Genomic DNA, 144,179 nt, shown 5'->3' on the forward strand with positions numbered 1-144,179 from the left:
AATGCCTTTATTTCATAACTCTTGCAAATATTTGATTAACAGCTACAAGTAAACATCTATGTCATTTTCAGGTGCCTTTGAACCAAACCCGACCCGTTGACACCCCTATCTGCAACTAATCTGATAATAACAGTTCAAGGGTCTAGATTAACCAAGTAGATCTAATTACACAATTGAATAGGTGTACATGGTTCAATTCGTAAATGGACCGGAACTCAGCTTGAGATTTTGCAATGAGAACCACTTGCTCGGAAAGGTGGGAGGAGGAGGGGCTTGCTTTAACCGATAACCCATGTTTCAAGGTCCCCCCATGCCAGTACCATAGCACCTCGTAATTGGATTCAGGTACAGACTTAGATGTGTCCGTCCCAGATCCGACCCGGTAAAGAAATCGGTTATTGGAGACGGAAATCTTTCGATCTGAACCGGTCCTGGGAAATCCTTACTTTTTGGGTAAAAAAAAAGTCTTGGGCTCCCTTATAAAAGGCAGGAGCGAACAAACCGAAGGCGGGAGAGGGAGGGGATCTGGCGGGAGGGACGGCTTGAGTTTTGTGGCTTTGAAATTTGCCCTAGTTTGATTCATCCTCTTTGTCTTTGTGTGTACCCATTCAAAGAGTCGTCTCTGTTCAACCTTTCTGTTGATCTACTCTGCAAACTATCGATTCTATTAGATTATTTTTCTCATTCAGGTCACGTTCCCTTCGTTTTCGACCATCCATCCATTAACCCTTATTCATACACGATTCTTTGATTGATTTTGGTTTGTAAATTGTTATCTTGCGATTTTAACCTGCAATCATGGCCGAGGAGGAATCCGCCGGGAAGCGGCCACAGGATGATCCGTTGGTTCTTCCTTGTAAAAAATGCAGGGTTCCTTGTCATCGGCAGCCTGAATGTTTGCACTTGAGGGCTACGGGTTCTCCGATGATCTCGTCGTCGACCGGATTCTCTTACAATTCCGTTTGTTTGAATGCCGGTAGGGCGTACACCTTCGGTAGGGGGAAGAGGTGGTGCGATTTTTACTTCAGGGATCGCCGTGTTAGCCGGCGACATTGCCAGGTTTTATTTGACGGTCGCAAGCGCAAGGCTTTTATAATCGACGGAGGCCGTTGTTCTTCTTCTGAATTGGAGACTGAGAAAGAGAGGGAAGGATTAGATCAAGGAGACGCTTTCCCAGAACTGAAGGGTTGTAAGCGTTCTCTGAACGGCGTTTATGTGAATGGCCGTAAGCTTAAAGGACGTGCCATTGTTCAGCAGTTATCAGTTGGCGATGCGGTGTCTCTTGTCTGTGGTGGCAGTTCCAGTCGCGTCGGATTCGTTGTCGACCGGATTGCTCTTGCGGATGGGATCGTATGGAGAAGCAATCAGGAATTGCCAAGGGATCCAAAGCGTTGTGATCAGTACTCTATGAAAAAGCAATGCCTACGGTCCGTCTATGAGAGGCTATCTAAGTTGTATTTGTCAAGGACGCCATCACCCAGAAAGGTAATATCTCAGCGATCTATGTTCTCATGTGTTGAATCGTCTCAGGATAGTATCGATTCTTTGTGTGGACGATTGGTGCAAGCTTCTAAACGTTACAAGCAGTCAAGAAGTAGAGGAAGAAAAGCACCTTGTTTAAGAGTGTATGGGGACTTCAGTAATTCAGCTCTACCTGGTCAATCAAAGATCATTGGCACTAGTGAAGGAATACCTGGAGGAATCACGGGCACAAATAATTTGCTAATCATGATGAAAGCTTATGAAAAATACTCTCCGAAACATGGGTGCTTCTATGAAATGGATTCTAATGGAGAACTGATACTACGAGCACTACTGCTTTTGAAAAAATGCAGATTTGTGAGAAAAAATTTGAGCCACATTCTGTATGCCGATAATAATTTCCGGAACTCCCTTGCATTGGTTGATTTTGAGCAAAGGAATATACAAGCATTGACTGATGGCAGTTTTCCATCTAAAGCTCATGATGGTATGTGCAATCAGTTCAACAGGTTTGACAATCTCCAGAACAGAACTAACTGTATTGCCTGTGGCACAAACTCGAGTGACGATGCGAGAAAGAATTCGGTAAAAGACACACGTTCTTTTAGCATAGTGGAGAATGATAAAATTGTCAAGCACGTCTCCTGGTGCAATCTTTCCTCAGCAAAGAAAGAGATCACAAATGGATATATTTGTTTAAGGAATCTGGAAAGGTGTGGGAAGGTTCCTAGCATTGACATTGAACTGAAAGAGAAATGCTCTATTACCAACAGAAAAGAATGTGCTCTGGGATTATGCAAAATATCTGAGATTTCTGCTTCGGATGATCTGTTGGAAAAAGATGCTAGAATCTATTTCAGAGAATATAATCAGCAGGAACAACTTTGTCTTTCCAGTTTTGGCGGTACTGGAGGTAATCTTATTAATCCATTTACAGTTGGGAATATTTTAGGGCCTAAATGTAAAAAGAAGTTGGGAAGGGATACTGATGTTCAGCACAAAACAACCCTGCATCGTGGGATTCTAGCTGAAAAAAATTCTGTAGATTGCACTCCATTGGTTCGTCCTATGCCTTCTATTGCTAATCCTCGTGGCAGGTTGATGAAAGAGAATGTTGAAGACTTAAAATCAAAGAAAGGTATACATGCTCTTGAATCAGATGGAAAGATGCTCTTCTTGAACCGCCTCGAGTTTATGAGCCTTGGTTCAACAGAACGGCCTGTCTTGGTTTCCCTTCCAGAGCTGCTGTCTCCTGTTGAGAGCCTTTCACGCATATTTGTTGCAACTTTTACAAGTGACATCTTGTGGTATGCCATTTTTCTTGTCTATCTTCCTGAAAGTGGTACAACTTCAAGTTCCAGTGCAATATCTTGTGATTTCATTGTATGGTCAGTCTTTCTCCTCTTAATTGTAAGGCCTTTAAGGTATTCACTGTTGCCATCTGAAGTTGTATTCCTCCATTGCATTTGTGGAAACATATATTCAATGCTTGTCTTGTAAATGTTTTGGAACAACCACTTTGCTCTCAACTACATAACAAATTCTGGGCATCTTTTGACAAAAGCCTTTTGTTTTCCCTTCAGTTGAAAATGGAAGAGTTGTAAGGACTCTAGCATTTGTTTGCATATAATCCTGAATAGTTGTTATTATCAGCTAATAGAAAACATCAAGACACCCCTAACTTAATATCTTCATACAAATAGGTGAGAATATACCCTGCCAACATGAAGACAAGGCTATGAACTTCCTTAAGCATCGTTCATGCTTGTGGTTTGATCTTTCCAGATTGACAAATATTGGCAGTTTTTGAGTAAACCTAATCTGGCTTTGTTCAGGATGTCATTGTCGACATCTAGTTGATGGAAATCTGGCAGACGTTATAGATAAAATATTATGGTGGCAACAAATATGATCATTGGCGCAAATATTTGTCCACAGCCAGGGCCATGTACCAGGTCATATTCCTTGGCAGTAGAACCATCAACCAAGTCAGATACAGCACACAGACTTGCACTTTGTGCTGCTTCTTTGATCTGTAGATTTTACTTGTCTTATACTCGTGTTTCTTCTTTGATGGTTTTTTACTCTTCATTTCCAAGTAGAAAAGATATTCCTTGACCTTGTGAGTAAATGGTCTTCATGTATATCTATAGTTAGCAAGTGCTTATCTTCAACTGTTCCAGGTTTCTTTCTGCTTGTAAAGTCCCAAACAATTTACCCATAACAGTGGCATGTCATCACCCAGAGAGATGTTGGAATTCAGCTCACGAGCAAAGATTCTCACAACCTTATACTGAATATCCAAATTTACTAGTTGTGTAAGTTTCTTTCTTTTTTTCCCTGCTTCTTTTCCTTTTAGTACCCTTGGTTATCAGAAACCATGAACCTGAAGTTGACTGGTAGTATGATAATTAATTACTTTGTGTACCCATCTAACTGCCCACAGTTTTTATGATGAGTGTCTTTACCTGTTTGCAGGTATCCCCCATTTCCAGATGAAATTGCCATTTCTAATGGCAAAAAGAGGAGAGGAGTTGCATGCCATCATCCAAAGTTGCTTCTTCTACAAAGGGAGGAGAGTGTTCGTGTTGTCATTACCTCTGCAAATTTAGTACCGAAACAGGTTTTAACATCATCTGCATCATCCAAGTTGACACTGTTGAAGTTTACTTTTGCATCTTATTGCATCCCACCATTGATTTTTGAACTAAAATATTTTCCATATCTTTAATGTTCCATATTAGAATAAAATGTTGTTGCTTTCTTTTGCCTAATTTAGTAACGAGGATAAGAGTCAGTACACTGTCATGATTGTTATGATTGCTGAAATTTGAATTTTGATGGATCAACATATTTTTTCTCCGACACTATAAAGGATGGTGAGAGCGGCTAAAAATTCTCTAAATGGTCAAATCATTTGATTATCAGACTTTTCTCTTCTACCATGTTTTAGGGCCAGAGATATTGGAGATAAAACCTCATATTTGCTATTTGTAATTAGAATTTGGATATACTGTTTTTCCTAGCAAATACATGGTGTGAAGGCCATGATATCACCAGCATAAATCGGCTATGTGTTCCTGTTATACATTTACTTGATACTTTTGGTGAAAATAATATGATAGAACCTCTCTTATGATTTATGACCACATTCTCACTTGGACTAGCATTTTTCTTTATAGTATAGTTCATTGTTTCCCCGTTCTTATCATTTGACCTAAGCATTTTAGCATGATTTATAAGTTATGACCGTCTTCCAGCATTATGATGGTTTAAATATTGAGTCTGATAATTGTTTACCTGTTCTTCCTATTTAAACTAGCAATTCTGTGCCATTGGCAGTGGAATAAGGTGACAAATACTGTATGGTGGCAAGATTTTCCCCGTAGAATTTCTCCAGATTTTTCATCTCTTTTTGCCTGTTTGCATGGAGAAAGTGAAGAAACATCCGAAGATTTGAAGTCAGATTTTTTGGCTCAGCTAGCTGGATTCATCGCCTCTCTTGTTGTTGATATACCCGACCAGGCATATTGGATTAAGGAGTTGTGCAACTATGACTTTAGGAAGGCCTCTGGCCATCTGGTAGCATCCATACCAGGCATACATGAGCCTCCATCTCCATATCCTCTGGTGCTTATGCACTATTTGACTGTAAGTTGCATTTATGCACATTTCTAGATGATGCAAAACACATATGGCCCTATGTCACATAGGTGCGGGTGTGGAGGGTGCAACATGGCAATTTCAAAAAACTTGTGTGCATGTGCAGCACACACACATGCATTTATGTATTTATATATATAATATAGGTAAAACTGGACTTGGTTAGGGTTAACTGGATCTACTTTTAGACAGATATGGACCTCAGTGTGGCTGACTTCACCTGATACAAAGGAAGCCATGACCAAGTGTCACACCTGTATGGGTGTGGGTGTGGTGCCCTGATAGAAGAGTCCGGGTTACATAGATATGAGATTGTACAGCCTCAAAGTGTCATCCCTGATTCCATTCTGAATACATCATGATTGTAGATTCTCAGTAGATTTTCATGTTGAATCCCTTCCATGGAAGTTTAAGTGACATGGGCTGAACTATTATAATTGTTTGATTTTCTGCTCCATCACCCTTTTTCTAACTTCTGATGCTTTTTAAATTCTAAATGCATGCATGTTTACTATTCTCCTTAGCACCATCTGTTTCCTCCAGGGCCTGCAACCTATACATCAGACTGCCACCAGAAGTGCAAATTTCGTTGGTTCTGTGCTAGCCTCTGTGGTAGGCTTAAACCATCGCTTTCAGGCTAAGATTGACCCTAACGGTGGACAACTGAAAGCCCTTGCTAGTATCCTTCAGAAATGCAGAGAAAATGCATATGGCATGTTGGAGGTGATTTTGCAAAGGAACCATCATATACCTGAAGATTATAATGCTGTCAGTGTCACCATTAATCATCCAGCAGAGTCCTTGGAGGATGATGCCTTGCATGAAGGTTTTCTTCACTAGCTGATTGTGTCACTCCATTTATGTTCTCATCTTTTCACGCCATGCCATGAGTTCTTTATTTTTTGTTCCTTGATATTTTCATGTAAGAAATGGACCTCAACTCATAATTTCTCAAAATCCACTTTGTGTTCTGTACACCGCCGGATTTGCAAATAACTTGTGTTAACTAAAAGTGGCAACTGTAGTACTGATTGCAACACAAATTGGTTGGAGATTGGTCAAGACAAAGCCTTTATGGAAGTCGGAATGTCTGACATTTGTCTTGATGATTATCTGCACCTCAATTCTCGGATTAACCAAACTCTTGCAATTGACCACCATCTATGTCACAAGGACATGGAACATGCCATTTTTGTGTAATTCTTCATTAAGAACCATGTTTTATCTCTGTGCTTATGTGACTTATGTCACATGGGTACGCGATACATGTAGGGATATGGTCATTTGAAGCTTTTCATTACAAATACTAGGGGATACGGTTAGGGATGGCACTGGACCTGGGCGGGTGCGGAGGACAAGGTCTCTACCCCCGCCCGTATCAAAATTTTGCCCTCCATCCCGCACGGGTTTTGATTTTAACCTCCATCCCCAGTCCATTCCCCGTTCCATGTCCTCCATCCCCAGTAGGCTGGGCCCCATTTCTCCGGTATTTCCACCGCTGCCGCCTTCCACCTTTCGCTGTTAGAGGAAGGAAAGGAGATAAATGGGAGTCACACGGCTTGTTAGAGGAAGAAGAAGAGGAGATATTTGAGAAACGGTTTTATGTTAGGGTTAGAAAATATATATATATATATATATATATATATATAGGATTTTATAATATGTATAAAGGTATAATAGTAATTTCCTTAACGGGGATCGGAGCGAGGCAAGGCGGGGGCAAGAGTAACTCCATCCCCGCACGGGTTTTGATTTTAACTTCTATCCCCGGTCCATTCCCCGTTTCATGTACTTCATCCCTAGTCCAAACTGGGCGAGGCGAGGTAGGGCCCCATTTTCCCCCAGTCCACTGCCTTCCCTAGATATGGTATGGTGTAAAATTCAGTATCCATGTAACAAAGTGTGACACATGTATTGTGTTTTATTGGTCTAAAGATCCAAAAACTTCTCTGGCTCAAGGCTTTACTTTTCTGATCAGACCTAACATTTAGATATAGGGCCTAATATACAATATCCTCAAGATCCTACTGGTTTAGGTAAGCCATCTGATGGGATTGTCTGAGTAGAGAGGCTTTATATTGGCAACTCTCGAGCAAACAGCTTAGTTGGAACCTCTTGTGAGAGTTATATAGTATACTCTGCATGTTGTCTAGAATTCACTTGTTTGCAACTCCCTATCATGCTCCAAGTAATTGTATTCTTTTCTATGGTCTACCTGCTGGATAGTCAAGCTTCTCATGTTTGTAGCTATCTCTCTCTCTCTCTCTCTTGGAAAATTATATTGACTAAAATTCTTTTGGAGCAGGTAATGTACAACTTGGTTTCTTGCAAAGAAGCATGGCAAAGTGGGTTGCACCATTGTGTGATGCTAGTCTCTTCTCCTTTTCTGCATATGTTTTCCCTCAAGAAGTGCTCGCAACTGCATTATCAGGGTGCAACATCAGAGTGAAGCTTGTTTTGTATGTCTCACAGGCATGTCATTTAATTTCTTTGTGTTCAAGATTATGCAACTTTTTGTTTACTGTGGTTGTTTTGGTTCCTGTTATAGGGTTTGGATTGTGTGAATTAAACTATTTATGTTGCTTTTGTTATCCAGGGGCCTAATTTTTCTAAAATTTCAAACTTGATTCAACATGAGCATGTCGTTGCCTTATGCTATCTCCTCGTATCCATCCAAAGGAGTTTAGGGATCTGGCGCTTGCATGAGGTAAATTGTCTAGGCCATATGCTTTATAATACATTTCAGTCAAAATTTTATTTCGTCCCTGTTCTGAGATATCACCCTGATATGGTCACTATATTTCTAACTGGCTAATCAGGCAGATTTTGTGTGAAGTCTCCTAACCCAAAAAGTCTGTCTGACCAGTCCAGTAATTCGAGGCCTGACTAGGTCAGATTCATTTCTACTGAGGTTCAAACAAAAACCAAAGCCATGTACATCCCTACTTATTTGCCATTTTCCCTATGCTTTTGTGTAAGTGAGTTCATTTTGCTAGCTGTCGTGAAATATGAGAAGTATGTTTCCTGTATGTGAGACATGTAAGAATGGTCCACCAGATTCATCAACAGAAAGGAAGGATGAGGAATAAGAGAGAAGGCTGCGGCAGCAAAGGACGACTTCAACAACTTGGAACTCGTGCCCTAATTCATATATAAATATAAAACAGAAACTGAGTTGGATTAAGTATTTTGGATCCAGACCCAAACACAAAGTAAAATACAAATTACATAACATACAAGGAGAAAACCCGACCTAGTTACAATATAGTCTTAGACTCTTAATACCCTCCCTCAAGTTGTGCATGATCTTGTACCATGGACAACTTGCCTTTGAGGTACCAGAATCGCACACTCGTAAGTCCTTTGGTAAATAGGTCAGCAACTTGGTCTCCTGTTGGTACATAAATTGGAATAACTTCTTTGTCCTCTACCTTCTGTCGAACGAAATGTTGATCGATCTCTATGTGTTTCGTTCGACCATGGTGGATAGGATTGAAAGCAATTTGAATGGCACTTTGATTGTCGCAAAATAGATTCACAACCTTCACCTTTTCTCTTATCTCGGTTAATAAATGCCTTAACCATGTAACTTCGACAGTAGCAGACGCCATGGATCGGTACTCAGCTTCTGTGCAGGAGCGTGCGACGACACGTTGCTTCCGACTACTCCATGCTATTAAGTTTTCATCAACGTACACACAATACCTGGAAACTAAATTTTTATCGTCTAGATCTCCTGCCCAATCTGCATCTGCATACACTTCTAGTTGTCTATGTTCTCCTTTTGCCTTTGATTGACGATAGACAAGCTCATCTCCAAGAGTCCCCTTCAAGTACCGAAGAATTCTTTTAACTGCATTCATGTGTTCTGTACATGGATCGTGCATGAACTGAGAAACTTGATTCACTGCATACACAATATCTGGTCTCGTAAAAGTAAGATATTAAAGCATTCCAACTAAGCGACGATAGTACTTCGGATCCTCATAGATCTCCCCATCCTGAGCACTGAGTTTATGATTTAACACGCTAGGAGTATTCAATGGCTTGCAGTTCTTCATTCCTGACTTCTCCAAAAGGTCCAAAGCATACTTGTGTTGAGTCAACAAGAGGCTAGTATTTTGTCGATTCACTTCAACCCCCAAGAAATATCGTAGGACACCTAGGTCCTTCATCTTGAACTTTTGACTCAATAAGGTCTTTGTAGCCTCTATATGTTTACAAAAACTTTATGTAATAATAATGTCATCTACATATATGAGAAGTAAAGTGCTGACCTGGTGTTCTCGAAAAATGAACAATGAATGATCAAGTTGAGAACAAACGAATCCATATCGTTGTACTTCGATGGAGAAACTGTCAAACCATGAACGAGATGCTTGTTTTAGCCCATAAATAGCTCGTCGCAACCTGCAAACATGTGTCTCAGGATTATTTTCTGCATAACCAAGGGGCTGCTCCATGTAGACTTCCTCCTTTAGATCTCCATGCAAGAATGCATTTTTAACATCAAGTTGACTAAGAGACCATTCATGTTGAACCGCTAAGGATAACACAAGACGAATGGTTTTCATTTTTACAACTGGACTAAAGGTCTCGTCGTAGTCTTCTCCATATGCTTGTGTGAAGCCTTTAGCGACAAGTCTTGCCTTATATCTTTCAATGGATGTGTCAGGTTTGTACTTGATTTTATATACCCACTTAGACCCTACAACATTCTTATCCGGAGGTCTAGTAACTATTTCCCAGGTCCTACATTCATGCAAGGCTCCCATTTATTCATTCATAGCATCGGCCCATTTCGATGACAAAGAGGCTTGGGAGAAATCAATGAGTTCTTGTTTTTCAACCTGTGCAACAAATAATTGCATTTTTGTAGAAAAGTTCTCGTAGCTTACCCATCTTTCAATAGGATGTTTGATCCTTTCTGAACGTCGGACCTGCTCAGTTATGTGGGGAGTATGCCTCCTCTTGACATATACTCTGTCATCTGAACAAGGTGTACCAGATGTCAGGGTTTCTTCTGCGATGGGAGACACAATAGATTCCTGATCATCTGTGAACGTGTTCCCACTAGGTTCTGCATTGGCTTCCATGGGCTTACACTCATCTATCATTGTACGACATAGAGCAGAGTCATCCATCTCTAGCTGATCAAATAATTCATTTGCTAGCCACAGCTGATAGTTGTCTTCTTCCTTGGTAACTCTATCTCCTTTGTTCAAGTCCTGAACATTGTCCTCATCAAATACAATGTTTCGTGAGATTTTAATGCGTCGAGTGTCTGGATCATAGCATCGATATCCTTTATATTCATCTGCATACCCAACAAACCTGCATCTACAAGCTTTATCCTGAAATTTTTTACGTTGAGAACTGTCAATATGAACATAGAATACACATCCAAACACTCGTAGTTGACTGTATTGAGGCTGGGTACCAAACAACACGAAATAAGGAGCCAAATTATTCAACAATCTCATCGGTAAGCGATTTATTACATAAACCGCAGAGTGGAAAGCTTTTGTCCAAAGACTTAAAGGAATATGAGTATCATGCAGCATACTTAGAGCACTTTCAACAATGTGACGATGTTTTCTTTCCGCAACCCCCTTTTGTTGCGGTGTGTGTGGGCAAGATATTCTACGCCTTATCCCATTATTTTGGAGAAATTCAGTAAATTCCTTTGATAGGTACTCTCCCCCTCCATCACACTGAAAATGTTGGATACTTGTCGAGAATTGATTGACAACAAGAGCATGAAATAAACGAAAGAATTTAAGCACTTTAGATTTATATTTGATAAAATAAATCCAAGTATATCTGGAATAACTATCAATGAATGTGACATAATAATGACTACCAGACAAAGGGGGTTGTGGAGCAGGACCCCAAACATCAAAATAAACAAGTTCAAAAGGAAAAGAAGCTCTTTCATTTATTGAATTAAAAGGAAGTGCACGACTCTTACACAGTTGACAACTAGAACAAAGGAAACCATCAATCTTATTATACGGACTTGACTTTGAAATAAAACCGCTCGACACAAGTTTCTCAAGAAAAGAGTTACTACAATGACCCAAACGACGATGCCAAATATTTGACTTATTAAACGAAGACAAACTCAAACAATCCTTAGATGAATCCAATTTGAATGACTGATCAATGGACGATTTTGATCCAGCCCTACGAACAGGTGAAGAAGTTTCTTTGAGGACATACATGTTTCCCTTTCGCTCTCCCTCAACGAGCGTCTTCTTCGTGAGTGGATCCTTGACACAGATAGAAGGAGTAAATTCGACACGAGTGAATATCATCAACTAGTTTAGAAACAGAAATAATATTTTTGACAATATTAGGAGAATGAAAAACATTGGACAATTTTAGGGAACCATCGGAAAAAGGAATATTCACATTTCCAGTGTAAGTTATTGGATGGAGAGCTCCATCTCCAGTTTTAATACTTGCCTTTCCATGATAAGAGATAGGTTTCAAAATCTTACCAATATCACCTGTCACATGGGCTGCAGCTCCAGAATCAATGTACCAAGTTCCCTGATCACCCTGTTTGAAATCCAATCCTGACAAAGCTGATATTAAAAGATTCTTGACATTGTCTTCATTTTTTTTATTTCCTCCAGCTTTTCCCTTGCTTGACGACCCTGTGACATTCATTTTCTCTTTGTTTTGCGGGTTGTGCCAACAATTTGCCTTGATATGTCCTTTTTTGTTGCACAAATAACATGTTGGAACATTTTTGAAATTTTGATTTCCCAAAAACAGACCTGACGGTGTGTTAGGCGTGGGCAACAATCCACACCCCCCTTGATTATTTCTTATCTGTCCATGTCCTCCTCGAAAGTGTCCACGTCCTCTCCCTGAATATGTCCCTGGAAACAATACTTCTTGGCTTCCTGAATTGTTGCCTACATCTTCTCCTTTAATGGAAATTTCATATTGTAGCAATTTGGCCTGAAGATCCTCAAAGTTAGGAAGTGAAGGAAGACACAGGAGAGATGTTACCAACATATGATAATCTAATCCAAGCTTGTTTAGTGCTTGTTGAACTTTATCATTATCAGAAATCACACAACCCACCATAGCCAACTGGTCTGTGATGATCTTCACTTTGTTTATATACTCTGTAACAATCACATTCTCTTTCTTTAGAAGTTGAAACTCCCTCTTCAAATGCATAATTCTTGCTTCTGAAATTTGTGAATAGGTCTTCGCAAATTGTTCCCACAACTCCATCGCTGAGCACTCATCTGGAATGCTTAGAAGAACCTCTTGTGAAAGAGTAGAGGTAATGTAGGCTACAACAGCTTGATCTCATTTTCTCCAAGTTGTAAAATCGAGATATCGAATCAACCTGTTAGAAGCCTTCCCTTTATCATCCATAACTTCCTGCACGATAAATTCTGGTGGTGCAGAAATCGTTCCATCTAGGTGTCCATAGAGATCAAGACTCTTAATAAAAGGCAGTATCTGCTTCTTCCAGGTCAAATAATTGGCATTATTCAGTTTGTCGGAAATAAGCTGACCTAGAAAACTAGATGGCAAGGTAAGAGAATCCATGAAAATAGAGCTGGGACTAGAAAAATATAGGATAAACCGAACGTAGGCAACCTGCAGATTTCCTTTTTCTGGTTCAACTTTTGACTGTTGCCAAACACTTGAAGAACACAAGACCGGTTAACGTCAGATCTGAAATAAATTCAGATCAGACTGAGACAAGAGTAAAGGGGGATCTGGAAGGAAGAACGCCAGATCTGATCTTAGTTTCAGATCTGAGCAGAACAGATACAGCAATAAAAAAAATGAGATTCAGATCAGCAGACGGTAGTTTTCAGATTTGATATCAGATCTGATAGCAGAGTACACGTTTGGACAGGTTCAGACCTCAGATATCATTTGGATTTGACAATCTGATCCAAATCAGACGTAATACAAGAAAAGGAGGGAAGATAGCAGCACGCAATGTCTGATCTGGCGATCAGATCTGGCCCGATCAGATGATCCAGAAATGTATAGGGTCCAAGGAAAAGAGGCTCTCAAATGAGTGAAGAAAACAGAAGACTAATGAAGGAATAGAAGAGTAGAAAGAGGAAGAAGACAGAAAAGTAGAAAGTGGAAGAAGCGACCCACCTGAGAAGTCGATCTCACAAGACACGCCTTTTTGGAATCGATTCACTGTGCAGAAGCCACGATCAGAGATTTTGCCCGCTCTGATACCATGTAAGAATGGTCCACCAGATTCATCAACAGAAAGGAAGGATGAGGAATAAGAGAGAAGGCTGCGGCAGCAAAGGACGACTTCAACAACTTGGAAGTCGTGCCCTAATTCATATATAAATATAAAACAGAAACTGGGTTGGATTAAGTATTTTGGATCCAGACCCAAACACAAAGTAAAATACAAATTACATAACATACAAGTAGAAAACCCGACCCGGTTACAATACACTCTTAATAAGACATACTTGTCAGTTGACATCCTAGTCACCAATTTTGGTCTTGGTGGTATCTCGATAAGGCAATTTCTTTGAAAACTTATGTTTTATTATAAATCCCAAAATCTCAGTGAGAAAGAAAAATTTTAGAAACAAATAACGATAATTATGATTTATTAATGCTTTTAATGTTATTTTCTAAAGAAACAAAGTCAAAATTTGTCAATAACATAGAGAGAATATGTACACAATCCATGTATTACTTTTTGCATACTTTTTAACTTGAAATTACCATCCCGCTGTATGTTTTTGAATACTGATGTTTGTATTTTCTGTGGTCTATGTTAAAAAAATTTATCAGTTACCACGATACATCATTTGTAATTTTCATTTTTCTCAACTGGTTTATTCATATTGATGACTAATTTTGTAATCATTCTCCTCTTTCTTGATAAGGTGTTAACAAAGTACCGATGGCCTGACTCAGATGAACTTGACTTTGTGTATGGTGAGTGTTTTATACATCCTCTCTGTTTCAAGGATTCAATGTAATATAACTTTTCTAATAACCCAAGTGACTTGGCAAAATAATTCTAAGTACAGCAAAAAAATTCAGAAATCTAATGATTCGGAACAGCTTGATATTATCAAGTTATCAACATGAACTGGAGAAGGCCCAAGCCTTTTCTTGCTAAGCAAGATTAGGCAGTCTAATTCATGCCAAATATATGGGCTTGCCCTGTATGCAAAAATCCAATACAAGTTGGTTAATTTCTAGCCAACTGTTCAGTGGGTGGTTTCATATAGTAGCTCTGCTACCTGATAACATATCTCTAGTCAACTCCGTATTTTAATATTAACTGCGGTATATATTTCCATCTGGTAATTATTTTTTCATTCTTTTTTAAATCAGGTGCATCTTCTATTGGATCACTTAATTCGCATTTTTTAGCTGCATTTGCAACAGCTGCTGGCAAAAGGTCATCCCAGTTTCTTGATTCTGAAGAGTCAGACCCAGAGGTTACAACTTTGCAAGCATTTTCATATTCCTGTCATGTCTTAGAACCTTTTTTTTTTTCTGTCCAAACTTGTATACTAAACTGGTGGTTGTATTTTACAGTGGGGTTTCTGGAATGCTGAGCAGGAATCACGGAGTCCATCAATTAAGATAATTTTTCCTACTATTGAGAGAGTGAAAAATGGGTTGACTGGAATTTGGCCCTACTGCCGCCTTCTTTCCTTCTCAGAGGCACTATATTTCCTTGACAAGCTTCAAATTGGTTCCTTTGATATGTAACCTGGTTATTTGCTTACATATGTTCATTATAATTAATTTTTCAGAAGACCTGGCAAAGGTTAGGAGCTGCAGATATATTTCATGATGCAATTCCCCATCCGACTGAAAGAGTGGGGCATCCAATGCATGTTAAGGTAATATCTTCCGAGTGATTTTCTTTGCATTCATATGTGATGTTTTTTGAGATTGGCTATTCAGGACGATTGATGTTGGGAGTGCTTCATAGTTTTCTGAAAGCTGTACAGCCAGAAATCTGGCAATACAATAATACATAGATGCATTTAAAACTGGCACTCTTTTAGAGGTTGAAGCTTTTGATGTCCCTACATCCTGCCCTCTCCTAACTAGAAAAGATGTGGGGTTTTAGTTGCTTGACACGGTTCATTATGCTTTGATCTTTTTTGTGATTACAGGACTGTGTTCTGTTGCAGGTAGCCCGGAGACGCTTCTGGAATAAGTCTACATCCTCCTCCTTTGGTTGGATATATTTTGGCTCACATAATTTTAGTGCAGCTGCTTGGGGATGTCCTCTGACCAAATTTCCTAAGGCAGTGTCAGTCAATATTGGTAGCTCGGTTCTAGGTTCGAGGCTTCGCATTTGCAACTATGAGCTTGGTATAGTTTTAATTGTTCCTCCACCACAAATCCCAAAAGAGGCTACTGGGAAGAACCTGAATTTAGATGACATAATTTTGCCATTTGTTGTGCCTGCACCGAAGTATAGACTTAATGATCTGCCAGCAACAATGCAAGCTATGAGAGAAGCTTGTATTGTTGAGTTAGAGAAAGGAGAAACTGTGTTAGTGTCAAGGGAAGAGGATCTGATGGCTGAAGACTTTGATGATGAAGAGGAAGAAATTGTTGAGGTAGTTGACAATGTCACAGAAGAAAAGGAAGAGGAGAAGCTTTATGCTGAGAAACTCTGGAATCATGTGGATTCAACAGATACTTAACGTTTTCAAAAATTGTGTTCAAAGGTATGAAATTGCTATGCTTAGTCAATAAGCTGTTTTATTTTATAGGACCTCTCTCTCTCTCTCTCTCTATATATATATATATATATACATATACATATACAGAGAGAGAAATGAAAACCTACAAAATGGGCATGGTGCTAAATGAAACATGATATTGGATTTTCAGTGATTTTTTGAAAATCTGATCCCATAGATGTGTTCAGCATGATTGATTTACTAGAAATTGGATCATGCATTTTGGATGAAAAAAATGATATTTGGAGCCTCAAAAAATTATGAAAATTATAGGCCGTTAATTTTTGAAACTTTATAAAAATCTATCCATGCATTGAAATCAAATACTCCAAGAAGTGATTCCTGTAAAAAAAAGCATATAGATCACATCTGTATGGTCAGAATTTCTAAAAAACACCGGAAATCTAATATCATGTTTCATTTAGCATTGTGCTCATTTTGTAGGTTTTCATTTCTCATTATATATATATATAACTAGAGTATGAACCAAGATTTAAGTGTTTTTTCTTTTCTGAAATCTAACTTTACGGATGTGATCTAGATGCTTGGTTTTAAAGGGACCTGCTCTTGAATCGATTGCAATGCATAAGCAAGATTTTTTAAGGCTTGAAAACCAACAACTATTAATTTTTTGTACAAAAAAAAACATGATTCTACAGTCGATTCCTAGCAAATGGATCATGTTGAACACATCTGCAGGGTCACATTAGCAAAAAAAGTATCAAACATGCCTAGTTCGCATTCTAGTTGTCATATTCTAGTGGCCTTATATATAATGTTATTTATCTATTTATTTGGTAAAGTCGACTGCACTTGCTATATAGTTGAGAAAACTATATGTATTCACTTTTTTTCAGTTTTATTGTAGATCTGACCCTACAGGTTTAGTAGGATGAGATCATTTGGGTGGCGGAGGCTGTTTTCTTAGAATTGGATGATGTAGGCACCGACCAGATTGTGTGGACTTCATTCAGAAATTTTAATGCAAATGCTGCCTGCGCATGGTGCTGTTGAATCGACTCCTAAGTCGAGAGAGGCTTCAACACCTTGGTTTTCAAATCTTTGTGGCCGAACAAGTGAGGCCACAATTCACCCCTTTCATTCAACTGATTGAGTGTAAAGTGACTTGTAAATTATGATACCAGGTTGGACGTCTCTTTGGTGCGTAGTGAAGACTTCGAGGCAATTTAAGGCCTTGCATAAATGGCGCAGGTTGCTGTTCAACAATAAACACATCAAACGTGAATGAATTTTCAGCTGGCAATACACAAGTTGTGGGAGTGGGGAGTTCAATTCCTTTTCAGGAGGGTTGCAACAAGAAAATCCATTCTCGCAGGGGTTCTTAATGGAATTCATGCTCATCTATTTTGATTTCCACGGATCATCCTATCAGACAAAATTGGTTGTACTGGAAACCACCACCTTCTGGTTGGGTGAAATTGTCCATTTTCAGTGCATTGATTCACCACTGGAGTGTAGGCTATGCGGTGAGGAATAATGAAGGGGTCTTCACTAAGATGGGGTGCTCAGTCCGTCCAAGTGAATCCCGTTCCAGAGAATGGTAATGGTGGCAGGTAATTATGGAAGACAAACAGCTAAATTGATTGTAGAATCATCAAGACAGGATGCTGTGGACTATATCCAACGAACTATGGTGGGAAGGGCGGGTGCAAAGGTTGGTGATGGATGAGACTTCAAATGCCCTTTCTGTTTGAAAGATTTAACTGTGTATGGGTTCCTGAAGAATATGATTACGTAACTAGACAATTAGCTCTATTAGAGTGGTCCTGGTTCTCACATGGTTTGGAAGGATAAACCACCAGACTAATTTCCTTCAGGATCAGATTGTTTATTGTAATTCTTTGGTTGCGTAAACTGTTGGGGGTCTTGCCTAGCCCCAGCTTTTCAATAAAGTAAAAAAGGTTCAAAATGCTGCTCAAGATGACCGTTGCACAGAGAATCTGAAATGAGCTTATAGATGAGTCATTAAATGAGAAGCAATAAACATTTATATGGCTTCGCACCGTTAGAGATTTCACAATACCAAACTCGGGGGCAAAAAGACTTGATTGTGAGCAGAGGACTGGCTAACGAGTAAGAATCTCAAACCAACAATTACTAGGCATGTGTACAAAGTGACTGAAAATAACACTCAGGCTTCATTTTTGCTTGATGAGGCTCTCCAATATACCATCTAAAAAGCAGAAAAATAATTTAACACAACGTCAAACAGGACCTTGTACATATTCAGAAGAAATGTTGTAGGTGCCAGATGGATTTGAAAGGTTAAGCCATGAGAACGGTCGAAACGCTAAAAACTTTTTATTACCAACAGGCGACGGTTAATACCAAGAAGTTTGGTACTTACACTATGTAGATACAAAAACTGCCTCAAGATGATTTTAGTTACTCTTAATAGCTAGTACAGAAAAACGTTCCTTGATAGGAATTATTTCTAATTGGCAACATATAGGAAACATTTATATGCAAACAAGCTTCAGAGTCTCAAGATCCCACAGAGCTGCATTAAAGAAAAGAAGGTGCTCAAGGAAAACACCAGGGTGAATCAAGTCACGTGTCATGCTTTTGTGTGTATCTGGATCCAACTATGTCAAAGCCATTTTAGAGAGAATCAAGTTTTGAATTTTGATGTAAAACCGAGGAACTAAACCTAGAGAAGTTCCTCTAAAAAAAAAAACCTAGAGATGAAGAGTTGAAATGCTGGGAGAAGGTATTACATTAAATTTCAATAAATTTGCATCAAGTTGCAGCAGTAAAAAGCTCACAAAATGCCAAAATCAAGAGAACCACCCGAAACAAATAGAATCTCAGTTCTTGAGAAATTGATTGGACGTATCTTCAAAAGATTCCTAGCAGATCTAACTATTTGGAATCATTTTAACTGTAGAAAATAACTGATCAGAAATAAAAGGAACCAATTATGTGCATGCTTCATTTACCAAGGCAGAGATACCTTTAACACTCAAAAACAGAAAGGGAGAACCTTGTCAAATAATTTCCTTTGAGCTTAAAGAGACCTCTTACATGTACCCAATTGGTAAAAACTGGCACTCTTGATCATGAGAAGGATTTAAACCTATTTTAATATCAAGGGCATCGTTTGTCACTGGTCAGCTTCAAACATGTTTGATGTATTTATACAAACTCACCTGAAACAGTGGCTGTTGGCCACATTAAATATGCCACTGCCATCTCCTCTCGCCCTTCACTATTTTTAGCTAGATCTAGGCAACCTTCCCCATTATGAACTGTAACATTAAGCATACCATTGCGGCATTGCACTGCTGCCTTCCCAAAATGTTCTGTGTAGGTCTCTTCCCATTTGTATATGACGTTTAAGGTTGTTTATCTACTTTGGCTAGATATTAGCCTGTGTTGAATGTATCAATGTCTTCTGCAAGTAAATCACCAAGTTTTATTGGTAGCATGACCTGCGTATTATGGTGCATCTCTGTTGGCCATCTCTGTGCAAGTGCTCCCACCTATTGGTGCAACAGCAACACCTTTTTGCTGGGATGAGCTCAACCCGAACCATACTTAAACATTACATTAACTCAACAGCACACAGCTACGTACAAGCATAGAGTCCACCGAGCTCATGGCATGCATAGAGATAGATGCTTGGGAAAATTATCAGTTTCAAAATCAAAAGAGAAAATCCAATATATTGTCTTCTCCACACACATATATATAGGACAAAGTACTTTAATCAACAAAGAGTCCACAGTCAATAAAGAAACCCCATCTTATGCCATGTCCTACCACATTTGAATGGTCCTTTCATAAGGACTTTAACTAGTTACACATAATAAGTAATTAATGAGGCGAGTCCACAGTCAATAAAGAAACTCCATCTTATGCCATGTCCTACCATATTTGAATGGTCCTTTCATAATAACTAAGTGTAACTAGTTACACATAATAAGTAATTAATGAAGCCTAACTGAAATAAAAGCCAAAAGTAGACCTTCAGGTATCAACATCACCACCCAGTCAGCACTGGTGTGATCTACAAGCAATGTACGAGTAACACCAAAATATAGAACTCCATAATCAAGAGTCCAGAAGATATACTTGAGAATCTGCCTGACTACTCTTCAAAAAAAAAAAAAAGAGAATCCGCCTGACTACATCCAAGTGTGACTACACTGGACTTCATATAAAATACTCACTTTTTCAAAAATATAAAATGTTCACAACGCTAGCTGCATAAAATATATTAGTTTGAGTAACAGTCGAGTATATCAACTTTTTTATTATCTATCAGTAAAAAGTAGGAATATTAAATCGAGTAATAGTCAACAACAACAACAACAACTACGCCTTCATCCCAAAACAATTGGGGTCGGCGATATGAACCAACAAAGAAAACCATTCTGGGTCTTCCACATGAATCCTTCTCCTCCAATCATTTCTATTCAATGCCATGTCCTCGGTGAGGTTCAAAGCATTCATATCCTTTCCTATCATCTCCATCCAAGTCTTCCTAGGCCTACCCCAACCTCTTTTAACTAATATATTTTCCCATTTCTCCATCCGTCTAACCGGAGCATCATTAGGCCTTCGCCAAATATGTCCAAACCACCGTAAACGATTCTCTCTCATCTTATTTTCAATGGGTGCAACGCCTACTTTCTTACGTATCTCCTCGTCAAGTATATCCATTTTTTTACCATCTACCAGTAAATAGTAGGATTTCTAAAAACATCTCTTCTTTTTTTCAACTTCACACTAGGTTTCATTACTCTGAAATCAAACCACATGCATAGTTTTCCTGTCCAGAAATATAACTATTCTCTATTTTAGTTACTCCATGCCAAGAAAATACTTCTTCCACCAAATCTTTTCTTCTCAAAACGAATAGATAACTAATCATGAATAAGTTGAATCTTATAAACATGATCTTCAGTCACAGTAAGATCATCTGCATATATGTGAATGATAGTAACAGTATTCTTTTTCGCAAACAAAATAGGATCAGCAGAGGAAACAATATAACCACAAAACAATTGCTATATTATTTTTCCATATCATGCTTTAGGTGCTTTCTTAAGATCATAAAGTGTCTTCTTAAGTTTGCACACTAGGATCAGCAGATCCTGCTGGTTGCTCCCTATAAATATCTCAATCAAGATTACCATAGAAGAAAACACCTTTTATATCCCACAGCTATATAACTAATCACAATGAGAAGCCAAAAAGAAATGTATCTTCGTACAAGTCAACTGAGTGACTGGATTAAAATTCACACCATATTTTGACAAAGTCTTCTAGACAATAGAGTCACCAATGTTTTACCTTATACCCACTTACAACAGATGAGTTCAATGTCTATCCACTTATGACAAATGAGTTCAACTTCATTTGATAAAAGTGCTAGATCCATAGTTGTCAAAGGCGGCACCTAGGTGCAGCCCCACCGCCTGGACTTTTGGTTTGGGCAGTGGGGCCCTTTTTTAATTGCCTAGCTCGCCTAGGCACCGCATAGGCTGTTACCGACTAGAATTAAGGACAGTTTTGCCATTTTTTTTTTTACTTTGACAAGGGAAAGTATAAAAGGAGAAGGGTGGAGTCTTCTCTCTCTGTCCTTCTCTCTCTCCGCCCTTTCGTTCTCTCACTCAGTTTGTTGCAGCGAGAAGAAGACTAAAACAGCTATGGTCCCCTTCTCTCTCGGATTGCTCTCTCCATCCCTCTCTCGGTTTTCTTCTTCACTTTTCCCTCCTTTTTCTTTTCTTTTTTCTTCTTCCTTTTTTTTCCTTTTTTTTCTTCTTGTTTTTCCTCCTACTTTTTTTGTCTTCTTCTTCCTGGTTTTCCTTCATTTTTCTTTTTATCTATAGTTTATGTTTTTCAGTTATTAACTTATTATAATATGTATATTATATATTTTGTGTTTGTGTGTAATTCATATATAATATGTTTGACTGTTTCTGAGTTATATTTTCGGTTGATTGTTCCAGAGTTTTATATATATATATATATATATATATATATATATGTGTGTGTGTGTGTGTGTGTGTGTGTGTGTGTGTGTGTGTGTGCGTGTGTGTGTGTGTATTCATATACACACACTGATAGCATCCCGACCCAAATAGCATAAATGTTTTGGATATGGATATCCCTGTTAGATGAATGGGTCTGTTGATCCATATGGGTGTAAGCGGGAATTTGGATTAGGATAAGGGATAGGCTTGGCATCTACAAATAAAATGGCAAAGGAGCTAATTCAGAGGATATGCATGGGCGAAAAAGGCACATCTCTTAGCTTTCAGGAACAAAATGGGAAGTAAAAGAGGTGGTGCCCCTTCAGGGCAAAATGGAGATAAAATAGAAGAAGATCCCTCTTTGATAGGGATGTCCAGCTTAGGGTCTTCGAATGTAGTTTCATTTCCTTATTTTGTGCTTCATTTTCTATTTAGGTCTTGCAATTTGTTACTTTCATTTTTCATCTGGCCAGTAAAATGACTTTCTTGGCTTACCTCTCTTGGTAGGATTTGGCTTTTCCTAGGAAGAAGATTGGCTCCTTAGGACCACATGATTTCCATTGTTGTCATTGTCAAAGCCCGATATTCAGCTTCAGTGGATGATAGTGAGACCTTTTGCTGCTTCTTGCATCTCCACGAGATGAGGGATTCACCTAAAAAAATGCAAAGACCAGTAGTTGAGATACGATCATTGGGATTTTCTCCCCAGTCAGCATCAGTAAAAGCAGTTAATCCAAGAGATGAGGAAGAGGATAAGAAGAGTCCCTTGGAGATGGTATTTTTGATGTATCGCACAATTTTCATTACAGCCGGCATATAAACTGTAGTAGGTGCATGCTGAAACTAGCTTGCAGCATGAACTACATGAGCTATGTCTGGACGGGTGATGGATAAGTAGGTGAGAGATCCAATTAATTGCCGATAGGGAGTTGGATCATCAAGAAGAACATCATCCTCAAGTCTCAGTTTTGCATTGATAACTTCGGGAGTCTCAACTTTCTTTTCATCAGATATTCCAGATTTGGTACAAATATCTGCTGCCAATTTCATCTGAGATAAAATGTATCCTCGCGGGGAGTAAGTCACTTCAATTCCTAAAAAATATTTCAAGAATTCAAGGTCAGACATATCAAAAGTTTCTTTTAGCATAGACTTCACATCATTTACCCCCTTTTTGTCATCCCCAGTGATGATCATATCATCAACATATAACAGAAGAATAACGATGAGATTACCTGTTTTCTTAACAAAAAGGGCAATATCAGTATAGCAAGAAGTAAATCCTAAATTGATTAATACATTGCTAAACTTATCATACCAAGCTTTAGGAGCTTGCTTAAGTCCATATAAGGCCTTTTTTAATTTCAAATTTTTTTCATTTAAATTCATACCCGGAGGTGGTTCCATGTAAACTTCTTCATTTAAATTTCCATTTAAAAAGGCATTTTTGACATCTAATTGAAAAATTGGTCATTTTTTAGCAAAGGCTACTGCAATAAGAACTCGAACACTAGTCATTCGAGCAACAGGGGCAAAGGTTTCATCATAATCTATCCCATACTCTTGGGCATATCCCTTGATCACTAATCTGGCCTTATATCTTTCTAAAGATCCATCGCACTTAGTTTTAACTTTAAAAACCCATCGGCATCCAATGGGTTTCTTGCCATTGGGTGGATCAACAATTTCCCAAGTTTGAGCCATCTTAAGTGCATTAAGTTTCAGTTCCATTGCTTCATTCCAATGGGTATATTGTCTAGCATCATTATAATGAGTTGGTTCATGAATTGAGTGAAGAGCAAGTAGACATGCCCGAAAAATTGGAAAAAAAGAATCATAAGATACAAATCTATTTGGTATTTTTGAAATACGATTTGATCTTCTATGAGAGGTTTCTTTAGTTAACTCATTTTGAGAGAATTTTTCAAGGGCACAAGGAGGATTACTTTCATTTCTTCTAGAGTAGACTTGTATTTGCCTTTGTACATTTTCTTGTAAATTTTGGTCATCATTTGAAGGTTCAAAAAAATCGTCTATGAGCGGTTCACTAGATTCAATATTATCATTAATGACCTTTTCTTGAGGCAATAAGTCAAATAAAAAGGAATAATCAATATCTTCATTCGGTTTATGTGAAAAACCATTTTCTTCTTCTAAGAATGTAACATCTTTTGAGATATAAAGTTTATTATTTGATATATCAAAACATCGATAACCTTTTTGTTTTTCGCCATATCTTAAAAAAATGCATTCAATAGCTCTAGAAGAAAGTTTATCATTTTTGTGAGTTAAAACAAAACATTTACATCCGAAAATTCTTAGTCTTTTATAATCGGGAGACATATTGTAAATTTCTCAAATGGAGAAAGATTTTTTAAAGAAGATGAAGAAGTTTTATTGATAAGATACGTTGAGGTTAGAACCGCTTCGGCCCAAAAAGATTTTGGAATGTTTTTTGAGATTAATAAGGTTCTTGTGGTTTCTATTATGTGTCTATGCTTTCTTTCCGCAAGACCATTTTGTTGCGGAGTGTTTGGGCAAGAACGTTGATGAAAATTTTCGTTTTCTTTTAAATAGTTTTGAAATTCATTGGACATGTATTCACCTCCCGAGTCGGACCTAAGAATTGATAGATTTCCCAAAAATTGATTTTTAACCATTGCATGAAATTCTTTAAAGAAGGAGAAAACTTCGGATTTGCGACTTAAGAAGTAAATCCATGTAAATCGAGTGAAGTCATTAATAAAGACTACATAGTACGAAAATCCGCCTTTGGACAAAATAGGGGAAGGTCCCCATACGTCGGAATGAACAAGCTCAAAGGGCCGAGTGGTGAAATAATTTCTTTGAGGAAATGGAGTAGCTTTAGATTTCCCAAAAATGCAATCTTTACAAGTCATGTGATTGTCTTTACAAGTATTGTTCAAAAAAGGAAAAAGAGACATTTTTACAAAATTTGGATGACCAAGTCTCTCATGCAAATTCTAATACTTTTGTCCTTTACAAGATTGCAAGATGACTTAGATGGAAGAGTCAAAAAATCCATAAAATAGAGATCACCCCTTCTATGGCCTTGCTCAATCAGCTTCCCTGACTGGAGATCCTGCACGGTGCAATCTTTAGGTGAGAAAGAGACTTGGCATCCATAATCGGTGATTTGAGAAACGGAAAAAAGATTTAGATTAATTTTTGGAACGACTCTTACTTTAGGAACAAAGAAGGTTTGAGAAGTTTTAAAATCAAGTGTTCCAATACTTTCAATTTTTAAAGATGTCTCATCGGCTATTGAAACATAAGAAGATATGGGTTCGGAAAAAACATTAGAAAGTGAGTTTTTATGAGATGTCATGTGAAAAGAAGCACCAGAGTCTAGTATCCACGTACCTGGAGGTGATGAAGAGTAGGCGATGGCGGCTCCGGATGTTGAAGATGAAGAAGTCTTGAGAAGATGTTGGAGAACTTCGGAGATATGATTAAGAGTTTCTTTGATATCTCCCTCTTTGACACTTTCTTCTTCCTTCTTTGGAGAATTTTATCCAACCGTGGCCACTTTCCCTTTAAGCGTTGGGCAAACCGGTTTAATGTGACCCGGTTCATTGCAATAGTGGCAAATCACTCCCTTTTTATATCCATTATTTTTGTTGAAGTGAGGAGGTCTATATGCTTTTACATTTGATCCGAGCCTAGAAACGGCCAAAACTTCATCACTCTTGATACTTAGGCCAAGTCGAGTTTCTTCTTGGCATACTTCGGCAAGGGCGTCTTCAATTGGTAAGGCTTTACTTCTATGGAGAAGAGATGCCCTAACTTGTTCATATTCCGGTCGTAGACCATGAAGAAATTGAAAAAAGTGCTCCTTTTCAATTTGTTCTCTTCTTAACTCAATATCTTCCGGAGCCACCCATTTAGGCTCAAGAAGAACAAGCTCATCCCAAAGAGGAGTTAAGGAGCTAAAGTAATCACAGACACTCATATCCGCTTGTCTAGTGGAACGAATTTTTTCTTGACAAAAAAATTGTCTAGCAAGATCCTTTTGGGTATACATACCCTTAAGGAAGAACCAAGTCTCATTGACTCTTCTAAATTTTGCAATATTTGCACAATTTTTGAGGTCCACATTGTTCATAAACCATGCCAAAATTTTGGCATGATTACTTTCCCAATCCTCAATTTTGGATTGATGATCATTTATAGCTTTGATGCGTTCATCGCCATCTAAAGTTTTTTCAATATCATTTTCAATTTTAGTGAGAACAAGAGAGGGTTCGGGAGTAGTTCCCATAACAAAACCCCAAAGTTTCTTACCTCTTAGATGATTTTCCATAGCGGAGGCCCACATAAGATAATTGGATCCATTGAGCTTGAAAGAAAGCTCAACTTTAGAGTCACGTTCCATAGGAGCCGAAAGATCTTCTTTCCTTCTTCAAAAGCTTGAGAGGCACGCGTCCCAAGGCACCAAAAAAGAAAAGGTAGAAGCCGAATCACCGACCTTGCTCTTATACCATGTAATGAAGAGGGGCAGAAGCACCAATAGAGCAAAAGCACTCTTTAAGAGTGACCACAATAGCCAAGAACACAAACACTAAAAGTGTACACAAAACTCACAAAAGTAGAAAATCACTTAAAGTCATAAGTTGAATATTATTGAAGAAAGAAAGAGGAGGGTGAAAACCCCATGCCATACAAGAGGAACACCTCCTCTATTTATAGAGAAGGGAGTAAGAAAGAAGGGACCACAAGGGGCTCGCATGTAGTCGTTGGGAGCCCCAACGGTCATAAATATGACCGTTGGGGCCCCAAGGACTACATGTGTGGGGCCCTTGTGGTCTTACAAAAAAAGTGAAAATAAAAAAGAAAAAAAGGAAAAAGAAAAAGGAAGAAAAGAAAAATAAAAAAAGAAAAAAGATTACATGTGATTTTACCAAAATACCCCTATCGGGTATTTTGAGAATAAAAAAGGAAAACTGTATATAACTGTATATATATACATATATGTATATATATACTTATATATATATACGTATGTATATATATAAGTATATGTATGTATATATATATACATAATTTAACACTATATAGTTTAGTTTTAGGATCTTTATAGTTTAGAGATAAAGATTAGCATATGAGGCGTTCGTTAAATGTGTTTTGTCTATTGCTTATTGTTGATTGATTTTATGTTGTATACATGTTTGTTATTAATTTTAGCATTTTGTTTACATATTTTGTGTATTTTTTAATTTTTTTAATTGGAGTACCAACTAGTCCCGCCTAGTCCCCGACTAGTCTTTTAGGGGCTCACCGACTAGGCGCCCTCCGCCTTTGACAACTAAGGCTAGATCTTGAGTTTCATTTTTCTCAAGTACTTATATTCTTTCTAACATAAGATCTTTCCAAAGAGCAAAGCCTTAATCTCATTATAGGAATCAACTTCTAACTTTTCTAAGGTAGTGAAAATGGTTCTAACTCTGGTTTATCTAAATCTGACACGTGACTATGTCAACTATATCTCTAAGCACATTATAAGAGCTCAAACCCCACAAAGGAAAACTGTTCATCGAAGATTACATCCCCTGATAAATAGACATACCAATGCATTTCTAGCCATTCTACTATTCACACAGCCAAAGAATATATACCTCACAGCCTTCTTATCTAGTTTGTTTATCATTATCTGAAACATGAACAAAACAAACACAGCAAAAAATATGAAAATGGAATTGTCATGCCCATGACCATATAATTTCACATTTCATTTATCACCAGAATTAGATCTAAGCAACCAATTTTAGTGTGAATCACTATCAACCAACTTTTCGAATTCACAAAACTTTTTAAATGTGTTAGATTTTCTTCTAGTTCCCATGTCTGACTCATGATCGTTGGTTGCACAAAGTTTGCATAAAAGAATTTTCCAATTCACCCAAGGAAAAGACATGATTGAAGACATGGACAAGTTCAGGTATCAGCTACATGACTTCTACTGCATTGTCCACCCGATCATAAGAACAAACCAACATGGAAGGAGCCTTTTAATCACCATCAAATCTAGTTCACCTAAATTTAATCCACTCGTCTCATACAAGAAAGTCATCTACACCACCATAATTGAAGTCCAAACTTGTTTTCTTGCTATCTTAAGAGGAAGAAAAGAAATTTTTATCAAACCAAGCTTTCCCTGCGAAACAAGGAACCACCTTAATCTCACCATTTCCAGAGATTTCTCCACCATCTCCTTAGTTCCACAAGCTAAAAAAAGCGAAGGAACATCAAATTCATCAATAGCCTTCGACTCATAAAGTTTCTAGTGATAATGTTCAGCCAGTTATAGAGCTAAGAACATGTTCACACCATGAAAATCACTGCATAAACAATCAAAAGCAATTACCGAAGATTAGTAGCATATAAGTAGTGTGTTGCAATTGAACAGTTAGTGTCATTCATAGTGCCTGCCAATCAACATTTACTTGTGGCCAGCATTTGAAAGATGGTATATATGAAACAGAAAACCATTTGCTCCAGATGAAAGCATGAATATTGGATCAATCAGTTATAAAGGGGAAAACAAAAAGAAACCCAAGCCGCTAACAACATGCAGATTCATGTGAACAAACCCATGGTAAGCACCTAAAAACGAAAAGGAAAAAGAAAAAATGAAACAGATACATTGCTTAGCTCTGAATGAGCCAATCTAATGACAAAGAAAGCCAAAAAATCTAATTTTCAACGCCTTTTTTCATGTTAAAAAAATGGTAACAAGAAGAAAGGAGAACAATTGAATAAGACAAACAAAAAGAATCACTAAATTAAGTGCGAGAGAGCTATCTTGATGATTCAGTAAGCATTATCATATATATGCTAGGCAACACCAATTTATCCAAATCCACGAACCATCATTTTCCAAATTATGTTCAAGAAGAAGAAGAAGAGGAGAGATTATAGTCGGGAACAGGTTCACAGGAATTGGCGAGGCAGAGAAGAGCAAAAGAGGGGAAAAGAAAAAGGAAAAAAGAAAAATTGTTCGTTCTCATATGATTGGGTCATTGGCTTAAACTAAACCCTCAAGATCTGAAGCTTAGTGGAGAATGCGATCGCAACCCAGTCGGGCTGGGTGGAGGACCACTGCAGCTGCTCGATCTCGGCGCCGGCAGTGTAGGCAAGGATGGGGTCGAGGCCACCCTCGATGGGCTGGCTCATGTTGGAGAGGTCCCAGATTAAAGCCTGGGAGTCGTCGCCGGCAGTGCAGATGTGGCAGGAGGAGTGGGGCGCCCAGGCGATGGCGTTGACGCTAGCCTGGTGACGCTGGAGCTCGACAACGGGCAGGGTGGGGAACCTGATGTCGAGAACGACGACCTTGGGGCTGTCCATGATGATGGTAGCCATGTACCTGGGGTCCTGCTTGTTCCAGCCCAGCCGAACCAGCGGGGTGTCAGGCTCGGAGCTCTCGTAGATGATGGTGGAGTGCTCCTTGTCGCGGAGGTCGAAGACGCGGACGGAGCCGTCGGCGGAGACGGAGGCGAAGACGCCAACGCCGCCCCAGGCGATGTCGTAGACCTCCTTGTCGTGGGCGATAAGCTGGGTGTCCACGGCCTCCTTGTCGATGTCCCAGATGGTGCAGGTGGTGTCGATGCTGGAGGTGCCCACCCGGCGGGGCTCCGCCTCGTTCCAGTCGAACGACGTCAGCGGCCCGCAGAACTCGCTGTTCTTGTTGCTGTTCAGGACGCTCTTCAGGTCGACACGGTCGTCACGGACGTGCCAGATGCGGATTGAGTCGGCGGAGGTCGCGAGGAGGTCCGGCCGGGAGCACTCCTTGTCCGGGATGAACATGACCTTGGTCGCAGGGTAAGGGTGGTCGAAGCCCAGGCGGGGCTCCGACCGGATGTCCCCCGTCGAGTCGTCCAGCTGCACGATCTCCATGCGGTTCGCGAACTGCTCCAGCATGCTGGCGATGGCCAGACGGTACTTCTTGTCCCTGCGTACGCTCCAATTCATGGCGTAGATGTGCCAGGGCGCCTCGTACGTGTAGATCTCAGACCGCTTCTGCTGGTCCTCCGAAGACCCTTCCCCACCACCAGCATCGTTGGCACCGCTCATCCTCTGCGCTCCTCTTCCCCTTTTCTTCTTTTTCTTATTCTTCTTCTACCGCTTTTCCTTTTTCACTCTCTTCCACTCCAACCTCTGTGCGCCCGGATTGCGTTTTTCTTCTTTGGTTGCTAATACGAACAGAAGGGGCAACGGCCGCAGCAGGACCCAAGGAAAACGCTAGGAGAGGTAAGAGAGAGAGCCCAAAGCCTCAAACGCTAAAAGGGGTTTGGTACTCTAACAGTCTTAATCTTTTCATTTTTCAATTGGCTCAAATGTTGGATGGGCGGAAATCAAACCCTGATGGTTATTCTGCCACGTTTAAATCCAACAAAGTTTTCTCCAAAACTTTTCAGCACTAGTGCATGAAATTATCCAAGAGCGTCCTTAATGCTGATTAGCCAGACCCTGTTCAGGATTTTGCGTTCGCGTGCATATTCAATCTTATTCTATTCTTTTGTTTTATGACTGACAGCGGGTAACCTTCTGGTGACGTTTCCAACAACTAAACCCTTACGGAGCCCATTAGTGAAAAACACACCTGGTTGGAGTCACCATGATAAATCGCGACAGCTTATAATGTTCCAAGCTAGTGTCCTTCTTATGGACTGAAAAGAGGAAAGTTACCTATCCAAGGATCCTTGCACCATATACACGTAAATAAGAATTCCTAGGCACGAGTTTATTCTGATTTATAGTAAAATAAGCTCTTTATCAAATCTCCATGCGTGAAATTGGTTGGGTTTGTCGAAAATTGAATATAAAAGGTTTTTGAGATAAAACCCCTCTCAAAAATCAATTTTGTAACTTTTTTCTTGGATTCGAGCTACTAAGTAAAAAAAAAAAACAGTCTTTATAAAAAAAAATCTAATTGGGATTAATGAAGAGGGGTTGATTTTGAGTCCCTCAAGAAGGAATCGGTTTCACCCTTAAAGCGAACGAATTAGTTGAAATAAAAATGAATAAAGTTGTGTAATACATGTTATGGGCTTTTTAGAAACAAAGATTGTATTTACTTGTAAATAGGGTAAAGTTTATTATTTTCTTGTGAAACTTCTAGTAGAAATTGTAGTCTAATGTTTATGTACAGCGTGAGCAAACTTCACAGACTTGCCTAAGAGACATCTAGTTGAAGCATAACACACCTCCTTGATGCACTTGAAAAGGGAATGGTCACCATACCAACGTGCCCAATCGATAAGCAATTTTTTGTATAAGTAAAAACAAACATCACCACAAAGCCTTACAAAGCGTCTCATAATTGTCTCACTCAACTGGGTAGCAACATCTATTGGTAGAAGAAGGGGCATGTAGCAGGCATGTCCATTCTCATGCAACTTCAGGTAATAGAGAGTGGAGGAAGTGTAAGAGTCAATTCTAGATTTTTGAATTCAATCATGTAACAATGTGTCTCAAACAGTGTTGCAAGTATCTTCAAAGAAGATGATGGACTTCCAAGTGTCATACTTCACCACAACTCACACTTACATTGTATCGTGTCCTAATCAACCTGTCAAAACTGATTGGTGAGGGAAAATACAAAGAACTTAAAACATTCGCACTATCGATATGAGTAAAGACCAAAGCATCTGGGAAACCGTAGACCAATACGATTTTGTATTCTGATGGCATTCTAGGCAGCTCTGACGATGTCCAAAACAGACAAGCAGACTCTGACAACAACTTGAGGCAACTCTAAGACTAGTTTCGTACGCTTTAATAATAGTTGTCACAACCTTTTTTTTTCGCACTTCCTGTCTCGCGTAGAGAGGGAGCTTGATAGACTATTTGAGTCGTACAACACACAACTTGCCTTAGAGGCTAGGAGCTACGTAAGCCTTGTAGAAGTGTATTTGAGACTGTGCATATCTCTTGCATGCTTAATACAATGGAATGTCTGAAGTAACATAGTTGAATGGGTCGATGGTGAGGGGTGATGCCAAAGTCTTTGGCATATGAGCATCTAAGCCAATGAGGGACGGGTGTATTGCCTTCCTATGACGAGCACATGAGCATTCAAGGGTCATAAAGTCAGATATGCATTTGAATGAGCATTACGAACACTGGAGTGAACATCGAGTTATCAACACACACCGAATGAGGGGCATATTGATTTCTAGCACTTGTAGGCCATGCAGAGCGTATAGCGCACCCTACGAAATGCCCTATTATGATGGAGGTCTTTCGACCTCCAACCGAAGCTAGTTGCTAATATGATGTAATGAAACTCTATAGCTAAGAAGAATCATCATCGTTCAACATGCACTCATCAAGCCCCTCTCAAGGGTGTAAGGTTCAACGGCAAGACAGGCGACAATAGTGGGTCTCATGCATGACTGAGATGCCTAAGTGAGGAATTTGTCTACTCATGAGTACTCTCATGCACTTTGATGTGCTACTCACGAGATATAGGGGTTGTCCACTCAAGACCACACGATAGTGCACCAATGCAAGTTATAAGGAAGGTCTTCTATAGAGGTGTTATGAGAGCTTACCTCCCTCCAGTAGGAGGGACCCTAAAACCATTTGAGAATGCAACGCTTTTGGTTCTCAATGGTGCTCCAAGCTGAAGTGTCATATTTTGTCAAAATGACCACACCATGACCTTACTCACATATGAATGTGTTGGCGAGATTTCGAAATTGGCTCAAAAATTCTCAATGTGCATAAAGATATGCAGCCCCAAAGTTTGGACGAGTCCACGTAGGCATTGACACGATGCCCTAGGATGAAATAGCTCATTTATGTGTTCTAACTTCACTGACGTGTTCTCCATATATGGTTATGCGATGGAATACTCGACCGTAACACATGAATTTTACATGGATGTCATTCGTTTGCGAGAATAAAGTTGAGACGGGTTGTGGGTGGCATAGCACCCCTAAGCATGACACATGGTTGTGGGTCGCTGAAGAGACCTCCGTGGCATGAAGCATGAAATTGAGCAGATGCACTTGAGATATGCACAACACAAATGCTTTCTTGTTGAGTTGCTTGCGAGCATATTCTGTTGCCTCGTGCCACCACCACATGTCAACGCCAAGACATGGGTTTTCCACTTAGCAAATGTGCATGTCGCCCTAGGCCCTACTGCGATGTAAACACACGTGCAACACTTTCAGCCAGTGATGAATAAAGTTTGTCACAATATGACATCCCACACCATTAATGGATTGACAAAGACAGATAAAAACACCAGACAGCGGGATGAGCATCCTCTTTAGGTGCTCATCTCAGGAAGAGAACCAGATGCTATCTACAGATACGTTAGAAACATACCCAATCTGTGAATGCACATACAGGGCGAAACATACCCAATCTGTGAATGCACATACGGGGCGAACACAACAATGTTTCAATGCTTTACCTGATCAAACTGCATCTTGTGGAAATAAGTATCATGGCTTTATCGATGTACTCTTTTCATTTGTAATCCTTAAACAAGCTTTTAAACAATAGTTCTTCATATATGCCTAGAAGAATCAAGATTCCCATTCCTATTGCGAAACAACAGCCAACTTCTCGATGTGGCCCGTCCCTCTGAAAATTTTGCCAAACATGATTAAATTTTTCTGAGAAAAGAGAGTATGCTGACTTGTACAGCCATGAGGGAGGGGGATTCTGCCCTGGTTTCTTGACAAACCTGTTTGTCGTTATCCAGTACCATTGGATAGTGTTTGCTTAAACAAATCTTATTAATAAAAGTGAAGTGCACAGGGTTTTGCACTTCTTTACTTGAATTGAATGTGAACCAACTTTCTGTAAAGCAGTACATACGGCCATCTTCTCCATCACTACTACATCCCCATCATGGGCAAATGATTTTTAATCGTTACATTTTCCTATTTGATGCCAATACATTTGCTAACTAGGTTCGGATGTACTTACTGTACAATCAATATACTTCCATATCATCTTTCAGTATATTGATACCACCCCAATATAAAATACATAGCTATCTACTAAGCAGCAAAAGTGTCTACATTGTTGTGGATGCAGTAGTTGTTCGCTGTCTATTTCCGAGCATTATAACAATCACTGTTACATCATCATGATACTTTCTCCTTCTCCCAGCAGGGATCCTCATCAATTGTTCTGTGCTCATACCTAAAACATAAAAACGAAGACGGTATTTAATGGAGGGAAATTTATAATGCATCAGTTGTCATATTTGATTAGCTTCAAGCTTATCATGTGCTCATGTAGGAAGAATTACAATGACATGAATCAATCTAACGAGTCAAATATTTGTTTACAGAAAAATTATATAGAACTGACTGCATTTCTCAGGTGGAAAAGATTTTAACTGTTATATTAGAGAGCCTTGAATTAGGAGCAAATACACTAGCAGACAATGTATCTTGGAAAGAAATATATTATTAGCATTAATGATAGATTATAAATATTATGCTTTAAAAGTATTCAAGCATTGGCAGCCATGCAACTATCGATAGAATGGGAAAAGGAATATATGGATGGAGAATCTACAAAAAAAATTGCATGAGAAATCACTACGAGAAAGAGAGAAGACAGAAGCAACTGAACCTACAGAACTGCCAGTGAAAACCCCTCATCAGGAACTCCTCTGCATAGATATTTCCCAAACCACTCCATACATATTGATAAAAAGTGGGGAATGAGGATGGTCGCTGGTGATGACAATGCATAGGTTTGAGATTGGGGTGGGGGAGGGCATGTACACAAAGTCTCTCCCATGTTTGTGTTGCTATGATGAGCCCATGGAAATGTTTGTCCTTCAAATGATGCACATGCACCCACAAAGTAATATAAGGACAGAAAAAATATACCTGCTTTTCTAGCAGCTCTTAGCAACAGCTCCTCCAGTAGATACTTTGCTGGATCACCAAATGGATTATTCTGGACGAAAATGTATACCAGCTGAACAACTTCACTATTGCTAAAGAAATCAAACAGCCCATCACTTCCAATAACAACAAATAGATCATTATCTGACACTTTGTGGTTCATCACAGACGGTTGGGTAGAAACATAAGGAGGGCTACACAAATTTTGAACTCGAAGAATGCCCATCAGTGCATCGTTCATTGTTTTCTGGAGAAAAATATCAACATAGCATCAATATCAATGTTTAGAGAATGTAAAGGCATCCAAACAACTGAAAAAATAAAAATATCTTAACATCAGATAAACCAATTGAATTGACCTTTTTCAAGTAACCAACTCCAAATGCACGGGTTAGTTTCAGTTTTCCCTTCACTCTTCCCCCAACAATCGTAGATGGATCATCAGGATGATCAGCCAAGAGCTGATCACGCTCTGTGTCTTTATCAACAGTATGTGTTTCAGTCAGTTGCATGGCTTCCAATAAACTATCTCCAGACGTGTTGATGGTTGCCAGTACAGCCCTGCTGTCACCAAGATTTAGTGTGTATAGGTCCTTATGATGAAGAAGTACAATCAGCACACATGATCCAACACATGCTAAATCAGGACGATCTTCCATTTCCTGTTCAACCATATGCAAAAAATCATTCTCGGCTTGGGCAACAACTCTCTTCAGGCAATCCATGACACCTCGCCGAAATGGTTGTGATGATTTTTCTTCTGTAGATTGTGGAAATAAAGTCCTATTGGTACCAATATCAGAAGCTTTAAGTTCAAGGACCTTAAGTGCAGAATCGATCTTGATGTTCCCATCTTCTGCCAAATTTTCAAGAGAGCTTTCCAGGGTTGAATACATATTTCCATCATGCTCATTATGCAATAAATGCAGGCAAACCCCAATATTTTCGTACAGAGTTCCTGCCAAAAAGTCAGCTGCATCACGTCCATTGAAGCCATCATAAACTCCACAGAATAGCCAACCATTTTCTTCAGAGCAAACAGCCTGAACTCTGTCTTCACCTGCAGCTCCACCAGCCATTTGTACATCCGTAGCATTTAAAAAGCTTGACGCTTCAACACTTGTGGGAACACTCATAGTTCTCGACAAATCTTTGTCACTTTCAAGGAAGTCACTGTCAGTTGATACGCTCCCAAGTAAAGCAGACACACTGCTTTGGGAAGATGATAAAAGATCCAACCTTGAGAGGGATGGAGAAGATAATATTCGTCGAAATGAATTTGGTGAATCCAGTCCAGGTAGTATTTCTTCTCCAATGAGGCCATGTAGTATATTTGTGTTTGCCAAAGTGAAATTAGCACTTAGTGCAGCCCCAGACAAACAAGAAAATGAGCTGCAGTTCCTTCTGAGATTAGGGTTAGGAATTTTGATACCTATATTCTCATGCTCATCAAAATGCAAAGAGGTGGCTCCAGGATAAATGTTGCTTTTATATCCAAAACTAACACAAAGCTCAGTTGTTGACTGAAAAGTTTCTTCAATTGCAAACATCTCTTTTGACAAGAGGGATGTAAACTTTTTCCTTATTTCCCGATCAAGACCTGCACTTTCATCAATATAAAAGCCTGATCCCATATTCCATCAAAAGATGAAGCTGCAGGGGGGCTTTGCTAATATGCACAACTGCCTGCGAAAGATGATAAAAAAGGGCAATCACCACTTTGTACAGAAAGTTCTCACTAATGTCTCATTCAAGCTGAACTAAAAGGTTATTTATATATAATCTGCAGCAGTTTAACCAGTTAGGCATCTACATCTTGCATAATATTTCAAATGCATTATGGCGTTCACTACAGAGTTCAAGTCTCACAAGCAACCTCTGAATCAAACAATGACAGTCACTAATGCCTTCAAAGATTACCACATAAACAACTGCAGGAATATGAAAACCCCCTTTCCCGCTTTAATAGAAATCGGAATCAAAAGTTACATCCTTTTGGCCACATTGTTTAAAAGAACATGTTTATTCAATTGACAGAATTGCCATCCTTTGCGAAAATGGCAACCATCAATTACCAACAATACTCATCACAATTTCAAACTAATAGATATGATTTGAACTTTTTGTAGACTAAACTAAATTGTTAGAGAATCACTCATGAAGGATTTAATTCAGGCACCAGCATGAGATTTCAAAAATTGTTAGGGTAAAATGTTTTGATGGGTTTCTTAATGTCCAGTAAAGGCTTCTGGATTTACAAACATAAACAAGTATGCACACACACACATACACATGTGTAAGTGAGTAATTGGTTCCTTCTAGCATTCATCAGTGCCAAAGGTGCTAAATCTTCATTTTTGGGGTTCTTTATCAAATCTGACCTTACAGATGCAATCAACATTGTTTGTTTAGTAGGAATTGGCTTTTGGATCATCACATAGGTAGGTTTTTGAATGGCTTCAAAATCAATGTCCCACAAGGTTTTATATTTTTAAGACTAAAAAATCATGTTTTTTCATTAAAAAAACATGACACAAGAGCTGGTTCCTAGTAGATGGACCATGCCAAACACACTGTGGGGTTTGATTTGCAAAACATGCCTTGGGTTATCGAAAATAGCACCATCCACAGCACCATCCACACCATATGGATGTTAGAACTTAGAAGGAACCAATTACTCTCGCTGTCTCTGTGTGTGTGTGTGTGTGTGTAGCTTGGGGTACATTTCAATATATTTACATCATATGGAAGAAATTACCAAACAATAAAAAAATCTATGCAAATACTCTTGGTTACTGTAATAACACCATCCAAAATAACCTTGAATTTCATCATTACATTTTCTGCCTTCAAACTTTGTAGCTCATACTTTTTCATTTATCCCTTTTGTAGAAAGTTGTACAATTTATGCTTTTTGACATGCTGATTCAAGCCTCTTAAATCAGGATCATGTGATTGAAATGTAGAGCTCATAATAGAACATAAAACCTAAGCTGGACAAATTTAAATGTGACAACTAACAAAAGGTTAGTGAAAGTTAGTATGACCATTTTTGATAAAGGACTATGCTTTTTAAAAGAATAACCACCTCATCCCCTTTCTCCCACACATAATTTCCCTAGCACAAGAATTTCAAAATGGAATTCTTAAAAGTTTGAGCAGTTTTGGAGCACAGTCTGCTCTGCCTCTCCATCTGCACCTGGCTTGGCCAACCGGTAGCTAATAATCAGATATTATCAACCATTTATGTTGGGCATCGTTGACAGACAGAACTAGCAAACATTTCAAAGACTGGGCATTTAAGATATTATATTAGAGGAGGAGGTACCCGCCACACCTTCTTACTTCTTTCAGATTTTCACTGATTTGAGAGAACCAATCAATCAAGTATTTACCTCCAACTTCTTTTTCCTGAACCAAAAACCAGGCAGAATAGGAAAATTTATCACTATCATAATGATTTTCATATCGGATTTTTTTTCTTAAATATAAAGACTGAAAATAGATTTGTAAGGTTAGACAGCAAGAGGTCAATCATCGAAAATACATATTAAGAATATAGGCTTTGATGATTCCATTTATGAGAATGGAAGCAACATATACAGTGAGGAAGAAAAGAAAATGATAGATTGGAAAAATGAAGAAACTTAGAAAGATAATTAGCAGTTCTCCCCTTGAAAAAACAAATTAAACATTAGAACATCAACAAGAAACTACATCTGAAATAATATGGCTTCTCAAGAACATTTGAATGAATATCTGCACTGCAGCTTGTGCAGTAAAAGAAACAGCAGTTTGGTCAGGTATTTTCTGGCCAATTGCATATGAAGAAATCGAATTAGAACTAAAATATTAATAAATGGATGAATGAATAACTGAAAATGACAGATCTGCTCACTGGATATCTTCGCTCAGAGCTGAAGTGTGCAATTCTCTGTCATTCTTTTTCAGGAATTTCCTTGCTTAGTGTGTAATTCTGAATTTCCTATGAATCTGTTATGTACAAAATCTTTAAAAAACTATGGAGCATCACCTCATCAACAGGATCACTTCTAAGCTTTTGTGTCGCGAAACCATTACTTTTGAAAACATAGAATGAATATGTAACTGATATTTTTGACAGATGCCAAACTGTTAACAGAAATGATAACAACTACTTCAAAGTGCAACTAATACTCCTATTATTTCAACCACCACCACCACCACGTTGAACACCATTAAACTGCCTAGAGGAGAATCTGCATTAAAAATGCTATGTTTTCACCTCTACTGAAATTCATATAAATATTACTATATTAGTATGATGCTTGTTTGATAGTGGAGATGAGGGTGGTACTGTTAACTTTAGCATATGCTAAAATAAGGTCAAGCATCTATTTCACAAGCAGGTACATTGCACAGACACATTGATAACTAAATGGTAGCAACCGATGCATCTGACAGATGCTATGGATGAATGTAAGGAATATTGGGTTTCTTACCAATTGGGCATGGGAATGCTCAGAGGTTGGCTGATATGTTAATCATTTATGCCTTTACAAGTTGAGTTATTATTGCAAATAGTGACTGGAAAACTGTGCAAACATGTCCAGAGAACAACAGTGACCAAGAATACACAAGTGGTTATTAAAAATACAGTGCCATGTATGATTACAGATGTGACTGTTGCATGTAGGCATGAAAAATAGAACATTTCAGAAACAGCAGCAAACATATGCCAACTCGATGAATGAATAGCAAAAATATGAAACACAGGTCACTTGTAGATTACAGGCAACAGTAAATGAATTACTTTGGTTTCCCTACAAGTCCTAGCATTTACTGGTTATAATAACTTCCTATCAGAAAAAGAGCTATGACTTGTATGATTAGCTGTTCCAGCAGCACGTGCATTGGTTTGCCATGCGGCTTGAACATAAAGTATGTAGTGGTTTTCTGGATTTGATGGAAGATAGCACAATGAAACTCCATGAGCATTATTTCATCATATGATAAGGTTAACAGTATGAACCAGCATTTTTAGTTTTTTTTTTAATCTGACCATACTGATGTGTTCAATGATTCAATCTGCTTGATTTTAAAGGATTCAGCTCTTGTATCATCAATTATGACGTGAGTAGGCTTTTTTAGGGCTTGAAAATCAACAGCCTTGACTTTTCAAAAATAATCAAGCCACAAAAGTCATATTTTTTCATCGAGAAAACATGATCCAAGTGTTTATTCCTAGAAATGGAACATGCTGAACACATCTGCGAGATTGGATTCACAAAGAAAAGTGCTGAAAATGCCTACACATATTTTGTGGTTTGTAACTTTGTATATTCTCACAAGCTATATATATATATATAGGGTTTAACATTTGCACATGTCAACATTAACCTACAAATGAGTATTTATTTTTTTTCATTTTTTGTTGTTTTTCATGAAACTAACCTTACAGATGTGATCTACATGTTTAGGTTAGTGGAGGTTGGCTCTTAGAACGTTCGATTACAATGTGTAGGCATGATTTTATGAGCCTTGAAAAATCAATGAAACTAAACTCGTGTTTTTTCATTGAAAACACATGATCCAAAAACCTGCTCCTAGCATTTGGACCAGAGTTACCAGAAGCGCCCTTGAGAGTGGGGAAGCGCACTTCCCTAAAGTGCGTTTCAGAAGTGTGAAACGTCACATTTTCGAAATGTGCTGGGAAGCGCACCAAAAAAAATAGAAAACGTGCTTCCCATTTATGCCTAAATGGGAAGCTCGCTTCCCCCTTTTTTCATTTTTTTTGTATTTTTAAATTCTTCTCTTTTTTCGCTTTCCCCTCGCTTCCTAGGTCGATTCTGAGACGATTCTTGGTTCGCTTCTAAGTCGTCCCACGCTTCCCGCTTCCTAAAATTTTGAAAGTGCCTCGCTTCCCGCTTTCGCTTCCCGTTCCCACTTCCTCAATTGACGACTCTGATTTGGACCGTGTTGAATCCATCCATGAGGTTGGATGGGGTCAATACGACCCGCACATATGATTTTCAGTTCATTAGGACAGTCAGGTCCATATTAGCAATCATCCTCCGGATGTATATATGTATATATATATATATATATATATATATATATAGAGAGAGAGAGAGAGAGAGTAAGTGGTAGCTGCCTACCGCCAACCTATCCGAGTTTTCAAAAGAGATTTCAAAGCATTTCCCAAGTTCAAACCAAGATTTTCCAATGTTTTAAAATTCTCAAATTTCAAAGTCTCAAGTTTTCAAAAAGATCGATTTTCTTAGATTTCCCATTTTCCTGAGAACCCAGTTTCCTGAGAATCCATTTTTCATTTCAAAGTCATTTTCCAATGAATTTCTTAGATTTTCTCAGAATTCTCAAATCCATTTTCTCAAAAAAGCAATTCCAAATTTCAAAATCGATTTTCTAAAGTTCAAATTTTCCTGAGAAATCACTTTCCAATGCAAATTTCTGACTTCCAATGAAATTCAATGATTTTCACAGAAATTCAATTTTCAAGCACTTTTCCAATCAATTTTCAAGCATATTTCAAACTTTCCAAAGCAAACATCATTTTTTCTCAAACATTGCATTATTTTCAAAATTTCATAACACAAGCCTGATTCTCTGTGCATTCTAGGAAAAATAGAGCATAATTTAGATTTTTTCTATTTTTTTTTAAATCTGACCATACTGGTGATGCAAGCGGTGGAGACTGATCTGGAAGACGTGGTTGCTTACTACTTAGTGGTTTGTTTGGATGGCACCCAATGATGTTACTTTCCGTCAAATTTCGGTCGTCCTTAATAATCTTGTCCATAAAATCCTCGTTGATGTATATGCGATTCTACGTATGCATCTTAGAGACCTCTCCTTCCCTCTGAACAACGTTCACTTATCGGTGGTTTCTTCTAATCCAGTGGATCCTGGGTGAGCTTGGCTTTGTTGTCTTTTGCTATCTGTCTGTGGTTTCTTTTTCTTTAGCTTTTTATTTCTCTATATTTTAGTTTTGTTTTCTATATTGTTCGGTTCATGGGTTCAACATTTTGTTGATCTTCATGAGTGGTAATGTTGATCTCTCTCTCTCTCTCTCTCTCTCTCTCTCTCTCTCTCTCTCTCTCTCTCTCTCTCATAGAAGCAAAATTGTGGATTATAAACTTGTAAACACATATATCTTAGTTTTGCCTTGTTAGGTTACTTCTTTTTCACTGCTTTTTCCAAGAGAAGAACTTGGTAAGCTTTATGTACTAAAAAAACTAGGGAAAAAAAATAAATAAACAGATATATCATGATCAGCAATCATCCTCCGTCCACACCCGGTCTTCACCCGTGCGTTAAATCAGAACTTGCATCAGTAGTGAAATTCGAAACATGCACACGTTAAAAGTTATCACCCCCAATTTCGATCCCCACAAGGATATACTCAAACACTCTGTTCATCGCTACAAAAGGAATAACGATCAAATCCTTCTCCAACCTCGAACGTGAAGAATTGCTCCAATACGAACTCTTCACATAGAAACGATCCGGGGAAAGGCCAATGATACTTCACAAAATATACCACCAATAAATCGAACTCTTTGATGCTTACATCCAAACAAATATAAAAAGAAAGAAAAAGAAGATTCAAAAAGCAACGATAACACAGACAAACTATCAAAGAATCTCTAGCAAAAGAACAGGGAGCCGATGCCGCAGTTTCCAAGAAACAATACAAAGAAAGAAGAGGGGGGGGGGGGGGGGTGGAAGAGAGACCCACCTTTGGGGGAGGAAGGAGAGTAAGAGTTGATGTTGAACCTGGGGCGGCTCAGGTGATTCTCCAAAAGAAAGGAAAGGAAGGAGAGGGAGGAGAATGAGTTGACCTCCCCTTTCCCTCAGCTATTTAACGGCTTTCACTCGTTTCACAATATTATTATTGCTCAAAGACACGACAGCAAGATGAGAGAAGAAAAAGAAAGGAGCGGAGGAAGAGAATAGAATAATAGAATAGAATAATAAGGAGAGGAATCATTAGAACATGAGAACAGAAATATGTCCATCGCTTTCTTTTTCAAATCCAATTGATGTGCTTAGCATGATGATTTTTGCTAGGAATAAACCATTGGATCATGTATTTTTCGTGAAAAAAATGATTTTTGAATGTTTGAATATTTACCGAGAATATGAGTCATTGATTTTAAAGCCTTACAAAATCTAATTTATGCATCAAAATGGAATGATTTGAGAGTGTGTAAGAACATCGGCACAGTTAGATTCAAGAAAAAAGAATAAAAATTCATAAAAATCTGAGGTTTACACATTACATCTCTTGGGTTCCCATATTCTAGCTGCATGTAACTCATAAGTAGAGTGTGAGTGGCCTACTTCTTCAATAGGCCAGTATCGTGTGACGATCATTCCTTACCATCGTAAGCCTTTCAATCGCTCGCTTGTCACTATAGAAACTTTGATAACTGAGAGTGCAGAGAACGAGAGAATAGAGAGGGAGAGAAATCGAAATCACTCGAAAGCAATCATAACGAGGGTGAAGAAAAGAAAGCTCTTCGCATTGAGGGCCCATATCTATGTGCTGACCAAAACACATAGATATGGGCACTCAAGATATTTTTCAACCTAAACCAAAACACATAGGTGGCCCAAAGAAAGTTTCAAGTGACTTAACACTTTACATCAAGACTCAACCAAAGCAAAATTGACTCTAGAGACAATTGTACAAAGTAGATCACAGGGGAACATGCTCCCCCTTCAAGTCATATGTCGCCCTCGACGCCATCTGCTTCGTGGTAGGCCCTGACTTCGGCCGGATAGCGACTCTTCATCTGGAATGCTGGTTCCCACATCGGCTTCTTTGTCTCCTCCCACTGCACCAGATACTTCTTCGCTTCGCTCAAGTAATTGACCTTGTGACAAAGGATCTTGCTGAGATGCTTATCGGCTCGTTGTGCTGTCGGAGCCATCTGTAGGATAGGAACGTGATGTGATACACTACGTTCTGGATCTCTCTCGTTCACATGGAACAGTTTTAGGTTGCACACGTGAAACATTGGGTGCACCTTGAAGTTTGGGGGCACGTCCAGCTTGTACGCTAGGTTGCTCACTTTCTTGGTGATGGTGAATGGTCCCTCGTACTTCCTGATCAGTCCGCAGTGCCGTCCACAGAAAATGCCTATGCAGTCTGGATAGAGTTTCACCAACACCTGGTCTCCAACACGGAACCCAGCAGGACAATGATGCTTGTTCGTCTACTTCTTTATCCTCTTGGCCACTTTGTGCAGAAACACCTTCGCCAGCTCGGTCTGTTTGTGCCAATCTCAAATAAGCTGATAGGCAAGGGATGACCTTTCCTTCTCGTCCAGCTGCTTGCGCAGCTCTTTTAATTCAGTCGACCCTATGCGATATGGGATCATGGCAGGGGGCTTTGCTCTAGGGGTCAACTCTAACTTGTGGTCGACCCCACATCTCGGCGGTAGATGCTTCAATAGTTTTGAGGGCATCACTCCCTGAAACTCAACTAATAGTGGGGCATGAGTCGGCAACATTGTTGCTTTCACCTTCCCTTCTTCGGTATGCACGACGACTAGCAATGTATGATCTCCACGCTTGACACCCTTCTTCAATTGCATAGCAGATAGCATTGAAGACTTATCTCTAAGAGTAAGGCATTGTATCGTGTGTAAAAAGTTTGGCCCCATGATTGTCAACGAGTTGGACTTCAGCAACATCATTACATTTTAGTTGCGAAGAAACCCTATGCCCAAAATCATTCTAAAGTCGTCAAAGGACACCACTGAGAAGTTAGCTTTGTCGACTCAAGTCCCAATTTGGATAGCCACATCCCTTGCTTCACCAAGGATTGACTTAGCCTCAGAGTTCACCGTCTTGATGGTCCTTTGCTTTGGCCGAGGCTTCAGGCTTAACCACTTCGCCTCTTCTCGTGAGATAAAATTATGCATGGCCCTAGAGTCTACCATTGTCGTAGTAGACTTCACATTCGCAATGACTTTCATATACATGAGTTCTTTGCTAACTGGCATACTCTCGGTTGTGCAGCTTCTAACTGCGTTGATCGTATGCATGACTTTCATCCTGGGTTGTACGACCTCGACGTCACTACTCTCCGCCTCCATGCATTGGCTTGCTCGTCATCCTTCATGAGGTGCTTTGGACATTGTCTGGCAATATGTCTTTCACCACAGAACGAGCTTTAGTACCACTTGCCAAAGGTCTACTTCTTCAATAGTCCAGTGCGACACGACAATCTTTTCTTACTGTCACAAGTCTTTCGGTTGCTTGCTTGCTTGTCACTACAGAAGCTTTGATAACTAAGAGTAAAAGAAAATGAGAGAATAGAGAGTGAGAGAAATCGTAATCACTCAAAAGCAATCACAACGAGAGTGAACAAAGGAAAGCTCTTCATATTTGCATTCATTCACATTTTTGCCTGAGAGCCCATTAGAGTTCAGATCTATAGGTTGATCCTTCAGGGTATTTTTTAACTTGAACCAAAGTAAAACAGACTCTAGACACACCTATACAAAGTAGGTTGCAAGGGAACAAAGAGATTACTTATAATAAATAAATTAAAATTAGTGAGGGCAGAATAGAGGGGATGGGATTCTCTTACGGGGCAGGGCGACTCGATATTTGGGCAGGGGAGCGAGGAGCGCCAGGGAAGGGAGGGTCAAGCCTGCATTTCAGCTTGGATTAACAAGTACCACACGATGATGTTCTTCACCCATCCACGTGTCTATTTTCTATAGGCTGTTGTGGTGGATTTTTTTTCTCTCCCCTCAGTCTCTTCCTGTATGAACAGGAAAGAACCCTAGAAAGTGGGGCCCCATCTTTCAGTTTCTAGGTCCATGCCACGTCGTCAACATTCACAACGGGAGTCCAATTACAATTACATGCGCGCCCCCGCTCACATGCCTTCTCTAGCCTCGGGCTGAGAATGGTCGGATCAAGTAACCTAAAAAAATTCTGGATCAGGAACCGTAAGATAGGCCTTACAGTCTGAATCAAGGGCTGCAGTCAGGTTTGGATTGGGTGGAAAGAAACCCAGCAAAGCCCTATGTGCTCCAATTTGCATGGGACTGATTTTAAGGATGTGGATCATGGTACCAAAAATTCATATAAAAAATGCCTGTAGGATATGGTTGTGAAATTTAGTAACCAGCTGTATATGGATGTAAATATAGTTCTTGAAAAAAAAAACAAAAACAAATTGAATCCACATCCATCTCACGCTTTTACATTGTTTAACACACACGTGAAGACATCGCGATGTTATCATGATAATTTCAAAAACGGATGATATCTCAAACATGGAATTAAGCAGATCAGGTCATGCTGAAAATGAGCGTTTTTACTCATGCTGACATCGTGGCCGTCTGTTTGCATTTTGGATGAATGCCACGTGGTTTTCTTGACTTTTGAGCTTTTTAAAATGCAAATCGGATGGCCACGATGTCAGCATGAGCGAAAACTCTCATTTTCAGCATGACCTGATCTGCTTCCCTCAAACATATCATGATATTGCCTCTTTTGAAGATACCGTAATATTAGCACCTTTTTTTTATATCTTTGTATATTTAGTTTTTTTAATAGGCAAGCTGGGGTTAGGCAGACCCCTACCAGTACTGTTATACAACCATACCAATGGGATTTGAACTTGCAACGTGGCGTGCACTCACTGCTCTTACCAGACAAACGGAGCCCCTGTTGGTATATCTTTGTATATTTAAATATATATTTTTGGTGTTATATATGCCGATATTTTCCTGTAATAAACAAATTTTTTATTCATTTATCTCACAATTTAACCCCATCCAGAAAATCCAGACACCGATGCATCCGACAGTGGTCACAACATGAAGAATGAAAATTTGGCCGGAATATCCACCGGAACCAATCAGCGGCACTCATACATAAGATATTTGAGAAAGTCGCTCATGTTATTGCGCCTGTGTTGTCGCTGTTTCCACTCGCTAGTAGAGAGCCGTAGGGGAGATGAAAGAATGCTCGTCCCATTATGAGATTTTAATCTAAATTTATTTAAATCTAGATTGAATTCGTATGAATCAAAAGCCCGTATTGTCAAGATGTTGAGCTGTAGAGAGAAAGCAGCCCCCTAACAAAATAAGGAACGGATGATCATAAATTACTTTGAATAGAACAATAACCATTTAAAAATTGAGATGACGAATAACGATGAGATTGATCAGTTGCAAAATTTAAATAAACGATGAGGCTAGCTATTGTCCCCTTTGTCAAACTCTTTGTTTTGCATTATGTGGTAAATAATGTTTTTAGAAAAACCAAAGGCAAGTGCCATCCGGCGAAAATAAAACGATGCTGGAAAATGACACGAGTAGGACCCCCCCACATTATATGTCATCATCTTCCCTATTACATAAGCTTATGCTGCTTAGATATTTTTAAGATAGCTGTGACTTGGCTCCATGGTGGCTTTTTCCCTTCGAATGTACTAAGAAGTTAATTGATTGACCAACAACAAAAAATGGCGTCGCCCAGATTCGAACTGGAGACCTTTAGTGTGTTAGACTGACGTGATAACCAACTACACCACGACACCGCTTGGGTCAACTGTTTTTTCATTCATTTAATATCACGGATAGTCCGTCTTCCGAAAAGCCGCCCAAGATTTGAATAGATAAGATTAAAATTTCTTGGTGGGAAGCGGGATAAGTAGGTCAAAGTACTTTATTGACCCAGAGATCTCAATCATGCAAGATGTTGTGATTCGCAGAGCCAAATGTGAAGTACCTAAAGAAATGGTTAGCCTAGGTCCTAGCCCCATTGCACTGGATGGTTGTTGACCAACTGCCCCACTTAAGTTGCTATAAATCAAACGCACCAATCTTGAGCATGGAACCCTCCTGGAGGGGGGGCGCAACAGAGAATATATTAGTAGGCCTCGTAAAAGAGCTATGCTTGCTTTTGACTCGAGTCACCACCGGCATACCTATTTATTATATAGTACGAGCAGGCCTCCTTACCCCCAAGTTTTTAACATATATCCATTTGTACCAATGCCATAAAGGTGAAGGCTTCATTTCTTGTTTTTTTTTTTCAGTTTTTGGATCTTATTATTATCGTGCCATGGATGAAGGAGGGTGGCAGACTTCTTCTAAAATGATCTATCCTTAACCTAATTCGGACTAAAGGCAATAAAGAGGCTTGCAGCAGCTATTACACTAATTTTTGCAGCTGACAGAAGACTGGTGCTGCTGGAGAGACTCAAAGAGCTAGGAATTTCACTCCGGAGCTGGTGTCCATTATGCTCCATAGCAGAGGAGACGTATGTGTTGGCAGAAAATACAGGAAGAACAAAAACATACCAGAAGCCATCATAGTCGATCTGATCAAAGCTTGTGTAGACACGGGTGTTCGGCATTCTCCTCAGCCTATCGACGTTCATGATGAGCCCAACCATTATGTCGAATGTAACACTTGAGATTTTGATATAAGTTAATTTTTACATTCAAGTGAAAAGCAGGTTAAATTCAGGCTTAATTCAAGAATCTAAGTTGAACTAAAACTTTAGTTAGATCCGTTATGAGCCGTAGATCTCGTTGGAGATTCAATTCGGCGATTTTGGATTTTAGTTGATTAAAACAATATAATTTTTAAAATTGATCGGCTTCTATTTTGGGTTTTTCAACTTAGACAAGTTTCAAATTTTGGTTATTTAAAATTGACCGAGCTATGTTTTGGACTCAACCCAAGTTCCTTATGAGGCACAAGGGGTCACGCTCAGCCTAGTGAAGTGTCAGGTGCTGCTAGGGTGGCCCACAGGGTTCATGAGTGACTCAGGGTTTTATGGATCCTGGATGCATTATGTTTAGATCCAAACCTAAGTTTTAGATCCAATATTGTTTTGGATCTCATGTTTGGATATGAATCTTTAAATTGAGTTTCAGATTTGGATTCTTGTTTAATTTCTGGATTCAACCCAATTGGGTTTGAATTCAGATCTGGAGTTGTGGATCCATATCACTTGTATCTGGACCTAAGTGGGGTGCCGCCTAGGTGTGACCCACTTTGTTTTTTCTAGAGATATATAATTAATTATTTTATTTAATTAAATTAAGTATAGGTTCTATAGAAGGTGGGACATCTCCTCTAGTGGACCCCCACATTAATTATTTAAGATAGAGTTTTATTCAAGTAGGTTTCTAAAGAGTTCATAGTTGGTTTGAACTCTTCTAGAAGAAGAGTTTCAAATTTATTAGAAGACAATAGAAAGAGGCTTTTAGGTGGGTCGACCGACCTAGTGGTTACTAAAGATAGACTTATATCTTTAGAGAGAGAGAGAGAGAGAGAGAGAGAGAGAGAGAGAGAGAGAGACTATAGGGGGGGGGGGGACGACCCCTATGGGAGGCTTTTTAAGCCCCTCTTTTCCTAGTCTCTTATTGTTCTTCTATCTTCTTTTTCTTCTTCTCATTTTTTTCTTGGAGCTTTTCCAACTGTCATTGAAGCTCTTTCGAGCTTTGAAGATGGGAGACGAAGGTTATTATACGTTTGAGAATCCAATTAAGGTAAGTACATCAATCACGTAGACACAGGTCTATCCAAACACATGAGATATGGGTAAAGACAGTTTTTATATTTGAACCAATTAGGATTAGACCTTGAAATATTGGTTTTCAATCTAGAGAACACATTTTTGGTGGATCCATGTCACCATGGAATAAAAAAGAAAAATGGCTATCAAAACGGGACTATTTTCGGGCTTTCAATATAAAAAACGATTTAGGAAAACTTGTTTTCTTATTATTTGTTAGATCTTATTTGTTCCAGTATGATTAAGATGTTAATATTAGATTACATTGTTGAAATATAAGTTTTATAAGTTCTGAAAATTTGCTATATGCTTGAATTCATGTTTTTGTATGCAAAATTATTTTTTAAAAAGGTTTTGGCAAAAACATTTTTAGGTTTTGATGTTTTATGATACAAAAAGTTGATCTAAGCATATATGGTATATTAGTTCATGTTTAGCATGATTAAACACCATGTTATTGTATAAATAAATCATGATTTCATGTTGTTTAAAGTTTATTGTGATTCTTTGCATAGATGAAATTGTATTTGAGATATTCCATGAAGGTTTTGTGATTCTTGGATGATAAATATTAATGTGTTAACAAGATTGACATAAATATGATCAAAGATGTGTTGTATGATGTTGTAGATATGTTTAAAGCATAAAAAATATGATTGCATGATTTATATCATGATTCTTGTTATTGCTTAATAGATCTTGCATGAGTTTGAAATCTTGAATAATTTATTTTTGTTTTTTATTTCGACTAGTTTTAGAAAAAAAATTATATTTTTGTAAAAAAAAAGTCAATAAATAAACATAAAAATAATGGAGGGTTCTACACATCCAGGGCTTGAATTTAGAATCTTATTTTGTTCCGTTTGAGTCCATTTTGAGGCTAAAACATCCATTGCAACATTTATTTTTATATACACTTTGATACATTGACAAATATGGGGGTAACTGAAGATTGTTGTTGAAGTGAAAGCCATTGAAAAATAAACTGTAGCCTTCGTTTTCATGTACACTTTGATACTATAAAGAAAGAGAGAGCTTGGTGGGCGAGAAAAAAAAGATTAGAACAATTTACGTGGTTAAGCCAATATGGCCTATGTTCACGGGAAAGAGAGAGTAGTGTTTTCCTTATTTCAAAATGAGCGTTGAACAACCCTATATATACATGTAGCATTTACAAAGAAACAATAAAAATGAAAGGAACGTACATTGTAACAAAAAAAACTAGAGAATAAAGAAATAAAAAATGATTTTGTGAATCTTTCCATCTTCACAAAATCGGTTTGAGAGCCATTCTGTCATTCTCGATAATGTTTCCAACATTAACATGATTGCAGAGCATCTTACCATTTAAAATTGTTTTTTCTGTGTCAATTGACTCATTTTTTAGTATCTTTGTTGGAATATGTGTCAGATCTAACCTAATGTGACCCAGTTTGACATGGGCAAATCATGGGATGACATAACTCATGAGAGTTACAAGGCAATTATTGCAACTGCCCATGCAGGGTAACCACCGATAGTGGTAAGCTCCCACTACAAGCTTCTCTCAGAAGTTTATAAAAAGAAGCCCGATTGCTTGATGAGAACAACAAAATGAGTGCCCTCTATCTCTCCATTTGGGTTTAAGGTTCTGCTCATCATCGATATGACAGTCTGGGCTCATCGTGGACATCAATAGGATGAGGAGAATGTCGAACACCCGTGTATAGTTTCATCCATGGCGTCTACCAGTGCCGGAATCCACCATCGCCCGAGCAAGCCAATCACCGGGGGGTCACCGTTGTTTTGGTTTGAGGTGGGAAGGGATCAACCTCATTCAGACCCACCTTACACCGGAACTGACAGTGAGTTGTGGTTGTTCATAGCCCATGACACAATGACGTCGTGGACCGACCGTAGACGCCTCTACCGAGGTTGCAGAGGGTGAGTTTTTAGGTTGTGGGTTCGATTTTATCGGGTTCATTGTTCCCGATGGGTCGGGTCCAAATGTGAACCCGACCCGGCGAGTGGCCCGATCCATGTGGATTGGGTATTGGATTTGAGTCTGGGGCAGATCGATCCAAACCCAGATTCTCTGGATCGTGTCTCCGCCCATCCCAGGGCAGACCTGATCCAATCCCGAATCCATTATGGAATGGGTGGATCGGGTCTAGACCCGAAGTCCAGCGGGTGGCTTGATCTGAACCCAATCCGTGCAGACCGAGTATCAGATATAAGTCCAGAGGCCCGATCCAGACCCAAATTCTTTGTTTCTAGGTGGATCGAATCTCCGCCCATCCAGGGGCATACCTGATCCGTTATAGACAAGGTGGATTGGGTCCAGATCTGTTTTATGGGTTGAACCCATACCCGAAGAACTATAACCGACCTGAGTCCTGTATGGATTAGGTCCAGAACAGAATCGAGTTGAGGTCTGAATCTGACCCAGGTTCTTTTTGGATCGGGTCTAGATCTAGACGAGTTTGAGGATCCAGATCTGACCCCGAACTATTTATGGTTTTGGGTTTGGGTCTGATCTGGATAGATTGGACTCAGGATTTGGATCTGACCCAAATTCTTTACAGATCTGGATTTGAATTGTGTTTAGATCATGGGATCCAACCTGTGACCTAGTCATTATGGGCCTAGATCTAGACTGGATATTGATCGGGGGAGATCTGACCTGAGATCCATTGAAACTGGATCTAGATCCAGATTAAATCGAATCATATCCGAAATGGGGTCCATGCACTATTTTCACCTAAACCAGTTTTGTAACCGATATAGAGTGTTTTGTGATCGGTTCAGAGCCTTTTTGATTGGTTCCTACCATTTTTTTATCAGTTCCTGAATGTGGAGACTCTATTTTTATGAATAAGTGAAAGAACATGGATTTTTTCATTCATTTTTAAGGGTTTATAGGCTTTTTGTACATGTTTTAGACCAATTCGACAACTCTGAGATCGATTCAGGGCCATTTTAGACCGATTCTGAGCATTTTTAGACCAGTTTCATTACGAGGATAGTCAGTTTTACCCAAAAGAGCATGTTTTTGTTATTTTTCATGCTTTATAAGTGTTTATTATCATGAAATCTTGTCTTTTTACATGCATTTGATGATTATTTAAAGTTATGCATGATATTTAAGCATGAATTATGACTAAATTTATGATATTTATGATATGTTTTCATCAAAATTTATTTATGCATATAAGTTGCTGCATGAACCTGTATTTTTTATGATATAATATACATTTCGTCATGAATATAATTTTATTATCATATGTGCATGGGTATACTCTATAATACGAATATGTTTATTGTAAAAGATCTTGATTGACCGACTCATGCCACTAAAGTGATCTGAGTTATGTTGATTGGAGATTCTTTGGACCGTGTTAATATTCGGTATTATGATTGTGTGCGACTTTATGAAATAATGATTCTACCCAAAGGTAGGTCATTGTGTTTCAAATTCACACAGAGTGTAATAGTAGATGTGTATATCAACCCATGAAGCATGTTTATACTCAAAGGTACAATACTGAATTACCTTTGATTATATGATCTACTAGTTTCACCAATTAAAGTCAATTACTTTTAAAATTGAGGAGATGAAGCAATTATGAGTATTATCGTTTCTACCAAAGTAGAACGATAATGGACCAATTATGTTTGTCTAAAAAAAACTTGAATAATAAGGGGTCTCACATTTACGTTTTCAATATGAATCTTGTATAGTGCGACTAATCTCTCATTCATATGAAGAATAAAGCAGCCTCTCTGAAGGCTGTCTATGAAAAGTGGGAGTGCTTAAAAAGGATGTCTATGAGAAGTGGGAGTGGTCGAATAATCTTAGTCTGTTGCTTTTGCAATCACGAGTGAATAAGAATATTCGAAGCCCCATCTCTCACTGTAGGATAGTGAAGGAACTTTTGAAATTCATTAGAGCAAAAACTATTGATTTTATACTAGATTTTATCTCATGTTATATGGATTAGTAGCTTCGTTATGGATCTTGGTATATTGGACTCTATTAGAAGGCCACTAAATATCTTATGTGATAATGAAGCTGTTGTATCTTTCTTGAATAACAACAAGAGCTCAACCTTGTGTCAACACATGGAGTTAAATTATTTTTTTGTTAAAGAAATAACTGAGAATCATCTAGTATGTATTGATACAATCAGTATGAAGGAAATGACCGTGGTTCCTCTTACTAAAAGGCTAGCACTGAGATTATATTATAAACATTTAAAGAAGATGCGTCTGTTTGATTTTTTTTTATGTATGACAATACATTATGGTTATATGTGATCATATTTGTGAAACTAAATTGATTCTCTATGACTTTATGTATTGTTGATTATGCATAAAGGATCTCTTGTTTGGTTAGATAGAATAACATAATAACAATATTAAAAGACCAATAGAATGGGTCAGAGACCAACCTGTTCATAAAGATAATTTTAACATGCTAAAATACTAAAAATGAATTCTATTGTAGTGCGTGAAAATATGACATTTCATAAAGAGATGTTCATCTCCATGACTCGTATGATTCATTATTGTGATAAATGATAGCATGTGAACCTACATGAAAATTGAATCAAGATAACATGAAGTGTTTTTTCCATGTCAATAGGTCAAGTGAGAGAATGTTGAAATATGGATCGGATCTAACCTGATGTGACCCAATTTGACATTGATACATCATGGGATGGCATAATTAATGGGAGTTACAAGACAATTATTGCAATTGCCCATAAAGGATAACTACCGATAGTGGAAACCTCCCACTACATGCTTCTCTCAGAAGTCTATAAAAAGAGGCATGATTGCTTGATGAGAACAACAAAAGGGGTGTCCTCCATCTCTCCATTTGGGTTCAGGGTCCTGCTCACCATCGACATGATGACCTGGGCTCATCGTGGGCGTTGATAAGCTGAGAAGAACATCGAGCACCCACGTATCGTTTCATCCTCTACCGGTATATATTCTTACTTTTACATTCCGGTTCTGTTTTGATGAACACCAACAATCTTACCATTTTTCTCTTTGATTTTCACGTTCCCAAACTGCTCACACATTAAAGTCGATTTTCCTGTTGTTGTACTTGATTTATTTTCTTGCTTTTCCTATTTTTTTTTATAACAGCCGGGTTGCTGTTACAGTGGGTAAGCTTTCCACTTTCGTGGATAAGCTTTTCAACATTTCTTTTCAAAGAAATGATGTTGTCCTAGCTAAACTTACCATAGCAGGCTTTGCAGTTATTATCATAATCGTGATAACCACGATTCGTGACTCTGTTGTTGCTATTTCTGTGATTGCCTTTCTCATGCGCAGCCCTACTATGATTGGTTCGTTATTGAGCTTACCAATTTCAACACACTTGTCGATGTGCCTTTCTAGTGTTTGAAGACGATCGAGGGCCAGGGTGTATTACTCTCTTGTTTATTTTGGTTATCTTGTATTTGCATAAGGCTTGGTTATTAATAATACAGGCTCTCAATATTCTCCCGGTAAATGCAAGCATATTGCCCAACTATGTAAATCCTCATCTTGTGCTTTGTTTATTTTTTTGCTGGTTATATTATGATTGTGTGTGCTCGCTAGTCATATCAATATCATATTGATACTGGGCATGAGCCCCAAAAGTTTCAACATATATAAAATATAAATAAGGTCCTAAAAATGAGGAGACATGATTCTAATTGGTCGCACCAGAGGATATGACCTTAAAGTTACTAAGAATGTAGCACTCATAACCTCCTTGCATAAACTTGTAATGCATGTACACTAAGTTAACAAGATCCAACGTTCATAATGAATGATCTAAACTAAGTACCAAAAATAAATATAGTAAACCACGGTCTAACCTTAGCAGGAACCCGTTGTAATGATCTGGTAGAAATGTGTCCCCAACAACAGAATTTGTGTTTGTATGCTTTTTGATTTAGCGATTGAGAATGGCTGCGCGTAAGTTCATTATACATATCAAGAGAATACACTTTTTTTTTTTGAAAGGCAAGCTGGGGTTAGGCAGAGCCCTACCAGTTATACAACCATACCATTGGGTTTTGAACCTGCAACGTCCCAACACAAGGTGACGTGCACTAGCTTCTCCTACCAGACAAGCGGAGCCCCGTTGGTCAAGAGAATACACTTGAATGTAAGTAAACATCAGGCAACTGCTTTGTGCTATGTTTACATGTTGTGGATGTCTTAAATTTTGGACCTACTAATTTCATTCAAAAAAAGAATTTTGGACCTACTACAATTCATGAGTCTAAAGATATTTTGAAGAACATACAATGAGAATTTTAAATGAGGTTTGTAGTGGTTGCCCACCATAATCATGGCCCAAGCTTGGAGACCACCACAAACCTCTTCTGAGGTGCGGGTGCAAGGGCAGAGCCACCACTATATAGACCTATTATATTTTGTAAAATTTCCTTACTTACTAGTTAGGGTTTTGTTAAGTTTTCATGTATACGGCCATCTCCTTTTGGAGTTGGGGTATGAGTGAGTTTTAGGTACATTGGAGATTAGGGCTTTGAGAGTTATCGTATTCTGCCATTGTATTCCTCACATAGCTAGCAGTTTTTTCACTCCTCTTTCTCTCGTGAACATAGGCTTCAGTGTCAAACCATGCAAATCTCGTGTTTTATTGTTCTTTTTCTTCTCTATTTCTGTGTTTTGTTTGTGGTTTGCGTGGTGGTACATACTTAATATATGCATTCTGTAACAGAAAAGGTTCCAGTTCAATCTTGAATGAATTTTTTTTCAGAAGAATGAACTTAAAAGGAAATTAGTAGAACCATTATATGGGAAAAAGGATACCAAGATAGATGATGAAAGGCTCAATTTTGCAATTTATGAGATATAATTCCATGAGAGAATGGATCATAAATTGATAATAGACATCACTCGAAGGTCAGTAGAAACATGAAAACAGTTCGGCTCAAATAGGGAATATTACTCAAAAATACAAGTGTGCAGGTTCCAATGTCAAACCATGTGGTTATGGTTTAGGCATGCATGTACAAATAGACAAGGATGTGCGAAGGCAAATATATTTGACAACCCATTGAGGATAATGACAGTATAATTTAAATAGTCCTCCAGCAGGAAGCATAGGAAAGAAGTCAAGCTAAGAAATGAGAAAATATCCAAGTGGTCATTATGGACATGGGTATAGCACCAAGTGGTCATTATGCACATTCATTGATAATAATCATTTATAATTAAAAGAGGTTTTGAGAAATCTTGAAACCTTGATCCAGGTAGACAATTTGCAATCTACAAGAAAACCTATCTATTCACAAGATACAACATATGCAATACAGGGTTGGGTGAGAGTGCATAATAAAGCAACAGTGAAAACAAACATTACATGATCCAATAGAGACAAATGAAATCTTCTAGATCAAGAAAGAAATCCACGTCATTTGAATGCGAACTGTCTTCAACAAAATTCTTAATTTTAGAAAAGAAATTTTCAACAAACATGAATTTTAAGTAAACAGGCCTTGAGATTTGTGACAGCTTTATCTCTAAATCATGTCATGGCACTAATTCTCATCTGAAAATGATGAGATCTTTCTTTCTGCCTAAGAGGGAAACAGTGAAAACATGATCTCAATTATACAAGGTTCTTCACATGTTTCTAATGAATGGAGTATCAGTTCATACACAAACAATTACTTGACCCATGGCATTCATTTCATGATACCAGCAATTCCACATCACATATCATGAATTAAGATAACAAATACTTAAGACATTAATGCAGTACGGATTTGAAATCTTATCCAAATCATGAAAAAAATACTTACAGCTTGCTCAATTGAATCAAGCCTTTGTTCAACTTTAGCTTGATGAAGATATCTTAAAGAATAACCTGGGACAACATTGAACAGAAAATAACTATGAGCCAAAATTTGAAATGTATCTACAGGTTATCACCACGAGGATACAGAAATAACCTATTAAAGCAGAGATATGTTGAAGAAATGGTTTTACCATAACCACTAGATTTAAGTACAATAGCATAGAATGGTTTGCCCCCTCTAGTTTCCAAGTTTTTCTTTTGTAGTAAGTCCCCCCCCCCCCCCCCCTCCCAATGAATGAAATGGAAATGAAAAGAAGCTGCACTCTTCTATAGCTATTTCATTTGTAACTTGGTAAATTCTGTTTTTTTCAATCAGTGGAACCATTTTACCCAAAAGGAAGCAACCACATAGAGGAAACTTTTTAATTTAAACAGACTAATTTAACACAAAGGACTTATCTAACATCACAGTTTACCGCCTGAAGTCTAAACTTCCTACAGGTCTCTTCCGCAAATGGACTTGAAACATGCATGCACACACGCACACATGCACAGATGATGTCTCCTATCATTATAGTCTCTTGAAATGGTTTTGTAAGCTCCAAAATGTCTACTGAACATGGCAATTTGAACTTCCTGGCATATTGTTTTAGAACTTGGATGTTGTTTCTCTCCAAATTCTAAGCAGTATATTAGTGTTAGAATTGCCACAGTTGGTATATTATCAAGTAGAGCTCAATTTGAGCCTAATTGTGACCCCAAAAGGATTAAATTTGGTTTTGCACTCGGAAGATATATTAAAGAAGAGGATGTTAACTTTCCAAGGTTCAAAACCGCACCTCAAAACGATGTATGGTTAAGATGTTATGGCAAAAACCATAATTCTAGCTTGCCTTTCAAAAAAAAAAAACATTCAACCTGTTAGTGCAGTTTTTAGCCTTTGTCTGTATGAAGACAAGTCAGAAAATAGTGGAGCAACACATGGGACCCACTCCTTGATCCAATCTCCTTACCAATAGAGGATCACTTTAGGCAGAGAGGAGGTTGTGTGTTCTCCCCCGAAGACAAATTCGTGTGTTCGGGGGTGTATGGAGGAATATCTTGGGACCCGTGATAATTCATATGCCAATGTTACCTATGATGATTTTATAATAAAATAACATATAAAAAAGATAGATATGCGTTTGACGAAAATGTCCTCCCGTAAATAGCTTTGCATATTCCTGCGAGTCGAGGTCCGCCTTGGTTTTTAGTTTGTGTTACAACACATTGCCGCCTTCTCATTCCTGCCTTGTGTTACAAAACATTCCCGGGTTTGTTCCTACCTCATGGAGATAACTATAAATCGATCGACTGGTTCAATCATTGGTGGGTGTCATAGGGGGATTTGTCGGCCATCTCTTTTTACAGTCTTCTCTTCTTCTTCATTTTCGTTAGGCAGTATGAAAAAAAGCAATGACGCACAAATATTCCAACAAGTGCCATTAAGGCGTCGTGAGTACCTTTCTGTGTTATCATGCTGTTGTTGAAGAACATATGTCATCGTGAGTGCCATTAAGGCATTGTTTTGTTATTTCAGGTGGATGTTGGCTTTTCAATGGTTGGAAAATTAAAGATATTTATAAGACGCTGGGACCTGTTGACAAAAATGCTTGGTTATATATGCGAAGAAGGGCCTCTACCCCATCCGGTATCGCTCATTCACTCAGTATATGCAATGTAACACAAATCGCGGTTGTAGTAACATACTACCGATTTGTGAGATATTGTTTTGTTTATTAATATCGATTTGTAAGCTATTATGCTGAATTATCGTATCGATTTATAATATATTATGTGATATGTATATCGATTTGTAAGATATTGTGTGTTTTCTAATGTCGATTTGTAAGATATTTGTAGTATGATTTTAAAACATGTGGGTGCAGAATTTACATTGTTGCGCGCTTGCGATGGCGATTTGCGTATTCAAATCGCTGTTCATTTAGCGATTTTCATTGAAATCGCTTCACAACATCGTAGATATAATTAAATCGATGTACACACGTGAATTGCTATCATCAACATATATATACGATAAATCGTTTCTTTTATTGGCATGGTAAATAACAACTCGATGCATAGTATAAGCAAATAACAAATCACTGTTGCTTTTATACTGTGATTCATTCAATCGTTTTTTTGACTTGCTTAACTAATCGGTATCCGTTGTTATATGCATCTTGAATAAATTAAAGTAAATGTATGCGCTAGCTAATGTAAATTAATATCTTGCTTATGACAGTGGTGAGCTTATCATCTGGTTGCAGTGAAAATGATGTATCTCAATTATTGAAAAGTTATTGAGAAGTGAACATTTGTACTAATGACGCACCTGAAGAAGTGAACATGTGCACTAATGATGCACATAATAAGAAAGGTGCAAACATTGGATTTACTCTTGACTTGAATGTTCCAGCAGAAGAAATGCAATTCAATAATGAGGTAGACGATTATGACAGTATACTTGACTTTGTTCCCGCAAAAGAATGCAGTTTAATAATGAGGAAGCTGCATACAAATTTTATAATGATTATGCCTTAAAACTTGACTTCAGTGTTAAAAGGTATTCTTGGTCAAAAAATGCACAGGGTGTCGTAGTGAGAAAGACATGTTTGTTCTAAGAAAGGTTGGAAGAAGTCAAGTGGAAAGCCAACAAGGAGCAAGCCGGATTCAAGATGTGGTTGTCCAATGAGAATGGTGTTAAGAAGACTTTCGAATGAAAAATATGTAGTTTGCACTTTAATTAGTGATCATAACCATAAATTAGCAGCTTCATTTATGACTCCTATGTTAAGGTCACATCATAAAGTAACTGAAGCGCATGCTGCAATTGCTGAAATAACTGATAGCGCCGGCATTGCACCAAGGGAGACATATAATTTATGCGCGCATATAGATGGTGGTCCCGAGAATGTACCATTCACATCTATGGATCTAAGAAACCACTTGAGAAGAAAGAGGACAAATAACATGAAGAATGAAGAAATATGTTCTTTGGTTGATTACTTACAGAAAAAATCAAGCAATGACCCTAGTTTCTTTAGTGCAATGCAACTGGATGAAGATGAATATGATGTGAATATGTTCTGGGCAATTCAAAGTCAATAGTAGATTATGAATACTTCAATGATGTGCTTATTTTTTATACGATAATGAAGATTAATACTGAACAGTGGCCATTTGCGCAGTTTGTCGGAGAGAACCATCACTCACAGAGTTGTATATTAGGTGGCGCTTTTTTGTATGACCAGACAAATGAAACCTTTGAGTGGTTGTTCAAAGTATTTACACAGGCAATAAATGGGAAGCACCCTGAAGCTGTACTTACAAATGATGATCATGCAATTGCGGCTGCAATGTCTCATGTATGGTCAGATGTATATCACAACCTATGATTGTGGCATATCTTTCAAAATGCAACAAAGAACATATGACACATATTTAATCAGATGACAAGGTTTGATAAAAAGTTTACAAGGTGTGTACTTGAGAGCGTAGACGAGGTTACCTTTATGTCTGATTGGGAGGAAATGATTCAGATGTACGACCTTGAAGACTGTGTGTGGTTATAAAATTTATATGTAGACAAAGAGAAGTAGGCATTGGCATATGGAAGACAATACTTTTGTGCATGTATGATAAGCACACAAAGAGTTGAATCTATGCATGCCACACTAAAGAAAACCTTGTATTCATGTTTAACAATGTTTCGCTTCATGGAACAATATGAATTATTTATAGACAGTCTTAGACAGAATGAATTTGAACAAGAAATGAAATGCTTCAACACACGTCCTGTAACTTTCGACATGAAAATATTGATGTGACCTGCAAATCTGTATATACTAACTATATTTGAATGGATTAAGAAGATGATTATACAGGTCATGAATTGCAACATAGAAGAACATATGCTAACCGAGAATATGCAAAAATACCATATTGTATGGAAGGGCGAAGAGCATAAAAAAAGGCAAGAAGCATATGTTATGTATAATATTGACAACATAACAGTTGAATGTATGTGCAAAATATATGAATTCGAAGGTATTTTATGTCATCATGCATTAAAGGTACTTAATCAAGAAAATATACAAGAAATACTTGAGTCATATTTAATACAAAGATGAATGAGAAAAGCAAAGATTGAACTGCTGGATACAAATAATGTTAGTCCATCTAGTGTTGATGAGAAGTGCCACATAGCCTCCCGTTACCAACAACTATGTAGGTCATTTATGCATGTTGCAGATTTGACATCGAAAAGTTATGCATGAGAAAAGTGTCAAGGGAGTTACTTAAAAACATACAGTTAATTCACCATCAGTCCGTTGCAGCTCATGAAGACCAGTTTAAGAAAATGAATACGAATATTTCAAAATAATGCTGGTCTAGAAGGCCATCGAAGTGCATATTTCATAATCGGTTCTTCTGATATTCACTCAGTTGTCCATACCACGACAGAACTACAGACCACTGACACCGTCCTTTGAGCTTTTCACCTGGTGCTCTACTTCTCTTCTGACCTCCCTATAACACAAAATAACATATTATTTATATCAAAACACAATTAGTCCCATTTGTACTTCTACATGTCGCTGTACGCAATAATCGTTATCTATAAAAATCGTTGTACATTCGTTATCACTATAATCATATACACAATAATCGATATCAAAGAAATCCTTATACGTACTAATCACTATTACGGTAATTGCTATACATAAGTCACAGTAATCACTATACATAGTAATCACTATCACATTAATTGCTATACACAGTAATCATTATCACAGTAATCGCTATACATAGTAATCGCTATCACAGTAATCGCTATACATATTAATTGCTATCATAGTAATCACTATACATAATAATACATATCACAGTAAATCATTACGTAATCGCTATACATACTAATCACTATTACGTACTATCGCTATACACAGGTCACAGTAATCGCTATATATAGTAATTGCTATCACAATAATCGTTATACATAGTAATCGCTATCACAATAATCACTATACATAGTAATCGTTATCACAGTAATCACTATACATAGTAATACCTATCACAATAAATCGTGACAGACATGAGCGATTTACGTACCTTAGTCACATTTTTCTTCTCTTCATCCCCTCCCTCCCTCTTTTGCCTTTTTGTTGCTCCATCATTCGCTTCTGCTCCTCCCTCCTCTGCCTTTCTTGTTACTCCTTCGCTTCGCTGCCTTCCTCCTCTGCATTTTTCTACTTCTTTCCTCCTTCGCTCATTCGCCTTCCTCCTTTGCTTTTCTACTTCTTCCTTCCTTTCATTCTCTTCCTCTTTTTGCTTCTTCATTTCCCTTTCCTTATCTTCCTCGTCCTCCTTTTTCTTTCATTGCCTTTCCTTTTCTTCCTCATCCTGATGTTTCTTCCTTTGTCTTTCCTCTTCTATCTTCATTATTTGCCTTTTCTTCTCTTCCTCATTCTTCTTCTTCAATTGCCTTTCCTTCTCTTCCTTCTCCTTATTCTTCCTTTGCCTTTCTCTCTCCTCTTTCTTCTTCTTCAATTGCCTTTCCTTCTCTTTCTCCTTCTCCTTATTCTTCCTTTGCCTTTCCCTCTCCTCCTTCTTCTTCATTTGCCTTTTCTTCCTTTGCTTTTCATTCTCCTCCTCCTTCCTTTGCTTTTCCTTCTCTTCGTCATCTTTTTTCTTCTTCTTCATCTTTAGTTCTTCCTCATCCTTCTTTCTTTGATCTTCATCTTCAATATCTGATGGATCAGACTTTGCATTATAAAATTTCAACGCTTTGTCCCTGTCTTTATCATTTTCAATCTTCATTATATTTTGGTATGTTTCATAACGCTCATATATATTGAACTAGCAAATAATTTCTCTAATAGTCTTCCCCTCGAACGACGAGGGCTTTCTTGTCTTACAAACTTTAGTCATTGCTAACCTGCACAACACATAAATTTAACCGCATTATTATATGTTACAACCGCCTTCCCAAGTATATATTATTACAAATTATCACATTCGTTACACAATCACCAACATTACAAAGCGTCACAATATTTGGCTTCATAAGTAAACATCATTGTAAGATTTAGCAAACTTAAGTATAAATCGAGGTAACTTCATAAATATACATCGCTACTGCTTTAAATGTATAAATTGTTGTTGCTTCAAACGTATAAATCGCTATTGATTTAAATGTATAAATCGTTCATGCTTCAAACTTACAAATCATTGTAGAAATCACACCCTTCATAAGTTTATATTGTTGTAACGTTTAAGCTTCATAAGTAAACATCGTAACTTAAGTACAAATCGTGGTAACTTCATAAATCATAAATACACATCGCTATTGCTTCAAACGTATAAATCATTGCTGCATTGAACGTATAAATCGCTACTGCATTAAATGTATAAATTATTGCTGCATTCTAACATATAAATTATTGTAGAAATTTAGCCTTCATAAGTATATATTGTTGTAATGTTTGGCCTTCATAAGAACAGATTGTGCTAAATATTTTTCGACGCATAGAAGGTGAATATGTACAAATCGATTTGTTTCAGTATGAAAATAAGTATTATTTAGCATGAATAGTACAACCAGTTGTAGGATTTAGCATTCAGATTTACAAATCGATTTGTTTACATAACGAAACCTTACACGAAACTCACCAAAACGATAAAAGTTTTGGTAATTCGACATTGGAGGAGAAACACCCAGAAGGTAGATGCAGTCGATGGTGGCAACGATGCTCTCACTACACAGACGACGAGAAAGGTTGCTCCGACGACAGTAGACGCCAACAAAGGGTGCTCCAACGGCAATAGACGATGACAAAGAGTGCGCCGTCAAAGGGAGCTCCTGTTATAGCAGATGGTGCAAAAGTTTTCTGCTTACGACGAAAACAAAATGTTTGAACTTTGAAGAGTTAAGATCATCCTCATTTTTCTGGATGAAGAATATTTTTGTCTTTTTCTTGAATCATTATTTCATAGCGAAAAAGGATACTTAAGTCTTTGCAACTGTACCAGACTCCGATACACACGGAGATATGAGCCCCACGTGCTTATATATGTGGCGCTCATTGGAACCCCCAAAGACACACGTGCGTGTTGGGGGGTGAAGGGTTCATATAACCTGCTTCACTTTAGGCCAAACCGAGTTTTTTCAAGTATGATGAAAACGGCGGACTAGAGAACCCCTTACCTCAAATCTAAGGATCTCTGTTTCTCATATCTTAGAGCCAAGTTAATCAAACACACCTTTAAAGGGAAAGGGAGACAGAGGGGCCCGTGGGGTATCTGGATTCACCCACACATCCGCAACGTATCGAGGGAGTCACTCATATCGAGGGAGTCACTCATCTTATCATAAGTCGAGCACTTTGATAAGTTGGGATATTGCTTTTGTATTCCCATGTTCCAGCTCATCAGAGTGTTGGGGGTGATTGTTTGGGTGCATCCAAACGCGCTCGCCTGACAATGATGATATGGCTCTGAAACAAACCCACCTGTTCTCTTCTTTGCCGGTGAAGAATGGGGGACAAAACGGGTTAGCGTCCGATCCCGCTTTGAATCTATAGCAGCACAGCACACAACAGTTTGGGTAGAGAAGAGTGAGAGTGAGAGAGAGAGACCATGAGCGTGTGCATTGCGGGCACCGGCGATGCGAGCCCCAAGCTGTATATGGCATGGGATCGTGGGTTGGTTCGGCAGGAAGGGGTGTCCCTCCTCAAGAGGTGCAAGAGCACGAAGCAGGTGAAGCAGGTGCACGCTCACATCATCAGGAACGGCTCCGGCAGCGATTGCATGCTACTGACGAAGGTGCTGCAGCTGTGCGTCTCCTACGGCAGCATGCGGTACGCCACCCTCGTCTTCGATCAGATCCCCAACCCCGACGCCTTCACGTGGAACATCATGATAAGAGGCCACGGCCGCAACGGCTCCCCCATGGACGCCCTTCTTCTCTACAATCTCATGCTCGCCAGAGGCGTCTTCCCTGATAATTTCACCTTCCCTTTCGTCGTGAAGGCGTGCGTCTTTCTCGGTGCCATCGATAAGGGGAAAGAGGTCCACGCCCGTGCCATGAAAGCGGGATTCGACACCGACACGTTCGTGCAGAATACTCTGATGGGTTTGTATCTCAATTCGTGCGATGCAGAGGCTGCTCACCGAGTGTTTGTTGATATGTCTCACAGAACCATCGTCTCGTGGACCACTATGGTTTCTGGGCTCGCAAAATGTGCAGACCTCAAGACTGCCCGGGTCCTATTTGAGCGGATGCCAGATAAGAACGTCGTCTCCTGGTCCGCCATGATTAATGGGTATGCTCGAAACGGGCAGCCACACCAAGCACTGGAGCTCTTTCACCAGATGCAATTGGCCAATGTAAGACCGAATGAGTTCACATTGGTTAGCCTTCTTTCGGCCTGTGCAGAACTCGGTAGCCTGAGTTTGGGAAATTGGGTTCATGATTATATTCAGAAGAATGGATTTGAGCTGACGGTTTTCCTAGGGACGGCTCTTCTGGACATGTATAGCAAATGCGGCAGCATAAGTGATGCCGTACGAGTGTTTCAACAGATGCCTGAGAAGAGCGTGGCAACGTGGAACGCGATGATCACTAGTTTGGGAGTGCACGGGCGAGGAAAAGAGGCGATCCGCGTGTTTAGCGAAATGGAGAGGGAGAATGTGAAGGCGGACACAATTACCTTCATCGGGGTCTTATGCGCTTGTCTCAATGCTGGTTTGGTGGAGGATGGTTGCAGATATCTGGATTGCATGATTCGAGAATACAGTATCGTGCCTACCATGGAACATTACGGTTATGTCGTTGAGCTGTTATGTCGGGCAGGCCAGCTTAGCGAAACTTATGAGCTCGTAGCGAAGATGCCTATTGAGCCTGATGCTTCTATTTGGAAGTCACTGCTTACCGCTTGCAGGACTCATGGTGATGTTGAGCTAGGACAGGTTGTGTCAAAACACATTGCCAGCGATGATGCCCTTACATACCCTAAAACAGAGGATCCTGTATCAACAAATCCACGAATGACAATTGAAATGGAAGTGGGATGATCATGGTCAAACAATCAAGAAACACATTTTTAATGCTATTGGCATTCCATGATTGGTAGCGATCATGGAACTGGTAATTTTACAGCCGCTTTCTCTGGACAATGTATAGCCTGTTGATTCATTGAAGGATGAGCATTTGAATGATTATTGTATAATGTCCTGAACATCAATTTGATGTAATGCTGTTTTTTTTTTTCTGAAAGACAATTCAATATATTGTTGTTGAGCTGTGTATCATAACCAATGGCTATCTCCCTGCAATTGCTTCTCTTCAGCGCATATAAAAAAGAAATGGTCAGTTTTGAACTTGCTGTCTATAACCTAAACTTTCTTCCCTTTAATGGTAAAATGTTGAAGTTGGACAAAGACTACAGCCCTATGTCGAGGTAGTTAATCTCACCTAGTGGAAAGTGGGGGCAACTTTCATAAATGTTCACTGTAGCTCTATAAAGTAGGTTTGTTTCTCAGCCTGCTCATGTTTCAATGAAGAGAAAAAACATAAAAACCTATGAAATTACTGATTACAAAGAGTTTGGGAGCTTCCCCTTATCATCTGCGCTCATCTTTTTTGTGGGGCCCATCTGCAAAAATGAGCAATCCAGTCATGGTGGTTAGATCTGAGTGAACTGTCAAATTAACGGCATGGTGACCCTTTACCATTGACTTCAAGTCAATCTCAATTTGCTCGATTTGATTATCGCTGCTGTAGATCAGGTCTGGTGATTCTGATTCTTAGAGTACACGTAGGATGTGACCAAGTTCAGAAAATCCTTGTGTTCCTAGTTGAGAAACCAAGGCTTTGCTCTGTGTATAATAAATAAATTTGGATATTTTATTTTTTGAACATCACTCTTTTCTCTTCTCACATTAGACCTTTGTAGCTTTCTCCTTCTATATATATATATATATTGTTTTTACATCTCTTTTTATATCCGATTATAACTTTTAAGCGGCACGTTGTGCATACCTTTTATTGAATGATTAGTTGTCATTTATTGAGCAGCTTCATTGTAATCCTACTCTGATTGTAACCTTAGCAGCAACTTCAAGTTTGCAATTGATGAATATTCTTCTTCTTCATCTGTTTATGGCAGCTCTACAATGTGAAGTTTGATTTGTTAAGAAATTCGTTGGTTATGTATTAGGTTGGGAACAGGATCATAAGAAAGAGAATCCATGTACGAGTGGAGCATGTTCAGCCATCAAGATGCAGAGAGGAGTTCCAGCTTAGGAAGATAAGGAATGATAAGTTGAAGGCAGAGGCAAAAGCATGTAGGGAGAAAATTAGGACTTAGCGGCAGCCTGAGGGTCCAAAACCTGGCTTTATGGTTGAGGGGGCAACACTGGAGACTGTGACGCCAATTCCCTATGATGTTGCCAATGATCTCAAAGGCGGACACTAAGGACTTTATCCTGTCTACTTTGCCCTTTTTTCCTTTCCATTTTCATGTTTTGGTTGCCTCATAGCATTCTGAATTCAGAATGGTTGAGTTTATGTTTAGGTTCCAAAATGATGTATCATCAGCTTAATGACTTGTGAGGTTTGTCTTCATTGTTAGTTGGAGGGATATCATTGGTTGTTTGTTTAACATCCTGATACTTATGCATGCGACGAGCTGCCTGTGAAGGCTTCGATATTCAAAGGTGTTGAGATTGTGAAATTGGAGAAGTGTCTAAAGTGCAATTGGTTGCTTTTAAATGTCGGACTATCAAATGGCAATTGGTTGCTTTTATAGTCCAAAAATTTCCTTCAACCTGAGCACGAAATAGGTGAGTGTAGCCTCCTGATCTGGTATGATCTTTACTATGGTTACTTCATGCCCTCAGATGGGCGTCAGGCAAGCCGTTCTCGTGAATGTCTCCAGCTACTTCATAGTTCGTATCACTTGTAGCTCTTCTGCTTTTTACCCATTTAGATAAGATTCTAGAAACTGGTCCCAAAATCAAAGTATCGATCAGATGTATAGCTGTAACTTGATCAAGAGCATTCTATGCAGCATTTAGACATTAGAACATCTGAATGATGACGGATGCAGAAAGAAGACGATACAATGTTGCTCGATGAGATGAGGAAACAGAGTGGAGGAAAACAAAATCGTATATTTGGGGACTGGAGAAATGTCAACCCTGCATTCATTCATCGAGCGAACTCGAACTAGCATTCTCAGAGGTATCTTGTATGTGAAAGGAAAAACCAGAAAAGGTCTTTGGTTCTTAACTATTCACTGCACAATGACATCAGCCTGCTCATAAATGACGTTGGAAGGAACTGACTGTTTGAATTGAGCTTATGGATAATCAGATTTTTAGAGTATTTTCAAGAAATGAACTCTTTAGAAATGAGGGAAAATGTGATTATCACATCTGTCATTAACTGCTCCATATTTAGTGTCCTGGATCGAGCCTTTGGAATGGGGCATGTGGAGTGTGGAGCTCTATTGAGTGAAAAATGCATCGAGTGTAGAAATGTATGATATGCATTGGCTTGATCTGTGATGTGCGGTGATAGCACGACACTTGATAGGCAACAATATCGTTATTAGTGCATTGTTATGTGGCAGCACAAACGTCGAGCGTTGTTTGGTTATATTACCTTTGGAGATTTGGTTAAGGACCTCTTGGCTTGTAGGAGTTTTTCACGCGTAGTGTTTGGATGCATGGGGTGCGTGTGGGTTAGGACTAATTCCCCTAGGAATTACCTTAGGTGATTTTAACCAAGTATGATGACTCGAAGCTATGCGATTGAATGCCTAGGCACCGACGAATGAGTCTGGGTGGTGCTCTTCGCTATGGTGTTCAATCATTAACTGGTCTTCGGACTGGGGCCCGCAAAGTCTTGTTCCTTCAGTGGTGAGGTTTTGTTGTGGCGTGCACATGGAGTCGCAATACGCTCCATCGCATAAAAGGCTAAGGCAAGTTTATGCTCTTTTCGAAAGTGATAGCTAGTATGGAATGACTATGCACAAAGTGACATGGACTAGATTGAATACACATTTAGAGATGCGCTTAATCAGCTTCCGCTAGGCACGAGGAGGTGCGCAGGGCCGATGAAATGATTCAGCACATGAAAAAATGTTTATAACCATTACAAATTGGCATCAGAGTAGAAAGATTTACGGAGACCTTGTTCTTCATTGAGTGCGACACTGAAGGAAACAATGATGGTTTATCCTGGTTACGCAAATTTGTGCAACTAAAGTATTGTTGACCAAGTACAGAAGCAAGATGTTGGCAGGGTGGTATGGTTCATCTTGTCAATGGTAAGCAGAAGTACTAGGTTGTTCAGTTGGCTAAGGGAACGTAGATAAGCCAAAAATTTCTACTAGTTGTGCGTTAGGCTCACAGGTGGAACGTGTCATTTGCCTTGTGCATGCAGAAAATATATGTTAGATTCGGCTGAATAGATTTGCATCTTTGGGTATGAGAAACTCAATTAAACTTCTATATTCTCTTCCAAGATTGTGAGTTAGCGGAGTGCCCATCTTGAGCAGAATGTTCATTGTTTTGGTTCCTTGAGTTGGCAGTTTCTCTGTGGATTGTTTTGCGAAAAAAGTTGTTGTTCGTGGCTTGCTGGTTTGGTTCTTGCTGGAATATTTTGCTGGCTCCGGATAAGAGTTATAGTGTTGGGCCGTGTTGCCCTTTGTGTGGATGAGTGTTCAGGAAGACACTTTAAAGGATCGTTTTGGGGTGATACGCAAGTAGGCATCCCCTACTTGAGGACTAGTTTGGACCGTTGAAAAATCATAAGTTGGTGCCTTAAGAAAATTGATATCCTTGCGGCACGCGTTGGGACCATCCTTCTTTGTGAGGACCACGAAGAGCTTGGAATTGCCCTTGCTGGGGTCGGAAGACACTCCAACCATGAGCATAAAGGCAACAAGTTTGTCGTGTGGGTGGAGATGACCCGCTTGTGTATAAGACTACACTGGGGTCTTATGAGTGAAAAATGCTCAATGTTGATAAAGCGGAAGAATGTTGTCTAAGTGATTGAAGGCGCGTTAAGGAATGTGATTTGGCATGTTAAAGATTGCAGCGATGGTGGATGAGAACCAGAACAAGTTGAGTATGGTGAAAAAAAAAAGTAGACCAAAGATAAGTACAAAAAGAAACTGACATATCAGTTAAGACTATGTTCTTACCTGAACCGGCATTATCGAGGACAACAATGGTTTGGGTGGGGGAGAATGTCCCAGACCGAGCCTTCAGAATGGGGCATGTGCAGTGCAGAGCTCTACTGAGTAGAAAATGCATAGAGTGTAGGAATGCATGGTATGCGTTGACTTGATCGGTGACTTATGGTGATAGCATGACACGCGATAGGCAATGGTATTGTCATTAGTGCATCGCTCTATGGTGGCACAGACATGGACCGTTGTTTGGTTAAGCAGTGCTAGCGGATAAGAGGATGTTGCCTTTGGAGATTTGGTTAAGGATCTCTCAGCTTGCAGGAGTTTCCCCACACATAACGTTTGGATGCACGGGGGTGCGTGTGAGTTAGGGATAATTCCCTCAAGGATCACCTTAGGTGATTCCAACCGAGTATAGTGACTTGGGGCTAGACGAGTGAATGTTTAGGCACCGACGGATGAGTTTGGGTGGTGCTATTCACTATGGTGTTCAATCATTAACTGGTCTTCAGACTGGGGGCCGTAATGTCTTGTTCCTTCAGTGGTGAGGTTTTGTTGTGGCGTGCACATGGAGTCATAATATGCTCTATGGCATGAAAGGCTAAGGCAAGTTTGTGCCATTTTCGAAAGTGATAGTTGGTATGAGGCGACTATGCATAAAGTGGGATGAATTAGATTGAATACACATTTGGAGATGCGCTTGATCAGCTTCCGCTTGGCAGTTGTGCACAAGGTGGTGTGCAGGCCCAATAAAATGATTCAACACATAGAAAAGTGTTGGTGCGCAGCCTATAACCATTAGGCTGGCCAGACTAGGCCGTCTGGCGCATTGCAGGTTTGTAAAAAATTCTATGCCTGTGACATTTAGAGTCTTACAGATTATTGGTAACAAGTTGCTTGAGTAGGTCATTAGCAAACATCAACATCTTTTGCCACCTCTTTACACAATAATTCGTGATACATACGACACTTTGACAACTTAGTTAAAAACCTAGGCCTCAAGTATGTATAACATATAATCAGTTAATAAACACCGGTCTTCTCAAAGTGCATACATAACCTACTGCAAAACTTCTTTCTATCCTTCATCTACTTTTTTGCCTTAGGTTTCCCCCTTAATGCCAAGGCAAGGCCACTTTGTTGAAGATAATTAACTCTACTAGACAAAATTTTTAAACATAGAGTAAAATCTATGATAACAGTAGGCTTGATAGGATTATGTCAAGAATGGTCATAGTGGCTCCGTGCAGGAGGACTACGAAAAATTGTTGATGGAGAACATTAGCACAGTGGTTTACTTTGCTAAAAAGAAATAACAAAACTTTTTAAGAACCGTAGGCATTGTTACACACAAACCTTTGAAGCCCTTATGGTGTGCCACAGAATGGGACATGGTGTGCCTAAGGGTGTGTCACAGAATGTAACTTGTGCAAAGTTGGCTATGAGTTGTGCAAAGATGTGGTACGTGCATGTACATGGTTAGAGGCAGCAACACACAAGGGTGTGTGCGAGGTGCAGTGAGGAAGCTCCCTAGAAGCATGAATAGGGTGGTCATGGCATGCATGGAGTAGTCGGGCCAGCCCCATGGCTACCGGGCCTATTTTGGGCTTGTCCGCATGTGTCTAGGTTGTGCACAACCTACAACAGATGTGCACTGACATCTGCGTGCATGCCACATTGTCGTGACCTTTTTTCTTTACCTTCCTGTCTCGCATAGAGAAAAAGTTTGGCGAATTGTCTGGTCATGCGACACACAGCTTGCCTTAGAGGCGATGAGCTATGTAAGCCTGACAGAAGCGGTCATGCATGGGAAGCGGTCATGCATATCCCATGCACGCTCAGTACAACGAAATTGTCTTAAGTAGCAGTATCGAATGGGTCGATAGCAGGGTGATGCCAAAGTTGTTCAAGCCAACAAGGGACGGATGCATCACCTTTATATTATGAGCGCACGAGCAATCAAGGGTCGTAAAGCCAGCGACAGATCTGAATAAGCATCACAAACATTAGAGTGAACATCGAGTTGTCAAAACACACCAAACGAGGGGCATATTGACTTCTGACACTTGCGGGCCCTCCAGAACGTATAGCACGCCCCATGAGAAAACCCTCATCATGATGGAGAAGACCTTTTAGCCCCCAACTGAAGCCAGTTACTAGTATGATGTAGTGAAATTTTCTAGCCAAGAAGAATCACCATCGTTCAACATGCATTCGTTGAGCCCCTCGCAAGGGTGCATGGTTTGGCAACAAGGCGAGCAACAAGAGCAAGCCCCACACATACCTGAGATGCCTATGAAGAATTTGTATACTCGTGAGCACCCCCATACACTTTGATGTGCTACTCACAAGATATGGATGTTGCTCACTCTAGATCGTACGGTGATGCACCAATATAAGTAAAGAGGAAGGTCTCCTATGTAGGTATTATGAGCGTTGACCATAGTATTTTTAAACATAGACTTCGTATTTTGCCAAAATGACCACACTAGGTCTTCCCCACATATGAATGTGTCAGCATGATTTCATTCTTGGCTCGGTAATTCTCAACATGCATGGAAATACGCTGCCATGCACTGTGGTGTATGATAACATGTTGCAACGTGCACAAGACTGCGGCAAGCAGCACAACAGGCAACATGTGCCACAACGTGCACAAGACTTGTACGTTGCATGCACAAAACTTCATGAGGATTTTCGTATGTGCATTTGGAAGAGTTTAGGGTCAAGATTGAAAATACGCCGTGTAAATGGACCATGGAGAACACGTTGATGAAGTAAGATTCAAAAAATAAGAAAGTTGAAAAATTGTTGTGTTTCCAAGCGTTATTCAGATTCCTCTTACTAGCGGAGGGTCAGCTCCCACAATACCTATTTAAGGGACCTCCTGTTGAGCCAGTTTGCTTGTCTTCGCACTGGTTTGGCATGGGCTTCCCCTATGTCGCATAGATAGCATTGGGAGTGCATGGGGGGTGTTCATGTGTAATGCAATTCCTCTAAGGGACGCGACCGAAGGTCGTGTTCATGTGAAAGGTGCTCATGGCGTAGTGGTGTTGTCCTAACCATGCAAGATGCATGGGGTCGTGCAAGTGCATGCACGATGTCGATGACTGAGTTTGGGTGGTGCTCATTGCTAAGACATCAAACGTCAATTGATCTTCAGAATGAGGGTCGAAGACCTTTGCCTTTGGTGGGCGAGGTTCTGTGAGGGTAGTGCCCATGGGGTCGCTATACACTCCATGACACATGAAGCTAAGTCATCCGTGTGTATTTTGCCTTTGGATGGCCATATCTTTGAAACAATTACTCGAAATAGGACTCGGGAGCATTGTATGCATCAACAACGCTTAAGTGATGTGTTATGTTGTCTATGACCCGTGTTGGATGTTGGAATGCTCGTAGTGCTGCAGAGGCATGGTTTGACCTTGGTGACAACATGCACTTGACTGTAAAAGTAGCAATGCACATTTGGGCTCTATGGTTGAAAGTGCTCGTCGGTATGGGACGATGATGCACATAAGTGACAATTGGCTATGTGACAATGTTAAAAAATTCTTAGGAAGGAGTCTTGGCAAAAGAAAATATCTGGTGTGTGTTTACATGTGTTCGAGAAAACATGTATTGAAACTAGGTTCGGTTGCCTAGCAGAATCATGAAAGTTCGAGGCATGCCAAGTGTGAAATTTTATGTTGTTTGCCTCACTCAGGCTATGGTCGTGACAGGCACATTGATTATGCATATAAGGTTACGGTCTTCCATTAGATTAACTGCCCAAGAAACATGGAGGAATTTGAACATTAAAATGGTCAGTTCATCATGGGTTGGATGCAGACTTTCAATATTTTCTACATCCTTTCCTCTTTTGTTTTCCATGTCCCTCTCTTTTTGGTGACGGCTTGTTCTTATGTTTTCAATTTTCATTTGATGAAGGATGTGTTTGAATTCAGAGTTCTAGCCATGTCTTCACTATCAGCAGAAGGTAGATGGGAGGAGACAATGGGCTGCGTAGAATGGTCATCAATCGTGACCTAGAAAACTGTGTTTATATACAACACTTAACAAAGATTATGGACAATAATATCCCTGATTATAAACATAAAATACATGCATGTGCAAAATACAAAACATAATATATGGATTTGGACCAGACGTGGATCCAGAACCATATCATGTCATCTTAACAACCTCCCTCAAGTTGTGCATGATCTCAAATCATGGACAACTTGCTTTTTAAGAACCACAAAAGATATTTGGTCAGCCCTTTTGTAAACATATCAGCCACTTGATCTTCAGTGCGAACATAATATGACTCAATTTCTTTCTCTTCAACCTTTTGCTTGACAAAATGTTGATCTATCTCGATATGTTTAGTGCGACTATGATGAATGGGATTAAAGGAAATATTTATTGCACTTTGATTGTCACACAATAATAATGATCTTGAGATAGATTCTCCCAATTCTGTTAGCAAGTGTCTAACCCACGTAGCTTATGCTATGGCCGCTGCCATGGAACGATATTCAACCTCAGTACTAGATCTAGCAACAACCTTCTATTTTCTACTACTCGAAGACACAATGTTGTTGCTAAGAAATATACAATAGCCTGAAATTAACCTTCTCTCATTTGGATCCCCTGCCTAGTCCGCATCAGTATAGTTAAAAAATTTTATGAGCCCCATTAGCTATAAGATTTCTCTTATAAACAAGTCCATTTCCCACCGTACCCTTTAAGTATCTCAATATCCATTTAACTGCATCCATGTGCCCAGTTCGAGGTTCATGTATAAATTGAGACACTTGATTTACAGAATAGACAATGTCAGGTCCAGTGAAGGTAAGATACTGGAGCATTCTGACTATACTTCGGTATCTGGTGGGATCATCATATAAGTCTCCATCGTGGGAACTCAACTTCTGTTGTAAAACGCTGGGAGCAGCTAAAGGCTTGCAATCTTTCATTCCCGCTCTACTTAACAAGTCAAGAGTATATTTATGCTGTGTCAGGGTCAACACATTGTCTTTCCTGTCAACTTCTATTCCAAGGAAGTATCTCAGTTCTCCAAGGTCCTTCATTTTAAAATTCTTACTAAAGAATTTCTTGATTGTCTGGATATGACTGCAAGAGTTGCCCGTGATAATTATGTCATCTACGTAAATCAATAAGAATGTGTTTGTATGCTCGTCCTTGAATATAAAGAGTAAGTGATCAAGAGTGCATCTGCGAAAACCAAGATTCTAAACTTTGAGAGAAAAACTATCAAACCAGGACCATGATGCTTGTTTTAAACAAGCAAGAGCTCTCTTTAATTTGCAGACAAACGCCTTAGGATCTCCTTCCACATATTCATGTGGTTGTTCTATGTAAACTTCTTCTTTAAGGGCCCCATAAAGGAAAGCATTCTTCACATCCATCTGGCTCAATGTCCATTTGTGGTGAACAACTAGAGATAATATGATGCGAATTGTCCCCATTTTGACCACAGGACTAAAAGTCTCATCATAATCTTGGCTGTATTCTTGAGTGAAACCACGTGCAACAAGTCTTGCTTTGTGTTGTTCAATGTTCCCATCAGGTTTATACTTGATCTTATAAACCCACTTAGACCCTACGATATTTCTATCATTGGGTCTGAGAACAACTTTTCATGTTTGACATTCATGTACCGCTTCTATTTCTTCATTCATTGCTTCTATCCACTTGTGTGACTTGACTGCATGATAGAAGGTAGTAGGTTCATCTTGCTTTTCAACCCGTGACAGAAATAACTGAAAATCTAGAGTGAAATTATCATAACTAACCCATCTTTGAATTGGGTGTCGAATTCTTTCAGATTTCCTGACAAAGGAATAATTTTTAGGTTCATCAACAATCACATTAGTAGCGGTGGGAGTAGTTTTTGCTACTCTTCTCGTATAGACTGGTCCTGAAAACTTCTCAATCTCCTTGAGCGGCAAATTGCCAATCTCAATTTGAGTTATGCAAAAGGTTTCATCCAGAACAAGAATAGACATGGGAGCACCACTGCAATCAGATGAACACTCTCCGTCGATGTTAGCAAACAACTCGATATTCAGCCATGGAGAATAAACTTCAACACCATGACTCAAATTTTGTGAAGAATGCCCATCTTCAAAATTCTGCTCATCAAAAACCACATTCCTGGAGATCTTAACAAGCTTGGTCAGAGGCTCATAGCAACGATATCCCTTATAATCATCCGCATATCCCACAAATCTGCACTTAGAAGCTTTATCCTGAAACTTATTTCTTAATGATTTGTCAATGTGCACATAACAAACACAACCCAAAACACGTAAATTATCATAATCTGGGTGCTGCCCAAAAAGGGTATTATAAGGAGATTTATTGGCTAAAATGACCATCGGCAAACGATTTATAATATAAACCGTTGAGCGAAAAGCTTCTATCCATAACTCAATAAGAATATGACTGTCATGCAACATACTCATCACACTCTCAACAATGTGGCGGTGTTTCCGTTCGGCCACACCATTCTGTTGCGGTGTGTGCGAGCAAGAAACTTTGTGACTTATACCATTGTTTCGAAGAAATGAAATAAAGTCATTTGAAGTGTATTCACCTCCCCCATCACACTGAAAATTCATAATATTTGACAAAATTTGAGTTTTGACAAAGGCATGAAACATTCTAAACAATTAAGGAACTTCATATTTATGTTTCATGAAATATATCCAGGTATAACGAGAATAACTATCAATGAAAACAACATAGTATCGGCTACCCGAAAGGGAACAAGTAGGTGCAGGACCCCATACATCAGAGTAGATAATCTCAAAAGGTCTTGAAACTCTTTTATTAATTGAATTGAAGGAAGAACATGACTCCTGCACAATTGACAACTTGAATATTTCTCATTGCCAAAAGTATGACTCAAACTAGATGAGGAGATAAGATTATCTCTTACAAGTTTTTCAATAAAAGAGAAACTACAGTGACCAAGTTGACTATGCCAAATATTTGACTTATTACATTTAGACAGACTAAGAAGACATTTAGAAGATGATTCATCAGACTCCAACAAAGGCTTCAAGACAGACTCCAACGAAGGCTTTAAGGCGATAGGAGCAGAAACACGAACAAAAGGATATTCCTTGAAGATATACATATTTCCTCGTCGCTCCCCTTTAACGAACGTCTTTCTCGTTTGAAAGTCCTTGATATACACAGAAGAGGAAGTAAATTTGATAGAAGAATGTGTATCATCAACAAGTTTGGAGATAGAAATAATGTTCTTTTTGATATTAGGAGCATATAGAACATTGGTCAGTTTTATGGATAAATTTAAGAAAGGTATTATGGCATTCACAGTGTGAGAAATGAAATGATGAGTTTCATCTCCAGTGACAATACTGCCGTTATCGAAATAAGAAGATAAGTTCGAGAGTTTACCTGCATCTCCCGTGACATGGGTGGCTGCCTCAGAGTCTATATAACATACTCCCTGGTCATCTTGTGCTATCGTCATCTTTGAAAGGGCTGCCAATAAAAGTTGTTGCATATCTCCACTAGATTTACTCCTACCAGAGTCTGCCTGTTTGACTGAATAATGGAATTCTTGCCTTTGCTCTGAGGGTTGAACCAACAATCAACTTTAATGTGCCCCTTTTTATTACAGAAAAAGCATGTGAGAATATTTCTTGCATTTCCTACATGAGCATTAGGAGCCATGTTTGGGGTAGAAAGCAACCCACGTCCCCTTTGTCTACCATATCGCTCTCGAGCTCTACCTCCGCGATGATTATTTCCTCCACCACGACCTTGTCCATAAACCAGCCCAGTAACGAAAACATTTTGTGAGTCAAGTTGCTCACTATCACCATCAGAAAGGTTCTTCAAACTGATCTCATAATGTAAAAGTTTAGCCCATAAGTCTTCAAAACTGAGTAAAACAGGCAAGCATGTGAGAGACGTGACAAGAACATGATAATTTGCTTCCAATCCGCTTAAAACTTGTTGCACCTTATCTCTCTCTCTGAGATCACACATCCAACAAGAACCAACTGATCTGTGATGCTTTTTACCTTATTCAGATATTCCATAACAGACATAGTGCCCTTCTTTAATGACTGAAATTCTCGCTTGAGATATAAAAATTTTGCTTCCGACATATAAGAATAGGTTTGAGCCAACATATTCCATAATTCAGCGGCTGAACAATCGTTTGCAATTGCAATCAGTATTTCCTAGGATAAAGTAGAGGTGATGTACACGACCAGTGCTTTGTCTCTTTTTATCCAAACCGTGAAGTCAGGATTTTGAAGAATCCGAGATAAGATAACCCCTTTATCATCCTGTATTTCCTGCGTGATAAATTGAAGCGGGGCTGGAGTTGATCCATCTAGGTGCCCAGAAAGATCTTGGCTTCGTATAAAGAGAATTATTTGTCGTTTCTAGGTCAAGAAATTTGAATGATTGAGTTTTTCAGAGACAAGTTGAATCAGAAAGCTAGAGGAAAGACCAGAATGATTAGAGGACGAATCCATATCTTTCAATTATGGATTGAAAAAGAGAAACTTTCAAATGTCTTTAATTTCAGGCCCTGTGTTGCGCACCTTTTTTTTTTTTTGCAAATGAGTTCTGGTTACTGGTTATGTATCAGAACCACAACACAGGTCTTTATGAAGACCCAATATACCAGAATGATTGATGACATGATTCCAAAACAAAAATAATTGACGTCAACCAGTTTATAATATGCAAGCTAGAGAAAATTTCAGCCATCAGTAATAATATGTAGAATCAAACTATGGAGATAAGAAATATAAAGGGAGAAATAGGGAATAAAAAATAAAAGATGATTTGGCTCGGGTTGTGCGCTGAGTTAGGGACGAGATTAGAAAGATTGAATGATTATAGAAAAGAACCTGATGTTTTTGAGAAGAAAAACAAATCAGATTTAATGTGATCTGATTTTAGGACGATTCTTTAGTTAGAAGGAATAAGGATGATAATAGGAACAACACCAGATCTGACGTGATCTGTTCTTTAGACAGAAAACAACACGTCAGATCTGTTCTTTAGACAGAAAAGTGGCACCAGATCTGACGTGATTAGATCTGTCCTTTAAAAGAAAAAACCTCGAGAAGAATGAGAGGTAGATTAGAAGGGACCCAGATCTGAAGAGAAAGAAGATCTGTAGAAGAGAGGAAGAATAAGTAAGAAATAGAAGGAAGAGAAAATGACCAACCTTCAATGGGCGTAGATTGATTCAACCCGCCCTGATACCATGTTTGAATTCAAAGTTCCAGCCACATCTTCACTATCAGCAGAAGGTAGATGGGAGGAGGCAAGGGGCTGCGCAAAATGGTCATCAATCATGACCTAGAAAACTGTGTTTATATACAACACTTTACAAAGATGTGCAAAATACAAAACATAATATATGGATCTGGAGCAGACGTGGATCCAGAACCATATCATGTCATCTTAACAGGATGCTCATTCATGATTTAACCAAACTCAAAACAAAGCCAAAACCATTAGACACTGGGATCGTACACTATAATCCCCTAGAAAGCAAATGTCACAACATAAATGCTAGCATCTGTCGCAATTCATGGCCCTTCCAATCAGGCAATTATTCATTTAACTGAAAAACTAATTTAAAAAAACACTTTACCATGCAACTGCCTCTTATATTTGCATTTCTTTTGCATGATCTACTAATAATATGAATGGAAGAAGAAGAGATGATCTGATAATAATGTGCGTGTAAAAAGAAAAGCTCCAACCAGTCTCTACTAAGATGATAAAACAAACCACCCTTCCCACTAACTCGAAAATGTGACATTCATGCACATTTTTTGCATCAAATTCCAAGCTGTTCCATGACCAGCAACCCTCTTATGAAGTCAAATTACCCTCGAAGAAGATATGAAAAAGAATTAACATTGTCACTTCCTATACTGGTTTAGGTGAGGTAGCTGCTTCACTGCTTCCTACTCCATTATCTCAAAATGTGTTCCTATTGGCTTTTCCACTGCTATAGTATCAATTTATCCGCTTGTCGAGCGCTTTAGATGATTCTTTGTTGGACACAATGCATCTGTTTTCCCTTTTATCCTGTCACTCACCACGTGCATGTCTTTACATTCTTGACTAAAGCATTTTTCACTTCCATCCTTTCTATATCCATTGCTGACAAAATGCTGCACATTATATCAGAAAATAAAAATTGCAAAAGCTAATTAATAAAACACATGAATACATAAAAAGAAAATTAAACTGATAAAAACCCAAAGGCATGATAACACACACGCACACATACACAACATGCACAGAGAGGGAGCTCATAAATTCTCTGAATTGAAGAAACAAAAAGAAGACTACATATTCAGTTTCTGAAAGAACATAACCCTCGGGTACAGTAAATCATACAAGAGGCATATTCTGATTTGCGCTTTTTTTTATGTTTCATAAAATATCAAAACAGCCAGCATGGTTTCCAAATGAATGTTTGAACTACTTCATTCGTCATGTCTGTGTTTGCTGATGCACTGTAACATGTTGAATCTTAATAATCACTACTTGGATCAAGAGAACTAATGACTGATAATAACTCACAAGCAACATTTTCTGGCACTCCAACTTCTATATTTAGATTGGATATGCAGCATGCAGGTAGACACGATACTCTGTTTCCAGGTAAGAAAGAAACCCCCAAAGCGTCCTACTAGAAGAGGACAATTAGGTAGCAAAAAGTGTAAGGCGCCATAATGCATGAATTAATTCAACCACTAAAAAGACAAGTGCCTGCATTGTTAACTGCAAATAACCTTTCTTTCCCTGATTATCAACAGTACTAAGAGCCTACCATCATCTGCATTATTGACTATGGATCAGCTCTCCGTCGACAACACCAGGACCAGTCGTATCATGTCCAAACCATTTTGCTATTTTATTTTGTTATCCTTCTCAGGAAAAGAGACTGACGAGTTTTTCATTTTAGATCATATGACTGAAGATAGAAACCATGGATCTAGAATGACTTTCCTTAAAAATTGGAAATTGCTGAAGTGGTCCCTAGAGCATTTGGAGCTTGTTGAGGAACTAAAATTCTTTTGTACGGATCCCACCTTCATGTCTTTGGTGTTTCCTTGATGCACCTACCAGAGTTGCCAACGGCATGATGCTAAGATTTTCTACAAACTCCAGACTTGGTCACGTCTTCCAAAACCAATTGTGAATAAAGGATCTGAAGTGCGATGAATCTAGAGACAAATGAAACAAGAGGTTCACTATTTCTAGTTAGCTATGTTTAAATAAATACATCTGAGACACTTTGAAACAGACGCCCAGCATCTAGTGGACTATGTAGACACCCAATTTTGTACCAACTGGACTTACAAAAGTAGATTTATGGATAACTGTTTTATAAATAGGAACCAGATGAGAATTAAAAAGGTAAGCTCGCCAATGTGTCAAAAATAATTCAAATTTGATCTTAGAGCTTTGAAATATAACTAAAACAAGCTAAGCTTGTTAATGCTATCAGAAAGCTTTGACTGTGAGATGATCAAACTTCATTAGTGACCCTAAAATTTTCTTTAATTACAAGTTAATTTTCTTTAACAAAAGTTAATAACTTCTTAACTTGTTAGAAAACTCAATCTGGTCTACTTACCTAGCCTTATTATCTCATTTTTATCAAAAATCATCCAATTGGATAGAACCATTGCATTAATCTGCCCGGTCAAAATTCACCTATAGGGATATGATGGAACACAAGGCCTGTTTAATGAAATCTGACTGATCAACTTCTAGATGCTGTATTAACTCTAAGTCTAGATCTTGAACCCACAACATTCAGTGGCTGCTCCTCTCATTATGGAAGGATATAGTTGGCTTGAGGATCCATCATTTTCTATCCTGGTTATATCGTGGTATTATCTCTAGCCATCATCCTTCTTCTCCTCGCCCTCCTTAGGATATATTGAATCCTCATCTTTGCCCACATCTTGTCCCATGGCCCGAAACCTCATCCACAAGGCCACAATTCTAATGGAACTTCCTCAAAGAGTAGAGTGCAACATTAAGAACACGTCTTAGGCCAAGGTACATTACCTCTCTGTTCTTTCTTTCATTGTAAGACCTGTGAAATGTTAAGTTAAATTTTTATAAAATGAGCATTTTATCTATATTGGTTCATATTCATAGGGTATGACTAAGTTTTTATGTTGGCTATCACTGGCCTTCTCCAACCCTCCTCCTTTATCCGGGCTTGGGCTTGGGCTTAAAGCAGGTGCCTCTATATAAGAATAAGGGTGATATACAAGATTGCACAAACTATCGTGGTATAAAACTCATGAGTCATACTATGAAACTTTGGGAGAGGGTGATTGAGTCTAGGTTGAGGAAGGTTGTCATGATATCGAAGAATCAATTTGGTTTTATGTCTGAAAGATTAACTATGGAAGCTATACATCTTCTTAGACAACTTATTGAGAGAAATAGCGAGAAGAACAAAGATTTGCATATGGTTTTTATTGATTTGGAGAAGGCATACGATAGAGTACCTAGGGACGTTCTCTGGTGGACAATGATGAAGAAAAGTGTTTTTCTCAAGTACATTAGTATAATTAAAAATATGTATGAAGGAGTAGTAACCAATGTCCGCACTTGTGGAGGGGTGACAACCAATTTTCCTATAACGGTTGGGTTACATCAAGGATCTGCTTTAAGCCCTTTCCTATTTGCTATAGTGATGGATGAACTTACGAGATCAATTCAAGAAAATGTGTCATGATGTATGTTGTTTGCTGATGATATTGTTTTGATTGATGAGTCTAGAGCTGGGGTTAATGCTAAGTTAGAATTATGGAGACAGACATTGGAAGCAAGAGGTTTTAAGTTGAGTAAGAGTAAGACAAAATATATGGAATGTTGGTTTAGTAAGCAACGAAGTAGTGATGAGAGTGTAGTGAAGCTTGGTGAGCAAGAAATACCGGTGGATGATTGTTTCAAATATTTGGGATCTATCATTCAAAAGTATAGAGAAATTGATGGAGATGTAAATCATAGGATAAAGGTTGGGTGGATGAAATGGAAAAGTGCAACTGGAGTGTTGTGTGATCGTAGAATGTCATTGCGGTTGAAGGAAAAGTTTTATAGGACGACTATTAGGCCCGCTTTACTATATGAACGGAATGTTGGGCTGCCAAGAGACATCATATTCAAAAAATGAGTGTAGATGAGATGCATATGCTTAGATGGATGTGTGGAAATACAATAAAAGATAAGATTCAAAACGAGGAGATACGTAAGAAGGTAGGCGTTGCACCCATTGAAAATAAGATGAGAGAATCGTTTACGGTGGTTTGGACATATTCGGCAAAGGCCTAATGATGCTCCAGTTAGAAGGATGGAGAAATGGGAAAATATATTAGTTAAAAGAGGTCGGGGTAGGCCTAGGAAGACATGGATGGAGATGATAGGAAAGGATATGAATGCTTTGAACCTCACCGAAGACATGGCATTGGATATAAATGATTGGAGGAGAAGGATTCATGTGGAAGACCTAGAATGATTCTCTTTTTTTGTTCATATCGCCGACCCCAATTGTTTTGGGATGAAGGTGTAGTTGTTGTTGTTGTTGTCGTTGTTGTTGTTGTTGTTGTTGAGCATTTTATCTATATGAGCACAGTGGCATGAGTTAAATATTTAGATTCCGTGATTTGTTACGATTAAAATTGTTTAAAATGGAGATTTTTAGGTTGTAGCACATTTTTAGGATTTTTAAGTATAAAATGGATATCTATTGTGGACTTGGTGTTCGAACGGGTTTGGACCCAATGGGTCAACCCAATTTAGTAGTGATATGTATTTTTTTTCTTGGATTTGCATATCTTTGGAATTTTAATTGTTGTTTTATTCCTTTTTATTTGCTAATCTATTTCCTTTTTTTTATTTTTCTCTTTTTCCTTTTATTTTATTTTTTATTCTTTTGGTGTGTTTTGGATGGGAACCGACCCATGTGGGTTGGGACCTGATCCGGACCCAGTTTGGGTTATGCACACAAAGCGAAGAGAAGGGAAAGAGTAGGGCCCACGCTAGGGCACCCGACTCCTCTCTTCCTTTGGGTTTTGAGAAAAACCTTTCCCTCTTTTCCATCTTCTTCTTTGTGAAAACCGTGAAACCCTCTCTCTCTCACTCACCTCACTCACCCATTTGAGGAAACCGACCCCTCTTCCTTGCGTTTTGGTGGAGAGAACCCCCAAACCAACCTTCTTCAACCCTTTGTCACCTTGTTCATGGAGGACGCCCATCTTAGAGGATGATTTGGAGTTGCTCACCACCATTCTTGTTGGAAGAACACCACCACCCACGATTTTGGTGATTTACCCACCCTCTTTATTCAAAATTTTTGGGGATTTTGTGTTTTTGAGGCAGGATTACTTTTATCCTACTTGCAGATTGCGTATTTGAGTGTTTATTATGTAATGTATGTTTGTATCATGCCTAATTAGTGATTTTCATGCTAGTTTAGTTGAGATTTTGGCTTAATTAGTTGATTTAATGTGTTAGATGATTAACATAGCTTATATTAGGCTTAATCTTGTGTTTAGAATGTATTTTACATAGAGATGGTATGGATTAAAATTCTGTTTTAGTTATGTAATGTGTTAGGGATTGATTCCTACATAGTAGGCACACTATACACCAAGTGTTCGATGAAATGCCTACATGAGAATTAATTTTCAGATTTTTGTGAGGCTTTTGGAGTATGTTTTTAGCTATTTTACATGCTTGTGAAATCAGTTTTGTATGGATTTCATGTAACATGATATGTGTTGATTCATACGCAAATGATTATTTTAAAAATCTAGATTCTAATGCATGGATATATATATATATATATATCGATTCACATGCATATGATTATGTTAAAACTTAGATTCTAAATGCATGAGTATATCTTGATGCACATGCTTATGATTAAAAATGTATATTCTAAATGCATGGATATGGATTGATATTCATAAGCAAATGAATGTGATAAATTGTTAATTCTATATGCATGAATTGTACGCTTGGCAAGTACAAATGCACTATGAAGCATCAAGTGATGCGATGCCCATAGTAAATGCAATGACATTGAAAAGAATGTCAAAAAAATGAATGACATGTTATGGTAAGTGCGCGTGATGAAAGAGTTGTGCATATATGAAAGAAGTTGGAGGTCATGCGAAGCATGACGTAGATTAGTGAAAATATGAAGTGCATTTTTCTTATTATGGTTCGGACGTCATGCTAGACATGGCTTTAATGTAGTGGAGATATGGAATGTTTTTATGCAGGTACCCATATTGTAATTATCCATATGTATTCATGGGTCGTTCTTAATGTTTTGTATGACATGTACGAATAATACATGTGTGAATTTATGTGTGCACATATGGTTGAATGATGCCACATATGAGACTACATCTTGTTAAAGCACACTATGTATGAATTGATGAATTGTTGGAAGCATGTACGTTTGAACTTATGTTATGCATGAATGCGTGGAGCATGCCATGCAGGGATTTGTAATAAGTTTGATGCATATTATATTCAAAACCATGATGTGCATGAATGATTGAAGTATGTCGTGTATGAATTGTGACATGTTTCAAAGCATACTATGAATGTCAGGTATGATTCATGAATTCTTTTCTAAGTCAATGCATGCTATGAATGCTATGTTTGCGAAAATGGCACATGCTCAGTTAGAAGCATGATCGCATGAAATGCATGGCATATACATGCTATTTGTGATATGAGCATTAAGTTGAATGATTGCGACATGCTTGGAATAATGAGTGATATGGTGCATGTCTAGGATTAGGGCGTTGATGCCCAATGTATGTGACTATCTTTGCATGAATGAATGTCATAGGGCTTTCGAGATAGTTTGGTCTCTTGAAGGCGACTATAAGGGTTGAGGCCTTCATGAAAATCATAAATAATGACTTATGACCTTAATAATAAAACTAACCTAATTTATGTGGTGGTACTTTCCTAAAAGTGAGAGTTGTACTTGAAAGCCACTAAGGTTCGACCGGTATACCTGCAGGGGTTGTTTGACGGTCGGCCTACGCATGATTGGTATCCCTGTAGGGAGCTGTTTAAAAAACTTACCCGAGGGCTTGGTTGGTATTCCTTTGGAAGTTGTTTTGACGATCGGTCCTGTCCACTTGAAGAGGTGGGCGATACAAGCCTCGTGGGACTGAAATGTTTTTAGAGGGCTAGAGGCGCATCTGTCCCTGTCCCACGTAGGTTAGGGGACTGGACTACCAATGTATCCTAGGTGGTAGTGCCTTTATCTCTGCATAGAGTTTAGTATGCATACCGTGTTATTGTCGCCCTGCGATGTGTTTGGGTTCGGCCTTGAAAGGATAGTGTAGCTTTAAGCTCTTCTCCTAGCCAAGAAGTGAGTATTCACGTCGTGCCGATCGTAAGGGACTGCGCTCGAGTAGGCCTTTGGGAAAAAATAAAATATATAGAATAATGAACACCCCAAATGGTTGCATTGGTTGTGAATACTCACATTTGTACTTGATGGGTTTTTGTTTAATCAATATAAACAATGCATTAGATGTTTAGAAACACATTTGTCATATGCATAAATGCCATGATATGAAATTGTGTTCGATTTATGTTATTGAATGCTAATGCATATGAATGAAAATGATATGTTGTTTGGTCATGGGTGGGTGCTAGTGGTTGTTTCACATCACTATGCAAATGCGTGTAAGACATGCAGGATTGGTCAAGTGAGAGACTTGACATTTATGCCATTGATGTGACTGTAATGCATTGAGATGCATGTGAGTATGAGTTTCGTTGATTGGTGATGTGAATGACCTATTTCATTGAATATGCAAATGAATAAACGCATATGAAATCATGTTATGGTTTTGCATGTATTGAATGCATATGAATATGAAATGCCATAACACGTATGTGTTGATTTCATAAGAAATGAAATGTATTGGACTTGAACGTCTTGAATGCATATGAGTATGAAATGCCATAACACGTATGTGTTGATTTCATAAGAAATGAAATGTATTGGACTTGAATGAACTCGAATCCGAATTGCCATGCCTTGTATGATATTATTTCATATGAAATGAATTGTTATGGACTTGAATGTTCAGTATGCATATTGTATATGCTTTATGATGCATGGAATATGCTTATGCTAAAATGTGATTTTTGTGGAATGATACATCAGTGATGGAATGCCTATTGGGTGTATACTATATAACTTCTTGAATGCATGAATTATGAGATGTGTTCCCTTATCCATCACTCGTTGAATGATGCATCATGTTATTACCTTTGAATGCTTGATATGTTTTCTTCAAGTTCAGTACTGGTATTTTCTACTGAGCAAGTTGAATTAATGCCCAATAATATTTTCAGATATCATTCTGGACGAGTGACACGAAGGGCGTGTCGGGCTGCATCCCCGAGGGCTTTACTTTTACTTTGTTCGATCTTTTGGACAGATCAATCCTTGCATTATTTTCATATCAGTGTTTTATTTTAAATTGGATGTTTTGGAATGATAGAACTCAATGGATGTTTATTTCCTTATTTTTTCGTATGTGGCTTGGAAAATTCCATCAGATTTATTTTTCTTAATTGTTTCCCTCATGACCCCGCCCAAGATCTTAACCGCTTAGAGAATAATTTGTTTCTGCATCATCTTTAAGATTTTGGTTTTGTTAGGACTTTACTTGTGTAATAAAATTCAATCGGGTTGGATTACGAGTGGTTATGTAGTGAACATGATGCTACTAGCATAATAATACACTCATATTTGCACTCATGCGATGCCTCTAGTATTTGGTACGGTTGGAACGTGGCTGTTATTAAACCCGTTGATTAATTACTTTTGAAAAGTTTTAACCAATCAATGTAAAAAAAAATCTCTCAAAATTTTCAAAATGTGAAAGTTTTAAAAGGTTAGATTTTTTTGGAGCCGTACATTCATATAATTATTTTATGTTATTTTATTCTTTTCTATATTGTTTTTATTGTATTATCGGTATATTATTCGGTTCTGTTCATTGTCTATGTAATTTCCCCTATCCACAATTTTGACTTGGTTGCAAGACAAAATCACAATTGGAGGGCTTAACTCAGGCTGAACCTTGAAATCTAGAAGAATCCATTGCCTTGTTGAAGGCCTTTTTATATGAAAAGAAATGATTTTGATGTCAAAGGCACTTGTTCTGAAAATCTGTAAGTAAAAGATGGCACTTTTCAACAAAACTCTCTTAAAAAAATTCAAGTGCACAAGTATGTAATGTAGGAGAAGCATAATATGCAAAGATTCAATTGCCAGCTAGATATTTTAGTTAAAAAAAACAAAAGCTCTACAAGCTGCATGTTTAAACATGGATGCCAAATGCCTATTGTTTCTTAATATATTTGTTCAATTTCAATCCATTTTAAGGTTAAGATAATGAAAATGGAATGCAAGTCTAGCTAGAAAGATAGTAAGGAAGATGCTACCAGCAAGATGGAAGGCCTTGTAGCATAATAACAATACTTGTATTCTAAGCTCTATTTCATAAAAAGATGAGAATTTGATAGAGTAACAACAAGCATTGGTGTTATGGATGAAGTTGAGATTTGAGAACGCCTATTAATAAAACTCTTATTGAAGAGGCACTTTTATAAGACACTGGTAAAAGTAATGCTCTTACATGGTGTCGAGTGTTGGCAACCAAAACTTGACTGGTCCTTCCTTTTCTCAAGCTCCTCATCCCTTCTCATTTTGTCTAAAAGTCACTATATGTCATGCTCAAGCTCAACTCATTAAAACAGGAGATGCCCCTGAACATTGGTTAGCAATATGTGAATGGCAAAAATTCATTAAACAATTAATACATGCTTAAAAGTATTTCTAATTTAAAATTGCAGATGAAAGAAATGGCAGAAAAATTTGTGTTACGTAATAATGATCAAATAATGAGTACAGGCTTAATACAACTTTAATTTATAAAATAAGGTAAAAAAAGGACATGTACATGAATTTTCTTCCGCAGAATCAAGTTAGGGTATAGGAACTACTGGCTCGAATCCTAGATTCAACATGATCCAAACCAGAGATCTGACAAATATGGTCCCATATTAGAGTCTGTTTTAAGAATTCTTTAAATATAAATATTCATGTTATAAAGTTTTCCAACAAAGTAACAATTTTTTTTTTGCCAATGTTCCGAAAAAGGAGTTTCATTTTTTTTTCAAAGTTTTAATTAAAAAGGTGTCTTAAATGGCATTTTGCTAACTATGCGCTGAGCTTCCTCTCAATGGTTGCTGAAGTTATCTTAACTTCATGTAATATTTTTGTTCTTGATTTTACCCATGTCCTGTATTGCGTGCCTCCAACTTTGCATGCAAATTGCAAGCACAAAGATATTCAATATGTGCAAGTTAATTTACTCGTTTAGGTAATTACGTTTATGCAATGTTTCTGCATCTCACATTATATATTTGTTTTGGTTTTGCAAGAACCTAGAAGTAGCTATTGTGCATTTTCTTTTTACACAATGCACCGTAAGAGTTATTTTGGTCTCACAACATACAACAATCCTGGTTCAAATATCCACACGTCATATATGTGAAAATTGAATTACCAGAAAGCAACATTCATAGACATCATGCCACTTATGAAGAGCACAGTATAGTATGAGTGATTCAAAGAATGAAATTGCAATTACAAATACCCAATTTCCGCAAAATACAGTAGAGATGGTTACAAGTTTAGAAATTTTGAAGTAGAATGTTATATTCCATCATAATCCCAAATCTAATCCTACCTCCTAACACCTATACTTTGTAAGTAGGCTTTCAACTTGTGTTCCATATAAAGATCTAAATAACTAGGTAACATGCTCATTTGGTCAATATGTATTTTGCTATGTGAAGCAGGGTACCTAATTATAGAGCATCAACCTGTGCATATTAAAAAGCAATTGGCAAGTGCACAATAGCAAATGATAGAAGAGGAAAGAAGGGGAAGAAGAAGAAAAGCCCGGTTGCTTGAATCCAATGAACTTACATAAACACTAGATCACAGTGGAAGAAAGAATGCCTCCAACATTTAATTCACCAAATGGGCTGCCAAAACATTTGAATAAATTCACACCTGGAACAAAAAGAAAATCCCATAAATAATTCACACAATCACTCTTTGATAGACAAACACAGAATAATAATAAAAAAAGAAAAAAACAATCCACAAAGTGTTTTCTTCTAGGTGACCTAAAGCGCCATAGTATATGAGGAAGCATGTTTTCCGGAAGGGCGGAACTTGGCGTGAGAAAATGCCAAAAAAAATTAAAAAACACGCTTCCCCCGCTTCTTATTTTTTTCATTTTTTGTGTTTTTTTCTTTTTCTTTTTTCGCTTTCCTCTCCATCACTTTTCCGTTCGTTTCTCAGGTCGCTTTCGAGACAATTCTGGTTCGCTTCTAAGTCATCTGGCGTTTCCGGCTTCCTAAAATTTTGAAAGTATGATTACCACGCTATGAGCTCTGAACCTTGTGCTGAAGTGCCTGTTAGATTTTTTCTCAAATTGTTCTTGCCTAAAAAGCCTCAAAGACAAGGAGAAGAAGAATAGTATAAATGTTCCATGAATCTGCTGTTTTGAGATGAGTTTCTTAGATTCACTAGTTAGTGATTAAATGTTTAAGGGATGTATTGACAACAGCCTCTTAGTCTTTCCTTTACGCCGCTTAAGAATATGTCATTTGGTTTTTAAATCGGGGTTTGGCTTCTTCCGATCATATTATGCTTCGATGGACGTCTTAAAAAGACGGTATGCACTCAAAGCAAACAATCATCACTATATTCAGAGAGTGGGGAAAGAGACAGATAAACATAGTGTCATTTTCCTGATAGCGCCTACATAGACCGTGACGATGATCTTTCTTCTCACATGGTTTCTTTTCCTTTGACAGCAGATCATCTTTAGAACAAACCGTCGATACAAACAGGGAAATTTCCTTCTTTATACATAGGAAACCGCTTCTCGTGTTGTTGGTGATGTTCTCTCACTGTGCCTCCACAGTTCGAGTGGAGGAGGTGGAGACGGCGGGCTGAGGGCGAGCGGACAACGGAGCCGACTGAGGAGGAGGGTGGTGTTGCTGTTGGTGGTGGCCATGAGAGTTTGTCCTGTGGAGCCTGCATTTGAAGGAACCCGGGTGGGTGGGTGGGGCGCAGACGCACGACTTGACCACCACGCCCCCGAACCCATCGTTCGAGAGAGGACTCTTCACGGGCGACGACGCCATCTCCCCCGACAAACGCTGAGATTCCACAGATACAGAGATTAAATGCAGGAAACGATCGCACCTGAGCAAGAGAGAGAAGGAAAGAACTTGCAAAATGAGAAAGGCGACCGAGCAACGAAAACAATCAAGCAAAAAGAGAGAGTAGGAAAAAGGAAAAAAAAAATGTTCCCGGCAAATAAAATAAACCAGGGCCTCTGGCCGGATGCCGACTGGATCTGAGACGCTGGTGGGCCCCATCGAACAAAAAAAAAAAAGGATCTGACAGGAACCGACCATCATCCAGGATCTGGGACACACGGCCTACGGAGATTCACTACACAACATGGGGCCCACAATGATGGGGCTGTGGGGACCAGCAGGCGATAGAACACCTGATCTGACCCAGTCGGGTGGGAAGGAAAATGTGCCATCAGATCCGACCCACCCCCAAAACACACACACACACACCAACTTCTCCAACACGCACGCACGCACGCACGCACACAAAAACACGGACGCACACTTGATGCACAAAGTACAAACGACTAGATGATATCGGCTGCCGGAAAAAGAAGAGAAAGAAAAGCATCAGTCACAAAAGAAAAAAGATAATTAAATAAATAAATAATCTGAAGAAAGAGTGGATCTAACAATACTTGAGATTGTTTTTAAGCGAATAATAGTCCATGTTATTGAAAGAAAGGGTGCCTTCCCTTGATCCCGATAAAGGAAAGGAAAACAAAATTACAAAAGAAAAAAAGAAAGAGAGGGAAGGGAAATGGCATACCACAACAGAGAGGCTTGAGAAGCCAAAGCGCCAAACTGCGTTTCACCCATCTGAGCTTCTATTTATAGCCTAAATCACTTGATCCGTCCCCTCATTATTCGTGCTCCACTCGGGCAGATCGGGCAGATCTGCTCTGCCCCGGATTCCTTCTCCCTTTACCAAGAAAGGACGTGGGGCCTACTAAATCAACCCGGTAAATCTTTTTCTTTGCTTTTCATACAAATTGTATTACATAACTAGCCTTACTTTTTAGCTCAAATCACGAACTTGTCCCACTTGTGCTGCCAGCCCGAGTTTAGGAGCAAACGACGAAAACAAGCTTCCAGTATGAGTTTCTTCTTACCCGTGGGGGATCAAGAAAGGCCTTTTCCATATCCTAACCCGTTGAATGAGTGGGTCACTGGATCTGGTCTCTGATTTTGACCCAAAATGAAATATGGGAGAAAAATGAGAAAGGAAAAGGATTTTCTCCTGATTGTTAGGTGCAATCACGTGGCACAAAATTTGTGCATTAAGCACCTGATTGCTCACCATCAGGCCTTGAGCCCCACAACTGACAGGCCCTGAAGATTGGAAGGTGATCAGGTGCTTAATGCACAAATATTTGTGCAATCATATTGCACCTCTTATTAGGTAAATCCAAACTCCTATAGGATACCCATGGGCTCCGCTGAGCTGTCAGTGCAAGTTTCTTTGTGGACGGACGTTGCAGGTTCAAATCCCAGTGGTAGGCTGGTGGGCATCTGCCTAAGTTCCTAACCCCATCTGGCCTTTAAAAAAATCTGAAACTTTTCCCAAGGTAAACGATAAGAGATCTACGGCAATAATAAGTAAATAACCAAAGTGGGTATAGAAGGGGCAGTGTCGGTAGATTGGTGTAGTGTGGTTGTACGGGTAGCGTGGGAGCATTGATTGGAGGAAGCATAATCGTCCACTAGTGGTGTCATTCGTTAATCTTGGACGAACACGTGGGATACATCGGACGGCCCTCATTAAAGCAGCACTCGGTTTTGCCTGGGAACTGGGAAAGGTGGAGACTGCACAATCGTTGTCCGCATTGACGTTAAGGACTCGGGACTCGGGATGACTGCGCGCCAGATCGGATGGGTGAGGAGGATGGTTTCGGTTGCAAGGTGAAGGTGGTTCACAGGTTCAAGATAAGGTTGCTTGAGCTCTGTCGTCACGCAACCCAAGTATTTGTAAATTGGTCTAAAAGATAGGTATTGAATAATGTGGCCGGCCTTCATCATTTCATCATCCTCTTTCATTATTTTAGGTCTGTATGGGGGGACCCTTTGCTGGTGAAAAGGTTTGAGTGATAAAAAAAAAAGGGATTTACAACGTTCCTGATCAGGGTCTCCCTCATCTCATCAATCATCATCGGTCTGTTTTAAAAAGCAAAAGGTTTAAAATGTCAATGCCTTGTTGCGATGTGGGCCATGGAGCCGTGAAAATGTCGATTAGGTTGGAGTGTTGGGAAATGTATCAATCTTGATGGCCCCGTAAACCACTATTTAAGCTGACTGTTCTTCAAACCACTATTTAAGGGTTTGTTTGATTGCTTGTCTAGATTGGACAAAATGAAAAAAAAAAAAAAACAACAGTTTCATAACAGTAGTGGAGGGTGCGAGGCGAGCGTGCCCGAAGATGAAGATGAGGCCGATGAGGAAGAAACCATTGGGGGAGGCATCGCCATTCTGTCTTCATCTCTTCACACAAAACATGGCGTTATCTCCCATCACCCATCAGATACTTCCTGCCTGAAAATTCACCCAAAGCCATTGACTCCGAATAATATTTCGGCAACCTTGCCAAAAATTGGGATACCGATGACAAATGGATCACCATTCCGATTGTCGGAACTCCCGACAAGGAAAACCAGCAGATGGGTCCAGCGATCGATTCTTCTAGGAAAGTTTTCCCGTCTAAGAAACGGGTGGATGCATCGCTGGTCATTCTCGCCAAGAACCAGAGCGAGCCACTGTTTGGAGAGAAGGAAATTGGGAAAATAGTTCCGAAGGCTGAATTAGAGAAAGTGGAACGGGGTTGGTTTGGTTCGCCTGGCGCCGGTGATGATCGGTGCCTTGCTCACCTCCGTCGGCCTCATCCTGGCTGCAAGAGAGAGAATCGGGGGATCCTCAAATATTTTTTTTTTTTAATATTTCCTTCTTCCCGAAATAAGAGGTAAAACGAAAATTACATTGAAATAAAGACGCGACGGACAGCTGCATCCAATGTTTGTTAAAACACTCTCCCCAATGTTATTTTTCATTCGGGGACAGTGTATCAAACAATCCCAACATTACACACACAGACATGGTAGTAGCTCCAACTCCAAGCCTCCAAAAGCTAAACAGTACCAACCTTGATTCATGTACAGTTGAAATGTTGAGTTCTGGATAAGTGCAAAATCCAAGTATTTCTGTTCTGGGACTTTTATCTCTTAAAAAAAAAAAAAAAGGATCCCTGCTCCAGGATAGTTAGGATTTCATTAAAGACCTTTATTGCAACTCTGGTCCCATTCTGACTCACCGACTGTTGCCGACCTTGACCTTTTATTTTCGTTATTAACTGCCAATAGAAAAATATCTCAGGAATAAAGTCAGGGCATTAATATGAATTAATTTATAATTTCTCGGGAATACTTTTCATGTTTTTACTCGATGGGCTACTTTGTGTGTTTAAATACGAAGAAAATTCCTTTCAATTTCAACTAACTTGTGGTCACCAAAAAAACTTTATGAATTTTATTGCTATTGAAGTCATTTGTGTTTGAAATCGTCTTCTATATTTGATCATCTTCGCTTAGAGTCTATCGAATGTGTAGCCCTTTTTTTTAGCTTGCACAGCGATATCCAATATTTATTGCCTGGTCTTTTAAGGAACGGATCATGCAGAGATGTTTGGTGTATCGTCGCTGCTTTTATATGAGAGAGTGTTACCGACCGCCCCAAATCCGTTCATGATGATTTAGACTGTTATTCCTTTTTGAACTCTGTGACAGACTATATATATATATATATATAAAAGTTTGTTATAAATTTATTTTTTAATATGAGAATCTCCACCTTTAGACAACATTAGAGAACGGGTTTCTTTCTCTCCACGTTTTTTCTTATCTCTGCGTAAGTCACAGACTTAGAAGAGAACGCTCATCTCCCTCTCCGACTTATCTCTCGTTCACGTTCCATGCCGCCGGCGGCCAGGAGAGACATCCTTATCTTTCTTTGCCGATCTTTCCCTTCGTTGCCGAACACCACAGAGACCACCTCTCTCAAAGGCCAGCCAGAGGCGAACATGTTTGCCTATTATAACAGTAAAAGGCCACCGCATAGCCTAAGACATTAGAATTAGGGGTGGCAAAATCTGACACGACCCGCCAACCCGCTTCTTAGGCGGGTTCGGGTCGTAAACGGGTCAACCCGCCTAACCAGTTTATTAAACAGGTCAGGTTCGTGTTAGGGGTATGCCAACCCAGCTGACCTGTTTAATAAACGGATTAGGCGGGCGGGTCAACCCATTTACCCGAACCTGACCCGCCAACCCGTTTACCCGACCCGACCTGACCCGCCCGCTAACCCACCAACCTGCCTGCTAACCCACCAACCCGTTTACCCGACCCATTTATTAAACGGGTTAACCGTGTCGTGTCGGGTTAATCGTGTTGTGTCGGGTCAAGTTAGTGTTTGCCACAGCTGACCAGTTTAATAAACGGGTCAGGTTCGTGTTGAGGTATGCTGACGCGCTGACACGACCCGCCAACCCGACCCGATTGCCACCCCTAATTAGAATATCTATTTTATAACTTTGTTTGCCTTTTATAATAGAAAAATGCCACCGCATAGCATAAGATGTTGGATATTTGGGTTTGGGTCCAACCTATAGTGTGACCCGGTTTGACACTAATAAGAGGTTAGTGGGTATTAGTAGACAATTAGTGAGATTTAGTAGGGTAGAGGTTACGAGAATATGAAGGGGTTCACATTCTGTAACCCCTTCTTTATCCTCCACTATAAATATGAAGCTTGGTTGCATGATGAGAGTAGTTGATGTTTATTGCCTGTGTTCTCGTAATTCTCATTTGGGTTGAGGGTCCTAATCACCATTGACTTGAAGGCCTGAGCTCATTGTGGACCTTGATAGGCTGAGGAGAACGCCGAGCACCCGCACGTCGCATCGATCATGGCATTTACAGGTATATGTTGAATTAGTATTTCAGTTTTAATTTTGGACGATACATCAACATTGGGTTATGAGCTTACAACAAATGCGATATCAGATCGTGTGCAAGTCTGCGTGTACTGCAAACTCCCAACCATTGAAGCATATAAAACAATTGTCATCTAAGCATTTTCATTGTCATCTTGAGGACAATTCTTTAGGCTCAATTTATCTCCTTTTACTATGAGTGTCGAACCAGGAGAACAATTTTTCATCCCATATCTTTTAAGAACCTTAAAGATATAGGATTTTTTAGAGAGGCCAAGGACACCCTTAGTTCTATCATGATGAATCTCGATTTCAAAGACATATGTGGCTTCACCCATGTCCTTCATATCGAAATGAGAGGAAAACAAATCTTTTATCTTATGTAGTATGCTCAAATTATTAGTTGCAAGAGGGTTCAAACCAGTCCCAGATTCATTTGGGATCTCAGGTCTGGGTTAGACCCAAACTCGTGGATCAGATCCAGACCCATTTGGGTTTCGGGTCTGGGTCTGATATGAACAACGGGTCGATGATCGGATCCGACTCGGCTGGATCAGACTTGGACCCTATTTGGGTCCCGGGTCTGGTTTGATCCGGATAGTCTGGGTCGAGATCTAGATCCAATCAAATCCGAGTATGGTTTCTAGATCCGAATCTGGGTCATGATATGTACCTAATTTGGGTTTGGATCAGGTTTTGGATAATTGGATCCAATACGATACCCGATCATTATGGGTCTGGATTCAGACCAGGGGTATCCAACTTAGGATCCATTCTAACTAGATCTGGATCCAGATTGGATCAGATTAGATCTGAAACAGGTTTCTCTGACCGATACGACACTTTTCAGGACCGATTTGGAGCCATTTTTGACTGATTTCTATCAGTTTTTCACCGGTTCTGAGATGTAGATACCCTATTTTCATGAATCCATGAAAGGACATGGATTTTCTCATTTGGTTATAGGGTTTTATGAGCTTATGTTCATATTTTTCATCGATTCATTAGTTTCAAAATCGGTTCAGACCCTTAGATGACTGATTTGAGGCCGTTTTAAACTGGTTTGAGATATTTTTAGATCGGTTCCAGCTTGAAGACCCTGAATTTTACCCATAAGAGTATGTTTTTGTTATTTTTCATGCTTTATAAGTGTTTATTGTTAAGGAAGCATGACTTATGCATGTTTAATGTATGTGTTTTATATTGTTTAAGTTACACAATGTTTTTAAGCATAAATTATGACTAAATTCATGACATCTTTAATATGTTACCATCAAAATTAGTTTATGCATATAAGTTGAAGCATAAACTTGTATTTTGATGATATAATGCATATTCCGTCATAAATATACATGCATTAATATGTGTACATGGGCATGTTCTATAATACGAATATGATTTCAGTAAAAGATCTTGATTAACTGACTTATGTAATCACCAAAGTGATCTGAGTTGTGTTGATTAAGAATTCTTTGGGCCATATTAATATTCAATATCATGATTTTGTGTGACTTTATAAAACGATGATTTTACCCAAAGGTAGGTCGTTGTATTCCAAATTCACACAGGTTATAATAGTAGATGTGTATTTCAATCCATGAAGCATGTTTGTACCCAAAAGTGTAGTGCGAAATTATATTTGATTACATGATCTGCTAGTTTCATCAACTGAAATCAACTTCTTGTGAATTGAAGAGATGAAATAATTATGAGTATTATCGTTTCCACCAAAGTAAAACAATATTGACTCAATTATGCTTGTCTTAGAAAAGATGAATAATAAAGGGTCTCATATTTACTTTTTTAATATAAATCTCGTATAGAGCAATTAATATCCTACTCATACGGAGAATAGAGCAATCGCTCTGAAGGCTGTCTATGAAAAATGAGAACACTTAAAAGAATGTATATGAAAAGTAAGAGTGCTTGAATATTCTTAGCTTGTTGCTTTTGCAATTATGAGCGACTCAGAATATTTGAGTTGTTATCTCTCACTACAAGATAGTGAAGGAATTTTTGAAATTCATTGAGACAATTCTTTTTTTATTTTATACGAGATTTTATCTTAGACCATATGGATAAGAAACTTCATTATGGGTCTTGAGATTGTGGACTCTATTGAGAGACCACTAAAGATCTTTTATGATAATGAAGTAGCTGTGTCATTCTCAAATAACAGTAAGTGCTCAACCTCATGTTGACATATGGAGTTAAAGTACTTTCTTGTTAAAGAAAAGACTGAGAATCATCTGGTATGTATTGATATAATTGGTATGAAGGAAATGACTACGGATCTCCTTACTGAAGGGCTAGCACCGGGATTGTATTCATAACATGTAAAGGGGATGAGTCTATTTGATTCCTTCCAATTTTTTACAATACATTATGTGTTCACATTTGTGAAAATGAATTGATTATCTATGACTTTGTGTATTATTGATTTTGAATAAATGATCTCTCATTTGATTAGAGAGAATCATAGAATAATAATATTAAAATGATTAATATAATGGGTTAGAGACCAACCTATTCATAAAGGTAATCTTAACATGCTAAAGCACTGAAAATGAATTGTATTGTAGTATATGAAAATATGATATTTCATAAAGAGGTGATTATCTCCATGACTCATATGATTCATTCTTGTGATACAGGATACCATATGAACCACATGAATAATTAAGTCGAGATAACGGTATAAACCTCGATTTAATACCATTTAAGTGTTAATGAATTAAGTGAGAGAATGTTGGATATTTGAGTTTGGGTCCAACCTATAGTGTGACCCGGTTTGACACTAATGAGTGGTTAGTAGGCTGTTAGTAGACAATTAGTGAGATTTAGTAGGATTGAGGTTACGAGAATGTGAAGGGGTTCACATTTTGTAACCCCCCCTTATTCTTCACTGTAAATATGGGGCTTGGCTGAATGATGAGAACAGTTGAAGCCTATTGCCTGTGTCCTCGTAATTCTCGTTTGGGTTCAGGGTCTTGCTCACCATTGACTTGAAGGCTTGAGCTCATCATGGGTGTCGATAGGCTTCGGAGAACGCCAAGCACCCGCACGTTGCATTGACCATGACATCTACCGGTATGTGTTGAATTAGCATTCCTGTTTTAATTTTGGAGCATAGGCCAACATAAGACACTAGAATATCTACTTCATCGTCTATGTATAAAGCCTGCCAATCCTACCACAACCTACACCTTTTGATGTCTCATCTTCTTCAGTGCAATAGTCGTCCTTGCATGAAATAAAAATTTTCTATAGTGTTTTAAGATTTTTTTTATCACTATAGTTGGATAAGGTAAACGAGCCATTCTAACGTCTTTGGGACAATTTGCTTTATCTATTTGAACTGAATATTTTATTGCTTATATGATGGGGGCTCGGTTCGATCAGAACCTGGACAAGGAAGGCATGGAGTGTTCAAATTCCAGTACCCGTATTTAGGGGTGTCAACGGTTCCGGTTTGGTTCAGACCCAAGTGGAACTAGACTGCTTGGACCTGATTTTCAGGTATGGTATCAGGTTCAAACTTGAGTATACTCGGGTCCGCTACAAAAGAAACCATACCCAGACCCCATAAGAACTACATGAACCAGACCGAGATCATACCCAGTAAAATAATATTTTTTATCATTTTTACATTGAAAAATTTGGGGGTGTTAATCGGAACTCAGGTCCGGCCCGGTTCTGGTATAAAATTCAAACTATACCCAGATCCATGTCTTAATCAAGTCTTCTTATTTATCACCATGCTCGGAAACTATAGGGATCGGTCCGGATAAACCAGACTCATTGACACCCTTACCCGTACTGGTTATTTCATTCGTCTTGGATCTCACTTCCCGTTTCTTTCCATTCAAAGGGAGGTGTAGGTATACCCTAATTAAGCCTGTATTAAGTCTCTTCTCCATGGCATCATTCATGCTTTGATAAATAGAATTATTGAAAGCATGAGTGGCCCTACTTGGGTGCAACCAACAATTAAAGGAAATTGGCCATGCCAGCTTGCGCCGACCCACACTGAGTAAATTAGCTTAGATTAATCTGTTCGTCTTATCCACATCGGTAGCGATGATTAATATTTATGCGAAGCACCAAATTTAACTTGCACCATTTTTTCTTTTAAATTACTGTAGACTAGCTATCACAGTATTAACAACGTCAATCAGATAGATACTTACATGGTATACCCAATTTAACGATGGAAAGGACACCAACTAAAATAACTCCACGTAGTTGAAAATAAACAAGAAAACAAAGAGCGCAACGTCTGAAGTGGTTGTGATTCAATTTCATTGATGGCGACGTAAGGCGTAAATCTATTTTCAGTGTTTACACAAGAACAACATCGTGAAAACTATCATAGGTTGCATCATAGATAACACCACGCTTTTGTTCCTAAAGTAACACGAAGGATTAATATTGGAGTGACGTCAAAATCATCCAAATCTACAGGCAAGCATATAATTGAAGGCCACTGAAGATTCTGGTGAACTAGATGTTTACCACTGTGCTGATGCAGAAGAGCGAGGGTCTACCATCATGATTTGGTACAGTTATCCTTTCATCTACAGGACGTACAGCTAGAGATCTCGATCTTATCCATCCATGATGCAACGTCCTCGTGATCTCGTGGCTTGATGAGAAAGCGTGGAAACGAATGACATATGAGGCCACGTCGAACGTGTTTGGCCATACTTGAACAAGATGATAGTAAAACTCAAGGAAGCCCTGCACAAAATAAACACCCCAACATATATGGCAGAGACCAAATACCAGTCATGGCTGAATCTGGCAAGAAAATGCCAAGAGCTTTCGTACGTTGGAAGATATATATATATATATATATATATATATATATATAGAGAGAGAGAGAGAGAGAGAGATAGAGAGAGAGCAGCAGCAGCAGCAGCAGGCGCAAATTGAGTGTATATGGTAAAAGCGGTGTGGGTAAGCTGCAATGGAAAACTAGATAATGAAACTGCTATCATTGAGTTTTGTTTGGTAGTCTGTTAATTCTTCGTTTCATGGGTATGGGACCCACCTATCACAAAGTTGTCCAAGCTGGGTGAGTGGGAAATGTCGACATGGCTAGCTGGCAATGGCAACAAATAAAAAATGAGTGATAAAGGCCGGCCATCACATGCACGAGCAAGGTATGACCTCCCACACGCAATACAATGCGATGCTGCAAAGATATTTTAAAAATAAATACCCGTAGACTCTAGCCCACGTTTGGAGGCTGCCCAAAAATCAAGAACGCCCAAGGGTACGAAAGGTTTTGCGGTTTTTTTGTTCACCTTGCCGCCCCCCCCCCCGGTTTTTTTTTTTTTTTTTTTTGTATTTTTCTTTCTCTTCCTCCATCTTTAACCTTGTGGCAAGGACGCACATTCCGGGGTTTTGAACTCATGACGTCCTTCAGGTTGGTGACACTCAATAAGTCGCCCCCTACTAGATGAGCACATACTTGGTGGGCAAGGTTTTCTAGATAAGTATCTTTCTAAAATGAAAATCGAGATCTTTCGAGGTCTAGGCACAAATAGAGCGAGACTTGGACACCGACGTTTGCAGATCTGACTAGTTTCATGCCTGATTCACTGTTGCGGAACCTCCCTAAAGTTAGGGCTGTAAATAATTAGTGTTGTGATTTGTCATCTTGTAATCTAATATAATCTCAAATGTACATTTACAGTTGTAAATCCTTTTAATCAAGCTAGCGACCCAGTACGACAGGCATAGCCAGCACGGCTAGGTCTCAGATCCTTGGAGGTTGTTTTCTTCTCCCTATAAAATAAGAAAAAGGGAGAGTAGGCTGCAAAGAGGAAACAGTACCAGCGGTTACAATTTCTCGACAAGGCAACAGACTTGGACAAACAACTCATACCCATCGATACATGAGCAGAATTAAGCACTTAATGTATGGTGACTGCCTGATGGGTAATGTGGCAGCGAGAGCGGGGAATGCAGCTACCGGCGTTGGAGCTCAAGCCAGCTCAACTCTCTTGGCTTTGGAAATTGGAACCATATGCCAAAGCCATAGTGACAAATATGGCGAGAATTAATAAAATCTAGCGTTTTCTTGGCGAGAACTACATCAAAAAGTTAAAAACGGGTTTTTTATTGAGAGATTTACAAAATACCGTGAGATTTTCATTTGTGACTAAATCTCGCAAGATTTTGTAAATCTTGCAATATATCGCCCCTAACTTTGAATTTCGTTTTTTGTTTTTTGCCTTCCATTTTTTTGTATGCCCTAAGGCCCCTTTTTTCGCCCCTAAGCCCTTTTCTGAGAGGGTTGTGTATGTTCGCCCCCGATGATTCACTGAATCCCACGTCTGTGTTCGGGGCTTTGAATGAGCACCACGTATACAAGCACATGGGGCTCGTATTCCCGTGTATGTTGACATAACTTTGCATCGGACTCTGGTGTTGTTGCAAAGACTTAAGTACCCTTTATTGCTATTCTTCTCATAAAGTGATGGTTTGAGAAAATGACAAAAATGCCTTTCATTCAAAAAAGAAAAAACAAATAGTTCAAAAAAAGGACAAACATGTCCTCCATCCAGAAAGTCGAGGATGATGTTGACTCTTCAAAGTCTTCTTCTTTTTCTGTTCAAAAAAAGGACAAACATGTTTTCTTCTTCTTTCTCCGTAAAACACTGTAAAACCCTTTCTCTCTCTAGAGAAGAAATCAAGGGAAACAAAGAGTTCTTCCTGGAGAAGGCCATGAACATCAACCCTCTTACTCTCTCTCCCTTCTCTCTCTACTTCTGTGCACATCCAACAGACGATCCTACATTGCTGCATCGTCATCTTCTTCTTCTTCCTTCTTCGTAAAACACTGTAAAACCCTCTCTCTCTGTAGAGAAGAAATCAAGAGAGGTAAAGGGTTCCTCCTTGAGAAGGCCATGAACACCAACCCTCTCACTCTCTCTCCCTTCTCTCTCTACTTGTGTGCCTGATTTAGAGTTTTTGCCCTTACAGGAGGGGGGTCCGGGGGCTCACCCCCCGGCGCGGATCCCGCTGCGCGGTCAGCGGGCGGGGGGCCGCCCCTGGCGGGGGGCTCGGGGGGCAGCGCCCTCCGGACCAAAATTTTTTTGGGCCTTCCAATAACGATTTGTAGTGTTATCGGGCTTTCCTACAACGATTTGTAGCATTTGTAATATTATCGGGCTTTCCTAATTTGCGGAAGACACTACAAATCGCTATAGCGATTTGCGGAAGACACTACAAATCGCTATAGCGATTTGCGGAAGACACTACAAATCGCGGATTTGGAATATGACCTCCGGTTAGGGAGATATGACTCTGACAAGTTGGTCCTAATTTGCGGAAGACACTACAAATCGCTATAGCGATTTGCGGAAGACACTACAAATCGCTATAGCGATTTGCGAATCGCTATAGCGATTTGCGGAAGACACTACAAATCGCTATAGCGTTTCGCGATTTACCGATAATACTACAAATGCTACAAATCGTTGTAGGAAAGCCCGATAACACTACAAATCGTTATTGGAAGGCCCAAAAAAATTTTGGTCCGGAGGGCGTTGCCCCCCGAGCCCCCCGCCAGGGGCGGGCCCCCGCCCGCTGACCGCGCAGCGGGATCCGCGCCGGGGGGGAGCCCCCGAACCCCCTCCTGTAAGGGCAAAAACTCTAAATCAGGCACACAAGTAGAGAGAGAAGGGAGAGAGAGTGAGAGGGTTGGTGTTCATGGCCTTCTCCAGGAGGAACCCTTTACCTCTCTTGATTTCTTTTCTACAGAGAGAGACGGTTTTACAGTGTTTTACGAAGAAGGAAGAAGAAGAAGATGATGATGCAACAATGTAGGATCGTCTGTTGGATGTGCACAGAAGTAGAGAGAGAAGGGAGAGAGAGTGAGAGGGTTGATGTTCATGGCCTTCTCCAGGAAGAACTCTTTGTTTCCCTTGATTTCTTCTCTAGAGAGAGAAAGGGTTTTACAGTGTTTTACGGAGAAAGAAGAAGAAAACATGTTTGTCCTTTTTTTGAACAGAAAAAGAAGAAGACTTTGAAGAGTCAACATCATCCTCGACTTTCTGGATGGAGGACATGTTTGTCCTTTTTTTGAACTATTTGTTTTTTCTTTTTTGAATGAAAGGCATTTTTGTCATTTTCTCAAACCATCACTTTATGAGAAGAATAGCAATAAAGGGTACTTAAGTCTTTGCAACAACACCAGAGTCCGATGCAAAGTTATGTCAACATACACGGGAATACGAGCCCCATGTGCTTGTATACGTGGTGCTCATTCAAAGCCCCGAACACAGACGTGGGATTCAGTGAATCATCGGGGGGGGGGGGGGGGGGGAACATATAACCTGCTTTCCCCTTTTCTCTTCTCTGAAACCTCTTCTCAGAAATGCAACCTACAAAAGGGAACAGTGTCAAGGGTCTTGGGGTTCTGGCGACCGGCGTGAAGGATTCCACCACTGCCTCTCTCTCTCTCTCTCTCTCTCTCTCTCTCTCTCTCTCTCTCTCTCTCCAACGCAACCTGAACTTGTCATTTGGATTCGTATGCTTGTTGCACGTTGTCATTCTTGGTACCCAAGTCTTCTGTTGGTAGAGTTTCTATGACGCTTCTTTAGTTGGTTAACATAGTGAAGCAGTGGATGGTGTTTTTTATTTCTCTAGGGATTGTTTCGATGAACCCGCTTATCCGGGAAAGTGGGAAAAATTACAAATAATTCAATTTTCTGTATAATTCTCTTTAAATTTTCAACATTTTTGGAAGAATGAAAACATCCCAATGCACCTTCACATGTGCATTCACTTACTAAATTGGGAAAATCATCTGTTGGTCATTATGACCATACATCTCATGCATGAAACTCATGCGTTAAGGAGAGAGGTGGGTCCACTCTTTGCTCAACACATGAGAAGGCCATTCAATTGGACTATTCAGTCATTGGTATCCCTTCCATAAAGAAATACCAACTGACTTGACAAGTACGGGCTAGGTAACGGCTAGGCATGGCAATGAACCAGGGGAAAACGAGGCTCCGCCCCACCTCATCCCGTTTGGATCGGGAATGGAGGACATGAAACAAGGATGAAGGCATGGATGGAGGTTAAAATCAAAACTTGTGCAGGGATGGAGGCAGAAATGGACTTACGCTTTCCCCCCTTCCCAATCCTCAGCTTGCCCCACCCCGCCCCATCCCCAATCTTTCTTTAGGGATGGCAATGGACTGAGGGGAAACGAGCCCTGCCCCACCCCGTTTCAATTGAGGATGGAGGACATTTAACAAGCATGAAGGCGAGGATGGTGGCTAAAATCAAAACCCATGTGAGGATGGAGGCAGAGATGGAGGGCAGGATTTTGAGACGGGGCGGGGTGGAGACCTTGTCCCCCACCCCGCTCCACTGTCATCCCTAGTAACGACTACCTAGGGGAGGAGGAAGAGCCAACCCTCACTTTTATAAATAGGAGTGAGTAACTTTTGAATTCAGACATGAGTTACTTAATTCAGATTAAAGCCCTCGTGAAGAAGGTCGTAATCACCAACCCCCTCAACTCTCTACTCTCACTGTGCATACATAAATGAGTCATACAGAGACTCATCAGTGGTATCAAAGTCGAAGTTCTTACCGATGTGTGTAAGTGAACAACGCTTCTCGCTCGATCAACTGTTAGTCACCATTGATTGTTGTTATCACTGTCGTAAAAATCCAAAACAAGGAAAAGCAAAATTGATTAGTTCTATTTTTTGATATGTGTGGGGTTATCGAAGGAAATTCGGTTATACAGACACTGAAAAACCTAAACCCCTCTTTGGGAGAGACTGCCTCATTCAGATCTTAAAAAAAAGAAAAAAATTGTTAATCTGTCCGGATAAGGGCTTTTCTTTTTTTTTTTCAAGGCCTGTAATCGGTTTTTTTACCACAATCGGCGAAAATCTAGCCACCGAAGAAAAGAATACAAAAAAAAGAAACAAAATAAAAAATAAAAAAGGTGAAATATTTTTTTTTGCTCGGATAAAGGCTTTTATTTTTTTTTGTTTAAAGCCTGTAATAGGCTTTTTTACCACAGTTGCCAAAAAACCGATCACCGAAGAGAAGGAAACCAAACAAAAAAAATAAAATAAAATAAAATAAAACTAAACTAAAAAAAATTTGTTTTTTTTACTATGTTTGGATCAGAGGTGGCTGAAGGGGTACTGATCCCTCTGGATTATGACAGATCTGCCGCCATCCAAGGAAAGAGGGAAAACCTTTTTTTTAGTGTCTATTAGGTATTCAGTAAATCAGATCCTAAATTAGGGTATGATTTCTTTATACACAACCCCTCCTTGTAATTTTCCTTGACTCAGTATATATATATATATATATATATATATATATATATATATATATATATATATATATATATATATATATATATAATAGTAGGTCATCTGATTTTGGTGACCTTTGTTTCTGTATCTAAAACAAAAACTTAGAAACCATACATCGAGAACAAAAAAAATAGAGGAAGGATGTAAAGAACCCCTCACATGACACTGGATCTAAGCCACCGATGGCAAAGGCGAAGCTGACGTGGGGGGGGGGGGGGGGGACTGTGCTGTAGCCCAGTCTTGCCTCCCGGCCCAGTTAATTTTTTTTTTAAAGCCCAGTCCTAGCCCAACCCTGATTCTTGGGTCGGATCCAGCACCTGGCGAGGGCAGGCACCCGCCCGTGCTGGATCCGACCCGTTTAACTTATTACCCCTCAACCCCTCTTCTTCTTCGATCTTGATTTTGAGTGACCTAGCCCTTGCTCTCGTCTTCCGCAAATCCCCCAACTCCCGACGATCGATCCAACATCGTCCAGCCGCCCAACTTCTTCTCCGAAGCCTACCGAGCTTCTCCTTTGCCGCCGCCTGCCCACGCTTCTCCTCCAAGCCTCCGGCGCTACTCCTGTGCTCCTGACTGAGCAGGATGATGAGACACCAACCGAGCATGACGGCGAGACACCGATCTTTTGGGTAATTTGACTAATCAAATATGTGCTAGTTTGATTTAATCAAATTATAGGTGGATTAGAGTGGATTGAAGTAGATTTAATCAAATCAACTCCGAAGTAGGGTTGATCCTGACCTGAAACAATTCACTGCATTTATTTTTGATCAAATTTTATTTAAAATAAAAAAACAATTTACCCATTTTGGGGATAAATCCTATTTTTTGTTCCTGAATAAGCTCCTATGCATATATTCCTATATATATATATATATATGTATATATTATATACGTATATGCAGATGTCTCTCAGTCTTTTATCTCATGTTAATTGTTTGACTTACAAATTAAATTAAAGTGGAAGATGAATGTTGATTGTTGATGGTAATTTATGTTTTTTGATGCAATAATTCTACTTTATCTTCTCATTTTAGTTGAAACAAAGCTAGGAGAAGGATGTGAATCAGTGACTTCTGAATTTTAGAATAAGTCCTGATTTTTGAATTATAGAATCAAGTATCTACTTTATCTACTCAAATTATATAGAATTATAGAAAAGTCCTAACTTCTAACTTGTGTTTTAATGTTCTGATATCCAAATTAATTATCTTTGGACAGTAGGAGAAGGTTGTGAATCAGTGAATTTATTTGAAGGACAAGAAGATATATTTGAAGGTTGTGAATTAGTGAATACCGTTTCAGTGGTGCTAACTCTTATCTAGTTACTCTCCTAGTGACTTGCGAGTATATGCTTAACTCTTATCTAGTTGCAATTTATAAATTTATTGTTGTTATTTGTCTTGATTCATACCCTATGCAGGATTATTAGTTTGTTATAGTTGTTAAGTGTTAATTGTTATAGTGTTAATTTGTTAATTGGTATAGACTTATAGTGTTATATTGGTATTTTTTTGTCATTTATCACAAATCAGTAACTGTATCTGATTTGGTGCACTTGTGTAGAATTGTAATGATTAATTATGTAGATTATTGATAGTTTATGTGTTTGATTAATAATTTTATCATCAATCAGTAACTGTATCTGATTCGGTGTACTTATATAGAATTGTAATGATTAATTATGTAGATTATTGATAGTTTATGTGTTTGATTAATACATTTATCACCAATCAGTAACTGTATCGGATTCGGCGTACTTGTGTAGAATTGTAATGATTAATTGTTTAGATTATTGATAGTTTACGTGTTTGATTAATAATTTTATCACCAATCAGTAATTGTATCTGATTTAGTGAAAAATATATACTTGCTTTTCTCTAGTTTTTTTCACTACCTTAACATGATGTTATTCAATTAATTTTTTATTATTTATCACCAAATAGTAATTATATCTGATTCAGTGTACTTATGTATAATTGTTATGTTGAACAGTTAAAGTAATACTTCTGTAAGTTGAAACAATCAAAGTTATGCTCATGTAGTATCTTATTTATTTGTAGAATTTGAAATGGAAATAGGACAATCTTCGAGGACTAAGAAAAGAAAAAACTTGTTATCATTTTTTTCGAAGTTAGACAACTCTTCAGATGGACAAGTCGAGGAAACTCTAAGTCCTACTCCAACCATTCATTCATCACCTGAGCATATTTCATCTCCGAATCCAACTTCAGAATCTGATTTTTATATTGAAAGAGATCCTGGTAAAAGAAAGTGTATGTGTGATCACCCTATTAATGAAATAGATCTAGTTAGATGGGCTTATCAAAGGGCGAGACCTTTTCAACCAAAACTTGCACAATACCCAAGTAGACAATATGGTAAACAAGTGCGTCGATGTCAAGAACATTGGTATGATAAGTTTCGTTGGCTAGAGTATTCTCCGACAGAAGATAAAACATATTGTTTTTATTGTTTTCTTTTTCTTGATAATAGCCCTTCTTCAAATCTCTCAGCATTGAAAACAATTGGGTTTAATAATTGGAAGAGGGTTAGTTAAGGAGAAAAATGTGCTTTTCTTACCCATGTCGGTTCTTCACCGTCTTCATATCATAATGTATGTGTAAGAAATGCAGAGACTTTGATGAGACCGGGTCATCGCATTGACAAAGTGATGAATGTTGTGTCCCAAGAGGAATGTCAGAAAGCTTGTTTGAGAGTAAAAACCTCAATGTTAGCTCTTTAGTGGTTAGCGCTCTAAGGTTGAACATTTAGGGGCGATGATGAACCTTTATCTTCATTGAATCATGAAAATTTTATTGAATTGGTTGATTATTTTGGAAAAATGAATGGAGATGTTGGTAAAGTTGTTTTGGCTAATGCTCCAAGAAATGCCACATACACTTCTCCAGATATCCAGAGGAAGATTTTGCACATTATGGCAAACCGAGTACAAGGTATGATTCATAATGAAGTTGAAGATACACCATATTGTATCCTTGTTGATGAAGCACGAGATGCATCTAAACGAGAACAAATGTGTATTGTATTGAGGTTTGTCAATGAAGAGGAAATTTTAAGAGAATATTTTTTTGCAATTAAAAGTGTTAGTGATACTACCTCATTGAATCTGAAAAATCAAATTTTTGATATTCTTAGTAGTCACAACCTTCAAATTCAGAATATGCGAGGACAAGAGTACAATGATGCTAGTAATATGCAGGGTGCTTGGAATGGGCTCCAAGCTTTATTTCTGAAGGATTGTCCTTATGCATATTATGTCCATTGTTTTACGCATCGTTTGCAATTAACATTGGTTTCTGCAGCTAATGATATTCGTGACATTTGGCAATTCTTTTCACATTTTGATAATATTGTTAACATTATTACTTCTTCGCCTAAGCGTGTTAGTGAGTTGAAAGTTGCACATAGAAAAAAAATTGAGCATTTGTTAGAAACTGGGGAACAATCGACAAGAAGTGGGGCTAATCAGACTGGGAACCTGCATAGAGCTGGAGCTACTCATTGGAGTTCTCATTATGAATTTGTAAAGAGCTTGATGGACATGTACATTGCAACATGTAAAGTACTTGAGTGCCTGATTGAAAATTCTCCAAGTGCTAGATCTCAAGTTGAAGTTGATGGTGCATACACTTACATTACAAGTTTTGAATTTGTATTTGTCTTGCATTTGATGAATTGAATATTTGCAGTTACTGATATTCTATGTCAGGTCCTTCAAAAGAAAAATCAAGATATCTTGACTGCTATGAGATTTGTCAACACTACAAAGACTGTGCTTCAAGCTTGGAGAGAAGATGGTTGGGAAGAATTCATTCAAGAGGTAACATCATTTTGTTCAACAAATGATATTTGCCTACCTGACTTCAGTGGTTCATATATGGTTGGTCGATCCCGTGGTCGTGAGTATCCCTCAGTTGAGCATCACTATCATTTTGATGTTTTCAATAAAGCTATAGATTTCTTGTTGGTGGAGTTAAATACTAGATTTAATGATACATCAGTCAAACTTCTTTCTCTCAGTGCGACATTGGATCCTAGAAACTCATTTGAATCCTTTAATATAGCTGATATTTGCAAGCTTGCAGAGAAGTTCTATCCTCAAGATTTTACACCACAAAATATATTTTACTTGAAAGCAGAGTTACAACATTATCATATTGATGTGGTTTCTGATCCTCGATTTCAAGTACCTACTCTACCTATTTTGTATCAAAAGTTGGTTGCAAGTGGAAGGTCAGAAAGTTATGTCATGCTAACTAGATTATTTCATCTTGTATTGACATTACTAGTTTCTACGACCACTACAGAACAAGCATTTTCAGTGATGAAGCATGTGAAGATGGAAATTCGTAGCAAAATGGACGACGATTTTCTTGGTGACTGTATGACATTGTATATTGAACGAGAATATACTATGACTTTAGTTATAGATTCTCTTATAGAAGAATTTTATGTTGCGGGTAACCGTCGGGGTCCATTTTAGTTGGTACTTTTGTATTTTGATTTATTTTGTCATAAATAAAATGTATGCATTGTTATGAACTTCAAATTATCGCACCAGTGTTATATATTGCCATTAGATAATGTTTAAGAACTTTTCGTTGAGGTTGAGAAAGACTGCAACGGATAGTTTGATTTGTCCATATGAAATAGATTTTTATTAATAATTGTAGCCATTTTTTATTTTATCTCAGTTTTTTTTTATTTATATGAAAGACTATCACACCAAATTTTGTTTTGCTACACCCCTGTTTGCCCCCCCCCCCCCCTCACATGAATCCTAGCTACGCCCCTGACTGATTGTCCATTCCCTCTACTTTGTAGCATTAGGGTCGATCTCTCCCTTTCGTTGGATTTTTTCAGCATTGAGGATGGTGAAACTGCCCATATCCAGCGAGAAAAGCTGTCCCGAGGTCAATCGGTGGTGGTATACCACCTCCCACTTTTCAATCCACTAGATTGCGATCACTGGAGATCCACAGAAGGTGGAGGAGCGACAGAATCCGTTCGAAACCAAGGAAAGAAGGTTCTAGAGAAGAGAAAAAAACCTTAGAGTTTTTCACCAATCAAGCTTTTCATTTTTATAAGTTTTTGAAAGGTAAATTACAGATTTACCCTTATTCTCTGTATAAAATCTGATTATATTCCTTGTAGCTAATTTACAAGATTGCCTTTATATTTCTATAAATTCCATTATTAGTTTATTTACTTTTCTATCCTTGAACCTTTCTGATAAAAAAAGTTATATCCCCTGGTGCATAATTTTTTTGTTTTGCTCTTTGTGTTTTCTAATAATTAGTGTTGTATTCTTTGTTTTTACAAAATAGGGGCCTCACTTTTTAGTAAATTTTAGAAAGATACAGGATCTCTAGAAAATTCTTGAAATATGCTTTTGACTTTTTAAAAATTACAAAAAGACCTCTAAACTTTTCTGCTTAACTCATAAAGTTTTCTTTATTTCTTTTGAGGGTTCTATTTTTTTTACAGTACTGCCCTGACCTTTTCAAATTGTAGAAAAGTGGTTAGTTTATGCAGTTTGCCTCATAAACCCCTATTTTGATTTAAATGAGTAGGAATTTAATTCTCTTCCATCTTTTTTGGTAATTGCATGAAAGAATATGCCTGAAAGCATGTATTTTTTGTTTATGGATATAATATCTTGCATGAACATGACTTATATTGTGTCGTTTATCCTTTTATTAAATGTTGAACTCCTATCTATTCTTATTTGCCAATATTTAAAAACTAAAATTAAAAAAATAACTAATAGAGTTTGTGCTACCGAGTTAGCCAAAACAGACAAACTGAATGGTACTTTTCCATATTTGAAAGAGAAGAATTTCTCTTGTTTTGACCTTAGAGGGCATTGAGAATGCCCTAAACATATAAATGAAAGATTCTGGTCAAACAACATCTGAAGAAGACAAAATTGCATATCAGAAATACAAAAAAAGATAATATGTTAGCCAGGACAATCATGCTCACACACATAGAGGATGATCTAACTAGGGTATTTGAGAACTATGCTTCTGCAAAATCAATGTTTGAGGCAATTTCTAAAAAATATGATACTACCTTAGAAACACACATACAGTTGCTCCTAGAACAATACAATTCATGTAAAATGCAAGAAAATTATAACGTAGTTGACCATGTAAATAAGATGCTAGTAATGAAAAAAATTTAGACATAGGAAACAATGTTCTATTAACTAATGTCTTGTGTGTACATTCCATGAAACAAAACTTCATATCTATTCCAGCCTTGATTAATAAGGGTCTTGAAATTAGGTTTTTCCTAGGAAAGGTCACAGTGGGAAAGCATAGTCGGGTTATATTTGGTGGGGTCTTTTACAAAGACCATGGGTTATTTAAACAATATTTCTGATGTAAATAAAATAACAGCTACTTCCGGTTATATTGATAATGTCCTTAATGTAGATGTTAACGTATGACACCAAAAGTTAGGACACATTAATTTGAAGAAACTAATAAAACAAAATTTAATACCAAACTTTGAAGAAACATCATTTTATAGATGTGAATCTTGTATTTATATAAAAATGATGAGAAAACCTTTTCCAACTGATGTAATTAAAGCATCTGAATTATTAAAAATTATTCATAAAGATATTTATGAACTTTTTAGGGCCCAAGCTCATAAAGGTATGCAATATTTCATATAATTTATTGATGATTATTCAAAGTATAGTTATATATATCTTATAACGTATAAGTCTAAAGCATTAGATAAATTTAAATAATATTGTCAAGAAGTAGAAACCCAACTTGGAAGAAGAATTAAAAACTTACGATCTGACGGAGGAGGTGAATACACTTTAAATAAATTTACTGAATACTGTGAGTTGAATGGAATAAAACTACAAAATATAACACTTATAACACCACAACAAAATGGTGTTGCTGAAAGATACAATAGTGTATGTTGTCTCATGCTTCGTTATCCAAAGTATTTTGAGGAGAAGCTATTTATACAACAACATACATTCTTAATAGAGTTTTGTGTAAGGCCATTGTATCTACAACCTGTGAGTTATGGATTGAAAGAAAATCAGACCTTAGGTATCTTTGTAAATGAGGTTCAATAACTCATATAAAGGTAATGGATCGAGCAAAAGATAAACTTGATAGTAGATTCATAAGATGTACCTTTATTGGATATCCCAAAGAAACCAATGGTTATGGATTTTATTATCCTAATAAGGGACTAATTGAAAGTAAAAATATTGTGTTCTTGGAAGATCAAAACATATAACCTATAATTCATGAGATAAGCAGAGATAATCTTTTTTATCTTATTTATGATTATAATGATTCTAAAAACCAGTTAGGTAATGATGATCCAACTGCCAATTATCAAGAACAATTAGATAACCTCGAACCAACAATTAGTGATTTGTCTTCTTCATGTCAGACTCATGTTAGTCATAAAAGGATAAGAGCCCCTCCTTTATATCTTGATAACTATTATGTTCATTTTTTGGAGGAACTATGTTATTCGATAAACCTTGATGATATGGTAAATAATCTATCATAAAATGAGGCAATAAACTCACATGAATCAACAGAATTGGTAAAAGCCATGGACGAAAAAATTGATTCCATAAAGAAAAACCAAGTATAAGAATTGACTGATTTACTTAAAGAAAAAAATGCAATTAGTTGTAAATAGATATTAAAAAAAAAATTCAAAGTCGATAGTTGTATAGATAAATTTAAAGCTAGATTAGTAGCTAAAGGATTTTCTCAGAAAAAAGAATAGATTATGTTGATACATATTCTCCTCTTACAAAATTTACCTTGATTAGGATAATCTTGACCATTATAGCTCACTATGATTTAGATCTATATCAAATGGATGTTATGACCACTTTCCTAAATGGTGAGCTCATAAAAAGATTTTTTATGGAATAACCTGAAGGCTATATTGTTAAAGGCCAATAGGATAAAGTGTATAGGTTGAAAAAATTCCTATACAAACTCAAGCAATCGCCATGTGAGTGGTATTTAAAATTTCATAAGGCAATTATGTCGTTGGGATTATGGTAAATAGATTTGGCCACTGAGTTTATGCCTGAAAAAGTGGGAGTAAATTCTCTATTCTCTCACTTTATGTGGATGCCATTCTTCTGTCTGGAAACGATAATGATATAATTGTCAAAACCAAGTCATGCTAAATACCCAATTTGAGATGAAAGGTATGGGAGAGGCAGCCTATATTCTTGGAATTAAAATCACTCGAGACAAAAATTCTAAATTGTTGACCTTGAGTAAAGAAAGATACATTAATCATGTACTCAAGAAGTTTTAAATGAGTGATTGTAAGCTTGTTAGAATACCTGTGGTAAAATGTATAAAATTAAGTAAGAATGATTGTCCCGGTGAAGGACAAGAAAGGTTGAATGTTTCTTATGCACAAGTTGTTGGAAACTTATGTATGTTATTCTATGAATGAGGCTATATATAAGCTTTGTTGTTGGCCTCATTAGTCGATATCAAAGTAATCCAGGTTGACTTCATTGGCAAGCAGTGAAGAGAATTTTTTCATTTTTGAAAGAAACTAAAAACTTGCAATTGTGTTTTTAAAATGATACTTTAGAATTGACTGAATATTAAGATGTTGATTTTGCTGGCAGCTGAGATGATAGCAAATCCACTTCTAGATATTTTTTTCTTGTTAGAGGAGGTGTTGTTTCTTGGTCGTACAAGAAACAAGATTATGTTGCTCAACACACTCAAGAAGTTGAGTATATTGTTTGCAATGCTGTTGCTACTTTTTCCGTTTAGATAAGCCGCTTTATTAGTGATTTGAAGTAAGATATAACCAACGGAGCAATACAAATTTAATGTGACAACCAAACAACAATCACTATTATGAAGATTGGAGCAGATAGCTTTAAGAGCAAATATATGACAATGATATAATTGTCAAAACCAAGTCATGCTAAATACCCAGTTTGAGATTAAAGGTATGGGAGAGGCATCCTATATTCTTGGAATTAAAATCACTCGAGATAAAAATTCTAAATTGTTGAGCTTGAGTAAAGAAAGATACATTAATCATGTACTCAAGAAGTTTTAAATGAGTGATTGCAAGCCTGTTAGAATACATGTGGTAAAGTGTATAAAATTAAGTAAGAATGATTGTCCCGGTGAAGGACAAGAAAGGCTGAATGTTTCTTATGCACAAGTTGTTGGAAACTTATGTATGTTATTCTATGAATGAGGCTATATATAAGCTTTGTTGTTGGCCTCATTAGTTGATATCAAAGTAATCCAGGTTGACTTCATTGGCAAGCAGTGAAGAGAATCTTTTCATTTTTGAAAGAAACTAAAAACTTGCAATTGTGTTTTTAAAATGATACTTTAGAATTGACTGAATATTAAGATGTTGATTTTGCTGGCAGCTGAGATGATAGTAAATCCACTTCTAGATATTTCTTTCTTGTTAGAGGAGGTGTTCTTTCTTGGTCTTGCAAGAAACAAGATTATGTTGCTCAACACACTCAAGAAGCTGAGTATATTGTTTGCAATGTTGTTGCTACTTTTGTCGTTTAGATATGCCTCTTTATCTCGAAAGAAAACAAGAAACATCATTCTTTCGTCTCGTCCTTAATTTTTCCCAGTTGCCGATTCTGATGTGTTTAAGTCAGAATCACAGTTTTCTTGTTCAATGCTAGTGGAAAATAGGGTATTTTTAGTTTAGAATTTTAGTTGGTTTTCCAGTCTGATAATTTTTTAGATTATATATATATATTGCATGTAAAATTAATTGTGTAATTAGTATATTTTTATTTGATTTTTTTTTATATAAAATTTAGATTTTTTGAGAATTTATTTGATTTATTATTAATTTTCTATATAATTTGCCAAAAAAACTCGATAAATATTCGGAAAGTTGAAAATCTCCCAAGAAATTCACAACCGAGAAATTACGGTTATAAACTTTTGTTCGCCATGGCCAAAACTCATAAAATCTTGTTATATAGATTTTCTCCGCAAGAAAGATAATTTAAAGTAAATTGATGTGGATCACGTACGTCCTACACGAGAATGACCCAAATTAACGCCCTCTTACACCCCCCCCCCCCCCCCCAACATCCACATTAGTGAATGAATCGCCCACTTAGCCCAAGATGGAGAGTAGTTAAATTTTCTCTTTGAATATTCAAAAGATTTCTCCACCTCTTCAAAGTGGAAATTCTCGGTTTCCCACATTTCAGTATTTCATGAAGAACTGACTCATTCATTACAGTCTACTATTCCCACACAAACGTGGTAAGTTCACAGTTCTCTTCTTGTTTAACAGCATACTGTTACACAACAAAGGCCGTCATTGTAAGGGCTGGAGAATGGAACTAGATTCAAGCCCCGATACTTGAACCAATGCAAGATTCGACCCTCTAAGTTTACACTTATGAAAAAGAAAAGAAAAGTTACACTTTTTTTGATGTCCCCACGTGGTGGATCAACTGGCATACAACCACAGAAGATTAGGTCCGGTCAGCACCATCGACCCAACGTGTAAGTGTCATTCCGAATAGATCTGATCAGCTGGCATCATGGTCCCGACAATGTTCTGATGTACTCAGGTATGGGCCAAGACCATGCAAACCCATTCTCCATCTGGATCCAGACCCTGTAGGCCGGATCAGGAACCAGAACCGTCTGGAGCTGGTGTCTATCTCAATTCCCTCGTCCAGGTCCAGGTGCTGCCATGGATGGAGGTTTCGTGATTTTTGATCCGACTCTCCCATGTATTTAGTTTTCTGAATCCATCGGAGCTGGTGTCTATCTCAAAAGAGAAAGTTAGTATTGCATAAATGTAGACTTTATTTGAACCAATGTTGGATCTAAAATAATGGTAACTTAAGTTTGGATTAAATTTGCATTACAATAAAATGAAATTTGCTAAACAAAAAACAGTTCAAAATAAGTGTTGGTTTAAAAAGAGAAAATTACCAGTATCCAAATTCGGCTCCCACAAATTAAAGATTCCCAAGATAACGAATTATAAAAACTCGAACTCGCATTTTAACAGGTAAGGCTTCCGTCGATCTTAAAAAAATACAGACACCAGACCGTCGCCGTTGCTTTTGTTTGATAATAAATGCCCGTAATTAGGAAAGAATCAAAGAAGCAACTCAACATTGACCCCCCACTTTTGCGTATTCTTTCTTTGGATATTGCAACGACTACCAATGTAATCGATCAATCTTTTTTTTTTTTTTTAATAATCGATAAATCTTATTACTACAGTAAAATCGTGATCTTGTCTTTGACACCAAGAATTTATATGGGGTGATAGCATAAGTTGGATTCTCTAGCACGCACGATTCACCAAACAAAAAACTTTATGACGTACGAGCGTGGTGAGATTGCTCTAATGAAAATTCAAATGCAACCTTAGTCATCACCTTCTCAAAGTTGTCTAAATCATAAACCAACCATGCAAATTAGGTTATTATATATAATTGCAGCCAAATTGAGACACGGAACTAATACGATTGCAGCCAAATCTACAAACCAGTGAAAAAATAAAAAAGAGAGCAGGGCATATCAAATAAGTTGAAATCCGTCGTCGACCGACGAGTTTTTCCATTGCACAATGTGTAGCAGTATCCTCCTATAACCCTGCCATAAAGTTAAACGTTCTTGCTAAAATACTGTAAACTCATTGAATAGGGTCAATTATGGCCAACACCTAATTTATATCCAAATTCCTGATCATCGGTTAATTTGCTTCCTTTCTAGTTGTGCGCAGAAATGTCATAACTTGTTTCCCATCCAACTCCCTAAAAGAAACTCATTTTCTTTATGGATTTCCAGCATGAGCCCATTTTTTGCTCATTTTTAATCTTCAAACATAATGAACCCACAAGATTCATAAACAAAAACCATGTCAAATAAACATAATATGAAGAAAACTAAAAACAGTGTGAAGCATAGGCACACAAGGAGAGGATATAAAAACTTCCAAGTTCAAACTGAGTACACACTATTATTTAAATAAAAATGTGCCGAAAATATCTTGTTAAGTAATAGATTGCGCTTAAAACCAACGGGGGGCTCCGCTTGTTTGGTATGAGCCAGTTAGTGCACACCACCATGTGTTGGGACGTTGCAAGTTCAAAACCCAATGGTATGTTGTGTAACTGGTGGGGGCATGCATAACCCCAGCTTGCCTATAAAAAAAAAGGATTGCGCTTAAAAGTGCTACAAAAGGCATGCTCTCTGATCATTTTCCTCTCATTTTGTTGCGCTGGGATGTAATACCTACAAATTTTTGAGGATTTATTTAGATTATCTAGCATTTAATTAGAAATTTATAAAGTATTCGGATCTGAATCTCATTGAAGATCCAAATTGATCAACCCATGTTTTCGGGATTGGATCCATTTGGTAGACCCAATCCGGAGTTGAATTGATGAGTTTGGACCTAGGAGAAGATCCGAACTCAATCAAATCCATTGTGAGTTATGTGACTTTGGATTCGCTCTATATGGATCTTCGTATGATTTGGGTTGAATAGGCCAACTCAAATAGATTTGGGTAGGGTTCAGACTCATATTAGGGTTTAAACCAGATATGTGAGAGTTTTGGATCCATCTGAGACCCAAATGGGTCTCACTAAGGATTTGGATCTATTAGAGACCCAAACGAATCTCCCTATAGTAAATAAGATTTGAATACATTAAAGACCTAAACGGATCTTCCTAAAGTAAAAAAGATTTAGGATCCATTTGAGACCCAAATGGATCTCACTAATACTAAATGATGATTTAGATTTATTTGAAACCCAAATGGATCTCACTAGAGTAAAAATGATTTAGATCCATTTGAGATTCAAATACAACATATAAAATATATATTATAAGGTAGGTTGGATTTAGATCCATTTAAGATCCAAATGATATAAATAAATAAATATTGGGTAGATGAGATTTGGATCTAGTTGAGACCCAAATGGATCGCATCAAAAAATAAATAAATATATATATATATATATAAAAGAATGGATTGAATTTTGAATCCATAAATCCAATGAGATCTAAATGGATCTCAATTAATAGACTCCCCATCACATCCCACCTAACCTCATCCTATCTGACCTACCCATCATCCATCACCCTATAGTCACCCTACACCCCTTTTTCCTTTTTAAATCACCTACTATGTACCCCCACTCTTTCCTCATGCATATAAAAGGCACCCCTCCCCTCCCTCACTCTCCACACTCCCAAGGGCCTCTCTACCTCTCACACACTCTCGTCTCTCTCCTTTTACTCTTCATGGTGGCCACCCTCACTCAACTCTTCTGGTGAGCAGAAGTCACCCATAAACCAATGTCGCCCCTCTTTCGATTGTGCCACCACCCTCATGGAAGAGCCGCTACTTCGGCAACCTTCCTCCCTTTCGATTAGCCGAACCAAACTCAGGCTGTATCGAGAGCAACCCCAACACCACCGACAATCGCCGTTCCCGTTAGAGTTTTGCAAGCCTCGCATATTTTGAGGTAGGGTAAACTTACACTAACATGCATGTATTATGTTGAAACTATGTATTTTCTAATTGAATTCGTATATGATTATATACATATATTGCATGCATGAAATGACCCATACTTAAAAAAAAATATGTATGACTTGAATTGCGTATGCATATCTTGAACGACGTACTTAAGAATTACGTATGCTCAAGGTTTAGATGTTTCATATTATATGCAAGCATAGAATTACATGTTTGATACATGTTTGTTTGGATTTACATTTGTATGTTTTGAATTATGAAATACAATTGATTTAATGTATCAAATACAAATTTTTTTATTTATATACGCATGCTTCGAGATTCAATTTATGAACATATGAATAACATGAAATGTGATGTTATGATATGATAACTGATGTGATGCATGTGGATTTGTGCATACATGAAATGATTGAATTACATCATGACAGAAATAAAATATGCGATAATTATTTTGGATATGTGATTTATTGAATGTTCGAGCCCAGACAGGTGGCTCATGACCTTGTGTATGGTCATTTGAATTAATTTGTGTTAGTGCCCCAAAGTGATGATCGAGAATCTTGTGTTTTGATAATTAAATTTATACATGTTTGTGCCTGAATTAGTGGTCATTGATCCCGTAAACGGTCGACTGTGTTTAGGCATGTATGATAATAGAATGCACTTGATAGATTCAAACTCATTGAGGAACGGTTCTCAAGAGGAGGATCCTGTGAGGTTATACATGCTCAAGACTAGATAGTCTGGTCGAGGCGAAACTGTGAGGAAGTACATGTCCAATACTAGGAAGTCCAAAAGGGACAAATCTGTGAAGGTGTACAGGTTTAATATCCAGGAGTCCGGCTAGGGCAATTTTATGAGAATGTATCGGTTCAACAAGTAGTTCGGTAAGGATGAGCCTGTGAGGAGGTACATTTCTAAGACAAGAGAATTCGATGGAGAACTTGTTTTTAAAATACAGTATATCTCTATTAAATGAAATGGTCATGATTGATTATAAACTTTTTGAGATTACTCATTTAAGAAACTATGGATTTAGTTTTATTTCAATTGTTGCAACATGATTATATAATAAACGCAAATCAACTATGGACTTCGGTAGGAGATTATGGTTGAACATGTCAAACACATTAGTGAATGACACATCATGCCTACTTAGACACTTTGCATATGAAGGCATTATGTTTAACTGATTTATATCATAAAAATATGATTGGGATAAATATAATGATGTATTAGTGAACGATACATCACGCCAACTTAGTCACTTTGCAATTATATTAACTGATTGCTTTATATCATTAAATGCATTATTTGTATTAGCTTTGTACACCCACCATATATTCTGGTGTAGACCTACCAAATTTTTACGAGTCTGGCCTTTTTTTATGGGTTTTCAGGTGAAGTGTGGTATATAGCTATGGAGTGGATGCAAGATGTTGCGGTGGCGTCAAGAGCCAATCACTTTCCTTTTTGAAGCACTGAATGTAGATATATGTTACTATTGTGTTGGTTTTATAATAGTCTGTTCTTTTAGAACTGAAATATTTTAAATGGACCATGTTATCCATCACTACAAGAAAAACATTAATTAGAGACGAAAGTTTGCGACGAAAATAATCCATCACAAATTTGTGACAGATTAGTTAGAGAAAACTATCCGTCGCTAAAATTCAGATTATTTACAGAATTAGCGATGAAAAAACTTCCGTTGCTAATTCCATTGCAAATTAGCGATGGATTAGCGACGGAAAAATTTTGTCTCAAGATCCTTCGCAACTTAGCAACGGATCAGTGGCATAAATTTTTCGTTGCTACTCCATCGCCAAGTAGCGACGAAAATGTTTTGTCGCTAATTTCTTCCATAAAACTCTAATGTGAGCCCATTTTTTTCCCTTTTTGTTTCATCCCTCGCTCGTCGACCTCCCCCTTCGACTCATTCCCCCTCTCACCTCTGCTCCCCTCTCTCTCACTCTCATCATTTTTTTGGCCGGCGAGCCCCGTCCGACAAGCCCCTTTCGACCTCACCCCTTCGAGGTTTCTTGAAACGGCTTCTCCCCTGAGCTTTCAAGTGGTCGTAGGTGGGGACCCAGGTTGCGACCTCTTTTGTCGTTCCCTCTCCCGTTCTCTCTCTTGTTGCTCCTCCTCTACGATTTTCGGTGAGCCGACGACCCCAGCATGCTCTCCCCGCGTCGACCCTGCCCGCGACGATCGTTGGTGCCTCCTGCAGGTAACCCTCCCCCTTTCCCCCTTTTCCCCCTTGTTGTTTCCCCTTGAAATCAGCATTGACAGAGGTCCGACATAGGGCCGCCAACCTCTGTCGGAGCCTCCCCCTTACTCCTATGATTGTCGGAGGGTCAGCAGAGGCCCGAAAGCCTCTGTCGGGTCCTCCCCACCCCTCTGTAGTTTGTGGGGGCTGGCAGAGGCCCCGATCGCCTCTGCCAGGCCCTCCCCTTGCCCTTGATCTCTTCGGCAGGACAGAGGGCTCCACCATTGTCCTCTTGTTTTCTCCGGCAGGACAGGGGGCTTCGCCCCTGTCCTTTTAAAATGCCGACAGGGGGACTCACCCCCTATCCTCTTGACTTCTTCGGTAGTGGGGCTCTGCCCCCCTGTCCTCGTTATGATCGACAGGGGGAGAAGCCCCCTACCCTTTTGTTTTCCTTGGCAGGGGGTGGCTTCGCCCCCCCTATCCTCGATAATTTTGACAGGGGGCAAAACCCTTTACCCCTTGTCTGTTTTTTTGGCAGGGGGCAGAACCCCCTGCTCTGCTATTTTGCCTCGACAGGGGGTAAGACCCCCCTGCCTCGTGATTGATTCATGACAAGGGGCTCGGCCCCTGCCTCCCGATGCTTTCCTTCGGGGGGTCCCACCCCCTGCCTCCTGTGAATATTTCGATAGGGGGTTTTGCTCTCTGCCTTGACCTTACTGCCGGTAGGGGCAGCGCCCCTGCCTGTCTCGCTTTTAGTAGAGGGTTGTGTCTCCCTGTCTGGGCTCATTTTCGACATGAGGCGTCACCCTCCTTGCCATCGGGTACTAAACTTTATTTTAATACAGTGTCTCCTGCAGATTCTGCAACGGATCCCACTTGTGCCCCGTGACCCGAGCTCCACATCGCCTACACACATATGAAATTTATGGATTCAATTAGGCTTGATATTGTGTATAAAGTATGAAATTCATCTAAATGTGCTACTTACAACTAAATGTACCCGAATCTATTACTTGGGAAAAAAATGCAAAGGCAAAAGCAATGCAAATTGGGTAAATACCCGTGGTGAGTAAGTGATGCAAGCTCATCACAGGTTATTTAATTTCTTGGATGCAACACTTTTCTGTTCACATACTCACTTAGTTGTGGATATCTAGGACTGCTCTGATGGAGTTCGGAAATCATGCTGAGCATGATTTTAATATATGAAAATAGAAGTGTTCTTATTTTTGGAGTTCAGATTCCATGCTAGTCATGGTAGTAGTTTGCAGGATATTGGAGTGTGTTTGTTGCAGGTACATGTTTGACATTGTTTTGATATGAATGATTTGAATGTATTCTTATATTTGATGTGACTGTATCCATGCTTGCATGAAGTTATTTTCATATTGATTATGCCTTTCATGTGAAATTGTGTCATGAAAAATGCTTCAAATGAATGTATCGTGTTATGAATGGGTTTGTACATGAAAATGAATGATAAGTTATCAATGCTTCAAACATGCTTCAAATGAATGGTTTTACACATAAAAATATTAAGTTATCAATGTATGCATTATAGTTCTTGTGTTTGAATGACATTATATATATATATATATATATATCAAATCATTACATTCACCATGAATGCATGATAAATTAGATATTTTCTTCATCATAACATTCTTATGATTCTCTTTTAACTTGTTAGGATAATTCTGTACCATCATAAGACAAAATGATTATAAACCGTAAATGGATGTACCGTAGGATAATTGACAATGATGTATCGCTTGAATATGTGGATGATGTGGATAGTTTTATTGAATTTGCAATGGCAAGTATCAGTACAGTGGATCCCACAGGTCAGATCAGGTGCCCTGCACGATGTGTAAGAACAATCGATTTGTAGAACCTCATGACGTTAGACATCACCTATACAGGAAGGGTTTTGTGAGTGATTATCAGAATTGCATGCTTCATGGTGAAGAATTTTAAAACAATTTTGATGCACAGGTAGATGTGGTGGACGATAATCTATATATGGATTTGATATTTGATGCCGCATGACCAGAACTGGGTTCTGCTATGGGTCCTAGTGTTGTACCAACTGGGGTAGAGGAAGAAGCAGCTAGTAGATTTTATGATTTACTTAGAGATGTTGATGAGTCACCTTAAAATGGATGTGAGAGTCACATTGTCTTGTCTGCAGTTCTTCAACTAATGAATTTGAAGTCCGAGTGTAATTTGAGCCAATCATGTTTTAACCGTCTATTCTCTATTGTGAAGAGTATGTTGCCCAACGATGAGAAATTGCCATAAAATTTTTATCGTGTGAAGGTTATGGTCAACGCTTTAGGTATGAGGTATCAAAAGATAGATGCTTGTCCAAATCACTGCATGTTGTATTTCAAAGATCAAGAAAATAACATATCATGTCTGTCATATGGGCATCCTCGGTTCAAGCCAAAGACAAGAGACAATGGTAGTACGAGGTCAAAAGAAGTGTCATACAAGTTGCTCTGCTACTTCCCTCTCACCCCTAGATTGCAACAATTGTATATGTCTTCAAGGACAACTACACACATAAGATGACATGTAAATAAAGTTCGACATGATGAAGACAAGATCATGCATCATGTTGACGCAGAAGCTTGGAAGTACTTTGATCGTATTCATCAGACCTTCGCAATGGAAGTGAGAAATGTTAGGCTCAGTTTATGTACAAATGGATTTAATCCATTTGGGGGTAGATCAATCCCATACTCGTGTTGGCCAGTATTTTTCACCCCATACAACCCTCCTCCAAGCTTGTGTATGAAGCGTCAAAATCTTTTCTTATCTTTATTGATCCCTGACCCGACGTCTCCGGGCAAAAATCTTGATATATATTTAAAGTCATTGATTGATGAACTGAAAATAATGTGGGATCACGGTCTTCTCACGTATGATGCTCACAAAAAACAAAACTTCAATATGAAGGTTATTGTTCTATGGACAATTAGTGACTTTCATACATATGGTATGTTATCTGGTTGAAGTACATATGGGAGGTTGGCATGTCAATACTGCATGGAGGATACAAAATCTTTTAGATTGGTGCATGGAAGGAAGTCGTGTTGGTTTGATTATCGCTGTCAATTTCTACCTAGTGACCATCTGTTCTGACAACAAAGGAATGCATTTAAAGCAGGCACAACTGAAATAGAAGGTCCACCTACATGGTTGTCTGGTATAGAGATTTTAAGATGATTGCAATACTTTCCATATGAATTGACAGATGCTCGTAGTGCGAGGCCCTTCCTTGGATTTGAGAATGATCACAATTGGACAAAAAAATCTATATTTTGGGAACTACCATATTGGTCGACCTTATTGATACAACATAATTTGGATGTGATGCATGTGGAGAAAAGCGTATTTGATAATGTGTTCAATACGATAATGAATGTCAAAGGAAAAATGAAGGATAATCTGAAGGCCCGTATGAATTTAAAAGTAATATATAAAAAACCAAAATTAGAACTCAAAGAGTATAATGACAAAGTATTGAAACCAAAGGCAAGGTACGCGCTTGGACCATATCAAGTAAAGTAAGTATGTCAGTGGTTGAGACAGTTGAGATTTTCAGATAGATACGTCTCTAACATTGCTCGGGTTGTGAAGATAGATGATGGACAATTATATGGGTTGAAGAGTCATGATTATCATGTTATCATGCAACAGTTGATTCTCCTAGCATTTCATGATATGTTAGACAAACCTATATGGGAGGGTATTATTCAAGTTGAGTCAATTTTTTAGAAAATTGTGTGCATCAAAAGTTGTAGTAACTGAGGTAAAGAATCTAGAAGATTCTGTCATCACTACTATTTGTCAGCTAGGGAAGATATTTTCTCTAGCATTTTTCGACGTTATGAAACATGTGATCATACACTTGCCATATGAACTTAGGGTTGGTGGTCTTGTGTAATATCGGTGGATGTACCCATTTGAAAGGTAATTTTTTTTATATTTTTCTCTCAAATGCTATTGAAAATTTATTGTATTATGAGATGTATATTGTTGACAGATGCATATTTGACCTAAAAAAAAAGTTTGAAATAAAGCAAGAGTAGAGGGTTCAATTTGTGAGGCGTACACTTTAGAAGAGATTCAAATTTCTCATCTATGTACTTTAAGCCACACATTCCAACACATTACACTTGCCCACCTCGTAATGATGATGAAGAACAAGTTATTATGGCTGACAAACTATCGATATTTAAACCACTTGAGAATGCCTTTGGCAGTTACTGGTCAAAACTCTTGGAAGATCGAGAGCAAGACACAACATAAATCTATATACTTTTTAATTGCTCAGAGATCGACCCCTACATCGAGTAAGTATACATAATATATTACACTAAGTTCTCTACGTACATGGTTCGATAATATAATTATTTGTTAAGTGCAGACGATTTTATCTGGAGTTGCAAAGATAACTTCCCCATCTCACTGATTCAGAATTACAAAAAGAATGCGAAAATAAGTTTGTAGCATGGTTGAAAGAGTTGGTAAGAACGATGACATGCATTCTTTTCATGTAAACAACAATACGTTACTTAATTAGTCGTGTTTACAATCATTGTTTATGCTTGTAGGTCAGTCATAGTGATGTTAATGTTAATGACCAAGGAATATATGATTTACAAAATGGTCTGACCAAAGTTGTGCAATGTTACAACGAATACATCGTAAATGGTTATCGATTCCATATAAAAGACTACGGTGTAAATAAGTCAATGATAAATAGTGACATGTGTGTCAAGGGTAGCAGTTACGGTAAAAATGAACTTGACTATGGTGTTATAGAAGAAATAATGGAGTTGACTTAGGCATAAATAAGAGGGTAACTTTATTCAAGTGTCATTGGTTTGATCCCACAACAACAAGAGTCGACAAAGCCTCAGGCATTGTGGAGGTGAATCATAAATCAAGGTTTGGAATATATGAACCATTCATATTAGCATCGCAAACTCAACAAGTTTACTATACTTCATATCTGAATACAAGAAACTCAGATAGAAATGAATGGTGGGTGGTTTGCAAGGTGAAGTCTAAATTATACAAGAGTGATCAGTTACAAGAAGACAAGATTGTTGAAGAGGGTGATTACTATCAATCAGATGATATGTATGACTTCTCTTATGGTCACGATGTCACACATGGTCTGTATGTCACATCTTCATTATCCGATGACACACGTATGAAAGAATGTGATCCAAATGATATACTAAGTGAATGTGTGCCCAATTAAGAAGAAGAGGATGAAGATGAGGAGGAGGAAGAAGAAGAATATGAAAGTCAAACAAGTGATAAGGAAGCATACTCAAGCTAATGAAATACATACCTTATGTTTCATGTGAATGATTTAAATGTATTGCAATGTTTGATATGAATGATTTGGATGTATTATAATGTTTGATGTGAATGATTTGAATGATTTGCAATATATTGCAATGATTTGATGTGAATGATTTGAATGTATTGCAATGTTTAAATGTATTGCATGAAATTATTTTCGATTTGATTATGTATCCATGAAGATATAAAGTTGTATAATTGATCCAAATAAAATTTTTATTTGTTAGAATATGGTTCATGGAGGTCACAGTGGTCGAACACCCAGTGGTAGCCAGTCTCAGCCTTCATCTTCACGGGTTGCTTCGATAGGTATATCATTTAACTAATTGTATACTTGATTAGTTTAAATGTGCATTGTGTAAATTTCTAACTCAATTTTTTATAGGTGATATTTCATCTGCACATGACCCACCTGCACCATCTATTCATACATGCCACGAGACAACACTGGATGCAGGGTCTTCTTGGTCTGATACACGATGACTCATTCAAATAGTGTATATCGATAGTCAATCGTAAGTATTTCATTGTCACTTATCCAATACTTATCTTATAAATAGTGTATATCGACAGTCGATTGTTAATGTATATCAATTTATGTGCAGTGCGAGATTCAAGCCACAAAAAGTAGTACGAGAAATTAGAAAGTCACTATTGTAGCATCTTTCAGGACCGATCGCTCAATGAAAAAAGTACCCGAAGGAGGTGTTGGATATATTTTATCATAACTAATGTGTTTTATATTTAATTTTTTGTTATAGTCATGTGTGTTAACTTTCTGAAAGTATTTATAGGCTTCACATTGCTTCACGATTATGAATAAGGAGAAAGACGCGAGGGTAGTGTGGTAGAAGGTGGCTACCAATCGATTTACCGACATGCTGCATAATATGAAGATTGCAGCAATAAAAGCAGCTGGTGGGATAGATGATCCACTGCAGTGGAAAGGCTATGACCCTTCTACTATCAGGAGAGATTATTGGGAGGGAATGTGCGACAAGTGCGCGAGCAATGAATTTTGAAATCGCTCAACAAAGGCTGCATAAAACTCAACGAAGATGCCTGATGCCCATCTACACACAGGTGGATCTAAGACTTTTGGGAGCCACCAGAAGAAAATGGTAACTCATTAATATATATTGTCAAATTTATAAGTATTTCTAAATACTTTTTAATTGATGTTTTTATCATTTAACCTTGCAGGAAGCAGAAAAAAGAGGCATTGTACCTTACAAGGATGTGTTTGTTGAAACACATAAACGTAAGAGCACAGAAGAGTTTGTATCAGAGAAACCGAGAGCGACATCTGTATGTATTTATTGTATTAATAAACATTATAATATACAAGTTACTATGAATTACATTATCATAAACATTATAATTCTTAATTCTTAATTCATATTGTAATAATTACTATGTAGGAATCATACAAGCAACAGATGGTAGAGTGATATGGCGATGACTCTACTCAGCATCCGCCTTTTGATCATGCAGCATGGGTGGCTGCAACCAGTGAACCCAAAAAGGGTTATGTGTTCGGGTTTGGGAGTAACATGAACACCACACCAGTCGTTGCCTCCTGCAGCCAGGGCTCTTATAGTTCTCCCGCCAGCATCAACTCCCACCGTCTGATTGACCCTGCTATGTCTTGGGATGGTGTCTGTCAGCATTTTGAAGACAAAATGTGTGACTTTTTATATGAAGTCATTCCCAACCTTGTCCATAATGAGTTGTGCAACTTTTTTCGGGACAGGAGAACTTTATCTGAATTCAACATGAGCTCTGGTGCCCGTCAGGTATAAAGATTCATGTAATTTATTTCATGTCATTAGATTTCAAGCTAATATATGCATGATTGAACACATATAAGCATGATTTCATCACTATAAAAAAATTTGACTGCCTTATAACACATATATGCATGATTTAATCACTATGAAAGTTTTTTGTCAACCTTAGAACACATACAAGCATTCTTTCATCACTATGACAACTTTAAAACACATATGAGCATGATATTAGCACATATAAAAGTTTTTTGACTGCCTTATAACACATATATGCATGATTGAATCAATATGAAAGTTTTTTGACAACCTTAAAACACATATATGCATGATTGAATAACTATGATAGTTTTCTGACTGCCTTAGAACACATATGAGCATGATTGAATCACTATGAAAGTTTTTTGACAACCTTAGACCACATATGAGCATGCTATTAACATGTATGAAAGTTTTTTTACTGCCTTATAACACATATATGCATGATTGAGTCAATATGAAAGTTTTTTGACAACCTTAGAACATATATATGCATGATTGAATCACTATGAAAGTTTTTTGACAACCTCAGAGCACATATAAGTATGATTTCATCACTATGAAATTGTTTTACTGTCTTAGAACACATATATGCATGATTGAATCACTATAAATTTTTTTACTGCCTTAGAACACATATATACATGATTTCATCACTATGAAAGTTTTTTTACTGTCTTATAACACATATATGTATGATTGTGATACATAACACATTTATTTGACAACCTTATAAACATTATATGCATGCGTGAATCACTGTGACATTTTTTTGACAACCTTAGAATACATATCTGCATGATTGAATCACTATGAATTTTTTTTGTCAGTCTTAGAACACATATCTGAATTCTGTTATTGTCCTTCACTTTATTGCTAGTCTATGTGTCATTCAGCCATTTACTTGGATTGCATTAGACTACGTGCATTGCATATAATTTATTTCATTATATTTTGTTTATCAATACTAACATTTCAGTTCTCTTGTACGATGTTGGAGATGATCAGTGTAGAGGAGCTGATGGAGGTATGGATGGAGGGGCAGATCGAGACAATGAAGAGGATGATGCCGCGAATCTTTGCGAGGATTAGATTCATCTGTTTAATTTGTTTCACGTACTTGTAACTAATTAGAACTTGGCAAGGACTGTACTGTAACTTATAACTTGTGTTAAATTTGTTTCACCTGCTTTGTATATGTTTTTTTTATGTGTACTTTATTTTTTATACACGGGTTATATAAATTGTATAACAAAAATTTTTTCTTGATATTCATATTTCAAATTTTTTCATTTTTTTTTTTTAATTTGCAATGTATTAACGACAGATATTATCCATCGCTAATATCTGTCACCAATTTAAATTGGTTGATGTTTTACGATGAAATTTAATCTATCGCTAATCCATCGCTCAATTGGTGATGAACATTAGTGACGGACATTAGCGACAGATACGTATTCATCATTAAATTTTAGCGATGAATTAGCGACGGAATACATTCCTTCGCAAAACCAAATCAGTCCTTATTTAGCGACGAATTAGCGACAAATATTATCCATCGCTAATTAGCGATGGATTGGCGACAGATAAATTCTGTCGCATTTTAGCAACCAGGATTATGCGACGACCGATTTTCGTCGTTAATCTATCGCTAAACACGTTAGCGATGGATTAACGATTGATAGCGTACGTCGCTAATCCGCATTTTCGTGTAGTGCATATTTAAATTTAGTATAATAATCTTTGTGTGAAATGTAACCCACCTGAGGTTTTGAATTAAAGTTAAAAATGTTTTCACCGATGATTATTTCAACAAAAGAGAAAGTTTTAAATTTAATGTGTTTTACATGTGGTTAAAAATCTCGCATTGAAAGCGTGGTAGGCCTATAACCCACAAGTACCAGGATCAAAACCTGACTCTGATACCAATTTTGTAATGCTCCAAAAATCTTAACCCAAAAATTTAAGAAAATTTTACAAATTTTTCTTTTAAATTTTAAACAGCAAAAAATGATATTTTTATGTGGGGTTTGAAAGGCTCTGGAGCGGGTTACAGTTATGAATCAACAACATAAATTTAGAGAACTATTAACGATTCATTTATAAAAACCAAAATGATTTATATTTTTAAAAGTATTCATTTACAAAATACAATAAGATGGATAAAACAGCCAGAGTTGCAATTACCCAAGCACTTAGGATCAAACTGAAATAAAATCCTAAATCTAGCCCAGTATCCTCAGAGGTGTTGGTTCTCGACGTTGCTCTTGTATTTCGCCATCCACTATTCAGCATGTCAATCATCTGAAATTCCTTTAAAAGGTCAGACTCGTGAAAGCTTGGTAGGTATGCACCAATCTCAGGTAATTATATAACATTAAAATATTCATTTACATACAAGATATCACGGTTCATCAAGGCATGATACAATTCTAATATAGTTTATCAAGGCATGTAATAGTTAACATAAAATAGTATGACATGTTTCAAAGTTAACAATTGTGAAGAGACATACAACTTTATTCAGGATATAATTGTGCATTATCAGTGCATATTTTTATTTCAAAACTATGTGAATAAGAATGTCTTTGTTTCTCTTGATTATAGTTCCTTCGGGTACGTGAGAAAAATGATCACCTTAAACAGTCATGACATTCTGAGTGTATATTATTCATGAGTTATACCTTTATCCGGTGCCGAACTGAGTAGAACCCAAAGTAGGTAGTCTACGATTGAGAGAAAAACCCACTATGGTGTATACTCGATATAGGATACATCATGAACTAGCTGCAGTAGTTGAGAATCTATCACCTAGGACATATTGATAGCCCCAGTGTTCTAACCTTTGAGTGACTAGAAACCATTAGGACACCTTGCTCCCATAACACAATATTGTCACTCGAGACTTATACCATCTACCTCTCTAAGTAAACACATAGATTTGAATGAGTTACAAGGTTATTATTATGGGATCTCATTATTTCACGTGCCTCATATCATTAGGAAATCTAGGGTAATCATGATTTATTCATATACAAGCACTTCACATGTGAAAGCGAACATAACATTATATGTGTATGTGTGTATTCATGGTACGGTGCCTCCTTCGAACCTCAAGAGCTTTTATCAACCTAAGCTCACGTATGAGCCAACATAAGTATGTGTATGCCCATATTATATCACATGTCATACATATCACATGCCCAATGACATTGTACATGTTCTTTGAACCCCGACTCTAATATGAGCTAACATACGTACAAATAATGCATCATTTCATGTGTCAAAAAAAAATAAAGAATCATGTTTCCTTTCTTGACGAGTTACATGAACTCTGAGCTCCATCAGTAGTTATGCATACATGTGTAATTTAACATGCAAGTATAGAGTTCGCAAAGTCCGCAGAAGCTCGTACACATGAGAAAGTTTGTAGTTATACAAGAGCTCGAAAATATTTTAAAAGCTTGTAAACGTATTAAAAACTCCTAAATATTTCAAAAGCTCATAAATATTTCAAAAATTCTTAAATACTAAAGCTTGTACCTTATTCAAAAAGCTCATAACTGATGCTTCTTACATGTTTCATATTATATAATTATTCAAAAATCAGTGTAAGGTCTCTACCTCGATATTCGCATAGGTTTATGAGCGAAAGGAGGCTGCAATAAAGGTGATGATGACATAGTTCTCAAGATAGCAGCGATGTGGTGGCTACAACCTTTAGGTCCACCCTATCCGATGGTGATGGTGCGGCCATGAGTGGGCTGCCTAATTTTGCCTAATTTTTTCTTTATTTCTCTCTTTTTTGCAAGGCAGGGGAAAATGGAGGGGCAACACCCCAGTGGTGCCGCTGCTCCGTGAAGGTGGCGGTACCGCTGCTGCCAAAGAGAGAGAAAGAGGACAGAGGACAAAGGAGAGAGAGAGAGAGAGAGAGAGAGAGAGAGAGAGAAAGGGGCCTCAGAAAGGGAGAGAGACTGAGGGTGACTCGGGTGAGAGGTAGAAAGAGGGCGACTTGGGTGAGGGAACAGAGAGGTTCGAGAGAGAGAGAGAGAGAGGTCTGAGAGGGAGAGGGAGGGCAGTAATAGAGGGGCCCTCCATGCCCTTTTTACAGGGAAAGGCAGATGGCGGGGGTGGAAGTGACCCTTGCCTTTCCAAGAGGTGACCCCTGCCTCCCTCTTGCCATGTGAGGGGCGGGAGGGTACAGACGACTTGGGCGGCGGGGGTAACCCTCGCCGTCCGTGAATCGATGGAGGAGACGAGAGAGAGGAGGCCGAGCGGTGCCGCTTCGGTCCTTCGACGGTTCCATGCGACAAAGAGAGGGGGAAGGGCCGGCAGCGTCGGCCACCTTGTTCACGCGAGGCAAGGTTTTTTTTTTTTTTTTGGGGGGGGGGGGGGAGAGGAGGGTTCCAGTGGGGTGGCATTGTCCCGCAAGGATGCCAACGGTGGTGCTGGAGGAGAAGAGGGGGGGAAAATTCAAAACATTAGGGGGTTAAGGTTTGAGATAAAGTGAAATATTTGGGTTTGGGTTCATACAAATAGATTTTAGATTTTGGATGTAGTGAGACACGTTTGGGTCTCATCAAATCCAAAGTTTTATATATATATATATATATATATATATATATATATATATATATATATATATATATATATATATATATATATATATATATATATATCCAAATTAGATTCATTTAAGCTCTAAACAACCCCAATTCTTTGTTGTTAAATAAGATCCCTTTGAGACTCAAACTAATCCATACTCTTGTTTTTTTATTAGGATCCATTTGGATCTTGCAAATAGACTCAAACCTTATTTTGCTTAGTAGGATCCATTTGGATCTTCAAATGGATTAAAAAATTTATCCTTCTTAGTAGGATTCATTTGGGTTTCCAAATTGATCCTAATTACCTCTTTATTTAGTGAGATTCATTTGGGTTTCCAAATTGATCCTAATTACCTCTTTATTTAGTGAGATTCATTTGGGTTTTCAAATTAATCCAAAACACTCTTTATTTAGCAGGATCCATTTTTGGTTTTCAAATAGATCCAAAAATATTTTCTAGCGGGATCCATTTGAGTTTAAACTCAAATGGATCCAAAAATACCCTTTTTTAGTAAGATCCATTTGGGTCTTGCAAATGGATTCAAATCTCTCGTAAGTCTAGCGATATGGGTCTAAACCTTACCTAAACCTAAATCTGAATGGGTTGACCCAAACTCATTCAGAGATCTAAATGGTGCAGATCGAAGTCTTGTAAACCATTACGGATACGAATGAGTTCAGATCTTCTCCCCAGATCAACACTATATTTTAAGATCCAGTATGCTTCAAGCGAATGTTCCAAACTTGGTTCACCTGTGGGTTGATTTCCCTGGATCTTTCACCAAGATCCAAACTCAAATACTGCTTTGAAAAGAAATCTAGATAATAACAATAATCATAAATTGTGTAATTATTCATAGTCCATTAGCAAAAATCCATATTGGACTGGTAAATCCCTCAAATATATATTGAAATAATTACAAAAAATTCTCGGATATTACATGGGATCAGCTTAGGTTCTTTCTTGGGAGCTTTCTTTAAAAAGTGCTTTTTCTTGACAAAATTCAAAAGTTTTAAACTACTAAAAATGAAAAAATGTAATAATACTTTTCTTATGAAAATATAAACACTTGGAAGATTTTTTAAGATATAAAAGAAACAAAAAACAATAATATATGAAAAATGTATAAAATAACTTTTTTAATACCATGATATTACAGTTATTGCTGATATATTTTCAAAATACCTTGATATTTTCATGTTTTTATCGGCTATTGTGAAAAACATCAACACCGACATTTTCAAAATATCAATATGATATACCAAGTCACATTATTTCAATTTGTAAGCTGAGAAATCACTGAAGGAAGCTCGAACTTTGCATTGCGATTTCAATACATGGAACCATATACTTCACTGAATCACACTTCATAATATTTCAATGCAAGGCTCATTTGAAACAAATGGGATCCACTCTCTGAGGGAAAGCCCACAAATACAGAATTAAAAGATTCATCATTCTGGGTTCAAGCTTCTCGTAACTCTTGGCAAGAAGAGATTTGCACTGGGAGGGACCTTGTTTCCACCAGGATGGTAAGATCCCACAGGCAAAAACGGTTCCAAGGCCCAGGCAGCTAAGCAAGATTTTACTATGAAACAAAATGAGCCTGCTTTTGTAACAACCATTGCTGACTGATAAAAATATTGAATTATCGTCTTTCCTGTGGTGTCTATGCTCTTTGGCTCAACAAATACACGTGAAACAAGAAGACGTAAAGAATTATTGGGTATCGAATTATCGTCTTTCCTGTTTTCCTAAAACAAAAAAATTGTTTCTCGGCCTCAATCAGATGCACTGGTTTTGGGCACAGATATTATTAGCCTGGTATTTACCAGGCTGACATATAATGTTATTTTAAATGGATCTGATACGGACTAGGCTAGACTCTTGAAGGGAGAGAAATCTCCAGCTGAACAGAACTAAGATGGGGTCATTAAATAATAAGATATTACAAAAGAAAAAAGAATCAGATAGGGACAATATTTTGCAGATTTTTGCTTCAGTATTTAGGCATACTAAATGATTGAAAATGTTCACGGGAAAATACTATGAAAAACTACGGATTTTCATATTAATTGAAAAATGTTCAAGGGCAAATACTATCAAAATTTGTACAATTTCATAAATTTATAGGGCAAGGAAACTTTTTCTGGTAAAACCTTACCGTACCATGCAATGATTTTTTTTATCAATCCACCAACCATTATGTCCGTAAGATGGCAGATGAGAGAATTTTAACCACAAAACAGGAAATATCCCTTATACGCAATATGTATGTGAAATATGCTGAAGGTAGCCTTGTCAACATGTTGGGAGCAATACAGTTTACTTGAAAGTGTCTAAAAATGTCTAACAAACATGCACTACTGAACAGAACTCACCAAAACACTCGTGCCAAATCAATCTCAAAACCTCAATGTTCATTAGGGTTGCATAGAAACTTGAGCGACTGAAGTTGTATTAATCAATGCTCTATCAAAACCTTGCATAGAAACGCCCTGACCATATAAGCTCAGTAGCTGTGTAGTTTTTACATGCATAGACTTGCCCTATAGCCAGGAATCCAAGCAGTTTCCTCTTTCCCCTACCATCATTGAAATGTTAGTGAAATCGCTGCATGTATTTGATGTTCAGTAATGTTTCCCCATATTTGAGGTTTCACCTACACTATGGATAAGTGATTCATCAAAGCTATCCAAGGTGCTACATAATTTTTATGATATTCTATACTGGCCCTCATACTATTTATATTGAAAGACGAATGCATGTTGGATCATGCAATTGATTAGTTCAAGTCTCACATACTGGATCATGCAAATCACCTCATCAAACATAACTGCTATTTTATTGTCACAATCTACTTCCCCTTGTCATTGGAATTGAAGGAGATGTAAATCATAGGATAAAGGTTGGGTGGATGAAATGGAAGAGTGCAACTGGAGTGTTGTGCGATCGTAGAATGCCATTGCGGTTGAAGGGAAAGTTTTATAGGACGACTATTAGGCCCGATTTACTATATAGTACGGAATGTTGGGCTGCCAAGAGATATCATATTCAAAAAATGAGTGTAGCTGAGATGCGTATGCTGAGATGGATGTGTGGAAATACAATAAAAGATAAGATTCAGAACGAGGAGATACGTAAGAAGGTAGGCATTGCACCCATTGAAAATAAGATGAGAGAGAATCGTTTACGGTGGTTTGGACATATTCGACGAAGGCCTAATGATGCTCCAGTTAGAAGGATGGAGAAATGGGAAAATATATTAGTTAAAAGAGGTCGGGGTAGGCCTAGGAAGACATGGATGGAGGTGATAAGAAAGGATATGAATGCTTTGAACCTCACCGAGGACATGGCATTGGATAGAAATGAATGGAGGAGAAGGATTCATGTGGAAGACCCATAATGATTTTCTTTGTTGGTTCATATGGCCGAGCCCAATTGTTTTGGGATGAAGGCGTAGTTGTTGTTGTTGTTGTAATCTACTTCCCCTTGTCATTGGAATTGAAGGCAGGAACCAATGTGCATGCCAGCACTATTTTTCCATAGAACCAGGGAGAGGTGCAGCTGGACCATATTCAATACGCATTACAACATATATTACTGCCGATAATATGATGAACCAGGGTTCACAATGAACTTTGGTGACATCAAAAGAGAACTGGACTGGACTGGACAAGTTAAAATGCGGAGGTAGACCATCCAAATCAAAAACTCCCCTTAGGTACGACAAGGAACTCCTCCAAATTAATGCAAATGTAGATAAGAAAGACATGGCTATTACTATTAGTGTTCTTCTCTACCATCGGACAACTATTATTACCATGTCTAGAAGAACATACAACGCCTATAAGGAGATTAAAATGCAATAAAGCAGCAATCCAGTCGTTAAATTAACTGGAACAAAGTCAGCTAATACGATAATCACCTAAGATGCTATAGCCTATTATAATCACCTATTATACAACACTAAATATTCCCATAGCTTATTAATATGACTAAATATTTGCAAATGCATTCATATGATGACATGAAACGAAAAATGAGCATTACAGTGGTGAAAGTACAGACAAAACAAAGGATGGCAGTGGACCGGGGGAAAGGTTTAAATCCATCCCCATTCGGGGATGGACTTACGCTTTTCCCCGCCCTGCCCCATCCCCGCCACAATCCCCACCTAGCCCCACCCCGCCCCGCCCCATCCCCGGTCCTTCTAAAGGATGGCAATAGACTACGGGAAACGGGCCCCGCCCAGCCTCATCCCCTTTTGAACGGGGGATGGAGGACATGAAACGGGGATGAAGGCGGGGGTGGAGGTTAAAATCCATCCCCATGCGGGGATGGAGGTTCTAATCTTGAGACGGGGCGGGGTGGAGACCCTGTCCCCCGCCCCAGTTCATTGCCATCCCTAGACAAAACCATCTACATCTCAAATTTGCGAAAAAAGGAAAAACATGTTTAGATGTTGCCAAAAACTTAATTTCACCACAAAAAGAGACGGTCTATGTGCAGAGCAACAGGGAAAACTAGTTCTGCAAATACAACTTATAAGATTAAAGGCACAAAAGCAAAACATTCTTACCTAAGCCATAAAAATATCGACACAGACAAGAACAGGGAGGCTGGCAGCACCGGAACCGAGGTTACCAACATCTTGCCTGAACAACAACGACTCCAAGGTGAACATTAGCATTAACAATTACTCATCTTGCTCAACTTGATCTTCAGTTTTATTTTTCTTCTTCTTCTTCTCCTTTTTCTCACTTCTACCATCTTCCCTTTCACTTCCACCAGCATGAGGTGTTGTTAGTGCAGCACCTTCCTCTTGCTCCTCCTTGATCTTCTTCTTCTTCTTTTTCCCTTCCTTTGAAGCCTTATCCTCATCGGAAAATGCATGCTCTGACTCCTGTTTTACGCTCTTCTCTTTCTTTTCTTTTCCACTCTGCTCCTCATCGGAGGGTACAGATTCACCCTTCTCACTGTTCTCCTTCTTCTTCTTCTTCTTTTTCTTCTCGCTTTTCTCATCTCCGTCTGCTTTCACTTGCACGTCCTCCTTAACTTTCTTCAATTTATGCATCTTTTTGGATACTTCTCCCGCATGGTCTTCATCACCCTCAACCTTAATCTTCTTTGATGGTGGAATGGGACTTGAACTTTCATCATCTAGTTTGCGTTTAAGCCCATTCTCTACGTCAAGCTCACTGTCTTCCTTGTGTTTTTTTTTCTTCTTCTTTTCCTCCTTGCCCTCCGATTGGTTCACATCTTTAGGAGCCTTAGCCTCTGGCTCAGTCATGGCTGCCAATCCAGCAATCATAGAATCTCCACCAGTGGGAAGCACTACATTTCTTAACCACTCCGCAGGGGTCTTCTCGTTGGGTTTCCCGCGTTTGTCTAGCAACCCTTCAGCAATCATCTTATTCTTCATCGATGCTCGCGGCCCCAAACCCCATTTCCTAGGATAAGTATCCCTATCCATCACTACCCTCTTGATCCTAGCCACCACTCCATGATCGCAAGTCGCCATTACTGCAGTTGTCATCTCTGCTATCCCCAGAGCAATGGCTTCGCCTTTGGTCGTCATCAGGACAACATCCCCCCCGTTTTCGATATCATTATCGAACCTCAACAGCCCAGGAATCATGAGCTTGGCACCGTAGCAGATCGCATTAACCGCAGAATCCTTCACAACCAATCGCTTGTAGCTTGTCAAGAGCACTTCCAGAGGCATAACGATGCGTCGAAGATAAGCTTCATCCCTGCAATTGTCGTAGATCCACTGAGCGTCCATGACATCGTGCATCGTCACCATATTATCCCTCTCGCCCAGGATCCCCGACCGGACCCTCCTGAGCTCCTGCATATGGCCGCCCACGCCGAGAATCAGACCCAGATGGACGCATAGCGTCCTGATATAGGTTCCGGCTTCACACGAGACCCAGAATACGAGGAGGTGCTTCTCCGCATCATACTCCAGGAGCTTGCTCTCGTAGATGGTTCGGATTCGAAGCTGCCGCTTAACGGCTGATATGAGTGGGGGGCGCTGGAACAGGGCGCCGGTGAGGGTCTCGAGGGCCCGGGCGACCTTGGAGACGTCCGAAACGGCGGAATGGAGCCTGGCGATGCAGACGTATTCCTTGCCGGCACCCTGCTGGGACTTGACGAGGCGGGTGGCGCGGTCGATGCAGACGATGAGGCTGCCGGTGACCTTGGGGTCGAGGGTGCCGCTGTGGCCCGTCTTGGCCACTCTGAGGATGCGCTTGATCCAAGCCACCACCTCGTGGGAGGAAGGGTTGGCGGGCTTGTCGAGATTGATGATGCCGTAGCGGAGGTACTCGGCGATGGGACGCTTGAGAGGGGAGTAGCCGGTGGGGAGGGGAGTGTAGTGCCCGGTGCGGACGTTGAGGCGGTCGTAGTTCTTGAGGAGGAGGGGCCATTTGGAGGTGTCGAGGCGAGGGGTGAATCCCTGCGGCTTGATCAGATAGTCCGCTTCTTCTTCCTCTCCGCCTGGGCCGCCCTTGAGTGTTACCAGAGCCGCCGTCTCTGTCTCGTATTTGATCTCCAGTTCATCTCCCCCTTCGCCGTGCTTGGACTTCTTCTTTCCCTTCTTCTTCTTCGTCTCTTCTGAGAGAGTGGACATGATAGATTTGGATTTGCTGGTGATTCTCAGTAGACAAGGGGATTGGAGTTATTCTGTTATTCAGACTTTGGAGAGAAGAGAGAGAAATGCCTCCGGGCGCTTGGAGGCGTTTAAGAGGGTTTAGGGTTTTACACTTTTGATTTTTTTTAGCAAGGGGGCATACTCATGCTAGGGTTTTTTCCAAACGGTGAACAACAGATAATGCGGAGAGTTTTCTCTTTCCAGCCTTTGAAATGAGCCATCCATCACGAGATGGACGGACAAGCTAAGGCAAAGTTTTTTAGGTTTTTGGGCAAACTAGTCCCTGCCTTATGGATGATTTTTAGAAATGGTCGCTATCTTATGCAATTTTGCAAATCCGTGCCTCCCTTTTCCTTCACCCTTGCAAAGTGATCCCTAGAGTTTCATCCCCACTCGCTTACGGCAGCCGTTAGATGCTCATAAAGTGGCCACGTTTTGTCCGGATAGATCTAGTATATGTTAGGCTTATTTTTGTGGTAGTAGTGTTAGAATATGCACACTAACGGATCAAGTTAATTTAAATCTAGATTCATTTCATACCGTAAATACCCATTATGTACTTTTAACATGCCACCCTTAAGGTGATGCCTCTTTTGAGATTTCTCACTTTCTCTTCCATCTTCTTTCATCTTGTTTTGTTGTTTGTGTGGGCATTTTCACATGGTATCAGAGCAGACAACAAGGTAAGTCTTCTCATTAAAAACGTGATTGCACATCTCTTCTCTCTTTTCAAGTAGATTTGCCCATTAAGTCAGATCTGGCCTTTTCACCTCTCTTCTTTTCTAATCAGATCTTATTCATAAATCAGACTTGTTCATCTTCATTGGCTAATCTCTCTAGATCTGACATAAAAAAATCAAATATATTTTCTTTTCCTTCTCATAAAAAAAAAATCAATAAGTTTATTTCTTCCAAATCTTCTTCATTCTTTCTCAAAATCCTTTTCGCATCGCATTATATATTTATAGATCTGATTGATTTCCCTATTTTTCATACTAGATCAGATCTGAATCATTTTTTTACTCAAAAAAAAAAGGAAAAGATGTCACCTTAAGTTAAAAAAGGGATGCATTTCTTGTTGATCGCACCTTAATAAAAAAAGGGTCGCATCTCCTCTCTCTCTCTCTCTCTCTGTCGATTTCAAAAAAAATGGCAATATTATTATTCTATTCTTCTGCATCAGAATTTGTTTTCTTTCTTATTAATCATCCTTCTTCTGCTCACTTTAATATATATCTTTTCCTTTCAGTACCGTGCCTTTTTCTTCTCGGTCTCACGTCTTTATTTTTTGGTTCTGTGTTTTTCTTGCTATTCATCTTTTCTTTATTCTCTTTTGATTATTGCAAATGGTTGGGCTAAATGCCTCTTTTCTCAGTCATCTTGTCACTGAAAAACTCGACTCCAACAACTTCATTACATGAAAAAAGTAAATTATTTCCTTCCTGTGCAGTTATGATTCAATGGGACACCTTGGCAGATCGATCCATGTCTTTTCGTAATATATTTCCCACACAAGCTCTCAATAGGAGGACAACTTAGAGAAGGTTGTGAAATATCATATTCGCAATCCTGATTTTTTTGCTTGGCAGAAGGATGAACAGACTGCAGAAGCACTTATCCTGACCACCCTCTCGTGTAAAGTCCTGTGTAAACACCCAAAATTTTCTTCGTTCATTTCCAAACACCCCCTTGCCATATATGCAAAACCTGTAGGTCAGTGTAAGAGTCTAACCCTAGGTTTATCCCCTTTTAGGTGTCGTTTCACCCCCATTCTGTCAGTAAAATTCCCATTTTACCCCTAGGTCACCTTAGATCCTTGTCAGTCAGAGTCGACTAAGCTCATTTTTAAGCTCAGAACAGTTAGAATGTTAGTTATTTCTAGCTCACCTGAGCTCACGGTGAGCAGATCATGTTCATTTTTTACCATTCCTGCCATAATGGGTTCATTTCCTGAGAAATGAGCTCATTTCTAACCTGAATCCCAGTCAATTGTTCCCGAGTCAGTCAAATTCAGCCGACCCTATTTCCCTGAGTCTAATCTGAGCTCACCAAGAGTTCAAGTAGTGTGGTTCCAGTCCAAATTCATTTTCCACAGTCTAGGAGTCCATTCTAACCCATTTCAACTAAAATTGAGCTAAGTCCAGTCAATTGAGCTAGTGTTTGAGCTTCAGTTTTAGTTCATCTCAGTATTACTGATCTTTGTTCCAGCTCAAATCCAGTTCTTGTTCGTAACTCACTTTACTCCAGTGATCATTTCTCACCATTTCTTTAAGAAAATGATATCATTTCTCGATCGTTCAGTCTAGGAGTTGAGTTGAGTCAATGTCTTGTTAGTTCATTTGAGTTTTGAAACCCTAGAACTCAGTTCATTCCAGTTCAAACCAGTTAAAACCTCAGTTTTCAGTGTCACTCTTGGCTGTGCAGGGACAAAAACCATTTCTTGAATCATTTTGTTCATTTTTATCAATTTTATCATTTTTTTTAAACTAGTACAACTATTGATCGGGGTCCAATACCTGAAATCCTTTATCCAGGGTTTGCATTTCACATTATGTTTCATGTCATATCTCATCATTTCTTATCATTTCTCATTATTTCATATTATTCCATTACATTTCATCTCAGTTTCGAGATCCAGCACTCTGGTTTTTTCTAAACATCTAATCCGGATTCGATTTTAAAACCTTTCTCTCGAAGGCCATTTTAAAAAAAACTGGGTTTTAAATCGACATTTTGCCCCCAATATCTTATATTCTTTATTTTCAAAGTATTTTCTTTACAAAACGATCTGGATTCATTTTAAAATCAATTTTTTTACTGATCTTAA

The 144,179-nt window shown here is 38.4% G+C and overlaps 4 protein-coding genes, 1 long non-coding RNA gene, 1 other non-coding gene and 1 pseudogene across 8 annotated transcripts; 2 read left to right on the plus strand and 5 right to left on the minus strand.

The window, feature by feature from the left end:
- The first annotated feature begins 798 nt into the window (after positions 1-798).
- Positions 799-15,862, plus strand: LOC149851591 (forkhead-associated domain-containing protein / FHA domain-containing protein). Its single transcript, XM_090008838.1, has 12 exons — positions 799-2,789; positions 3,666-3,800; positions 3,961-4,105; positions 4,825-5,133; positions 5,689-5,965; positions 7,460-7,617; positions 7,742-7,852; positions 14,055-14,106; positions 14,512-14,618; positions 14,719-14,847; positions 14,940-15,029; positions 15,327-15,862. Exons 1-12 carry the CDS (start codon positions 799-801, stop codon positions 15,846-15,848), a joined length of 4,026 nt encoding a protein of 1,341 aa, XP_089864964.1. The 3' UTR covers positions 15,849-15,862.
- Positions 15,863-28,714: 12,852 nt separating this feature from the next.
- On the minus strand, positions 28,715-30,228 carry ATAN11 (Transducin/WD40 repeat-like superfamily protein). The gene has a single exon (XM_090001539.1). It carries the CDS (start codon positions 29,978-29,980, stop codon positions 28,940-28,942), a length of 1,041 nt encoding a protein of 346 aa, XP_089857665.1. The 5' UTR covers positions 29,981-30,228; the 3' UTR covers positions 28,715-28,939.
- A 3,577-nt stretch (positions 30,229-33,805) lies between these two features.
- Positions 33,806-42,627, minus strand: LOC149851593 (putative protein phosphatase 2C 39). 2 transcript variants are annotated; one of them, XM_090015492.1, is made up of 5 exons: positions 42,533-42,563; positions 38,132-38,205; positions 35,154-36,480; positions 34,777-35,041; positions 33,806-34,075 (listed from the first exon to the last, which is right to left on the minus strand). In XM_090015492.1, exons 3-5 carry the CDS (start codon positions 36,426-36,428, stop codon positions 33,948-33,950), a joined length of 1,668 nt encoding a protein of 555 aa, XP_089871618.1. In that variant the 5' UTR covers positions 36,429-36,480; positions 38,132-38,205; positions 42,533-42,563; the 3' UTR covers positions 33,806-33,947. The 2 variants fall into 2 exon arrangements, with proteins under 2 accessions (XP_089871618.1, XP_089871612.1); XM_090015486.1 differs by lacking the exon at positions 38,132-38,205 and having other exon boundaries at positions 42,533-42,627.
- Positions 42,628-47,291: 4,664 nt separating this feature from the next.
- On the minus strand, positions 47,292-47,365 carry TRNAV-AAC (transfer RNA valine (anticodon AAC)). Its single transcript has one exon. It is a non-coding gene; the product is annotated as a tRNA-Val (tRNA).
- A 17,274-nt stretch (positions 47,366-64,639) lies between these two features.
- Positions 64,640-66,486, plus strand: LOC149851595 (pentatricopeptide repeat-containing protein At3g26630, chloroplastic-like). The gene has a single exon (XM_090015503.1). It carries the CDS (start codon positions 64,851-64,853, stop codon positions 66,285-66,287), a length of 1,437 nt encoding a protein of 478 aa, XP_089871629.1. The 5' UTR covers positions 64,640-64,850; the 3' UTR covers positions 66,288-66,486.
- A 13,644-nt stretch (positions 66,487-80,130) lies between these two features.
- On the minus strand, positions 80,131-92,230 carry LOC149851596 (uncharacterized). The gene is made up of 3 exons (XR_016431083.1): positions 90,519-92,230; positions 89,161-89,290; positions 80,131-80,607 (listed from the first exon to the last, which is right to left on the minus strand). It is a non-coding gene; the product is annotated as an uncharacterized LOC149851596 (long non-coding RNA).
- A 46,937-nt stretch (positions 92,231-139,167) lies between these two features.
- LOC149851597 (H/ACA ribonucleoprotein complex subunit 4 pseudogene) lies at positions 139,168-141,331 on the minus strand (annotated as a pseudogene). The gene has a single exon (XR_016431088.1). The product of XR_016431088.1 is annotated as an H/ACA ribonucleoprotein complex subunit 4 pseudogene (transcript).
- Between the last annotated feature and the right edge of the window lie 2,848 nt (positions 141,332-144,179).

This window comes from Nuphar pumila, chromosome 1 (genome assembly GCF_984573655.1).
Source record: "Nuphar pumila chromosome 1, dmNupPumi1.hap1.1, whole genome shotgun sequence".
Taxonomy (NCBI): Eukaryota; Viridiplantae; Streptophyta; class Magnoliopsida; order Nymphaeales; family Nymphaeaceae; genus Nuphar; species Nuphar pumila.

Excerpts from the sequence above, each read along its gene's own strand:
- LOC149851591 (XM_090008838.1), top strand. The coding sequence starts at position 799 with ATGGCCGAGGAGGAATCCGCCGGGAAGCGGCCACAGGATGATCCGTTG. Across the intron at positions 7,618-7,741 it reads TTGTTTTGTATGTCTCACAG|GGGCCTAATTTTTCTAAAAT; the intron begins GCATGTCATTTA and ends TTTGTTATCCAG. Across the intron at positions 15,030-15,326 it reads GGCATCCAATGCATGTTAAG|GTAGCCCGGAGACGCTTCTG; the intron begins GTAATATCTTCC and ends GTTCTGTTGCAG.
- ATAN11 (XM_090001539.1), bottom strand. The coding sequence starts at position 29,980 with ATGAGCGGTGCCAACGATGCTGGTGGTGGGGAAGGGTCTTCGGAGGAC.
- LOC149851593 (XM_090015486.1), bottom strand. The coding sequence starts at position 36,428 with ATGGGATCAGGCTTTTATATTGATGAAAGTGCAGGTCTTGATCGGGAA. Across the intron at positions 35,042-35,153 it reads GAGTTGGTTACTTGAAAAAG|AAAACAATGAACGATGCACT; the intron begins GTCAATTCAATT and ends ATTTTTCTCCAG. Across the intron at positions 34,076-34,776 it reads AAGAGCTGCTAGAAAAGCAG|GTATGAGCACAGAACAATTG; the intron begins GTATATTTTTTC and ends TTTATGTTTTAG.
- LOC149851595 (XM_090015503.1), top strand. The coding sequence starts at position 64,851 with ATGAGCGTGTGCATTGCGGGCACCGGCGATGCGAGCCCCAAGCTGTAT.